Source organism: Ailuropoda melanoleuca, chromosome 3 (genome assembly GCF_002007445.2).
Source record: "Ailuropoda melanoleuca isolate Jingjing chromosome 3, ASM200744v2, whole genome shotgun sequence".
In the NCBI taxonomy this organism is placed as follows: domain Eukaryota; kingdom Metazoa; phylum Chordata; class Mammalia; order Carnivora; family Ursidae; genus Ailuropoda; species Ailuropoda melanoleuca.
Window position 1 is genome coordinate 29,634,233 of NC_048220.1, and position 141,116 is coordinate 29,775,348.

At 45.7% G+C, this 141,116-nt stretch overlaps 5 protein-coding genes and 1 long non-coding RNA gene across 14 annotated transcripts in view; 4 read left to right on the plus strand and 2 right to left on the minus strand.

Moving 5' to 3' along the window:
* Positions 1-6,361: 6,361 nt before the first annotated feature.
* DELE1 (DAP3 binding cell death enhancer 1) lies at positions 6,362-20,164 on the plus strand. The gene is made up of 13 exons (XM_011219772.3): positions 6,362-6,518; positions 7,411-7,525; positions 7,620-7,743; positions 9,848-9,995; positions 10,935-11,096; positions 11,355-11,443; positions 11,545-11,641; positions 14,307-14,449; positions 15,279-15,437; positions 15,531-15,623; positions 17,867-18,032; positions 18,569-18,808; positions 19,582-20,164. Exons 1-12 carry the CDS (start codon positions 6,488-6,490, stop codon positions 18,805-18,807), a joined length of 1,566 nt encoding a protein of 521 aa, XP_011218074.1. The 5' UTR covers positions 6,362-6,487; the 3' UTR covers position 18,808; positions 19,582-20,164.
* Positions 20,165-22,097: 1,933 nt separating this feature from the next.
* Positions 22,098-38,945, minus strand: PCDH12 (protocadherin 12). Its single transcript, XM_002912538.4, has 4 exons — positions 35,583-38,945; positions 32,408-32,505; positions 30,315-30,466; positions 22,098-26,173 (listed from the first exon to the last, which is right to left on the minus strand). Exons 1-4 carry the CDS (start codon positions 38,460-38,462, stop codon positions 25,698-25,700), a joined length of 3,606 nt encoding a protein of 1,201 aa, XP_002912584.1. The 5' UTR covers positions 38,463-38,945; the 3' UTR covers positions 22,098-25,697.
* Positions 38,946-44,302: 5,357 nt separating this feature from the next.
* On the plus strand, positions 44,303-49,086 carry LOC117801489. The gene is made up of 3 exons (XR_004624047.1): positions 44,303-46,262; positions 46,421-46,505; positions 48,387-49,086. It is a non-coding gene; the product is annotated as an uncharacterized LOC117801489 (long non-coding RNA).
* Positions 49,087-49,841: 755 nt separating this feature from the next.
* RNF14 (ring finger protein 14) lies at positions 49,842-66,843 on the plus strand. Of its 5 annotated transcripts, none has more exons than XM_019795304.2 (9): positions 49,842-49,994; positions 52,398-52,569; positions 54,140-54,309; positions 55,370-55,521; positions 58,264-58,791; positions 59,670-59,898; positions 62,587-62,759; positions 63,733-63,863; positions 65,417-66,843. In XM_019795304.2, the coding sequence occupies exons 3-9, from the start codon at positions 54,156-54,158 to the stop codon at positions 65,472-65,474; spliced, it is 1,425 nt and encodes a 474-aa protein (XP_019650863.1). In that variant the 5' UTR covers positions 49,842-49,994; positions 52,398-52,569; positions 54,140-54,155; the 3' UTR covers positions 65,475-66,843. The 5 variants fall into 5 exon arrangements, with proteins under 5 accessions (XP_019650863.1, XP_002912583.1, XP_011218022.1 ...); XM_002912537.4 differs by having other exon boundaries at positions 49,991-50,082; XM_011219720.3 differs by lacking the exon at positions 49,842-49,994 and adding an exon at positions 50,001-50,362.
* Positions 66,844-75,768: 8,925 nt separating this feature from the next.
* Positions 75,769-87,341, minus strand: GNPDA1 (glucosamine-6-phosphate deaminase 1). Its single transcript, XM_034656190.1, has 7 exons — positions 87,078-87,341; positions 86,083-86,212; positions 82,796-82,897; positions 80,978-81,160; positions 79,785-79,969; positions 77,935-78,109; positions 75,769-77,228 (listed from the first exon to the last, which is right to left on the minus strand). The coding sequence occupies exons 2-7, from the start codon at positions 86,204-86,206 to the stop codon at positions 77,128-77,130; spliced, it is 870 nt and encodes a 289-aa protein (XP_034512081.1). The 5' UTR covers positions 86,207-86,212; positions 87,078-87,341; the 3' UTR covers positions 75,769-77,127.
* A 1,708-nt stretch (positions 87,342-89,049) lies between these two features.
* NDFIP1 (Nedd4 family interacting protein 1) overlaps positions 89,050-141,116 on the plus strand; it is a 110,699-nt gene continuing 58,632 nt past the window's right edge. The window contains exons 1-4 of one of the 5 annotated variants that reach the window (XM_034656183.1): positions 103,306-103,540; positions 105,590-105,666; positions 117,144-117,258; positions 117,552-117,691. In XM_034656183.1, the coding sequence (XP_034512074.1) occupies positions 103,321-103,540; positions 105,590-105,666; positions 117,144-117,258; positions 117,552-117,691 (552 nt within the window). In that variant the 5' untranslated portion in view covers positions 103,306-103,320. Of the gene's footprint in view, positions 89,098-103,305; positions 103,541-105,589; positions 105,667-117,143; positions 117,259-117,551; positions 117,692-131,833; positions 131,858-138,083; positions 138,108-141,116 lie in introns of those variants that run through there. The other 4 variants (XM_034656184.1, XM_034656186.1, XM_034656189.1 and 1 more) reach the window with 4 other exon arrangements.

A 141,116-nucleotide genomic window follows, 5' to 3' on the forward strand; every position in this document is an offset into this window, starting at 1 on the left:
CCTGTCAGGAAGGTACCAGTACTATCCCCATTTCACAGATGAGGAATTTAGGCTCAAAAATTAAAGTCACTTTCCCAAGTTTGCACAGCTAGAGAGTGGTGGGGGATTCGACTCCAGACCATTCAAACTCTTAACCACTCCAGTCTCCTTCAGGAGCCAACAACACAAGAGAGTTCAAGAAGAGGTCAATGGACAGAGAACTGAAGCATGGGCAATGCTTAGACTCTGGGGCAGGAGGAGGAAGAGGCAATGGCAGACACAGAATGATCAGGAGTTAACAAACATGGCAGATACAGTACAAGGAAAGCTGGAGAGGAGACAGATTCAAGGGCCTGATGCAAAAGATGGTGATTTTTTATGGCTCCTGGGGACTAGGTAGGTGTGGGAGTATTTAGCACCTTTGGGGTATCTATGCAAATCATGAGAAAACCAGAAAGAAAGCTAGAGAGAGGAGACTCACTTGATTGAGTCCTAAGTCTACAGTCCTGGTCTTTCCTGGGTTCTGGCTGCAGCCAAACAATTGTCCCCCCACTCCTCCATATCCTGATAAAACTTTTCCAAAAAGGTAGTTTCGGTGAATTTCTAATATTTGCAGTAAAAGTCAAAACTAGTGTGGAGAAGGGCAGAGAAGGGAGTTGAGCCAACCCTGAGTTCAACGTTTCTTTCCTGAATGGCTTGGGGAAATGATACAATTGACAGAAATAAGGAAGTGGGATGATGAGGGGATTTTGTATGTGGAATTAAGGAGTGGACAGTCAACTGAGTCAAGTGCTCTGGGCCAAGGAGATTGACTGAGCAAAGGCCCACTGGTGGTTAATGAGGTGGTCTTTGATGACCGCACTGACAGCTGTGTCAGAAGAACAGTGATGGAAGCTGGGAGACAAAGCTGAAAAGCAAAGGAGTCGTGAAGTCATGAGAGGCAGTATGTGTGCTACTTAATTAAGAAATCTGGCAGAGAGAATGAAACAGAATGGTAGCTGAAAAGGGCAGGAGGATCAAATAAAGGATTTCCCCCCCAAGATAGGAAAGGCTCTTGTATATTTCATAGGCGGAAAGAAAATAACTAGTAGAGAGACATATGCTTTGGCATGAGGGTCAGGATAATTATAGAGCCAAGGTTCTAGAAGAGACAGGAAGAGAATGGGACTAACAGCAAACACAGAGTCTGGCCTTAGAACAAAGGGAAGAGACAGACCTCTCCAAATGAGTCTATGTTCTTGTCATTTCCTCTAATTCATATTCATGCCTTACATTCATTTGTAGAGTGCAACTAAGCATCCACAGCTATACTCACAGCAGCTTTCAAGTTAGAACCTTCTTCATCGTCACCATTTTTGACCATGTATGTGCCAGGCAATGTATATCCTGTTATCTCACCAGGAGGCTACAATTGTCATTCCCATCTTCCAGATGAGGAAACTGAGGGAAAAGATTTTGTAATTTGTTCTAAGCCTTTCAGTACTGTTTGACTTTTTCCTAGAATAGGGACTCTTTTAACCAACCATTACTTAACTGAGGGGTAAAATCTACTGAGCCTGGTCTGCTCCCTGTATTTAGCAGGCTCTTCCTTAACACACTTTACACTTAGGTACAAATTGTTGGACCACCTGGCCAACCTCATGTCCAAATCCTACCAGGTAGCAGGCTTCCTATGACATGTTCTTTTTATTTTTAAAAATATTTGTTTGTTCGTTTATTATTTTACCCGGGGAGGGGCAGAGGGAAGGGGAGAGGGAGAGAATCTCCAGCAGATTCCCCGCTGAGTGTGGAGCCCGACTCAGGGCTCCATCTCACAACCCTGAGATCATGACCTGAGCCAAAATCAAGAGTTGGTTGCCCAACCAACAGAGCCACCCAGGTGCCCCTGATGTGTTCTTTTTAAAATAGAAACAAAACCAAAAAAAGTTGTACGAAGGAACTTGCATTTTTTTATAATGAAAATTCCCACTAATAGGGGTGCCTCAGGCAGTAGAGCATGCCACTCTTTTTTTTTCTTTTTTTAAGATTTTATTTATTTGGGAGAGAGAGAAAGAACAAGCAAGGGGAGTGGCAGGTAGAGGGAGAAGTAGTCTCCCCACTGAGCAAGGAGCGCGAAGCCAATCCCAGGACCCTGGGATCATGACCTGAGCTGAAGGCAGACGCTTAACTGACTGGACCACCCAGGCATCCTGAGCATGCCACTCTTGATCTCAGGGTTGTGAGTTCAAGCCCCACGTTGAGTGCAGAGAGTACTTAAAAATAAAATCTTAAAAAAAAAATTCCCATCAATATAAAGCAAAAAGAACTGGTATCAGTGCTAAGGTGATGACTCAGTCTTCTCGGTGACAAAAGTGAGATTGGTCACTGGATAGAAGGGTCTGGCTGAGAATGAAGATTTAGCCCCCTCCAATCCATCCCCCACACAGCAGCCAATAGCCTCTGTAGGGTCCCTCTGGCCTGATCATGCCCCTGCTTCCTTCCTTGGTGTCCCATGCCCTCAGGACAGAGTCCGGACATCTTGGGGGACTTATAAGACTTTATAAGATCTGGCCCTGTTTATCTCTCCAGACTAAAGGACTATCATCCCACACCACCCCCTCCACTACTCCCTACCCCCACTCCCCACCCAGTTACAGCCACGCTGATCTAATGTTGTGCTCTCTTTGCCTCTCTGGGGCTTTGTACCAGCTGTTTTCCCTGCCTGAATTGCTTCCCCTTCCCTTCCTCATCTGGCTAGTTCCCAGACCTCATCATTCAGGTTCATCAGTTAAGATGTTGCTGTTTTCAGGAAGTCTTCCTGACTTCCATACCTAGATGTTCTCATGGCATCTTGTACTTTCCCCACTAGACCACACTTTCTAGTATTTGTGCTCACATGTCTTTCCCTCTGATTGTGGGCTGACACTATGAATTGCTTTAGCCAACAGAACATAGAGGCAGGTTCCAGGCCTAAGGCTTAAGAAGCCTGGCAGTTTGCAGTTTTGTACATTGAGAAGCTCTGAGCCACCATTTAAGTTCAGCTTCTCAGCTAGAGAGGTCCTGAGACTACATGGAGAAGAAAGAGGCTCAGCCATGCCAGTGTCCTAGTTGAGTCTTCATAGGACTCCAGCCACAGCTGCCGTCTGACTGCCACCTCATGAGAGACCTGAAGTGAGACCAGCAGAATTGCCCAGCTGAGCCCAGTCAATTCACAGAACTGTGAGAGGTAACAACATAATTGTTTTTTTTAAAAGATTTTATTTATTTATTTGACAGAGAGAGAAAGACAGCCAGAGAGAGAGGGAACACAAGCAGGGGGAGTGGGAGAGGAAGAAGCAGGCTCCCAGCAGAGGAGCNTAAAAAGATTTTATTTATTTATTTGACAGAGAGAGAAAGACAGCCAGAGAGAAAGGGAACACAAGCAGGGGGAGTGGGAGAGGAAGAAGCAGGCTCCCAGCAGAGGAGCCTGATGTGAGGCTCGATCCCATACTCCAGGATCACGCCCTGAGCCAAAGGGAGACGCCTAACGACTGAGCCACCCAGGCGACCCGACAACATAATTGTTTTAAGCCACTACATTTCAGAGCATTTGTTATGCTGCACTAACTAAAACACCACGCTGAATTTTATTCGTCTACTGAGTGTGTCTGCCCTGCTAGACTATTTTCTCTGTGAGGGCAGGGACCACATTAATTTTTTTTAAAGCTTTATTTATTTGACAGAGCACGAGCAGGGGGAGAGAAAGAGAGAGAGAGATAAGCAGACTCCCCAGTGAGCAGGGAGCCTGACTCAGGGCTCAATCCCAGGGCCTGGGATCATGACCTGAGCTGAAGGCAAACGCTTAACTGACTGAGCCACCCAGGCATCCCTGAGCAGTAGGTTCCTAATGTTAAGTTAGACGGCTTATCTCTGTAGAAGGATAGAGTCAAACTGGCTGTGCCACAAGCCAACAACATAGAGCAACGTTGGGAGCTGAAGAAGAAAATGGCCAATGGCTTTAGAGAAGGTAAAGGCAGGGGAAGAAAGTTGTCATTCTGATGGTGCTCCTTGGGGCAACACTGAACAGGTGATCTCCAGCTGCCCTTGCCATTGACCCCTCACACAAGTGGCTAGTGTTTAGATTTCTAGAGACAGGAAACATCCTGTCATTTTATACATGGAAACAAGACATCCATCTTCACAGTTTTTCAACTAGCCTCAAACACGAAGGGCCCTCAGTGTTTGTATGTGGAATGAATATGTTCCTACCCAAATCAATAAATTCCTGTTTGGGGTCTGGTGCTCTTGTCTGTAATCATCAGTAGCACAAGATGTCCAGTCAGGAGACACTGTTTGACAGTTTGTGTCAAGTTCTATGTGGGACATAAAATGGGAAAATGCCATCCCTCCCCTGAGGGAAAGAACTGGGGAGAGTAGACTTACACAAATGAGATAATTAAATAACAGGACAACATATAATTACTGCTAAATTGTGTGGTAAGAAATTAAGTGCTACAGGAACTGGGAAAAGCGGAGAGCAGTGAGGGCTCAAACAGTTGGGGAGTCGTCACTGAAGAGCTGGATGTGGCTGTGCCTGGGGGCATGAAAAGAATTGCAGACAGGCTGACAGGAGGAAAGGTGCAGAAGCCCCAGGAGGAAGAATAGAGCCAAACCAGCACACTGGTTATTTTGAGGTAGCAACACAAGGAATGTGAAAGGTGGCTGCCCCAAATCCCAAAGCAAGGATATCTCTGAATAGTTCCCCAATATTTGCACTCCTCGGCCTTTTTTATTTTTTTCTGCTTGCAATGCCTTTCTCCTTTCTCCACCTAGCAAACTCTTCACTCATATGTAAAGGTCCAGCTCGAATGCAACTACTTTCCTGAATCCTTCCTCAGTATCCCATAACCCAGCACTCATGCTTCTATTGGGACATATCTTTTGTCTACTTGCCTCCTCCACTACTACAATTAACAGCAACTTGTATTTATTAGACTCTCACTATGGGCTAGGGGCTACGCTAAACATTTTAAATGTACTATTTAATCCTCAGCAATTTCATGAGGTATTTTTCTCCTATTTTATAGATGGAGAACCTGAGGCTTAAAGTGTTTATGTAAACTGTCCAAGAACACATAGCTAGGAAGTAAGAAAGCTATTCCACAAACCATCTCTGGAATTCCAGAGGCCGTTCTTAAAACACTGGACGGTGTACCCGTGGAGGCCACAAACGCTCTTTACTCATCTGTCTTCTCAGATTCTAGGATGGTGTCTGCCATATGGCTTAAATACTGTTGAACAAATACAACTATCCTATCACGCCAAGGTCTAAAAGTAGGTGTTCCCAGTAAACCGTTACCCCAGGTGTAGACTTCCACCCAAACAAAAGTCATGTATCTGGGGGAAAGGAGGAGGGTGGAAGTCTAAGCATCTTACATTTGAATTTAAGTTCCTTTATTTTATAGATTCAAGAGTGGTGAAAGCAGGGGCGCCTGGGTAGCGCAGTCGTTGGGCGTCTGCCTTGGCTCAGGGCGTGATCCCGGCAATCTGGAATCGAGCCCCACATCAGGCTCCTCCGCTGGGAGCCTGCTTCTTCCTCTCCCACTCCCCTTGCTTGTGTTCCCTCTCACTGGCTGTCTCTCTGTCAAATAAATAAATAAAATCTTAAAAAAAAAAAAAGGAGCGGTGAAAGCAGAACCATTCTTTTCCACACAAAATAATGCATAGATAACCTTGGGTAGGTCCGAGGAGGGCTTTGATTAACAGGCGCGTGGGGTGGGGGGAGTCTCCTCTTAGGTATTTCTAAAGGAACTCAGGTTGTTCCTGTCGAGCCAGCAAGGACTAGTCGAGATCACTCCATCAGATCCTATCATGGCGCAGGATAAGGCCCAGACGGGAAGAGGTCGTGCGGAGGCGACACGGTGACACAAAGCGGAGCCAGAACTGGAACCCCGGAATCAGAACGCTGCCTTTTTTCACCGCCTACTCCGTCGGTCCGGGCCCGCACCTCCTAGTCGCGGGCCTTGGACGGGAAAGCTCGGACTACGGGCTTTTCTCGTCCGACCCTAGCGCTTCTCTCCTCCGCCCCCTGGCCCTGGTTACTCGTCCAGTGGCGGGGCTGGGGAACAGGGTTCCCCTTCCGCGTCTTCACGGTGTCTGCAAAGCTGTCCTGCGCTACCGAGGCCACCCCAGCCCCGCCTGTGCACAGTCCCGTTTCTGACGCGGTTCAGCTCGGCCACCTGCGACCCCCCGCCGCTGCGCGCTCTCCCCACCCTCGGGCGGGCGGCGAGCGACACCTCCTCCAGGGGGAGGTCGGGCCCACATCCATGCCCTTCAGCAGTTCACCTCCTCGCCAGCCCCAAAGACGCCCACACCCCCACTTCCTTTCGTGCGGCGCCGACCTTCCGGTTGCTCCCCATTCTAATTGGCTGGCTGAGCGCTTCCTCAGGACTCGGCCATTCGGAGGGGGCCGCAGCGGTCCTTCTAGCCGTCGTCCCGTGGTCTGGCCTCCGTCTTTGGACTACGAGTTCTCTATGCTGTTGGCGACGACATGTGGCGCCTCCCGGGACTCCTGGGCCGAGGTAAGGGACGTCGGAGCCGCGGGTCGGGAGGCAGCTGAGACTTGGAGCTAGAGAAAAAGGACGGCCCAAGAAGACTGAGCCGAAGCTGTAGCGGGCGGGGTTAAAGTTGAGGGAAGGCGGGGCCTAAGTGGGCGTGGCCACACTCGCCTGTCGGGGGTCCCAGGAATCGCGGTGTGGGTGGGGCGCATGGGAAGAGGGTGGAGCGTGGAGCCACGGAGACGGGTGGAGCTATTGGGAGGGGGGAGGAGTCAAATAGTCGGTTCTGGAAGTCTATGAAAGATGAGTAGGGGCCGCTGGAGTAGGCGGAGCCAATGAGAAAAGGCGGGATTTAGAGACGGAGAGTCAAACATTGAGCGAGTTTGTGTGTGAAAGTCCGGTAATTTTATTATAACGGTGATTGTCAGCCCTGGGAGGACTTCGGAGTCACCTGGGGAGCATTTTCAAACTTTGCCCCGAATGATCCTGGTTAATTGGTTCTGGATGGCGCCTTAGAAACTGTACTAGGCGGGGCGCCTGGGTGGCACAGCGGTTAAGCGTCTGCCTTCGGCTCAGGGCGTGATCCCGGCGTTCTGGGATTGAGCCCCACAATCAGGCTTCTCTGCTATGAGCCTGCTTCTTCCTCTCCCACTCCCCCTGCTTGTGTTCCCTCTCTCGCTGGCTGTCTCTTATCTCTGTCAAAAAAATAAATAAAATCTAAAAAAAAAAAAAAAGAAACTGTACTAGGCAAAAGAGTCCCTTGTATGTCCTTGTTTAAGAACTGCAGAGGCAGATGCCAGTGATTCCTGGGTTTTTGGGGTGGGGCTCTGTCAGACGGCAGAGGGAAGATCAGTGGGACCGCCATTGCCTCAGTTCTGTTTATGTCGAGGTGCTTGATCTTTGTTGTTCTACACAGCTCTTCCCCGTCGGCTGGGACCTGGCCTCCGGGGGGTGACCCCCAAGTCCACCAACCCAGATGGGCCACAGGCTGCCTCCTCCAACCTGGTAGTTCCTGTGCCCAGCTTTGACAGGTGAGGTACTCCCATTCTGTCACCCATCTCTTCCTCTGGCCTCCTCCTCCTCCCACTTGGGATAGAACTTGATAGCCTTTCTTGCCTCATCTAGGTCGGGCCCCCATGGCTCAGGCCCAGGCACAAACAGGGGCCCAAGGTCTCATGGATGGAAGGATGCCTTCCAGTGGATGTCTACCCGTGTTTCCCCAAACACCTTGTGGGATGCCATATCATGGGTAAGGCTTCCCCAGTCCTGTCCTTGACCTTTGTGTGGATGAGAATGACCCTGCATGGAAATACAGCCTAGAAACAAGAGCTAGGGCATCATTGTTCCCACACTCAAAATTTGAGTAACCCATGGCATTGGGACATATTTGGTGAGATATTGCTGCTCCCCCTCCCCCTGCCTTCTTTCTCCTTTTATTCAATAAACATTTGTTTAACACCTTCTCTGAGCATTTTTGTTAGGCACAAGTGACACAGTGGAGAACAAGGTAGATGTTATTTTTGCCTCGATGAAGCTTACAATGAAAAATACTAAATAGCTAACACTTTATGTATTAATGTAAATATTGTATATGCATTATCATCTTTAATCCTTACAAAAATCTTACAAGGGAAATATAACCTCCATTTTATAGATAAGGGAACTCAGGCTCTGAAACTTTAAGTAACATGCTCAAGGTCATACAGCTATGAAGTAGAGAAACCATATTTATCTGGAGCTCATGCTCTTAGCTACCATGCTCTACAGCTTACTGTTTATTTCTCTGTGCACTCAAATTTTGTCTTTCTCCCTCAATGAAAATGTAAATTCCATGGGGACAGAGACTGTAACTTGTCTTTGCCAGTGTACCCAGTGCCTGTTGTAATAAATATTTGGGTGTGCACGGGAAGGGACAGAGAAAACCTAGTACAGACCCTGGTACATGATAGTTGCTCAGAAAATATTTTTGACTCTGACCTATAAAGTCAGGTGCTCAGTAGCAAACACTAGGTCCAACAAGGCAGACCCTTTGCCATCCAGGTTCTGCACACATCACTCTCGCTTCTGTCACATCTCATCCCTATCACTTTCATGCTGTGTACTTTGGACAAGTAACTTGACTTCCCTGAGGATCGGTTGTCTCATTGTAAATTGGTGTCATCAGCAGAATGGACCCTGGAATGTCTCCGTGGCAGGGCCACTTCTCTCTGTGGAGCTGTGGACTAGGGGCATAACATACTCCGGAGAGCAGAGCATTTTCCCAGTTTGTCAAAGATCTGAGCCCTAGAGCAATTCCACAGTGAATCCTTCTAGAAACTGGGCCCGGATTCCAGGGGTCCAGATGCTATCCCTCAGCTCTGTCACTATTGACCATGTGAAAGGGCCTGAGTACAAGCTGTCCCCACTGCCATGGATACATGTCCCTGTTTTTACATGCTGGCACCTTTTCTTCCTTCTGGCCTCAGTTCACATATCACCCCTACAGAGAGGCTTTCCTTGATGCCCTATTTTCTCAGACCTCCCTCTTATGCTCTGTGAAAACTCCTGATTTGTTTCTTTTTTGGCATTTAGCTTAACTTGTAGTTGTTGTGTTTATTTCTCTGTGTACTCAAAATTTGTCTTTCTCCCTCAGTGAAAATGTAAACTCCATGAGGACAGAGACTGTAATTTGTCTCGGCCAGTGTACCCAGCGCCTGTTCTAATAAATAAGTATTTGGGTGTGCACAGGAAGGGGCAGGGAAAACTAAGAAGTCACTGGGCTAGGAGCTAGCTTAGGTCTTCTACAGACCTGTTGGAGAAGAGACACCGAGACACCTTCAGCAGGCCTGTACCTGTGAATGTGTCTCTGGTGGGCTGGCTTGGGCAGAGGGAAGAGAAGACTTGTGCCCTAGGCTAGAGAAGGAGAGTGAACCTGATGGGGAACTCTGACCTGTCACTGCATTTGTGGCCAGGCCCCAGCTTACCATATTATCTTTTTGCCTGCTTAGACTTTATTTATTAATTCACTTATTATACATTTAATAAATACATGCGTGTATTTATTGGTGCTATATCTTAGTACTCTCCTGGGCTCCGGGGGATACATTAGTGAGCAAGACACACATGATTCCTGCCCTCATGGTGCTTAGAGACTAACAGGAGAGACAGAGCTTAGCTAAATAATTGTCGGGGTGATTATTTAAGTACCATGTGACCAGGGCTCTACAGGGGAAGTTTGGGTGTGGGAAGAGGATTAGTTGGCCTCAGCCAGGAGTCAGGATAGGCTTCTTGGGGAAGTGATGTTTGAGCTGAAGGGTGAGACTGAAGGCAGTGACTGGTGCAAAGCCGGGTCCCTGATGTGCTGTCTTTCCCAGGGCACTCTGGCCGTGCTGGCCCTGCAGCTGGCAAAGCAGATCCACTTCCAGTCGTCCCTGCCAGCAGGACCTCGGCAAGCAGGGCACTGCTCCTGGCACAGTCCCCTGGACCATTTCCTCTCATCTCCCTGGTGGCATCCACGCTCCTGTGAGTTCTCAGTCCCAGGGACAGGAGGGCTAGGCTGGGAGTTTCTCTGGGCCAGGAAGCGTCTCTGGACACACCTCAGGAAAAGAGCCATCAGCAGCTCCTTGCCTTTCCTATCTGAAGTCAGAGGAAGGGGAATGTGAGGAAGTTCTATCCACCCAGGGTGTGGGCCACACCTGCCCTTCAGCGTCCTCCCATGTCCTCCCCTTACCTTCCATGGAGGGAGCCCCACAGGGATCCAGGGTACTTTAGATACTGGGCGTGGCTTCCTGGTTACCCCTCAGCCAGTTGGGTCATTCTCTGGTTAGTCATTCATGAATAAGTGAATCTTCATTGAACAGCTATTATGTACCATGGTACCCAGGCAGGACAGCCTAATGGTTAAGGCCCTGGAGTTAGTGTCGGGGTTCATGCCCCAGAGCTGTCGCATACTAGTCTTGTGTCCCTGAACAAATCACTTTTAAATTCCCTGTGCCTCAGTTTTGTCATCTATAAAATGGGATAATTAATAAAACCTACCTCATATGTTTCTTGGGAAGAGTAAATGAGTTAATACACGTCAAAGAGTTAGAACAGTGCCTGGCAAATAGTAAGTACCCAGTAAGTATTAGTTTAAGATCTTGTGATTATAATCATGATCAATATTATCAAACAAAGTGTTAGCTGCTGGGGCTAAAACAGTGAATAAGGTAGATGCCCCCCTGCTACTGAAAGAATTCAGGCAGAGGAATGATTTATATCTAAGGCAGGAGATTAGCATAAATGGGGACCCCTACCAATGGAAGCCAGCAAAGGAAATGGAGGAGGGATGTCGAGGTGTGTGAAGGCGGTGTCAGAGGAGATTCCCCATTCTTCCCCCAAACCTCAGAGAACATTCAGTCAAGCCTGAGCAGACTAAGCTGATCCCCTTCTGATGTGGCTGCGCTTACTGGGTCTTTCCAGCACTTCGGAGGCACATCCTCCCCAGCCCTGATGGCCCAGCTCCCAGGTATACTGGCCCCAGGGAACCTAGGCTGGACCAGGAGGAACTCTCCACTCAGCCCGAGAACCTCTCTTCACACGGCTCCTTGAGGGCATCTGGTCTTCAGGGTCCCTCTGAGGAAGGTATGTTTCCACCTCCTAGAATAAGCCCAAAGTAGGGGGCGGGTGGGGAATTGGGCAGATGGACATTTGTCTCTGCATATGCCGGATAAGGGAATTGTCATTCCTCTAGGGCCCCTGCTTTCTGGAGCAATTTGGAATGATTCTGTTCCCTAGCAGTGGCTCTGGCTAGAGGGGCTGGGGAGACTAGGACAGTGGGAGAAAAGGAGAAACCACACTTTCTCCTTTGCCTTGACTGGGTGTCACCCATTCTCCTTGCAGATCCCGGTGATCTCAGCTTCCTGCCCACCAGTGGTAGTTTCCCATACAGGGCAAAGCCAGCCCAGCCTCAGCCCACTGTAGACAAGCAGGTATTGTTCAGATTTGGCCTCCAGTTCCACGTAACATTCCCCTGGGCAGGTGGCAGTTCCAATGAACCGTCCCATGATGAGTCTTTATATTTCTTCCCCAGGAACAAGATAAATCAAAAACTCTTTCCCTCGAGGAGGCTGTGACTTCCATTCAGCAGCTCTTCCAGCTCACCGTTTCCATTGCTTTCAACTTCCTGGGTAACTGGGTGGACCTTGCATCAAGGCAGGCAGATGGGAAAACGGAAAGGGTATGGGGTTGCTCAAACAGAGTTAGGGTAGGGAGTGGTTTAAACAAGAGAGAGTTTATTTTCTCCTGGGTAAGCAGACCAAATCTGGCATGGTGGCCCAGTGGTGTCAGGGACCCATCCTCCTGATTCTGCTATTCTTAAAACTGGTTTCCATCTCAAGATCCAGTTTGGCTATTCAGCTTTTTTCTGGAAGGGTAAAGGTGGGAAAGCTAAAGGATCACTCCTTTTCAACCTAGAAGTTGTACAAATCATTGTCCAGAATGTAGGCTTATGGCCACGCCTCCTTGCAGAGGAGACTGGGAAATATAGTCTTTAGCTGAATTGACCACATGCTTACCTGAAAATTCTGTTCCTATTTAAGGAGAAGAGAAATCTTGGAGGATACCTTGTATTTTCTGACACATTTAGGCAAGAGCAGGCTCCTGAGGTTTGGAGCAGGCCCTCAAGTGCCCAAACAGGAACCTATATCCAGAGACTCCAGGTGCCCCTCCACCATCTGTCCTGTTCTCCATGGTGACTTGGCTTAAGTTTCAGCCCTTTTAATGTGGCAACTCAGATAATGGGCAGATGGGTGAGAAGCTGGGATTCATTCAGTACAAATTTCACCTTTTGCTAGGCCCTATTTTAGCTTTTAGGGATACAGTGATTCATAAAACAGAGTCCTTACTCTCATGGAACTGACATATGAATCGGGATGGGGGGGAGAAAAACAGTACATTGGCAAACATAAGAGAATTTCTGATAGTGGTAAATGTTATAGAGAAAAGTAAATAGGGGAACACTCCTATTTGTCAGTGACTTGGGGAAGGAGCAACTTTGGATTTGGAAGTCCTCACCGATGGGAAGAACTTTGCACTAAGGCTTGACTCACAAAAGCAAGCCAGTCTTGTTTCCATCCAGAGAAGGAGCTTTCCAAGCAGAGGGAAGAGCAAGTACAAAGGTCCTGAGGCAGCATTGGGTTTTGCTTGTTAAAGGAACAAAAGAAAGGTGAGTGTGGCTGAAACTTAGAGATCACCAGGACAGTAGAAAAAGATGGAAGTCAGAGAAGCAGAGAGGGGCCAGATCAGGCAAGGCCTTCTGAGCCACAAAGCAGTGTGGATTTTCAAAGTGAGATAAGAAGCCAATGGAGGGTTTTACACTGGAGTAGGAGGAGGGGCCGTCACATGATCTGATTTACTTTTTCAGATTTCTCTGGCTGTTGTATGGACAGACGTGGAGGGCAGGGATGCCAGAGGAAACAGGAGACTGGGTGGAAGCTGTTACTGATGGCATAGCAAAGCCTCATGGTGTCTTGATTTAGGTTAGAGGCAGAGGAGACAGAGAAGAGAGGTGGATCAGGGAGCCAGCTTGGGGAATGGGCACAGGGTGGGATCCTTCGTCCTCTTGAGTCTTCTCAAGGACAGAGGGTTCTGAATCCTGGACAACGAATCTTCAGGCAGCAGGGAGGTGACTTTAATTCACTGCGGGCTGAATGGAACTTGGCTTCTGCCTCATTAGCTTTTTGTGATTTTGATAGGCAGACAGTCTTCTGAGAATTTTCTTGCCCATTCCTTCATTCATATATTCATTTATTCAGCAATGCTAAGCAGTGTGGCAGAACACAAAGGGAGCATAAGCCATAATCATATTTTGCATTTGTATAGAGCTTTCACCCTATGCAAAGTTATTTCTTCTACATTCTTTTTCTGCTTCTGCCTCCAGGATTTTGCAGTCTAATTGAGGAGACAGGGCTTGTACTCTGGAAACAGTTTAGTTCATAGAAAAAGGCTTGTATATTAAGTAAATGCATGCCAAAAGAGTGTTTAAAGCCTGAGTGTGGTCTGAAGTTTCCAGAGAAACAGGATGGGAAGGCCTGATGGTGGAGGCAGAGAGATACCCCAGGCAGGAGAGACAGCTCAAGCAAAGGTTTGAATGGGGACTCAGCTGTGCCCAGCCCCGTCTCTGTTTTTCATTTGCTTGTTTGTTTGGATGATACGATGAACATGGGCTTGGCTATCTGACATCCCTGAGATCAGGTCACAGCTGTCTTATATTCTCTCTCACAATTTCCTCCTAAAGCAGGGTTAACAGTATCAGCTGTTACCAGTTACATTTAGTAGCAAGCAGCCTAGACCCACTCTGGCTAACTTAAGCACAGAAGGAAGCCGTTAGGATATATTGACTTGCCATGGGTCAGAAAAAACAGGAATCAGGAAAGCTCCTGGCATCCGGGGTGGGTAATAACTTAGGGACAGTGTCTTCAGAATGCTGCTGTCAGAATAAACCTGTAAAAGCTGTTTTCTCTCGTGCCTCAACCAGGTTTAAGATTCCAATTCCTGAGTGAGGGAGTTATTGGTTGGGAAGAGCACAGCACATTGACTGATCGCAGGGAATGGGGTGGGGGGAGGGAGACGGCTGCTTCCAAAGGGAGACCGGGATGCTGTCACCAAGAAGAGGACGTTGTCTAGGAGGACGGAACCCACTGATATATCTGGCAAACCAGTGAAACATTCGGAGGATGGAAACATGCGAAGTGTCTAGCACCAAAAAGAAAGAAAGCAGCCTATGAGTATCTGGCCAAAGAGGTGGGGAAGTTCACAGAGGAAGCTGTGTTTCTACCCCGTGCTTTCTTACAGGCACAGAGAACATGAGGAATGGGGACTACACGGCAGCCTTTTCTTACTTCCAGAAGGCGGCAGACCATGGCTACAGCAAAGCGCAGTACAACGTGGGCTTGTGTCACGAGCATGGTAGAGGCACCCCCAGGGACCTTGGCAAGGTACTGCACCCTCTCCCTGTCCCCAGGCCTGTCCACCGTGCTGCACTGTTCAGAGGTGCCCTCCAGAAGTGAGCGGTGGGCAGGGCTTGGGCGGAGTTCAGCTTCTTTCTCTCAGCCACGAGAGAAAAAGAAGCAGCTCCTGACTTCTAGGAATTTAGATTCAAAAGGAATCGGGGACCTTGTCTTTCTTCTCTGCAGCTGTATCCTCAGGACCTAGACCTTTACCTTGATGAATGGATTAATTCATTCTAAATAAGTAGCATAAGTACACAGGGATGTTATATACAAGAGTGGATTTCTTTGAATTGTATATGATGGCAAAAAAAAGAAGAGGGAAGCAATTTGAAGTTCCTTCAATGGTGAATTGGTTAATATCTCTGTGGGTCTTAAAAATGATGCACTAGACCTGTATTTACTGGCTGGGAAAGACATTCTTGGTGTATTGTTAAATGAAAAAATAGGTTACAAAATTGTGAATGTTGTTCTCTCTCTCACTGTTTCTCTCTCCCTATACACATATGCATTTATATATGTGTGTGTGTGAATGTAATGCGTGTATGTATAAATACGTGTGTGTGTGGGAAGATATTTGCAAAGCTGTAAACTGAAAGGTGAGTGGAGAATGATCTTTAGGAGGCAGAGTTTCTTGGAATTTCGGGTTTCTATTTTCAATTTATCTGTATTTTGAAATTTTGGCTTCTCTGTATTTTCTGATTGATTTGTATTGATTATGTCCTATTTAATTAAAATAATTTTTATAAATTTCACTCGGCGGGAAAGCTGGCTTGCAGGGGTACCCACTGACTGGGGGTCTCTCCCTTTGTCCCAGGCAGCCCTTTCCTACCAGCTGGCTGCCAGCCAGGGCCACAGCCTGGCTCAGTACCGCTATGCCAGGTGTCTGCTGCAAGGCCCGGCCTCTGCGGGGGGCCCTAAGCAGCAGAGGGCAGTGTCCATGCTGAAGCAGGCTGCAGACTCGGGCCTGAGAGAGGTGAGTGCCCAGGTGGGGTCTCTCCTGGGCACGTGGATCACGTGGGGCCTGGAAGGGAGCGAGATAACCTTTTACCTTCCTCCCTGACCACAGGCTCAAGCTTTCCTCGGGGTGCTTTTCACCAAGGAGCCACACCTGGATGAGCAGAAGGCTGTGAAATACTTTTGGCTCGCAGCCAACAACGGGGTAGGCAATCTCCAGCGTCCCGGCATGTTGGGGATCGAGTCTGAGGAAGGAGGGGATTTGGGAACTGGTACCAAGCTCCAGGGGGTGCACACGAGAAGCTGGACAGGAACACACTGGGCCAGCTTCAAGTCTTAACGGTCCCTGACCGCCTGTGCGAGCCCTGGGCGGGTCTGGTGGTGCGGGGAGCTGGCTTACGCCCGGCTGCGAGAGGTGCTGGTGCTGTCACACCAGCCGCGGGAGGAGTATCTGCCGCACAGAAATGACTCAGTGCTCCAAGGCGGGGTTTCTTCCACAGCCGGTTGTTACAGTGACCAGCGCGGTACCGTCCGGTTGCGTCCTGTTCCCGTTTCCCTCGTCTCGGAGACCGAGATAATACTGCCTCGCCTGTCCGCTGCTTCGCGGGGTGGTGGTGGGGGTGGGGGTGAGGATCACAAGCTACCTGAGGTCACAGGTGCGCGAGCACTTGGTCGGCGCTGCACGGGGAAGGTGCCGCCTCAGGAGCAGTGCGCTGCAGGGAAGTCAGAAGACGCGGAGCAGTTTGGGGGGGCGCCAGACGTCGGGGGGCATTGGCGCCCGGCCTGCAGGATCTACACTGTGTTCTCCAGAGTATCAGTTCCACGGGGTGTTCATAATACCAGGGAAAACATGGTCCTAGGGGTTTGGAAATACTGAGCTCACCAGGTGTCTTCAGTGCAGGAGATCTCAGAGCTTTCCCTCTATGCGAATTACCAAGAAGCCATCTCTGGTTTGCTGTATTCCTCAAGTGTACTTGACCAGGAGTTTTTTGGGGGGTGGCCTCCTGGAGGACCAGGAGTACTGGATTAAAGCAAGCCACGTGCCTGGACTAGAATTGCCCTGCGCAGGGGCTGCTGCTCCTCTGTGTCTTGGGGCCAACACAGTGATAGCTTCATCGAACTCCTGGGCATCAGAATACTCTCTTATTTTCACTCGGTGTTACCTGTCATTGCCATCAAAAGGTGACCAACGTCACTAGCCAGTACTGCCTCTGTGCCTGCCTTCCTTGATGGACCCCCAGAGCCCTCCTCGGCTCCTGAGGGAGCCTCACATTCTTCATGTGCTGGACAAGCCCGGGGGCCCCTTGGTCTGCGTTAGCCACCCAGCGCACTAGAAGGAGAAGTGCGCAAAGGGATGCTAGGTAACACGGTGTTGGGCACAGTCCTCACACTCACCCACTCCAGTAGGAATTGTGTCTCTGTAGGTTTGTACTGAGCAGTGTGGCAGGGTGGGTGTTTTGGCCTACGAGTGTCAGGTACCGTGTTCTAAGCTGGTCTATGGCCGTGAGTCCACCATATTTATTACGTAGACTTTGGTGTGCATGTTACAGAAACTCTGGCCAGAAATTTGACGCTAGAAGGTAGAAGAGAATTGGGACTGTGGTTGGGAATCAACAGAGTATTTTGTTTTTTTAAGTTGAGGGCTTGAATATAAGGATAATAATCCACCAGAGAGGGAGAGATTAATGATGTGGGCATCTAAAGGTATGAAAATAATAATAACATAACCTAAGTACTGTTCATGTATTAAAGAATATAATCTTCGTAACAATGCAGTAAGGTAGGTACTGTTATTTCCCACTTTACAGATGAGGAAACTGAGGCACAGAGGCGTAGAATAGCATGCCTGAGGTTCCTCCACAGTAGGTGGAGGAGCCGAGACTGGAAACCAGGCCGTCCGGCTCTGCAGGTTGTGCTCCGAAGCCCTACCCACTACTGCCTCCTAGTTCTCAGACGAGAGAGCATCCAGAGCCTTTTCACCTTTCAAAGGGGGAATGTTCTCTGTACCGTATTTCTGCAGCGCCTGGGCAGAGGTTCAGAAAGGCATGCAGGGCCTCTGGGAGGCCTAGCCTCCGCTCTTGCTCCTGGCTCTTTCAGCTGAAGTAGGAGCCTGACTCCCGGGTTCCCCGTGGTTGGGCTGGCTGCTCCCTGTGGCCCTCACTTCTGCCTGCCTTCATCACCAGCCTCGGTGAGAGAAGCTGCCGCGCTGCTCTGGCTCGAAGCTCCCTGGGCAGAAGGATCCCCATCTCCTCTGTGTTGGGCAAACTCCGGGCCTCTGGCTTTTTCAACTTGAGATCCCTTGGTACGGGGGGGCCAGGACTGGGCCTTGAACCTGCACGGATGAAGCCCCAGCTTTCCTGACTGCTCCACCTTCCTCTTGCCTTTGCGTTCCAGTTGTTCACTCCCGCATGTGTGCATATCTGTGTGTCTGTCCATTTTCCCCTTTAGGACTCACAGAGCAGGTACCACTTGGGAATTTGCTATGAGAAGGGCCTTGGTGTGCAGAGGAACCTGGGAGAGGCTGTGAGATGTTACCAGCAGTCAGCCGCTCTGGGCAATGAACCTGCCCAGGAGAGGTTGCGGACCCTCTTTTCCATGGAGGCAACACGTAAAGGTGTGTGTTGAAGCCAACAGGTACCCTCTCGTGAGCTGATTACCCGTGACAGAGAAGGGGGTGGCAGTAGCCCTTGGTCCACTTGCCATTTCCTGCCCCGATGATGGGCAAGAGCACAGCTTTTTTGAGTCAGATACACCTGAGTTTTAAGCCCCGCTCTGTCACTGAACTTAGACTCGGTGTCTCTGAGCCTTAGGTTCTTCACTTCCGGAAGTGAGGGTACCAGTGGTACCTCTCGCGTTGGGTTGTAAGGATTAAATGAGAGGGCTCTAGAGGGCTTCTTAGCACAACCTGGCACACAGCAGGTCGTGAATCAGTGGTCGCTGCTGTGATGATGTTCCAGGAGAGACGGTATCCCAGCACTGCCTCATTGCCCTGAGTTACCCTTCAAGGGCTCTGAGAGTCCTGCTCACTCAAGAGTCACTCGGGCTGGCCTGGGTTAACAACGGCAGAGGCAACTACGTCCTTTATGAAGTCCTTGCTCCAAAGTAGGAGCTCACAGTATGAGTAAGAGCTGCTCTCACCTCTCCTCACAGCCCTGGCGCCCAGCGACCTGGCAGTTAGAGGATTGAAGTCCTTCTCCAGTCCCTCCCTCCACAGCCTCAACACTCTGCTGGCAGGAGCCTCCGGCCTCCCACACTCCTCGAGCACAGGGAACCTTGGCCTCCTCTGTAGAAGTGGGCGTCTCGGAGCCAGCCCCGGAGCCCCCAGCAGGGCTCTCCCCCCGCACAACTACCCCTTGGAAAGGAGTCTCGTCAGACTGGGTTTTGGCTAAGGTGAGATAAGACCTAGGCACTGGTGCCTCTCACTCGTGTTGGGGGGAGGGCGGAGAGGTTGGATGGTAACAAGAACAGGTGTCACTGTCCCTTTCCAAGGTGGACATGCCGGTGGGAGCTGAGGTTCTCAAGCAATTTCAAGTGCATGGCTCATAAATGACTTTGTCCTTTCCCCTAGTTGGTAGCCTCCCAGATGAGCAGTGGAAACATTCACGGTGATTTCTGGTTCTGTGCACAAAAGGGATTCATTCAGTGACATGTGAAAAATTCTGCTGAAGGGTCCAGAGACCCTGGACCTCACCTTAGCCTATGACCTTGAGTAAACCCCTTACCTATTTCCTCACATGCCTCAGTTTCCTCAGGCTCAGACTACATCAGTTTTTGCCAACACCTGATGTGTGTGCCTCTGGTGGTTCACAAGAGGATTTTAGGTCCTCAGTATTTGCTCTCTTAGGAGTTGGATATTTAATATATAATATAAAAATGTGACTAGCACATTGTGGTTTCACAGATATAAATAATCCATTTAAAGAAAAACGTTGTGAAATTGGATAAAGGGGAGCACAGATCCAGAGAGGTGGCAAAAACCACAAGGTTGGTTCCGTGAACGGCTAAAATTTAGGGAACACTGAATCGGGCCATTCTCAAGATAAGCCCCAACATTCACTTTCGGTCATCTCCTATGGATTCATGATTATCTCCCATTTCACCTTTGAGTTGGAAGGAACAAGTTTCTTGCCTACATGCTTGACCTATCTGCTTAATTTTTTCAGACCTTCTCACTTCAGCCCTAAAGAAGGTAGCCTGTGGGTTCTCAGAGAGATACCACAACTTGAGTCCCAGGGCAGAGGCCAGGTACCCGCTCAGCTTCCCAGAGAACCTTAAGCACCTGCCCCAGCACAGTAAAGAAGAAAGTGTGTGAAGACCCAGGTCGTGGCCCTGTCAGCTTGAAGCAGTGACTGACCCGCAACATTGTTTTCTCAGTTGTAAACCAAAGGCATTGGTGTCTGCCCTTCTACCCTCCCGAGCCCGTGTAGGGCATTTTGCTGTAGAAAGGACCTTGGTCCTCACTGAAGCCCAAGGAGGCAGAGTGGTGCCCGTGGTTACGTGGCTTTATGAGTCACCAGGCCAGGAGAAGACCCAGGTCCCCTGACTCCCGGCCCGGGGCTCTTTTGCGCCAGTTCACACTGTAGCTTTACGTGCAAGTGTTCTTGTGGTCCGGCCAGCGTGAGGGAGGAATGGAGACTGGGCACCTGGAGGCTCACAGCAGGAAAGTATAGATTTCGAGATCCTTGTTTGTGAACAATATGCCAGAAATGGATGGGAGTTTAATAAAATAGGTATTGGATTATCTCATCACTCTTGCCCTTGAGTATGTTGGGGGTTGGGCAGGGGGAGCTGAAAGCTGAGGCTCCAACCTCATTTCTAAACTCTCCATTAACCAATTTGAAGGGTCTTAAAAGCTTCTCCAAGAGAGAGACTTAGGAGAAAATGATTTCTGAGTCAACGCTAATGACTCCAATTACTGAATTTGTGCATAGCTGTTCCCTGGCTTCTGGATGTTAGCCCAAGTTCAATAGTATAGATGCAGTGGGGGTGGGGGTGGGGGAAGGACTGAAGACCAAACCCTCTAGTAGCTGTTCAAATGGGGAAGAGCACCCAGCCCCGCTAGTTGAAAGGTGGGAAGAATTGGGCGGGAGAGGGTTGTCCATGTTTCCCTTTATGGTGTCCACCTCTCTTTCTCTTCCCAACCTCTAGGGGGTCCTGCCACACTTTTCCAGCACCTTCCCCTCACCACTGGCTTCCACCAGCTCCAGTGCCCGCCCCCCGCCTCGACTGCTGCTCCCTTTCCAGGGCTGCCCTGCACACTGGCTTCCACACCTGCATGCTGGTCCCCTCATGCAGCTGCCTCCCACAGATAGCTCCTTGGGATCTGGGACCTTACTGTCTTTGTATTCTGGTATCCTTAGCACTTAGCACAAGGCCCCATGCCGGTAGGGACTCCATACACACATTGGTTAGAGCTTATGTTTTTAGGTTGTACAATGCACTAATCTCTCTGCAAAAAAAAGAAAGGTTTCTGTGGTCAAATAAGTTTGGGAAATGCTGTACCAGACATCCCTCTTTTATAGATTCACAGTGCACATCAGCATCTTTAAGGTTCCAAGAAGTCCTGCAGTGAAGAACTTGGTTAACCCAGTGTTCACCAGCCTGAGCTGAACACAGAGCCCAGAGCCCAGCTCTGTGCAGATTGTCAGTCAACCTTCCTGAGGCACCTTCTGTAAACTGTCATTTCCTGCCCTCCTGCGGAGTCCAACTCTTTAGCCTCTTCCCTTCCTGTTGTCATTTTGGGTTCCGGATTCCTCCCGGGGGCGGGGGGGAGGAGCCATTCATACATGTCCAGGACGGTGGGTGTCCTGTGTTGATGCCCTCCCTCCCCCTCAGTCGTTACAGGTTAAGTACTGATTCAGTCTGGGGTGCCAAACATGGAGGGAGGATATTTGTAAGAGCTCCTTGTGGAGAGGAAGGATGGAAGAGTCGTGAGAGAGTTGTTGTCAAGGGACCAAAAATCCTTGGCTGTGCAGTCACTGCGGTCTCCACACGGCCCCAGGGGATGGTTTCATCCACAGACCCAGGCGCTGCTGTGCGTTTGCCATTAAAATTCCATTATAATAACTCATCGTCAATGCCCTGAAAGGCAGTATGCGGGGGCGGCGGGGAAGGTAGGGAAGTGGCCCCTGGCAGGAGGGCCAGCCTGGGTTAGGATACTGGGGGACCCAAGTTGGGGCCTCGTGCCCTCAACAATGAGACTTTTGTGGGATTCTCTGCTGTTTCAATTTCCTTATCCAGTGATGCTGTTCTCAGGGAGCCCTGAGGCTGTAGTCGGAACAAGGCTGTTTGATTCAGTATATCTTCAGTGCTAATACAGTGCAGGGTACTTAGTAAATGTTCGGTAAATATTTATTCAAAGAATACATGGTTTCATGCATCGCCCCCTCTCCACCCAACACCTAGCACCAAGCCTAGCTAGCACATAGTAGGTGCTTTAAATATTTGTTGCATGAACGATTCTGTATACCCCTCACTGCTATTTCTAGTGCTACTCCGACACATAGTACTCACTCAATAAATAAAAAGTGTTTGTTGAATGAATGTTTCTGATCATGCTCCGCTCTTCCCTGTACCCATTACATTTCACTCCATCCTTAGTAGGAGCTGGACAAGGCTGACCTATTTTCTGGGTGCATACTATGTGCCAGGCCGAGCCTAAAACCCCTCCCTCCCTCTCCTGTCTTCCTGCGGGGATTGGGTTCTCTCCAGAGTCCCATGGGTAGTGGCTGCCATTTCACACTTGTTTCAGCCAGAAGAGAGGTAGGGTCAGTGAGCTGCCAAGCTGAAGTTGGGTGACAGACAAGGAGGCTGCCTGTCAGTCTCTGAGCTGCCCCCAGGCTCCAAATGAGCACTGCACCGCACTCCTTGTGCTGGAGAACGGCTGACTATTGATAAAAAATGTCCCTCTGCGCTTTCCAAATTAAGACGACATTTAACTGAGTGCTGGCTGGCTTGCCTGCTCCCTCAGTCTCCCAGGGGACACAGCCCGTCTTGGTGAAAACAGTTCTGAGCATGTCCGAAGTCTCAGCTTTGACATCTTGGCTGATGCGAAGAAGTTTCCGTAACCCTCCTGTTCAGCACACTCCATTCTGTCACCATACCCCCTGTCACTCTCAGCCTGTTACTGGGAAAGTGCTGAGTGTCCTCATGCTAGGAGGGGGTTGCATGGTGCCCGTGAGCACTGACCTCACGTACGTACATCCCCACACCAACAGGACATCGGTTACCCCAGAACAGAAACAGCTCTACCCGAGAGTTCTCCAGGGTCTGCGGGCAGGGCAGAACCAAGGACCGACAGAGAGGATCGCAGGGGTCCTTCATCTTATTTAGGTCACAGACTGCTTCGAAAATGTGGTGAAAGCACTGACTCCTTCCCTTAGAAAAGTGTGCATCCTCCCAATTTTGCATGCAATTCAGCTGATCCGTGGATCTTGAAGCCCAATCATGGACCCCAGGTTAGGAACTGTTGATATATTAAAAACATTAAAGGCAACTGGGTGGCTCCATTGGTTAAGCAGCCGCCTTTGGCTCAGGTCATGATCCCAGAGTCCTGGGATGGAGCCTGAGTTGGGCTCCCTGCTCAGCAGGGAGTCTGCTTCTCCTTCTCCCTCTGCCCATCCCGCCCTGTTCATGCTCTTTCTCTCTCTCAAATAAATAAATGTAATCTTAAAAAAGGACATCATACGAATCTCAGATCCAGATCCTAGCCCTGCCACACACCTGCCATGTGGCTTTGCGCAAGGCAGCCTTTTCAGTCTTGCCTTTTCTTTGGCAATATAATGTTCTGGCTCCTTATGACTAAAATTGCATGTGTTTGTGGAGGTTGAGGCCTGACTGAGACCAGTGCAGCATAACCTTTCATAGGTCAACATGTGCCTTCGAGAACCCAATAAGGACTTCCTATCTTCTGCCTAGAGAAATGCCTATATCCAAAGATTTGCCTAGTAACCACGAGGTCTACAGATGAAGGACTTCCGAACTGGAGTGAAGCAGTGATCCAGGATATCCAACGATCCAGGTGACAGCAATGATTCCAGATTTCTTTTTAAATTAATTAACTAGTTAATTAATTAATTAGTTTCCAGGTTTCTCAGGTGGCCTCTTCCCCCATCCTGTCTTCTCCCCACCCTCCCAACGCCAGCTCTGCATCAAAAATCCCCTAGTAACTGAGGAGGGGGGGTGGTGGCGGTCAACATTGTCTATTCTAGTTCTGTGGTTTTTAGACTTTGATTTCACATAATGGAAACTTTTTTTTTTCTTTATAATGACGTCTTAGCTGGAGCTCCAATACAGATAAAAGGGAACTCTGAAGCATTGATTTATTCATTTATTCGTTCATTCATTCATTCAACAAGTAAGTATGCATCAGTGTTGCCTTGTGTCAGTCTCCTGGTCAAGCTGGAGATCCTGCCTGCTTAATCTCCCCTGGCCTCTCTCATTGACTTGGGGAACCCAACAGCTTAAAAGTCACAGATGTTGGAAGGAAATCATTTGGGACAGAAGTGAGGTGATCAGAGACCCAGAGACTCTGCTCTTTAAGCCCTTAACTTTTGGGAGCCTCGTTTTCGTCATCTGTAACATGGAATAACAGGATAATGGTACCATCATGGAGTCCAAGTTTACATGGTTTTCATTATCCTTGGTCGGGAATATGATTGGCCCATTTCTGTGGACAGAGAACATGAGTACTGGCTTCCAAAAGAGGACAGAAATAGGAGCACAGAAAGGAATTTTTGCTTTCGGTGTCGAGGAGAGCTCCATGTTACTGAGAACCTGAATGGCTGGCTGAATGACTGCTTGGAAATTTCCAGGAAAATTATAAGGCTGAGCCTTGGAAAAATATTTGCTATTTCTTTGCTCCCTCTTGCCCTGGAAGTTTTGCTGCTGTCACTATCGATTTCATAGACCCAGTTCAAACACTGTCCTCTAGGGCCTGAATTCACAGGCCCAAACCTGCTGCGACAGAGGAAGATTTACCCACGAATGCTAGGTCTGCAAAGATGACTTCTGTACCTGAAGGGCTGATCGCTGGGAAAGGACAGCAGCCTGCAGAGGCCCAGGCCTGCGTCAAATCAGATCCAAGTCCCTCTTGTTTTGTGCTTGGAAATGCAGAGCCGTGCAGGCCTGAGCAGCTTTAGAAATATTATTTTCAACAGTGTTTCATGAGGGAAACTCAGACAAGTCCATTACCAGCAAAAGCTCACCTGTGGGGCCTTTTCCTTTCCTTTCCTTGGCTGGCAGTCTAGTGTCAAGGTCAAGGACATAGGTTTTGGTGTTGGTCAAGTCTGGTTCCAATCTTGGCTCTGCCTCTACTTTTTTTTTTTTTTTTAAAGATTTATTTACTTATTTTAGAGAGAGTGAGAGAGCATTCATGTGCAGGGGGAGGGACAGAAGGAGAGGGAAAGTTGCAGAGCCCTGCTGAGCGTGAGTAGCCCCACCTGGGCTTGATCTCATTACCCTGAGATCTTGACCTGATGCTTAACCAGCTGAGCCACTCAGGCACCCCTCTGCCTCTACCCTTGATCTTGGGCAAGACCCGCTGCTTCTCCAAGCTTCATGTCCTTGTCTGTGAAATGGGGATAACACCTCCCTCCCAGGGTTGTTGGAAAATTAAATTAAATCCTAGTGTAAAGCCTGGGGCCTGGTTCACATAAACATTCTATAAATAGTCAGGTTTTTCTTAGCCCTAATTTTGCAGCTGAGAAGCAGATTATTTGATAATGTAGCAATAGAGAAGTGGGGTCAAGAGTCCACATGTTCATCATTGTGTACTGACCCCTGTGCCATGCGCCCTACTCCTGTCCAGGTCCAGCATACCCTCCTGCCAGGGAATGGGCGACCAGGAACCCTCACCCTGTGTGTCTTCCCTCCCCCTCTTGACAGGTGCACACAGGAGAATGAGCCAGTGCTTTTCCTTTTTAGTAGGTCAGAGAGCTTTGCCTGGCACCCCAGGATCCAGCCCCCACCCTCAAGTATGCAATGAGGCCTTCCTTTCTTGCTTAGGACACGCCTGGGCATCTGTTCCACAGGAGGTCTGACCCTCTGTGCTCTACATGTGTTTTGCCAGCAAACACTCATTTCAGCCACAAATGTCTCCGTCCTCCAAAAAATTCGCAGGCAGAGCCAGCCCCTAACAAGGGGCTGCTTTAATCAGCCAGCTATTAGTCGTGGGGCCCCTGCCTCGTCTGTGGGGCACCATCGGTCACCCTAAAGTTCTTGGGCCACCTCTGGACCGTGAGTTCAAAGATTTTAGAAAGCAGCTCCTGTCTCAGGATCCTCAGGGCCTGGGCTCCCTGACGTCTCCCAGGGCCCCTGGTTCCTGGATCCACAGGCCCCTGCCGATGCTGCTGCTGCTGCTGCCAGTCCTGCCCTCGGACCCCTTCCTTCCACCTGGACCCCCCTGTCCTTCCATGCCTGCGGCCCCGCTGGTGGCCAGGTCCAGACTGAGGGTCCTCCCGCAGACAGAAAGCCGCCGCAGCACCTCGGAGGCGGCCTCCACGGGCACGCCGGAGCGCTGCTCCAGCAGCATTTCCAACAGCGAGCTCATCTCCGAGAGGAAGGTGCTGGCCAGCCGCGTGCCTGTCAGGCTCAGCTCAGGCCCGGGCGCCTTGCCGAACGTCTGGAAGGTCCTCGGCTCCTCTATGGCCGGAGTGTCTGGTAAGAACACGTTGTCGCGGTAGTTGGTGGTGAGGGGCAAAGAGAGCCTCGCCATCCAGGCCGGGTCGGGGGCGCTCAGCCGGTCCAGGGCCAGGCCTGCACGGGGAGGAGGGGAGCCAGTGAGGCCCGGGCCCAGAGCAGGGCCGGGCAGCGGGGGGTGGGGCTGCGGGCAAGGGCTCCGGACAAAGGAGGGAAGGGAAATGGCGGGGGGCAGAGGGGAGGCCAGAGGGGGACGGGAAGGAAGAGGCCCTGACAGGGAAGCTCGTTGGGCAGGAAGGCTGCCGACTGAAGTACCCACAGGAGCTGAGTGGGGAGGAGGCGCGAGGAGGAAGGACGCCTAGAATTAGAAAGTGGCCCTTTCCGAAAGAACTTCCAGATCTGGCCGTGTTTCAGGGTAGATGTCTTCTACCCGCTGCGGTACAGCCAGGATTTTCACTCCCTCAGGGCACTTGTAGCTGCGGATGGGGGGACATCCCTTTTCCTAGCTGAGGCTGGGGTTCCTGGCTTGGTGCTGCCATCTATTTGTATTCATAGTAATAGTGACCATTTATTAACTGCTTCCACGCCAAGCAATTGATGTGATTCTCTCATTTAACCTCCGCACAAACCTTTGAAGTAAAGAGTGCTATTCCATTTCACGGATGAGGAAACAAAGTTCCAAGAAGTTGAATCATCCATCTGCTAGGCAACCAAGCCCAGGTTTGACCCCATATCTAATGATTTCTAGCCCCATATCCCTGCACCCTCCTACCCACTCTCTGCGTAGCTTCCCTCCATTTCCTCCAGGGCGCTCCAGGTGCACACCTGCGGCCTCCGGATTCCCCAGGCCTACGAATGTCGGTGCTGTCACCATGCCCTAAACTCCCCAACCTTCGTTTCTCAAGCTGCAGGAAACCCAGGCCTAGAGGCAGGCTGGGAAGCGGCTGTCTGCCTAAGCACTGCCCCAGGAAGGGGATGGGGCAGTGAAAAACTGTCCCCTAGATCCCTAATGCCACCATCACACTTTTCCTTTCCCCCATCTCTTCAACAAAAATGCTATCTCAAAAAACTAGCCCTAGGCCAGATGGTAGAGGCCAAGCCAAAGAAAGCAAGGCTAAGTCTTAAGGTTAAGAAACTGTGCCTTTAAAAAAAAAAAAAAGGTACAACATCACTTTAGCATGTGTTTAATGTTTGGTTAAGGTGAGCTGCTTTAAAAACTGCATATAATACAAGACTATGTCAAAATGTTAACTGAATTACCCCTGGACAGAAGGGATTTATTCTCTCTTCGTTTACCTACATTTTTCTACGTTAACCAAATATTACTTTTGTAATTTGGAACAGTTATTCCAAAATACAGCTAATGGCTGTTTATATTGATAAATGAGTCTCCGTCTTGCCTTGTCAGGGCGAAGCTGTGAGGCAGGGCAGGCCTCTTCCCACCTGGTCCAGCCCACGCCTGGGACTTAGTGAGCATTTCTTGAATGACTCAGTGAACATAAATATTAACCCTGGGCATTTGGGAGAATGTAAACCTTAGTTCCCTGAGATTCTGGGGGCAATAAGGTTGAAACTCTTTTGGTTACAGAATCAGGCCTTTGTACCAGGGTCAGAGAGCTTATGAAGCTTGGGATGAGAAAATTGCTGGAGTGTGTGAGAATGGCTGAAAAGCGTTGGTAAGTCCACCTGAAGGCAGGTGGACGCTGGTCTCACCTGGGCTTGATTTCCCACCTTTGCCATTTATGAGCAGTGTGACCTTGGGAAAATTGCTTAACCTCTCTGTGCCTCCTTCATCTCTCATAAAGTGGTGAAATAGTAGTATTCATCTTTTCAGGTTGCTGTGAGCATTCCCGGAGCTCATGCAACCGTTATAATGTTGTCCTCATCACATCATCAGATGGATGCCGCCATGACCCCTGGGGTCAGCAAGCTTACCAATAGCCCTCTGCCCTGTGAGCAACACAGGCTTTTCTATCCCTGCTGCCCTCATCATCCCCCAGCATCCTCCATGCCCTCTGTGCTGTGAAGAAGCAGGACCATGTGGGAGCTGAGCACACAGGTTCCAGCCCAGAGTTGGCTGGTACAGATCTAATGTGAGCCATAGAGGTCATTTTAAATTTTCTAGGAGGCATGTTAAAAAAGTAAAAAGACAAGGTGAAATCAATTTGTAAAACATTTTTAAACTTAATATCATTTTATCATGTAATGAATATTTTTCAAATTAATGAGATATTTTATATTCTTTTTTCACCTGAACTCTTCAAAATCTGAAGTATGTTTTATATGTTTATCACAACTTTTTTTTTAAATAGTAAGTTCCACTTTTTTATGCTTTTTATTTTATTTTTATTAAGTAAGCTCTATGCCCAACATGGGGCTTGAAGATGATTTTTTTTTTCAAGATTTTTTTTTCTTTTTAAAGTAATCTCTATGCCCAACGTGCAGCTTGAACTCATGACCCTGACTGAGATCAGGCGTTGTGTGCAGTGGCCACTAAGCTGGGCAGGGGCCCCCATCTATCACATCTTGATTGTGACTAGCCATTTTCATATGTGTGCTACTGTTGTAGATTCTAGACAATACTGTCCTACAAAGCTTTCTGTATATGTGCTGTCCAAAGCAATATCCACTAACCATATGTGGCTACTGAGTGCTTAAAATGTGGCTGGTATAACTGAGGAACTGAATTTTTCATTTGACTTAATTTTAATTAGATTTAATTTTACTTACTTTTAATTTAGAGCCACATTGCCAATGTTAGTAACCACTTTCTGCACAACCTTGGGAAAATTATTAAACAACCTTGCCCCTCAGTTTTTTTCCTTTATGAAATGGTGATAATGAATAATTCCTATCTCATAAGATTTTCTCATGAGGAACATAGAACAGGGACTAGCTCGTAGAAAGCTCTCAATAAATGTTAGCTATGTTTTTTTAACCAAAGAAAAGGAAGTCCCTGCCATACTTTCAGTGTGTTTGCAGCCAGATGGAGCACATAGGATATGGCTAGTTGAGAAAGAGATTTTTAAACTACAGAATCAGAAAACAACAGTGTAGGGATGGACAGAGGTATGGTGTGTGACCTAAAGGAGGCTGACCAGTGTCCACCTAGCACATTCTTTTTAAATTTTTTATATTTTATTTTATTATTTTATTTTACTTCTTAAAGAGATTTTATTTATTTGAGAGAGAAACAGAGAGAGGGAGCACAAGTGGGGGGAGGGGCAGAGGCACAAGCAGACCCTCCGCAGAAGGCAGAGGTGGGGGGAGGGGCAGGATTGATCCCAGGATCCTGAGATCATGACCTGAGCCAAAGTCAGATGCTTAACCGACTGAGCCACCCAGGTGCCCCAGCTAGCACGTTCTTGAATTAAAGTCCAGATTATGTACTTATTGTCAAAACGCATTGTTTCTCAGGAAAATATTATTTTGGTTTCAGTTAGAAATGTTAACACATTGAAGAGTTGATTCAGTTCTCAGGATGGAAGGGTATTTAAACCCACCAAAGAAACACAAACGGGGGGCACCTGGGTGGCTCAGACGGTTAAGCGTCTGCCTTCAGCTCAGGTCATGATCCCAGAGTCCTGGGATCCAGTCCCACATCAGGCTCCCTGCTCAGTGGGGAGTCTGCTTCTCCTGCTCCCCCTGCTTGTGCTCTCTCTCTTTCAAATAAATGGATAAAATCTTGGAAGAAAGAAAGAAAAAGAAAGAAAGAAAGAAAGAAAGAAAGAAAGAAAGAAAGAAAGAGAAAGAGAAAAAGAAAGAAAAGAAAGAAAGAAAGAAAGAAAGAAAGAAAGAAAGAAAGAAAGAAAGAAAGAAAGACAAACGGGTTTTTTAGGAATTAAGGGGAGATCTCCTGATGGCAGGCAGGCATTCAGTCACTGATGAGCTGAGTGACCCTGGGCAGGCTGTGGTACTTCTCTGAGCCTCAGTTTGCTTCTCTCTAAATTGGAGCATCTACCTCCAAAGACAGTCTGAGAGCTTAACTGGGCTAATGTGTATAAGATGCTTCCTAGTACCTGACACACCAAGAGCTCATTTACTATTCTTAGGGTTTTTTAAATGAATCATCGAAGTAGAATCTGGTCTTGAAACAAATGAAGACTGTCTGAAGCATTAGGGAAAGTAAAAAGTTGCTGATATTCCTGCCCAGAAACAAAATGTCTGTGTTCTCTTGTGGAGGAGTCTGACGCCTGGACATGCGAGGGGACCGCGGGGGGGCAGAAGCAGGCTCAGCGAGATCCTGAGGAGTCCTTACCTGTGTGTGGGTCCAACAGGCTTGACAGCTCTTCTTCCAGCAGCTGCTTCACAGACAGGTCCTCCTCAGGATCCGAGCACCCTTCCTCGTGGTCTGGTTCTGCCTGGCCACCAGCCCTGGCACCTGGGCCATCGGGGTCTGGGATGGCGCTCCTGCAAAGGAAGCCAGCCGGTTCACCAATGAGGAAGTTCACACACAGAGTCATTCATTCCTCTCGTGAACATTCTTCTACTCCTGCCAGCATTCGTCCGTCCACACGAGGAGGTGGATACGCAGCCCAGCCCTCAGACTCGGACCAGCCTGGGTTACCGGTCCCAGGCCTCCTGCCTGCTTTGCATCTGTTGCCTCATCTGTAAAATGGAGGTAATCAATAACACCCACCTTTTGTCTCAGGCGAAATGAGACAGTGTCTGTAAAGAAGCTAGGATCTGGCACCTCACAAGCACTCAGCAAATAGAAGAAACAATGTTTGCATTGATACCATTATTCACCATTGTCCTTCCCATTCCTTCGCATTGCCTGGCCCAGAGTTGGACTGTATGTAAGTAACTTTGACTGAGACAATGCAGTCATCTGTCCATCCATCTATCCATCCACCTCCATCCAACTGAGTATGAGCTCCAGTGAGAGCAGAAATTTTTGTCTGTCTCATTCCCTGGTCACCAGTGCTCAAAACAGGGCCTGGCACATAGTAGGTGCTTCATAAATACTTTGTGGACAAACTGACTGAATATTCCCTACTCTCTATTTGAGGCCAAATCCCAGAGCAGCATAGCAGGGCAAAAGAGGATGCAGCTGGGGTGAGGCATCAGAAAGCCACTCAGACTCTCCCTGACTCCTGTGTCTCCACCCTGGCCCCTCCCTCCCACAGACCCTGCCTGCTGCCTGGGGGAGGCCAGTTCCTGGAACTGCCTCAGTGTGTGTGGGGGGGCAGGTCTGGCCCCACATTCCAGCAGGTGGAAAGGCTCCCAGAAGGGCTTTAAGGTCTGGGGTCCTTTCTGCTTTTTTTCTGTGACCATTTCTGCTGCCATGAAGGGATCAGTAGGGAGGTGGCAAATTTGCAAGTGATGATGACAATAACTAACGTTATTAGGCAGTTAGTTACTCTGAGTCGGGCCTTATGTTTTGCAAGGTATATGCACCTTATCCTTAAACTTTTCATCTCTGTAAGGGGTTCTCCTGTTATCATTCCCATTTTCCAAATAAGAAAACCAAGACTTGTGAAAATTATGCACCTTGTCCATGGATTAAGTGTTAGAGCAAAAATTCAAATCTGGACTGATGAGTGTGTGCACTGACTGCAGCTCTACGCTACCTCCCACCATCTTTGCTGAAAAGAAGCTACGGCTTGTCAAGACAAGAGCACCAAACCTAGAGTCAGGTGCCCCGAGCTGCTCCCAGCTTTGACACTCACTGGCTATGTGACCTTGAACAAAGTCACTTTAGGAGGAAAGGGCTTAGCATCGGTCATACACCCTCTATATGCCAGTCACTGGGCTATGGGCTTAAAATACATCTGATCGTTAAGTCCTTACCCCATCACTGCAAGGAAGTGTGGTGACCTCCGTTTTACAGGTAAGAAACTGAGGCCCCAAGGATTTACCTGGCTTGCTCAAGTTGAACATAGCTGGGTTGTATCAAACGACTTAGAGCCCCAGTTTCTACATCTGTAACAAAAAGGAGTTAGGTTAGATGTCCTCTCGAGCTCTCTTTAATTCTAGGACTGCCCAAAAGAACACACCCACACACTCATGTCCTTAGCTAGGGAACCTTCATATTATGTTTAAGGGTCAAGACAAAGAAAGCTGAAAGTTACACATTTAAAGCCCATAGCCTAGCGCCTCTGCAATCAGGGGACAGATAGAGCCTCAGGGATGAAGTCATTTCCTTAGAGACTCTGGGTCCTGTAAATACTATAAATACGATTGCTCCAGGACCACGCTGCCTGGGATGGGGGGATGGATGCTGTCCGCTGCTCTCCCAGGGGGCCTCTGTCTGGGATGTGCTCACTCTTCCTCAGATCACAGTGGCTCCAGGGGTGAAGGCAAGCCGGTGGGGAGCTTGAGAAGCCTGTGGGTCCATGTGCTGCTTACCTGCTGCCGCTGGGCTTGGCCAAGTACTTATTTCCCCGGTGGTTTGGTTTGGGCTGGAATTGGCCCTGATGCAGCAAGGACAGCAGCTGGGAGATTTGCTGCAAGACAGGAAAAATCTGTTGACTCCACACAATTCCGACCCAGCACACTTCCTTGCCGGATGTTTCCCTCAATGCCGGCGCTTTCTTTTTATAGTCTTTCCTCCAGCTTCAGATGTTTGCGTGATCAGATGGGGGATGGTGAACGGTGACGGAGACAGGGACCTGTACAGGCAGGATCCTTGCTTTGTCATGTCACCACAGGACATGGGTGTGTCTGAGGGAGAGAAGAAGGACCCCCTGGGCCCACCCCTCGTTCTCATTCCGAGTGACCTGCTCCTGCTGGAATCTGTGGGATGGGGCTGAAAAAAGCATTTCCTGATCATAAATTCATTATTACTTTGATAAGGATTATCTTAAGGAGTTATTTCCCCACCTTCAGCAGTACTCAAACACTCAGCCAATTTTGGTGGGGCCAGATGCAAGATTCTGTTGCGGAGAAAGCAAAATGTTATCATTCAATCATTCATTTATTCATTCTTTCATTCATTCATCAAGAGTGTGAATGAAAACAGAAGGCACTGCAAGCTGAAAGTCTGGGAGATGGTGGAGGTTCAGAGAGGCTGGGGAATGTGACAGGGGTTGGGCAAGCTGTCAGGGCGAGACCCTGCAGGGCCTTGTGAAGGCAAAGGCAACAGACCAAGTCTTGGGAGGCCAAGTTCTAGTTCAAGGTCATTTCTAGTTTGTGTAATGTCAGGCAGGTTTTTAGACATACTCAGACCTCAGTTTCCTCATCTCTAATTTGGAGCTGGAAATACCCTTCCAGCCTTCTTCACAGGGTTGTCAGGATTAATTAACCCAGTGGTTTGAGAATTTAAAATGCTTAGAGAATGCAAGGATTATGGGTTGTTATTCTTAGCCTCTGGCTCTTGGGCCTACCCCCAGTCTTCCTGGAGAAGGCCCACTCAGCCTCTCTGGGCAGCTCCAGCTAGAAAGTGCCAACCTCAGAGGACAGTTGGAAGAGGGCTGGGGCCCAGTTGCCTGCCTCAGGGCACATCTCATCTCCTGACTCAGGCCCAGAAGCCCTCCTAAGGCACCTGCCACTCCTCTAAGCGTTAGCTGATAGATAGTTCAGGAACACTCCCTGAGTGCCACGGCCTGAGCATAGTGCTGCCATTCACCGTGGCTTCATGGTTAGAGTGCAGACTGGAATTAGTCAGACTCGAATTCAAATCCTAAATCTGCCCCTGCCCCAGTTTCATCTGGACGGCTTCGAGAAATTACCTAAGCATTTTGAGCCTCAGTTTCCTTAGCAGTAAAAAGGGAATAATAACAAGGTCCATGTGGTTGTAGTTATAAGGATTAAATAAGTGAAAGTATATAATTTATTTATGTAAACTTTTTTTTTTAATGTAATCTCTGTGCTCACTGTGGGACTCAAACCCATGACCCCAAGATCAAGAGTCACATGTTCCACTGACTGAGCCAGCCAGGCGTCCCTATGATTCATTTATTAATAGATCTTTTGACAAGCACTTAATAACTATAGGGTGGTGTGTAATCTCATTTAATTCTTCTAATAACCCTAGGGGAAAGTTACCATCATACCCATCTTGCAGATGTGGAACGTAAGGCTCAGAGGGACTACACATCAGTTAGTGGCAGGGCTAAAATTTGAACCCAGGTTTGACTCCCTGTGGCACTGTGCTGCTGGAAAGACATAAGCATTAGGTAAGTTGCCTCTTACCCTCACATTGATCCCAGCCGGGCACTCTTCTTTCCATCACCTCAATGAGTTCACCCCCAGTGCCTGCTCTCGGCTGTCTCTGTTCACCAACAACCAGCACAATGTCTGGCTCGTAAAGCTCACTCAGTAAGCATTTGAAGAATGAATGAATGAATGAATGAATGAATGAATGAATGAATGAATGAATGAATGGCTCAGGGCAACCTCTGGGGCTACATAGGGCTCAGGGCAAGACTCCTAAGAGAGCAGTGGGGCTCTCTCCAGGTGGCTTCCTGGGGAGGATGTGGGGGAAGGAAGCTGTGTCCTTGCTCCACAGGAAACCTGAGTTGACTGCCTGGCCAAACAGACATGTGCCTGGAGTGGGCAGCCTGGCACAGGGAAAGTTATCTGAAGTGCAGAGGAATGGATATGGGTGTGAGATCAGGTACCGTCTCTGAAAAAGATTTCCCATTTTTGTCTAGTAAATGCTAGGTCACTAGATGCTTTGTCCTTCATTATTCCATTTAATCCTCAACCCCTGGGAGGTAGCACAGGGTAAGTTTGGCATCGTAATTGCCATTTGAGGAAAATGAGGCTCTGATATTGGACAGACTTGCCTAAGGTTGCCCAGCTACTGAGTGGCTACGCTGAAATTTGAACCCAGATCAGATTCCCAAGTTCTGAGGTTGTTTCCACTGCCCCGTTCTGCAGGTCTAGCCAACACACTCTAGTCTCAAGCAAGTCAAATGCAGCCCCCGAGCCCAGGGGCAATGATGCCCATGCTGGCCTGCTTCATAGGAAGGCTGCCCAGATGAGAAGAGGGCAGGGGGAGACGAAGAGCTTTGCAGAAGTCATTGTAACCATTTGCTGAGTGCTGACTGTGTGCCAGACCTTATTCTAGGCTTTAAGTGCACTCATTTCGTCTTCAGGCAAATTTAGGAGATGGGTGCTATTAACATAGATATCTTCAACAGAGAAGCTGAGTAACATTCCTGTGGTTCACAGCTAGGAAGAGGTGGAGTCAGATTTGAACCCAGGCAGCCTTGTCCCAAAGCTTGTATTCTTAAACGTGCCTTTTGCTGGGTGTCTTCTTGTGCCAGGCACACTGAGTACGTACTTTATAGGAATTAACTGATCAAATCCTCAGGACACTCTGCAAGGCACATGCGCTTACCATCATCTCTATTTTATAGATAGGGAAATGAAGGCTCAGAGACAGTTAGTAAGTTGCCCAGGATCACACAGCTAGATTTTGTTAACCCCAGAGCTGTGCCCTCCCCCACTGCATCCAGCATACCATAAAGTCCCTGGACAGCCTAAGGAATGAATGTGATGACTGTAAGGGAAATGGGGGTGTCTGACGTGGTGGGTCCAGGGGTGACCACAGAGAGAGCCTCCCACACCCCGGTACCTGAACAGGAGGAGAATCCATCGTGAGCTCCTCTACGGGGTTCCGCTCCGCAAAAGCAGCCACAGATAGCCGGACCAGGCTCCGCAGGATCTGACGGGGACCCGACTCTTTCTCAGGGGTCACTTTGCTGTTGAGATTCGGCTGCCGCCTCAGAGTTGCCGAGGAGGCCGGTGGACTCAGTGGGGCCTCCTCACTGCCTGGGTCTCCTGGCAGCCTCCCTGTGGGGCTGCCCATAACCTTCGGGGGTCTTGAGCGTGGCTGGCCCATCACAGGCTGGGACTCAGGAAGGTTCAAGTTCTCCCGGGAGGCGTTCCTCTGCCTGGGATGGTTGAAAAGGAGGTTGACAGTGTCTTGCAGCACCTCACGGCTCTCAGCCTGTGCTCCCTGGTTGCCTTGGTTACGCAGGGTTCTATACAGCGTAGGCGTGAGGTGAAAGGGGGCCTGCAGGCAGGGGTCCCAGCCTGCTTCCATCATCCCTTCCTTGCCTGCTTCCTTGTGGGGCTGCCCGACTTCGCCAGGCTCATCCGCCTGGCCCCTGAGCACAGGCACAAGGTGGATATCTGCCTTCTGAATGTGTTTCTGGGGCCTCTTGGGCTGGGGGCGGTAGGTAGATTCAGCCTCCCGACAGTTGTAGGCCCTGTTGTCTTTCTTCTCCGTCCTGCAGATGGACATGATCAGAGCCAAGATCAACCCAAAGATGGCCAGCAGTACGACCAGGCAAATCACTGTCAGCATCGATGTGCTCAGGGTCCCAGGCTCACGGGCCCAGTCCCTCAAGTGATCCACGCTGGTGACAAACAAGACCCTCAGCAGGGCTTGGGTCTGCAAGGAGGGGCTGCCACCGTCTTCTACCACGATCTCCAGCTCCCACTCACTCCCAATGAGGCTGCTGGCATTGGTAATGTTGATGAACAACTGCCCCAGGTGGGGGCTGAGGACGAAGAGATGGGCTTCATTCCCATGCCTAATGCTGTAGAGGAGCTCTCCATTTGCCCCCGAGTCTGCATCTCTTGCTACGATGGTGGCCAAAAGGAATGGCCGGGAACCGTGGCTTGTCAGTGGTGGTGTGTTAGCACCCGCTGGACTCAAGCCATTAGGAGTTTCAATGGGCACCAGAAGGTGGCCTGTGGAGGCATTTACGAGCACGGAGAGGCTGGCTTTTCCATTGCTGAGTATAGGATGAATCACCTCTGGGGCATTGTCATTCACATCCAAGAGGCTGACCCACACAGAGACACTGGATGCAAGCTGGGGCTGGCCCCTGTCCTCTGCGATCACGCGGAACTCAAAACTGGCCATCTGTTCATAGTCTAGTGACCTCTGAGCAGTGACATCTCCTGTGTCTGAGTCAATAGCTACCAAGTGAGAAACTGGGGAGTCCTGGATACGGTATGAGATTTTTCCATTTATGCCCAAGTCTGCATCATGAGCCTTGACGGTAATGAGGTGAAGAGAAGGAAGGTTGTTCTCCCGAGTAGAGACCTCATACCTGTTCCTCTCAAACACAGGTGCGTTGTCGTTGGCGTCAGTGATCTGAATGCTGAGCTGTTTCTTGGCCAATAATGGCTGGAGTCCTTGGTCTTGAGCCAGCAGAGTGAGGGTATATTTGGGCCACTGCTCTCTGTCCAGTGTGGTGTTGGTTAGCAGCATGTATGTGTTGCCGTTGGTCCTTTTCAGCCTGAAGTGGCCCAGTTCTTGGCTCAGCCAACAGTGGACCACACCATTGTTTCCTGAGTCCAAGTCATCTGCCATGACGAGAGCAATGAAACTATCCTTCGGCAGAGCTTCTGACACCAGTAATGGCTGGGAGGCCCATGTGATGTGGATGCTCGGGGCATTGTCATTGACATCCAGAACCTTGATGAGTACTTTGCAGTGGGCTGGGATGGGATTGGGACCTAGGTCCCTTGCCTGGACATCCACCTCATAGGCAGGATTCTTTTCGTAGTCTAGGGGTTGACGCAGAATCACCCGGCCCGTCTTCGCATCGATACTGAAGGTGTCCAGCACCTCTGGAGGCACATGCTTACTGAGGAAGAATTCCACCTCCCCATTGGGGCCTTGGTCAGGGTCCGTGGCAGTCAAGTTTATGAGGAGAGTACCAGGAGCAGCATCTTCTTGGATTTCTAGTGCCAGTGAGCTCTCGGCAAACACAGGGCTATTGTCATTGGAGTCCAGGACATTGACCTTGACCAAGCTTGTGCCTGACTTGGGGGGGTTCCCACTGTCATAGGCAGTTAGCACCAGATCAAAAAATGAGTGGATTTCCCGGTCTAGCTCCTTCACCACCACAAGTTCTGCATGTTTGGTCTCATCGGGCCCCACGATGACATCCAGGGCAAAGTGCTCGCTGGGAGACAGCGTGTAAGAGTGCAGGGTGTTGGGGCCAGTGTCTGGGTCCAGGGCTCTGTCCAGGGGGATCCGGGTGCGCAGAGAGGCACTCTCAGAGATTTCCAGCTCCTGCTCACCTTTGGGGAACTGTGGCTCATGGTCATTGATGTCCAGCACCTGGATCTCCACGTGGATCAGAGCCAAATCCCCCGTGGCAAGCACGTCAAAGGAAACTAGGCAGGGATCCTGCTGCCGGCAAAGCTGTTCGCGGTCCAGCCGCCTCCCTGTGCTAAGCAGGCCGTCCTCAGGATCCACCTGGATGGGGAGAGTCTGAGACAGCTGCAGGACCTGGAAGGCAGCCTTCATCTGCCCGTGCCTCTCCTCCCAGCCCAGTTCCCGGGACAGCTTTCCTATCACTGTGCCAGACGGCACCTCTTCTGCCACTTGGTATTTCACAGTGAGAGTGGCCACTTCCTGACCGTGCCCTGGAAGGAACAAGTAGCCACCTGACCCCAAAAGCCCCAGCAGAAGTGGCAGAAGTCGCATCATGCTTACCGCCAGAATGGGCCAGCCTCAGAAAGCACTACAGTTCTTCAAAGGCGAGGCAAGTCCTCCAGTGTTTGCTGAGGGGCTTGATTAGCCCCGTTCTCCTGCCCCCAGACCTGCTGTCACAGCCTCGTCCCATAATTAGATGATGATGGAAGTAGCAGGATTCCCAGGCAAGGCCATCTTCATCTGAAGAGATCTCAGAGGTCCAAGCACTGATGAAGTGAAATTGCCAAAGGACACCCCGCACAGGGGCACCCGTGGGTCCCCTTCAGTAAATGATGGACAAGAGCCGGTCCAAGAGGGACTTGACCCAGTTAAGCAGGATGTGGGGATCTGACTTCCAAACAGTTGCTGGGCTGGGGAAATGGAGAAGCAGCTTTTTCCTATGGAAACCCCACCTACAGGAAAAGGGAGGGCTGTAAGTTTCAATGCCAATTAGAGAAAGAGGGCTTCCCGTGAAGCCCGAGGGGCCTGCCACGGAGGAGGATGGGCCAGGGCTCCGGGGACAGGCCAACCGGAAGGTGCTATCCAAGCAAGGCAGGCCCTGAGGGAAAGGGAGCCGCTGTGTAGGCAAGTGGGCAGAGAGCCTGAGCCCCAGCCTGCCGCTGACACCCCTCCTGGGCATGTCATGCTCCCTGTCTCTCCTTTCCGCTGCTCTCTTTGTTTCCCTCACATCCCCATTATTCCTCTCCCATTCCAGTCTTTTCCCCATACTGATCTACCTCTAAGTCCTGACTCTGCCCTGATCACCCATTTTTGTCTCTCGGGAAGCAGCTGTGATTCAGAGAGTGGCCATCAGAGCCAAACTGCCTGGGTTCAAATCTTGACTCCGCAATTTACCAGCTGGGTCGTGTGGGACGAGTCATTTACCCTCTCTGGGCTTCCACCTCTTCATCATTAGAGTGTGGATGGGGATAGGAATAGTAGCTCTCGCAGCAGGAAATTGTGAGGACAAATGAAATGATGCATGAAGGGCCAGGTCCTGGCTCAGAGGCACAGGCAATGACGTTTTGTGAGTGGTGGGTGTTGAGAACCGAATAGCTGGTCTCGCCTTGTGGCTCTGGCTCTTGCACTGGCCCCGGGGCAGTCCCTGCCCACACAGACCCATGAGGGTGCCCATGGCCTTGGCTCCTGAAGCGCCGGCGTCTCTCTGACCTGACCATGTGGCTTCCCTCCCCCTTCCCTTCCTGCTCCCCAGCCTGGAGGCCCATTGTTCTCTGCATCTGGTCCAGCCTGAGTCCCTATCTGGGGGAATCCCCAGCCTTCGGCTCCCCTGCCTCAGAGGTTTTTATACTTGTCCCTCTCCCACACCTTCCTCTCCTTATCCTTCCCTTCCCCTGATTCTTTTCTCCCCACTGCTGTTTAGGACCGAGTCCCATGAACAGTACTCCCTCCCCACCCCCAACACCCCTAGGGATGTAGAGGTTTTCAGGTGTGCCCTCCCCTCATTCACCTCCTCACAGAGGTGAGGCCTAGGATCACTGGGTGGCACTTAAGGTGGCTTGAGGCTTCTCATTTCTCTCCTCACTTGCTGCACCCAGCACCCTCCTGGTCTTATACTCTGCCTCGGGCTGAGTGTAGAGGTTTGTACAACATTGGAAGTCATGGGAATTTAAGGCCAGCTTCCTTTAGGTGGCTGTTTGCAACTGAGTCATTGAGGCTGGAGGTGCCCGTTGGAACACGGGGAACCCCCAGCAGGGCCTGTTGGCCTGTAGGCCTGTGGCCATTAGGACAGGGGCAGCTGAGGGAGCTGCCTGGCCTTAAAGCCATCTGTGCCCCTCCCCGCCCCTCATCTTTTCTTTCCCGCGCCCTGTCCTTCACTCCATGTTCCACTCCTGGAGGTTTCCTGTTCTTGTCACTTGTCGAACCACAGCAAGGGCCTGAATCCATGGAGCCACCTCTTACAGTGTGGCTCTAGAGACAGAACACCCACAAGCTTGGAGACATTGCACAAGTCACTTAACCCCCCTGGGCCTCAGTTTCCTTCTCTGTAAAGTGTGGCTATCACCCACCTCATGAGATTGTGGTCAGGATTCAGTGGGGTGGTACCTCTAATGGCCCCAGCACAGGGCCTGGTACAGAAAAAGTACCCATTCCGTGTTATTGTAGCTGGTATTATTTTCCAGGTGTTACGCCTCTTTTGCAAATGGTGAGGATGACCTTGCATTTATCTCTTCACTTTTTTTTTTTTGAAGACTTTATTTATTTGACATAGAGTGAGAGAGAGCACAAGCAGGGGGAGTGGCAGGGAGAGGGAGAAGCAGGTCCCCCCGCTGAGCAAGTACTGATCCCAGGACCCTGGGATCAGCAGATGCATAACGAACTGAACCACCCAGGCACCCCGTCCCTGCACATTTTTCTCTGCCTCTGTGGCCAAGGAAGCTCATTTTCCAGGGCTTCCTCAGCCCAGGCTTGGACCAGGTGCTGCCTATGCTTCAAGGGGAGCCAGCACAGGCCCCAGGCTCCTGCTGCTCAGAGATGGGCCCTGTGCTCATTGCCCTTGGGTGACAGCATGCCAACCTTACTCTCTGGCCCTTACTTGTCCTATCATGTGCAACGCAGCTAGCAAGACAAAGTGGCCCACAAGTGGCTTGCCGTCTGTGGAGGGGGTGGGGAAAAGGAAAGAAGGAGGCCCAGTGGCTCTGTGTTTGGGCCTAGCGGTCAGGGGAGGCTCCTCATGGAAGGCACTGGGCCAAATCCTGAAGACAGGGAGGAAAGTGGGTGAGCAAGGGAGAGACAAAACAGGCAGAGGGAGCAGAGTGGACAAAGGCCAGAGGTGAGTGAGCTGATTCCTTACAGAATCTCAAGAGGGTCTGTGTGGAGAGTGGGGAGGAGGAAGGTAGGCCAGGGATGTCAAAAGGGGTTGCTAGACCCTGGAGGGCCTGGAGTGCCGTGCTAAGGATGGACTTTGTTCTGAAGGCCGTGGGGAGGTTTGAATGGCCCTGAGCAGGAAGATGAGGACAGTAGCTATACGCCAGGCCTTGTCCTGAGTACTTTACCTACGTCCTCCTGTTCCACCCTTACACCCGAGCCATCGGGATAAAGAAGCTGAGCACAGAGGGTTAGCTAACTTGCCCAAGATCACCCAGACTGGACCTCCAGAAAGCCCCCTGGGCTGCACTCTGGAAAATGGATTGGAAGAAAACAGAGGAGGGAGAGGGGGAGGGGAGTTAGGAGTAATGCAGGGGAGCTTTGGTGCAGAAAACTCTGGTGCTGACAATGTTTCCAGAATGCCATCTGGTGGCCAAAGGCAAAGAGAAAGGCACAAAGGCAGAGAGGTGGGTACCTGGAGCTGCTGCCTAGAACACAGTGGAAGGAGCTGACACACGACGACAATCACTTATCACGAGAACCCTAATGTGACCCACTGCCCACTGAAGGAATCATGGAATTCACGACTTGGCCAGTGTTGTTAATATGTATATTCTCGAAAGGACATTGTTCTATTTATGCTCTGTGTGTGTGTTGCCTTAACTGTACTATGGATGAAAAAAATGGACTCCCAGGTCACAAGAAAGTTTTTTATTATTATTTTAAGATTTTATTTATTTATTTGAGATAGAGAGAGAGAGCACAAGCAATGGGGAGGGGCAGACAGAGAAGGAGAAGCAGGCTCCTCGCTGAGCAGGAAGCCTGGCATGGGGCTCGATCCCAGGACCCTGGGATCATGACCTGAGCTGAAGACAGACGCTTAACTGACTGAGCCACCCAGGCACCACACAAGAAAGTTTTTGGATTTAGATTTCGCAGACAGTTTTTATGGTTGTGGTTCGTTTGTTTTATTCACATCGGGAGCAGAATCCAAAGCCAGCAAACAAGGTACCAGACGTTTTTAAGGCAAAAATCTCTGGGAATGAGGTCCCCACTTAGTAATTTTCTCTCCTCCTTTCTGGCTGCAGGGGTCAGCCACATGTTGAGGGGTGAAGAGAGCTGTCACTGGACTTTGTCTGGAGAGGCTTCGTCCCTCTGAGCTTTGAAAATAGATTTGAAGTGCACAGGTACTCTGAAATAGGTTGGACCAAGCTAAGGATACCTCCCTCAAATCTGAAATATATTTTTCAAGACGGCGGGATCGGGGCTGGTGTTTGGAAGTCTTGCTTCCCACCCACCCGGAGGTCGTTCACACTTGGGCCCTTGGCTTTGGGGAAGTGTTGGGGCATGAAGTGGGAGAGGTGGGGTTGGGTCTGGATTTTTTCAAAATGCCTGGCATCCTGAGGATCCTTGAGGGGTAAGACCAGCAAGGTGGAACTCTGACCCTTGGGGGACTCCCAGGTCGGCTGGATGAAGGCTGGGATGATGGCCCACACCAGGAGCATGCTGCTCAGCTAGCTGGCCACTGTCCAGACTCCTTGTGGATCACCAGCAATCACCAGGGCAACTTGTGAAACTCAGAAGTTTCACAGAACTCTGCAGGATCATTCCTGTTGGGAGAGTGACAGGACCACCCAAGGTCAGCCTCTTTCTTTTAGCAAGGCCTTGTTGAAATTAGAGCCAGTCTGGCCAGGAATCCTGACTGGGAGACTCAGGTAGATGGGTCACCTGCTCCTGATGTGGCACTTTGTGGTCTTTGTTGGGGCAGATGACAGTTGTCCACTCCCACACAATAACACCTCTTTCTGGGCCCGGTGCAGAAAGAAAAATGTACTTTGTAGGCGGAAATCTGCCAAAAAATAGAGCCTTTCAAGAAATGAAAAGGCTTTGCCTCTTGGTTGTCTTGCTTAAGAGTGGTAGCTCTCAAAAGGGCCAGGTATCAGCATCACTTATGCAATTACCAGGGACAGAGCAAGAAAATTCATACTTTCTCCCTTCCCACCCTGCCAAAGAGAATTTTATAACTGCCAGCTCTGTTCCCCCGACCCTCCCTTCAAAAAGGCTTCCCCTTTCATTTGGGCCAGAGTTGGGGAAGTTGATTGGAAGTTTTTTTCTGGAAAGAGAGCCTTAATTGAACTACATAATAAAAGGGAAAGTAGGAGAGGGGGATTGATGAAGGCTGAGGAGATTATGGAGGGGGTTCAGGAGAAAACGGGGTGGGAGGCTGTGAACGAAGTAATGTGAACACGAGGGTTTGCCATTGAATCGTTGCAAACCATGGATCTCCTTCATGATTTTCAAGAAGAGACTCAGAATTTATTTTGTGCTTTAGAAACCATAACTGGCCCACATCACATTCTGAGTTGCTAAGGGTTACCCGTATGTTTTGTCTTTCTCCCCAACCTCAGAGGGAAAGTGGGCTACCTCCAGCATACAGATTTTAATTCTGATACACAAGACACTCTGACATGCACCCCATCTCCACCCTGATCTCGTTGAGAACCACTGATTTAGAACTTCTTAGAACTACTAGCAACTTTGTGAGGGCCAAAATCTTTACAGCCATCAGGCCTTTCTTACCGAGCATCCTCCCGGTCGCCGCCTCTCCCTCATGCCTGTGTCACTGCTCAGCAGAAGCTCTGTGGATAGCTGGTTACCCCCCCTCCCATACTTCTGCAGACTCTTCTGTCTGCTTCTCTGATTCTGCCTTTGGTTTTCCTTCCTTCTGACTCCCAGGGATGAACATGTCCCCAGATACTGTCTTCAACCTTCTCTTCTCCGTAGGGTTATCAGCCCAGAAATTGGTTGTCAGATTTAGCAAAGAAAAATAGAGTGCCAGGGGCACCTGGGTGGGTCAGTTGTTAAGTGTGTGCCTTTGGCTCAGGGTATGGTCCTGGCGTTATAGGATCCAGCCCCGCATCAGGCTCCTCTGCTGTGAGCCTGCTTCTTCCTCTCCCACTCCCCCTGCTTGTGTTCCCTCTCTCGCTGGCTGTCTCTCTCTCTGTCAAATAAATAAATAAGACCTTAAAAAAAGATAGAGTGCCAGTTAAATTTGAATTTTAGGTAAACAATGACAATTTTTTTAGTGTATTTTTACTGGGTAATCCTACTCAGAAGTAATACATACTCTCAACACGAGTTTCTCTTCTGTTTTTCTGTTTTCTTTCCTCCTCTTCCTTCTGTCCCTCTCCACCTCCTCCTTCTTCTCCTTCTCTTCCTCCTTCTCTGCTTCCTCCTGCTTCTCCTTCTCTTCCTCCTCCTCCTCCTCCTTTTCCTTCTTCTGTAGAATTTTGATTTACACAGTGAATTTGAAAATCTACCGGTGAACACCCAAATCAAACATATTGACGGGGAGCATCGTCTGTGCATGAATATTCAGAAGCTGACTGTGTTGATTGGCCTTGTTACGTATTCAGCATTTCTGGGTGACTCCAGGATCGAACTGTTCTTGCACTGACAGAACCACCCTTGGGGAAGCCTGGATCACACTCATTCATTAACTTATTCGGTCATCCAGTCAGTCATTTATCTGGTGGCATTCGGCGTGTTCTTCTCTATTTACAAGGTCAGTGCTTTTGGCAAGGGAAGTAGCTGAAGTTGACCCACATTTTCCTTTCCTCTGAACCATTGGTTCGGTTTTCTTTCTTCACATGGAATCTAATCAGCCTAATTCTTGCCTTGCTTCAGAAAGGTTCTTGCAGGAGGGAAAATGAGTCTTCCCATCGTTACATAAATTCTCATGGGGCTTCCCTTTATAAGTTTATGACAGCCAGGAGTTGAGGCTGGAGCCCTGAGAGAAACAGCCACACACTGATTGATGATGGCAGCTGCTGCTAAATCTCAGCCCTCTTTCCTTCTTACAGAGCCGTGTTACCTTGGGGTTACAGAACTCTTTTCACTGTTATTCAGGGGAATAATAATAAAATGCCAGGTTGCAAGTATAAACATGATCATTCTGTGCCTATTATTGTAAATCAAATTTCACCTTGCATCAGAAGCACAGAAAACATTTTATGCTGTCAGCCACCTCAAGCCTCTTTCGGCGTCTGTTTTTATATAACCCTGGGATGACCTGAGGTATTGTTTGAGCTGCCCTGACCAGGGAAGCTGGTCACACAGGGGATCTGTTTCTCTCACACACTCAATTAACCACTTTCCTTAAGCAAAGCATTAACTTGATCTGAGCATCGCATTGGGGTTAAGGATGTGGGCTCAGGGCTGCTGTTGCCTGGGTTCAGAGCATTTGTGTGACAGAGAAAAGTCACTGACCTGCTCGGTTATCAGCTTCCTTAGTTTTAAAATAGGAATGACAATGATGGTGGTAACTATGTTTTCAGGTTCTGTAAGGTTTAGTGTGGTCAATACACAGCATTTACAGTAAGGCCTGACCTGGGGGTAGCCCTTTAAGGTTTAGTTATTTATAATTGTCCTTTTGGTGTAGTAGCTCCTAATTTGTTTTTGACCTTGAAGACCCCGTTGGAAAGAAAAACCAATTTTTCAGATTCCCATGTGATGATGAGAAACCTTTTGAGATCTACATGGTGAGCGAACACACAGTGACAAGATGCTAGTGGGAGTTCAGTGACACTTGTGTCTTAGAGTGGGGCTCACCACTGTCCAGACCTATCCCAGAGTTGGGGCGGGGCTTTTCCTTCCTCCCTGCTACCCATCTGGGTGTCAAGGCTTGTTTCAGGGCTGCTCAGGAATGGTAGCCATTGAAAAGGAGACTGTGAACCCCCAGCAGGTGGGATGAGCTCAGCAAAGTCTCTGGAAGAACCACTGGCTGGCCCGGTGATAGATGGGAACAAGTAGAGGCACTGAAAGAAGGCTGCTGGTCCCTCCGGTCACCAGCAGACTCCGCCTCACTCCTGCTTCTCCACTCAACGGTCCAGCCATACGTGAGTCCTGACCTCTCATCAAGGTCACACATCCCATCCTCTTCTAGCCTGAGGCTCCATCATCTACTGTGCTTGGGGACAGGCCATAGAGGTGAGTCTCTTTCCTTCCCTCTGTATTCTCGTTCTCACCTATTCCTCTGTCATAAAAGCTAATCCTGACTTCCTTCAGGTTTTCCCCTTTAATTCTTAAGGCAAGAACTGTTTTCTTCTCTCTGCATTTCTGCTACAACAAACCCAATTCTCTTATAGTCTACAGGGGAGCGTCGAACTGATGAGGAGCTGGTCCTAATCCTGTATATCACCACTGTATGACATCGGTCAAATCACTTCACCCGTGAGTGCCTCACTTTCCTCATCTGTAAAATGGGGAGACAAAATTGCCTCAGTTATGAGATCCTGGGTATTTAAATGAGATAATGCATGGGCGTGCCTGGCGGGCTCTGTCAGTTGAGTGTCCGACTCTTGGTTTCAGCTCAGGTCATGATCTCATGGGTTGTGAGATCGAGCCCCATGTCAGGCTCTGCTCTCAGCAGGGAGTCTGCTTGAAGACTCTCTCCATCTGCCCCTCCCTGCACCTGCATGCTCTCTCTCTCAAATAAAGAAACAAATCTTTTTTAAAAACCCTAAAATAGGGGCGCCTGGGTGGCTCAGTCGTTGAGCGTCTGCCTTTGGCTCAGGGCGTGATCCTGGCATTCTGGAATCGAGCCCCACATCAGGCTCCTCCGCTGGGAGCCTGCTTCTTCCTCTCCCACTCCCCCTGCTTGTGTTCCCTCTCTCGCTGGCTGTCTCTCTCTCTCTGTCAAATAAATAAATAAAATCTTCAAAAAAAAACCCCTAAAATAAAAAAATACATGAGATAATGCATGTAAAGTGCTTAGCACAGTGGAAGGCTAGGCACAAGGAGAAAGCTCAAATTAAAAACCTATATGGGCCCATAAAACTGAAGACACAAAAGTCTATTAATTTTTAGGGAGTCTAAAACCAAAATTTATTAGAAAACTCTCTTTATCCATTCCTGACCTCAAACTGGACTCTGAATATTTAGTTCAAATTATTAATACAGCTTTGAAATTCTCTCTCCTCTTCCCTCCATCCTGTGACCTCTGACATGAGGTCATGACATGATGTCATAATTCACCTCCTGCTCTGATTTGTGAGACTTTCCCGAGCTGGTTCTTAGGCTCCCTCACTTCTTGCATCTGGGAGGTCGCTGGCAGGATTCATGGTCTCACCTGTGAACACTCAGAGGTAGGGTTGCCATACATTTTGCTCTTGGTTTTACCTCCTTTGCTTAACATGAATTATGGTATTAGTGAACGGCTTCAGAGACTCTTCTTCCATCTTTGCGTTTTTAAGGAGTATGTTTCTGGTTTGGCTGTGGTCTGTGACAGTATGGGAAATTAGGAGTGAGTATTTGCATCTCAAAAGTTTTCCCTCTGTGGCAGTCAGGTAAGCCCCTGCAATGTCTTGATTTACCCACTTGGTTTTTCTTCTCTCCTGGGTGCAGGACCAGCTACATAATTTATGGAGCCCAGTGCAAAATGAAAATAGAGAGCTTCATGTTGGAAAATTAAGAATTTCAAGATGGCCATAGGAGAGCATTAGACCAGGAGCAGGGGCCTTCTAAGCCTGAGGCTTTCCTGAGAACAGGGCCCTGTGGGACTACACAGGTGGCCGACCCATGAAGCCAATCCTTCCTGGATGGCAGTGGGTGGTAAAGACCTTCAGAATCCTATAGGCTTGGATTAGAGGCCTAACTCTGCAAGTTGCTTTTCTTGGGGGAGAAGTATATGATTAAGAGGACACAGGAGCTCATTAGATCATTAGGGGTACGTTAGTTTGATGGTTCCCAGGAACCAGGGCCAACATTTCAGCATCCCACTTAAGTGCTGACTACCTAAAATTTTCTTATTGAGATAATTCACATATCATAAAATTCACTCTTTAAAAGTGTACAGCCCAGTGGTTTTTAGTATAGTCACAAAATTGTGCAACCTTCATCACTATCTAATTCCACAGGATTTTCATCCCCCAAAAGTCACCCCGTATCCATTAGCAGTCACTTCCCCATGCACTCCTGCCTAAGCATCCAGCGGCCACAAATCTGCTTTCTGTCCCTATGGATTTGCCTGTTCTGGACATTTCATGTAACTGAAATTATACAACATGTGGCATTTTGTGTCTGACTTCTTTCACTTGGCATAATGTTTTTCAGGTTCATCCATGTTGTCGCATTTATCCGTACTTCATTCCTTTTTCATAGCAGAATAATATTTCATCGTATGGCTGTACCATCTTTGGTTATCCATTTATCCAATGATAGACACGTGAGTTGTTTCTACCTTTTGGCTATTGTGAATACTGCTGCTGTAGTGAATATTTATGTATACTATACACAAATAATTTATGTACAAATGTACACATGTAGTTGTGTATTTGTTTACAAGTTTTTGTGTGAACATATGTTTTCAAGTCTCTTGGGTATGCACCTAGGAGTAGAACTGCTAGGTCTTACTGTAACTCTATGTTTCACTTTTTGAGGAATTGTCAAACTGTGTCCCAGAGCAGCTACACCATTTTACATTCCCAGAAGTGTATGAGGGTTCCAATTTCCCCCAATCTCACCAATACTTGTTATTATCTGTCTTTTTATTATAGCCTTCCTAGTGAGTGTGGTTTCTCCTTGTGGTTTTGATTTGCATTTCCCTGATGACTAATGATGTTGAGCATCTTTTCATGTGCTTCTGGACCATTTGTCTCTCTTCTTTGGGGAAATGTCTATTCAGATCCTTTGCCCATGCTACAACATGGATAAAACCTAAAAACATTTAAAATTGGGTTGTCTTTTTTACTGTTGAGTTACAGGAGTTCTTACATATCCTGAATATTAGATAACTGATTTGCAAATACTCCAATTCTGTAGGTTGCCTTTTTACTTTCTTGATAGTGTGTTTGAAGCACAAACGTTTTTAATTGTGTTGAGTCCAATTTGTCTATTTTTTTCTTTTGCTTGTGCTTTTGGTTTCATATCTAAGAAACTGTTGCCTAATCCAAATTCATGAAGATTTACTCCCACATTTTCTTCTAAGAGTTTTACAGTTTTAGCTCTTACATTTAGGTCCTCGATCCGTTTTGAGTTAATTTATGCGTATGATGTGAGGTAGGGGGCATGTAATTTTAATTCCCCCTCAGCCTCTCAATAATCATGTACCCTTTGGTAAGTTCCTGAACGTTTCAATTTCCTCATTAATAAAGTGGGAATAACAAATAGTACCTAAGATCATAAGGTTATGGTGAAGATAAAGAGAAAATGTACATAAATCACTTAGCAAAGTGCTTGAAGCATCCTAACTGCTCCATAAAAGTGGTAGTTATTAGTTATAATATGAACAATGGGTAAATGCTTTCAGAGAGGAGGTACCACGAAGATGGGCAGCATTTCTGAGAAAGAACGTGGGATGGGGGAGGCTTGCTTAGTCTACCAGGAGGAGCCGATGTGGGATTGTTACGGGAGTGTCTGTCTTGGATAGACCACTATTTTAATTCCCGGGCCCATCCCAGGACTATCGAAAGGAGCCCCCTGGGCACAGAATCTGCATTTGTATCAACTCAATTTCCAGGGCGGGGTGTTGGGGGGTGGTGACGGTGGTCGCGCCGGCAACGCCGCCTTTATCCTTCAGGGGGCGGCCGAGGGACTGCGGCGGTCACGGCGGCTGCGCAAAACCCTCCCTTTCCCGGGCCGCCCCAGCCGGATCCGCCGGGCTCAGCTGACAGCTCCAAACACGGAAGAGGCGGTGCCGAACGCAGGTTGAGCCGGGCGTCGGTAGGTCGGCGCGGCGGTGGCGGTGAGGGGACCAGGGCTAGGGCGGAGGGCGGAACTTTCCGGCCCGGCACGGAGGGGTGGCCGGAAGGTACGGTGTGGACCGCGTTCCGGGCGCGCGAGGCAGCGAAGAGCTGCCGGGCTGGGACTGCTCAGTGGGCCCGAGCCCCACAAATCCCGGACGGGGCTTCCCCAGCCGGGCCCGGCTGAGATCCCAGCCCCCCGGGGAGCTCAGAGGAGGAAGGGGAAGATCCAGGCCCTGCTCGCTGGGAACGCCCGGGGCCGGCTCACACTTCCCACGTTCGTACAGCGCTCTCTGTGTCCAAGGGCTGGGGCAGGTAGCAAGGCTGGGGCTTGCCCCCGGGTTGTAGGTGAGTCTCACCAACAACGACTCAGCACGCCTGGTGGTGAGAGGGGGAGGCACCTGTGGCGGCGGGCTGGTTCCGGAGCCAGGGCTGACCCCAGCCCTGCAGTTGGCACCGTGTGGCCTGGGAGAATGAGTAGGATTTTCCCAGGCCCAAGGGAAACCCGGCGGAGGAGGGCTGCCCTCCCTAGTGTAGCAGGCTCCCGTTTGCCAAGGCAAATATTAAACTTGATGTCTATCTCTCATCTGATGGCTCCGGGGTTTGTTCTTGTTCCTGGGTTACAGATGAAGAAACAGAGTGGTCTGAACCCAGATTTAGTTATATACTAGCGGTGTGACCTTGGGCCCGAAAGGGATTTAAACTGTCATTTTTCTCATTTGTGTAATGGAAGCAGTAAGAGGACTTGCTTCATGGGGTTGTGGGAATCTAATAGGGGTTAATGCATTTAAAGGGCTTAGCACAATGCCTGACACACACTAAGAGCCCAGTAAGTGTTACTTTTCTTGGTGTTACTGTGAATCCTGCTTCTGGTGGGATGTGGCAGAGCAGTCACTGAACCTTACGATTCTGATCCCCAGTTTCAGCACACTGCATCTCATACCCATTCAGTTACTTTTTTTCCCTCTGTCAAACTGATGGCACTGCTAGATGCTGAGAACAATGCACACATGCAAAGGATTTTATCCTTGCCCTTAAGGAGCTAATGCAGTCCAGTGGTCCAAGTTCAGAACATGCTATAATGATGCAAAGTGGGATGTGATAATGTCATAGGAAGTTACAGTAAAAAAAAGTTTGCTGGATTTTTAAAGACTTGACATGTAATCAAAAATTTCTACATAGAATAGGGGCTTTGGACGTGGCTCTTGAAGGCTGAGTGGATAAAATGAAAATGAAATGTGGGTCTGCCATGTGAATTAAGGGACTGGGACAAAGTGGCAGCTTTAGAAGCTGGGGTCTGGTAGGGTAGGTCATGAGGAGCTGTTTACTGGAAACACTGCTTGGAGTAGAGCTTCTCAATCCTAGCTGCACTTAAGAATCACCTGGAGATCTTGGATAACTACTGATGCTTGATTTAATTGCTCTAGAATATGGCTTGGGCATTGAGAGTTTAAAACATGGTTCTCCAGGTGATTCTAATGTGCAGACAAGATGGAGAACACAAACCTATAACCAGAATCATTATAAATTCATCTTTCACCCCATTTATAAATCTTCCTGCAGGAAGAAACAGAAACTTAATTATGTTATCACCACGTGCTGTGTATGGTAAAATTGTTTAAAATTAAGATAATGTGAAAGGGCCTCATACAATATACAGTAGGTGCTCAATAAATGTAAATTGATTCTGAATTTCATTCTTAGCTTCTTTGGGAGTCACATATCTGAGAATCTGCTTTAAAAATTACCGTTTCGTATAATATTTTTGCATATAATTTCGTAGTCTTCTTAGGTTTCTCTAATCCATCTGTGGACCACCCTCCCCTTCCGCCTTACCCCCAGTTGAGAAATCTGGCTCTAAAACTTCCAGAATAGAACTTAAAAGTGTGTACGCATGCGTGCATGTGCATGCTTTTATTGTTTTGTTTTAAATATCTTGCTTTCATGATTAAGTTGACCTAATGTTGAGGGTCCCTAGCACGATTAATTCACTAGCAGGTGAGAGGAAATACTGGAGGGGGATAGGAAATGAAGAAATAGAAGAAGCCGAAGAGGAAAGAAGAAACAAAAGCAAACCCAGGAAAATGTTTAGATGTTAGTTACGGGACTTGGTGTGCTCACGTCACATATGACCTTGGTATTCCACCTCGGCTCCTCCCAGGGCTGAAGGCCGTCAGATAAGGCTTGTCTCATTGCTGGGTACATGCACATACCCGTTTAACCGTGTGGCTCAGTTAGGCTCTCCTAGAGAAAGTAATATGCAGCCGTAGATTGGCCTTGACTGTGTGTTAAGATGTGTTTGCCGTAAGTGGTAATAACAAATTCAGAATTTAAATTTGGAGAGTGAGTCTTAACACCATCTTTTGTATTTTTTTTTCGGCAGATGGCAGGATTTCTATAGTATATCTAGTATGAGTTCCAGATCTTGGTCTTTTATCCAGCTTCGTCTCATCTCCACCTTCTGGAGGATAAATGGGATTTGCATAAATTCCAGATTCTGAACTGAAAAACAGACTGCATTGTTAATATCCTTTTCTTCTGGTTGTTACTAACAGGTACTGACTTACCTGAATGGGAACATGTCCCTGTGTTCTGTTTCGGATAGGGATGCTGCTGAAGCAGAACCGTGATCAGCTGCTGGCAAGAAAATATTTTTTGGAAACGGAGTCATTTTAAATGAACTTATTCAAATTTTGTAGTGTCACCTTTTATAATGTCCTAACTTTTCGGTTGTGTGCATTTCAATTAAAAAATTTTTTTTTAGTTGAGGGGGGCATATTTGCAAATCCAGTTATGGTCCAGTATTTTAATTGACAGCTGTAATTTTTTTGTTGTTGCCTTAATAAAGTAATTTTCATAGATTCTCATATTTTTCCACATATACATTATCTGAAATTATGGTGCATCTTTCAGTTGATGTACTTAAAAAACATCGATTTTATATCATAATTGCAACATATTTTTATTCTTAGTTTTGCCTGAAATAATGGTAAATCTTAAAATTCTTTTGACAAAGTATGGTACTTGAAAAATTTAATGCTCCTTTGCTGCCTTCTCAGTTATCTAACCCTCTCCTATAGTATCTGTCTCTGTAATGTTCTCTGGAACAGGGTGTTCTCAACTGGGAGTGGTCCCCTCACTGCACCCCTGGGGGGGGCATGCTGTTGGCATCTAGTAGGTGGAAGCCAGGGATGTTGGTACACATCCTGTGGGGCACAGGACAGCCTCCCACCGCAAAGAATGATTTGTTCCAAAGCGTCAGTAGTACTGAGCTTGAGAAAACCTGCCCTAGAGATTTCTGTGCATTTAAGAAATTCATTGATTTTTAGGAAGTATATCACATATACTTTAATCTTTCTGTGAACAAGGCACTTTGCTAGATTTCGTGGACAAGTCAAAATAATTTGTGATTTGTCCTTTTTCTCCTTTTTTAAAGATTTATTTATTTATTTCAGAGAGACAGACAGAGCTTGAGCAGGAGGGGCAGAGGGTGAGGGAAGGAGAAACTCAAGCAGATTCCACCCTGACATTAGAGCCTGACACGAGGCTCGATTCCACAACCCTGGTATCACTACCTGAGCTGAAACCCAAGAGTCAGGAGCTTCACTGACTATGCCACCCAGGTGCCCCAATGATTTGTACTTTTAAAAAAAATTTTTTAAATCGTGCTTTTTTTTCTGAATCAGTGATACCTACCTGATGAAGTCAGCAATTAGAACCATCATTTTTTAAAAAAAATATTTTATTTATTTATTTGCCAGAGAGAGAGAGCACAAGCAGGTGGGAGCGGCAGGCAGAGGCAGAAGCAGGCTCCCTGCTGAACAAGGAGCCTGATTTGGGACTCGATCCCAGAGCCCTGGGATCATGACCTGAGCCCAAGGCAGAGGCTTAACCGACTGAGCCACCCAGGCGTCCCCACAACCATCATTTTTGAAAAAGCTGTTACTGTTGCAAAGCTGCTGGAATATTAAATGTGTCATTTCTAGTAGCAGAGAAGTGAGAATATTGGTTAATTCTTTGCAGTTGTTTGTGAGGAACTTTACTTTTTTTTTTTTTTTGTACTACTAGAGTTTTCCAAACTCTGTGCCTTTTCTATTCTTAACTAATTTGAATGATTGTCTTCAGCTCCTCAGGAAATTAAATGTCGTCAGAAGATCGGGAGGCTCAGGAGGATGAATTGCTGGCCCTGGCGAGTATTTATGATGGAGATGAATTTAGAAAAGCAGAGTCTGTCCAAGGTGGAGAAACCAGGATCTATTTGGACTTGCCACAAAATTTCAAGATATTTGTGAGCGGTTAGTTAATAATATTCCCTTGAACAGATTTTGCTAAATAAAGGTTATTCTTAATTTCTTAGTGTACCCTAAATTATTTGTCATCTTGTATCTATAGGCATTAGTGGTAGATGGTAGTATTACAGATTGAACACATATTTCTGTTTTCATTGAATTGGACTGAGGATAAATAGTTCTCAATTTGATTCGCCTTTTGACCACTGAATTGGGATATTATCCTGCATATTTCATGCATTCTAATCTTCTAACTAGCAGTTTATCAGCTATGAGTCATTGGCTGTTAAATAGGGATAATAAAAAAGAAAATGACATAATGTATGTGAAAACGCCTGGAAAGTTTTAAAGTACCGTGGTGGTTGTTAATACTATTTGGTTTCCAGAATCATTTCAACTACCATAAACCTGTGACATATGCTGTTACTCTGTGACCTTTTGCTTCAGAAAAAAGCAAAAAACTGCTGCTTTTGATACAAACGTTCACAGAAGACTTTGGTGCACACTTTCTCAAAAAGTTTCCACTATAAAGGCATTGAGTAAAGAAAGTAAGTGTGATAATTTAAAATGAAACTTTGATTGTGAGAGTGTTATGTGCTGTATCTTGCCCTCAAGCCTGAGATCATTGTGTTGGCACAAATTCTCCCGACTATGATTCATAGATAGTTGGCACATGCTGCTCTAAGTAGGTCATGGCTCTTTAATAGAAATAAACATCCTTTTCTCTAGATTGCGCCTGTAATCATCTACTGTAAAACAACAACAAAAGAAAACATTGTGTTTTACTTGCTTATTAGTGTTAGGACTTGCGCTCATAAGTGAATACGAGAATAAGTTATGTGTCTTCATTAGAAATTTCATGGTGCTTAGTAGATTTCTCAAGAGCTTACAAAAGATTTTTTTTAAGGTGGTGGCTACGAAGTGAAAATTAGGAAATAGAAAGTGCTTTGGGCGAGGGTTTTTATACCCTCAACTAAAGCATTAGTCTTTCTTGAGCACCGCTCAACAGTAATGGACACTCAAGTGTTGACCAACTGATTCTTTCTAATCTTTGTTTTTGGTTCAGGCAATTCAAATGAGTGTCTCCAGAATGGTGGCTTTGAATACACCATTTGCTTTCTGCCTCCACTTGTGCTGAACTTTGAACTGCCACCAGATTATCCATCCTCCTCCCCACCTTCATTCACACTTAGTGGCAAATGGCTGTCACCAACTCAGGTTAGACCCGAAACTTAATTTCTCCTATCCATTTTTAGAAACTTTAAAAAATCATCTTTAATTGAAGACTGCCTTGATGATCTTGAATTCATTGCATGAAGAACAAATGGCTTTGATTTTGTAATTTTTCCCCCTTGCCTTCATGAATCCTAATGTTAATGAATTGGAAATGTTTGATGTTTTAGAAAGGAATGGCAATGATTAGGATGACTAATCACTATGAATTGCAGTAGGAATAATTTTTAATCAAGTATATATATTTTTTCCTGATCTTGCTATTTTCCCATTTAATTTACATTGTAATAGAGACGATAAGGTCCTTCTAATTTTCCTTAGATGTTGGTATTACTTTTTTTTCTTAGTTTCTTATCCATTCCTTAAATGAAAGATTTAACTGAAATTAGGAGGACTAAAATTGAGCTGATGTAGTTAGAATAAACACATTTCCTAAGTAACCGTAATAAGTACTTTTATTTTTAGAGGTCTGTGTATTAATAACAAGTAATTGTTGACTAGTCTCCCATGGATGTAAATGCACACAAATAGAAATGTGTATGATTCCTACATCTCCTCTCTCAGGAACCTCGTATCATGAAGCCTTCGTTTCCTCCAGCTTACGTATCCTTTTCTAATAACAACCTCGGCTCTTGATTGAGACATAAATATGACTTGAAGCTAATATAAAGTACTCTGGGATAGATAATGGATCAATAGCAGCTACTTTTCTAGAAATCATGATGAAGATTGATAGGCTGATGTATATTAAGACAAAAGCTGTCAGAGTTACTTCACCTCAAGGAACAGCTTGTCAGTTTTTCCCTTTTGATCATGGAGTTTTCATTCCACCCCACTGACCAGTCTAATCTTTCAGATGAGAGTGCTTTTGTAAAATTCAGCTTATGGTTTAAAAACAAAATTAATTTAAAAAAAGGATAAGATGTCAAATAAAAAAGGAATATTACCTGACATTCTGATATCTGTGCCTGAGGCAACACATGCAAGACAGTGGAGTATTTACCCAAGAATATCAAGGCTGTTTGACATTTAGATCACAGAGAGTTGACTGAATTATTTAGATATTGATAATCTCATTTCTCCAGAGAGAAAACAAAACAAGGACAGATTCACTGAGTGTGTGGTTGCAGTTTCAGATTCCAGCCAAGTAGCATCGACTTCCTGCTGGCTTTTGGGAGTGTGGGGAGAGGAGAGTTGTTCATTATTTTATGTGTTAGAGCTGAAATTACAGTAGGATTCTCTATCAGATAAATTCTTGTGCATATAGTTGACGTTTTAATTGGCCTTATATTCCTTCTTGGTTCAATTCTTGTTGTTTGCTGGGCCCTGATTCCTTGTCATTGTGAATCTCACCTGTTGATAGTGAAGTTGACACATGGTCCTGGGTTTCCCTGTATCAGAGTTGGTTCAGAAAAGGGAAGTGAGTTTAGCCTCATAGTATTTTCCATTATGTTTCTCCCACTATATATACATACACAGTATCCTCCTATTCTTTTCCTCTTTCAATTCCCCTGACCTCACCTGCACCCCAGCTGCCTCTTTTGAGAAGGGGCTAGAAAAGGAAGGAGGATGGAGGAGAATGGCTTCTTCATTGGACTTGGTGGCTCAAATACTAATCAGAGCTCCGCTTTTAGTATTTATTACATTTTGCACATTTCAGCAGGTTTCTCAGAAGTATGATTGATCTTAGAAGGATATTCATGTAAATGTGAAAAAGTATTTTGCATGATATTTAACATAATAAGTTTTTAAGTTCAGGAAGTGTTTATGTTTGTGCCTATGTAGGGTTTGGTGAATGGCCGTACGTAGAGCAAGGAATAGAAAATGTCCTTTTTCACTTGTTGTTTAAATTTACACAATTTGTCTGCATCTGGAAGGCTTATTTTTTATGTTTAGCTAAAAAGAAAAGCCGCTTAATTCCTGAGCTCTACTTACCAATATTTTACATTTCTAATGGAAAATCCTCTTATATTTCCCTTTCAGATTGAACAAACCACCTTTAAAGAGGAAAAGTCAAAGTAGTTTAAACTTTGGTTGCTTAGCTTAGGAAGTGTGAGCTTTCTATGGCAGCAAAACCATGTTGAGGTCTTATAATCATGTCCAGGTTCCATATCATTCTGTCTTCCTCCATTAACCAGGATCTCATGTAAGCCCAGATTGCTTAGTTAAAACCAGCTTGTAAATCTGGACTAACAAGGATTCTGAGGTTGGATTCTGTTAGTGATTCTTTCACATGAGTTGGCTTTTTGATAGGACTGGAAAAGTTAGAATTAAGAACTTGGATGAGATTTTTAATTGCTCTCCTCCTAACATTATGCAGGGTACCTCCAGGACTAGGACTCCAAAGGAATAGAAGTAGTTCATTTTAGAGCTCCATCTCTTTCTCCTGCATGAGATACATAGCAATACTAAAACAACAAAGACAAAATAGCCTCCATTTCAGTGGCTCATATGTAAACCTATTGTCTTGCCATTTCTCTCGTTTTCAGGTTACTTTTAGCTTCTGACTGTGTGTTCTGCTGTGACTCAGGTTGTTGAATAGTGTAAGAAGTGCTCCGCTAAGAATATCAGTGCTCTTTGCAGCGCAGTTTAGCACAGCAGTAAAAAAATCATGTTAGGAATTGAAAGGGTTTAACTTAGAAGTTAAAAAGATTGCAAGAGAAGTGAGGAGTTGACAGTATCTTCACCTTTCCACACTCACCAGCACCCTTCTGTGCTCTCTCCTAGCTCTCGGCTCTCTGCAAGCACTTAGACAACCTGTGGGAAGAACACCGTGGCAGCGTGGTCCTGTTTGCTTGGATGCAGTTTCTTAAGGAAGAGACCCTGGCATACTTGAATATCGTCTCTCCTTTTGAGCTCAAGATGGGTTCTCAGAAAAAGGTGCAGAGAAGGACGGCTCAGGCCTCTCCCAACACAGAGCTAGATTTTGGAGGAGCTGCTGGATCGGATGCAGACCAGGAGGAGGCTGTGGATGAGAGAGCTGTGCAGGATGTGGAATCACTGTCGAGTCTGATCCAGGAAATCTTGGACTTCGATCAAGCTCAGCAGATCAAATGCTTTAACAGTAAATTGTTCCTGTGCAATATCTGTTTCTGTGAGAAGCTGGGTAGTGAATGCATGTACTTCTTGGAATGCAGGCATGTGTACTGCAAAGCCTGTCTAAAGGACTACTTTGAAATCCAGATCAGAGATGGCCAAGTTCAGTGCCTCAACTGCCCAGAACCCAAGTGCCCTTCGGTGGCCACTCCTGGTCAGGTAATCCTCTACTCTGCTCACAGCTGCCTCCTGCTTCTCTTTCACCAGGGAGCATCTTCTCAGGAACTTCTCTTGTTAGGGCTCATCAGGGCAGCCTGAGGCCTTAGGGCATGCCCGCAAGTAGTTTCAGTGTATCTATCAAGAATGCCGTGGTTTTTTGGTTTTTTTTTTTTTTTTTAAGATTTTATTTATTTATTTGACAGAGAGACAGCCAGCCAGATAGGGAACACAAGCAGGGGAAGTGGGAGAGGAAGAAGCAGGCTCCCAGTGGAGGAGCCCGATGTGGGACTCGATCCCACAACGCCAGGATCACGCCCTGAGCCTAAGACAGACGCTTAACGACTGCGCTACCCAGGCGCCCTGAGAATGCCGTGGTCTTAACTCTGCTGTTGAACCAAATGTAAATGCTTCCTCTGCTGGCCTGGGCATGAACAGTTCTTGGCAGGGATGAGTGTCAGAAAAGTAATTGCGAAGTCTTCTGGTGGTTTACTTAGTTTATATAAGGGGATCCCATCAACCTTGGAGAATCACTAACCTGCCTTTGTGTGAGGCTGGGATCCGAAGGGCATATTCCTTGGAATGGTTAACAGAATCAGGGACAGCATACTTGGTTTGACTTTTTTTTTTTTTTGGTCAACTTTATTAAGCCATAAATGTACCCATTTAAAGTGTACAGTTTGCTTAGCTTTGGCACCTGTGTAGACCATGTAGCCACCCTCTCAGTCCGGGTATAGACTTGGCCACATTTGGTTTGATTTTGAAGTGAGAGAGTTTTTTAGTTCATGTGCATCTAGTTAGCACCAGCATTTTAAGGATCTCCTCAGAATCAGAACTGGTCGGGAAATCCTCACATTTATGTGTTTTCTATTTCCCTCCAGGTCAAAGAGCTAGTGGAAACAGAGTTGTTTGCCCGTTATGACCGCCTTCTCCTCCAGTCCACCTTGGACCTGATGGCGGACGTGGTGTACTGTCCCCGCCCGTGCTGCCAGTTGCCTGTGATGCAGGAGCCTGGCTGCACCATGGGCATCTGCTCCAGTTGCAATTTTGCCTTCTGTACCTTGTGCAGATTGACTTACCACGGCGTCTCTCCATGTAAGGTAACTGCAGGTGAGTTGTAACTGTGTGAACTCGATCCTCCTGCCCTACACACACACACACACACACACACACACACACACACACACACACACACACACACCACCCCAAGAAAAAGCTTTAACTCTTTAATCCTATAATTTAGAAATGTTAACTCAACAGATACTTTTGTTTCAGTTACTGCCCTAGGCTCTGGAGATAGGGTAGTGACCAAATACCCTTATGGAACTTAATTTTAATGGTGGAGACAGGCAAACGAAATAATAAGAATATTAGATGGTCATAAGTGCTATGGAGGAAGAAAAGTAAGGCAAGGACAGGATATGAAATGTTCTGAAGCTTGGGATTTTACTTAGGGAAATAAAGGGAAGACCTCAGTGGTAAAGTAGTTTGAATAAAGACTTGGAGGAACTAAGGAAACACCCCATGGAGATAGCTGGGGGGGAACACGACAGAAGGAATGGCAAGGTAATTTCCATCTATGAACATGGGATACTGCAGCTCCTAGTTGGCCAGTGCAGACTGTCTTAGCTGCCACTCTTGTTTCCATGGCACGTATGTCTTTTTTTTTTTTTTTTTAAGATTTTATTTATTTATTTGACAAAGAGAGAGACAGTGAGAGAGGGAACACAAGTAGGGGGATGTGAGAGGGAGAAGCAGGCTTCCGGCTGAGCAGGGATTCCCAATGCGGGGCTTGGGGCTCGATCCCAGGAACTGAGCTGAAGGCAAATGCTTAATGACTGAGCCACCCAGGCGCTCCGCACCATGGCACGTATGTCTGATCAGTCATCAGGGTCTTTATCATTGAGTCCAGGAAAGCCTCAGAATCTTCCTCAACCCTTAGTGCTTCAGAGAGCCACCATTTATTGAAGTGGGCACGGGAGGTGAAAGCTGTTTGTAATTCTGATCTAAATAAGGATTGAGAAACCAGCCCTCTGACCTCGGTTTAACTGGACTTTGATGACTTAGTCTTTCTTACACTAACAGGGGTAATGATAATAGCTATTTCATAGGGTTATTTTAAGGATCAAATAAACTATCATAGTGCTACTCCAAACTTGTATTGTTGTTACACTGGTCTGTGACAAGATAAAGAAAGAAATGGAGTGTCAGGGCTAGAAAGTTAGAGCGATTTCACAGAGTAATTTTATGTCAGATCTAATAAAAATTTAAGCTTATATTTCTTTCTTTTTGTAATTTTTCTAATAATTCATTTGATTGTATTTTGCAAAAGTTTTGGTCCTTGACAGAATGGTGGGGGGAAAAAACTGGTCCTTTACCATGGATAGTTTGAGAACGACAGGCTAATCTGTGTAAAATGCAAAATGGTAGCTGTTAATGCCATTATTAGGATAGTTACTAATGGCTCCTATTAGCAGAGTGTTATTATCTCCAACAAAGTAGCCCTAAGAGGAAAACGACTAGATTCTTCCAGTTGCCTAGAACAGAGTCTTGTAGTGTGTATGGGCAGATGGGATGGAGAATTTACCAGAGTATAATAGAAGCCTTTGCTTTAGACTTCTATAACCTTATCATTGAGAGGCTGAAGTACGTCTCAGGTGTTTCGTAGCATTTGTGGAAGAAATCAGAGAAGCTTGGAGGCTTCAGCAAAATTAAGAATCTCTTTCTGTATCTCTCTGTATCGGTATATCTCTATATACATATTAGATACTACTATGTAAAGTGTATGAAATACAATTATTTTGAGAACATTAGAGTGATAATCTTTGTCCTGCATCTGAGTGAAGCAATAGAACAGTGCAGCGAGATTGAAGAATATCAGGGGAAAGGTTGACTGGAGGAACTTTGCAGGACCTGTGGATGGTAAATTGTAGTCACTGACTCTTTTTATTTACAGAATTGAACACTCTTTGCTCTTGAGCCAAAGATGCTTTTGTTTACTTTGTAGGCCTTGTTACTGTCAAATGATGAGTGATGCTGACTTCGTGGAAAATCAGTGTCTCTTTCAACCTTTGTGTCTTTTAGCCAAGTCAGTCTTTAACTGTGTGCTACTAGTTGCACAAACGTGCCAACATTAGTAAGTCAGAATCAGCAAAAAAGATGACCTCTTATTCCAACACCTTGTGCAAGTCCAGCTTCTCTGGCCGGAGCGTTCTTTTACATTCTTTGTCATTTGTACGTGTGTCATTTTTACCTACTTATAACCTAAATCTGCCTTTTTCTGGGTTCTGTAATGAGTATTTTAATTGAGTTGTAGCCATCTCATAAGTTTTTAATAACTAAATATTATGTCATTAAATAGCTCTTTCACATGTGGTTATTCCCTTGGACATTTAATTTGTTTTCCATTGTTATATGCAACTCCATGCACATAACTGTACTTTGGATTATTTCCTCATGATTAAAGTTCCTGTAGGGGCGCCTGGGTGGCGCAGCGGTTAAGCGTTTGCCTTCGGCTCAGGGCGTGATCCCGGCGTTATGGGATCGAGCCCCACATCAGGCTCCTCCGCTATGAGCCTGCTTCTTCCTCTCCCACTCCCCCTGCTTGTGTTCCCTCTCTCGCTGGCTGTCTCTATCTCTGTCAAATAAATAAATAAAATCTTTAAAAAAAAAAAAAATAAATAAATAAAGTTCCTGTAATAGCATTATTGAATAACCAAAGGTTATAGCCATTTTTTAATGGTTTTTAGATAGCTTTGCAAAGTTGTTTAAAAGTTAATATTCCATTTCACTTTCCAGAGAAATTAATGGACTTACGAAATGAGTACCTGCAAGCAGATGAGGCCAATAAAAGATTTTTGGAACAGAGGTATGGTAAGAGGGTGATTCAGAAGGCACTAGAAGAGATGGAAAGTAAGGAATGGCTAGAAAAGAACTCAAAGAGCTGCCCGTGCTGTGGAACTCCCATAGAGGTAAAGGTTCGGGCCCAACTTGGCAGACAGACTTACAGGCTTGTTAGGGTTGCCTTAACAAGCCTATTAATTTTATGACTAAGAAAACACATTTATTAAACCTTCTTACTTATAAAATGCAAATTCACTACTAAATATTTTTATTGATCTTCAGTGTATGTAGACTTAGGTTTTTAAAATGCTTTCATGGAGTGAAAATTGTTCTCACATTGTATCCATAACAAAACCTGAATGGGTTATGAGGAAGCCTATTGGAACTACAAGTAACTCTTAACTCATCTACGTGATTAAAAAAATATATATATATCAAGCCTGACCTCTTAGAACTATTTATCTTGGACTTTAACACACCTGCTTACAAAGCATAAACTTAGGAAATGAAGACATTTTCCTATTAATCTGAGCCAAAATAGACATTTAAATCTGTTGCTTCTTGGCAAAATCGTAATATGTTTTAAAGTCGGAAATTATCTTTGCATTTGGTTCTCCTGTTCCAATCCATTATGTCTGAACTGGACCTGCTGGTGATTCCCCAGTTACTCTGTAAGGAAACTGGCATTCTGTTTAAGCACGTCAGCCATGCTTCAGCCCTGTGTTAAAATGGAGGACTTGGTACCAAATGTTTACCTAGATTTGTGTATAAAGTTTAAAGTCACACATATTAAATCCAAACATTTTAATATTAATTTACATGTTCGGCTTATAATATACATGTTTGGTTTGTATCTACTGTTTATCAGAAAAGATTTGGGAAAGTATCTAGTTGTAGGTACACCTGCCAAATATTTTCTGTATTTTGCTTGTAAAGCAACAGAGGAAAGCATTTAATAGTTAAAGTATGTTACCTGTATAACTCAAGCCTGCCTGGGGAAAAAGATGTCCAGGGGACGGTTGTACTCGATCTTTTTGGCATGTGCTTTTCTCTTTTGCTTTTATAGCCTTGATATTATTCTCTTTCTGTTTTTTCCACCAGAAATTAGATGGGTGTAACAAGATGACATGTACTGGCTGTATGCAATATTTCTGCTGGATTTGCATGGGTTCTCTCTCTAGAGCAAACCCTTATAAACATTTCACTGATCCTGCTTCCCCGTGTTTTAACCGGTATGTATACATCATCCCCTGGTCTCAGCAGCAATTTTTGGTACTTCATTTGTAGACCACTTTAGAGAATTCTCTTACACATTTTCTCACATATATGATCTTTTATATTTTCTAGAAAGTGAGTTTATGACGAAAAATATGTTATCTGGATATTTTCTTTTTTATTCTCCTCAACTTCTTATAGTGAAAATTTTCAAACCTACAGAAGAGGTGAAAGTTGAAAGAGTATGATTAGTAGGATACCACCTACCAAAATGAACAAGTAATAGTATTTTATCATATTTGTTTTCCAGTACTTGATCCTAAGTTGGAGATAGGTTGCTTTATCTCTCAATACTTCCACATTGTCTCCTAAGATAAGAAAATTCTTCTACATAACAGTAATACTTAAATTTAGTAACGAAAGCATACTATCATCTAATAAACATGTTTAAAACTTCCCAAATATCCCTAGAAAATCTTTTAAAGCTCTTTTACTGAACCATTATATAATCAAGTTCAGACATTTTCCTTGGTTCTGTCTCTTCAGTCTCTTAATATACAAGAGTTTTGCCCACCTTTTTTTGTATGTGTTGAGGGGAACATTGACATTTGAGAGAGTCCAGGCCACTTGTCCTGTAGAGAACATCGTACTTTCTAGAGTTTTGCTTCTCCCTGTTGTCTTGTAGTTAGTTTCTCTGTCCTCTCTAGTTCCTGTAAATTAGAAGTTAGCTCTAGACTCAGTTTGAATAGATTTCGAGTCAAATTTTTGACAAGAATACTTCCTGAGGGGTGATGTTTACCTTATATTGTAATACAGTAGGTCCATAATGTCTTGTTGTCCCACGTTAGTATGCCGCTCAATTCTATTGTTTGCTCCATTGTAAATGTCAGTTTTCTTTTTTGTTGTTAGTAAGTAATCTCTGGGGTGATTTCTTGGCACAGTGTGAATATCCTGTTTTTCAACAGCTCTGATTTTGGCATTAGTTGATGACCTTTGTGAAGAGGCATCTGTCTAGTATCTACAATCACTGGTGTTACTAAATTATAAGAGAAATTGAAGAAGCAAGCTCTGCCCGTGAACCGCTGTAAATCTAATGTTGAAAATTGCATAAATTATAGGTAACATAGGGAAGGAAAACAAGTTGGCAGCTATAAAACATTATACCAGTGGAGCGTGCAAGGACAACGAAGCAGAGAGTAGAGTGATTCATATGTAATAGAGTTACGGTGGTTTGGAAGAGTTCCCCTTCTAGCTTGCCTGACTTCCCCAATCCTGGCTTAATTCCATTTACTGTACACGTTGAGTATCAGTTTTTTGATACTCATTTCCAATTATTGTTAATCCTTGGCCCTAGAGAGTTTGTCTGGATCTGAAAAGGGCTATTCTTGTAAACTTTAAGACAGCTTGTTCAGAGGGAGCCGTATTTCAGCCCTCCTCAGTGTAGTGATTAAAGGAAAGGAAAAGATCCACAGTGTTTTCAGACGAGTACAGAGAGTAATTTTGAGAGAAAGAAAGAGATGATAAAGTGTTTCCCAGGTGCCTACAAATGTACCTTGTTTTATGCTTCCAGGTTGTTCCATGCTGTGGATGTTAATGGAGATATTTGGGAAGATGAGATTGAAGACTAGTTAACGCCTCCTACTCAAGATAAGGAAGTGGAATGGTTTGCCCTAATCTTTTGTCTAGTACACAAGATAACTTTGCAGGATATTTAGGGTACCATTAATTCACTCTTCCTTTGTAGAAGATGTGGAAGAACAAGGTTTATATTTTCGTGTGGTACTACTGATTAAGGCACATTCATATTTTTTTCAATTTAAGATAGAGAAAATTATAAGCCAAAGGTTCAGAAAATGAAAACTAGAGAATATTAAATACTACAGTGTGCCCGAAACTCTGAATAGTTAAAAAGTAAGTATTTATTTTCTTCCCCAAGCTTTAGGTGAGGAGAGGAGTAAAGAGTTAAACTTACAGACCTTTTTATCTGAAAGCATCCCTCTAAGGCATTATGTGGGAGTCCCCCCGTACTGCTTCTTATAACTGGGGTGGGCAGATAGAAGCCTTATTAAAATTGTACTGAGAGCCTGATCTCATTAACTCCATGTTACATTCCTTTGAACCTACGTTTCTGCCAAGTTAATTCTTTCTTTGGAGGAAGCCCTTTACTCTGTGACTGATTGGATGGCCCAGTGTCATTTGGATCTGCTTTTCAGAATAGAAATTTATAGGTAATTTAAAAAATATTTTTAATGCCATAAACACTGTGGGTCACCTGGTATTTATTAGTGGTGTGCAGTCCACTGGTTTTGAGCCAAGTCTAGAATTTAATGATATTGGCCCAGAAGAATTTCAGTCCCATTCAGCTTTTCTGGGCCGTAGAGCCTAGATTCAAGATGACTTGTCTTTGCTACCTTTTGTTCTACCTTCTCTCCCTTCACTCTTACCCTGCCTTCCATCAGTAAGGACGATTTTAATATTAACTCCAGCTGCTCATATTTTTATTTCTGCTGGAGTAAGAGAAAGCCTAATATATTCCCAAGTTGAACAAGCTGTTCTTTCTTTAATTACCTCCATTTTGAACTCCACACCATTGTAGTTCTAGTCCTCATTTTCTGGATTCTTTTTAAAGGTCTTCTCTAATGAGCTACGGAAATTTGGCTTCCTACCCTTTTTTTTTTGTAACAGCACTGTTTTGGGGGATAATTTTAATTCCTAGATCCCTGTTTCTGGGTTTTGATGGCTTTTTGAAAAATTGTCTTTCCTTATGGTTTGGTGAATGGCTTGGTAGCAAAATAAGACTTTTTTGAAAAAGAGGACAGAGGGATACAGCTGCAGCTGTGAACATGTTCTTTTTTCCCAAAGTGTCATTGAAAACTGGGGAATCACTTTTAACCATTTTATGTGTGTGTATATCCAGAGTCAGCAAGGACTGTTTCTGGATTGTCAATGAGGCTGCTTAATCTTAAAAATAAAAGTAATTTAAAAATTGTCTTATAATTAGAGCAGAGTTCCTGCTATTCTGTCTCCAAGGCAACTGATCACATTTTTAAAAAATGTACGGCGTGTAACACATATTCTTAAAGTGAGTAGAAAAAAGTCATGAAACAGCACCTCCTCTCTTAACCAGACTCGTGACTGAACTTAGGTTTTAGTGCCCATATTTTTGAACCATATGGTTCATGAGCTTTCATTTTGCACATTTTATATAAGAACTAAAGTTAAGGAATAAGTTGAATATAAGAAATGGAAAGTAAGGGGGCGCCTGGGTGGCACAGCGGTTAAGCGTCTGCCTTCGGCTCAGGGCGTGATCCTGGCATTATGGGATCGAGCCCCACATCAGGCTCCTCTGCTATGAGCCTGCTTCTTCCTCTCCCACTCCCCCTGCTTGTGTTCCCTCTCTCGCTGGCTGTCTCTATCTCTGTCAAATAAATAAATAAAATCTTAAAAAAAAAAAAAAAAGAAAAGAAAATCAAGTTAAAAAAAAAAAAGAAATGGAAATTAAAATAACTATAGCGTATACACCTAAGAAGAGTGGCTCTGTGATTGAATAGGAATTCAGTAGAGATGTTTTTAGTAGTAGCCGCTCAGAAGCTCCTCGGTTCATGGACTAGTTGATATTTGCTAGAGGTTATTTTATTTTAAGCTTTTGCACATTATGTTGATGATACAGTGGAAGTAGGAAAGAAAGCTTCGTCATGAAGTTTTGTGAAAGAAATGGGAGGTTTTCTTTATGTTTTTAAAAAATACAGCAAGTGGTTAGTCTCAGACTTTTTTGTTCATCTGGGTGTTTCGTCCTTTTTTCCTTAGGTACAAAATCTTCACCCTGCAGTTTTAACAAAGACGATAGGGCTTGTCAAGTCTTAATTTTGAGGCATGAGTTATGAGGTAATTTTAAGATTGTATAGTTTTAGGTAGAGTATTTTTGTTGCTGAGTAAAATGAAAAATTGGGATAACCTCCTGAATGATGCCCTATGAAATACCTGAGTTTGTGGACGGTTGGCATATCAAGAAACTAAATTATAGAACAAAGAGTTTTATACCTAGCTTAATTTCATGAAGGCCTTTTTTTTTTTTTTTAAACAAGTGGGCCAAGATTTGTCCTACATTGACATGAACCTCATGTCCTTTTGGTGACAGCGAGACAGCCAAGGGTCCCTGTATAAACTGCCAGTTCATCGTGCTCAAAATTAGAGTTGGAAGAGGCTGCGTCTCTTGATTTAAATAGAAGTTTTGAGGGGCACCTGGGTGGCTCAATCCTTAAGCGTCTGCCTTCGGCTCAGGGCGTGATCCCAGAGTCCTGGGATCGAGCCCCACATCAGCTCCTCTGCTGGGAGCCTGCTTCTTCCTCTCTCACTCCCCCTGCCTGTGTTCCCTCTCTCGCTGGCTGTCTCTCTCTCTCTGTTAAACAAATAACTAAAATCTTTTAAAAAATAAAATAAAATAAAAATAAAGAGAAGTTTTGAGTCTAGAACAGATAGATGAAAATAAGCTACTAAATACTTTTAAAATCAAAATAGAAGTTTTGTGACTTTTTAAGCTTGTGATTGAACTGACTGAAGGGCCCACTTCCGTCAATTGAATTGCATCTTGTCCCATTCATTTTTTTAAATAAACATTTTTCGAAGTTTCAGATTTACAGAAAAATTGCAGAGGTAGAACAGCATTCCCATATATTCCATGTTTGCCCTATTACTGGCGTCTTCGTATAGTACATTTGTCACAAAAACAAATATTGATACATTATTAGTAACAGAACTCCATACTTGATTTAGATTTCCTTAGTTTTTTTACTGTTGACCTTGAGCTATTCCTGGGTTCCATACAGAATACCACATATTACACTGAGTCATCACGTCTTCTTAGCCTCTACTAAGCATGTCTCGCATGTTCTACCGATGGCACGGTTGTACCATCCATTTTCATTGTTAGTATGACTTCAGCATCCATCAGATCTTGATGTACCTGGATTGGTCAGGACCTGAAAAGCTTTTCTTGGAGATTCATGACCTAATCCCAGTGGGCTTACCAAATCATTGATTTTTTTTTTTTATGTCTTTTTGTGGCTTTAAATCAGTTATTTCTCAGGATACTTCACTGGTTTTGTATGGAGTTTTAGTCCATATACCTGTTATGGTCATTTTCCTACTCAGCTTCATGAGGAAATCATCAAACAGGATATGTTTGTTGTTATTGTTTTTTTAAAAGATTGTATTTTTAAGTAATCTCTACACCCAACGTGGGGCTCAGACTCACAACCCTGAGATCAAGAGTCGCATGCTCCACTGCCTGAGCCAGCCAGGTGCCCCTAAACTGGATAAGTTGATTAAACTTGTGGGTCATCTGGACCCACAGGGCTCTGCATGGGTGTGAGAGGATAAGCTTGCAATCTCAGCTAAATACTGAATCCAGTGAGTGAGCATCGAGTGGACACATCTCTTGCTATTGAGGAGACAGATTATGGAGAAAACACTTGGCAGCCACTTTCCTAGACCTGAAGCAATGTCACCAAGGTCATTTCTTTTTAACTTTATTTATTTAAGTAATTTCTACACCCAGCGTGGGGCTCAAACTCATGACCCCAAGATCAAGAGCCACTCGCTCTTCTGACTGAGCCAACCAGGCACCCCAGCAAGGTCATTTTTTAGTAGTAGAAGTTTCTAGTTTACTTTAGAAATCCCTTAATAGACTTACTTTTTATTTATTTATTTAGGTTAAGGAAAAAGTAGAGTTAATTAGATGGGATAATCACAGCACCATTCATGTGGCTGCCTTTGGAAGGAAATTTTGGAGAGCCCACGATATTAACTTTGTCATAAGCATGACCTGCAGGTGGCAGCAGTTCCCATGTTATAAAAATGCAGTAACTAAGACCCTAGTATTTTATTTTGTTACAGAAACAGGTTTATTTGGGGGATTTTAATTTTCCTCCTTGTGTTCCATTATAGTCTGCTATACACACTGGAGCTGGAATGGCGTCTAGTGATACCAGCAAGGCAGGAACAGCAGTATTAACAAAAAATGTAAGGCCACTTAAAACTGTACTTGAACCATAGTTGGCATTCATTTGTTACATAGAACGTATCACTCCAATAGTCGCACTTGTCTCCATCCACTGAAGGAAACTAACTAAGTTCTGTCTGACACTCCTAAGTATGACAGATGTGGTACCCTCTGATACTGGTAAGAATAGCGAAATAGTCTGCTCCCTGAACTTTGGTGCAATAAAAAATTGGCCGGCAAACCAGGCCGAGGCTTTGTAGTCAGAGAGCTGGCTTTGAGGATATTCTCACCAATGTTAGTGATAATGATCAACTTTCAGCATTCACAGTCTGGTCTGGGTAATTACTCAGGTCGCTTGAAGATTTACCTCTCCAAGGATTCGCATACTTCTCTGAGCCAGAGGGCGCTTTGGAGAGGATAGTGCACATTGAAAATGTAGTGAGATTCTGATGCCAAAGTTGTAAATACAAAGTCAGCATAGTTACTTCTTTTCCTTGCTTGGCTCTTTTTTTCCCCTTCATTGAATCAGCAAACAAACTAATATTAATGCCATGTCCTTGCATAGGAATTTAAAAGATGGTTGTGTGTCTTACTCTCATTCCCATTCCATTTCTCGCAGCCTGTTGTGTTTCCTAGTATGCATTCACTTAACAAATATTTATTGCACAGCTCATGATGGGGCTTTTTTAGGTGCTGAGAATGTAGCAGTGAATAAAACAGACATAAATCTCTCCTCTTATGAAACTTAAATTCTGGTGGAAGGAGACAGATGCTAAGGAAATGAAACGGATTATCACAAGTGAAGTGCTATGGAGAGAAGTTGGGAGAGGTGATAGGGAGTTAGGGGAGGCAGAGTGATGTTGGAATTTTCAAGAGTTAGAAGGCTTCATCAAGATAGCACTTGGACAGAGGCTTGGCAGTACCATGTGGGCACCTGGGAGAAGAGAACCCGGACAGAGCAGCACCGGCAAGGGCCCTTGGAGTGAGAGTGTGTTGGAGGGCTCCAGGCACAGCATGAGAGCCAGTAAGAGCTGAAGTGGACTGAGAAAGAGAGTAGTGAGAGGTGAGATGGCGGAAGCAGACCGCTTGAACTTTGGCTTCTATTCTGAGATGGGAGCCTTTTGAGGGCTTTGAGCCGGAATGGTGATAGGGTCTTAGGTTTTAGGAGAGTGTGAGCAAGGGTAGCAACAGACCAGTTAGAAGACTACTGCAGTACCTCAGGTGACAAGTGCATGTGGCTTGGAGCGCTGTGCCAGCACTTGGAATCCTGATCAGTCAGATTCTGTACTTAGCTTGAAGGTAAAACTTCAAGGGTTCACTGATAGATCGCATGTATAATATAAGAAAGTGAGGCATCAGAGTTGATTACTAGCTCTTTTTGTCTCTGTAGTTGAGATGGGAAAAGCTGTAGGTGGCAGAGATTTGCTGGTGAAGATCAGGAATTTATTTGTGGATAGATGAGTTTGAGATGCCTGGCAAGGATCTCAGTGGAGATGTTGGGTAGGCAGTTCGGTATTGTAGTCTGGAATTGAAGGGAGTCTCGGCCTGAAGATGGAAATATGGGAGTCAGTGTATAGATGGTATGTGAAGACATGAGACTGGATGAAATTACCAAGAGAGTGAGTTGTATGGGAAGAAGAGGTCCAACGACTGAGTCTTAGAGCCCCCCGCAAATGCCACGAGTTCAGGGTGATGTGAAGGACCCAACAGAGGAGATGACAAGTGGCCAGTAAGTCAAGAAAACCCAAGTGTGATGTCCTGGAAGCTGTGTCAAGTGTGAAGGAAGGAGTGGTCAGCTGTCACATAGTGCAAATAGATCAAGTAATAGGAGCTCTAAGCATTGACTTGTGATCAGTGTGGTCATTGGTGACTTTGACAAGTGTCAAAGTGACAAGAGAGGTGAAAATCTGGAGTGTGTTTGGGAAAGAATGGGGTATCCTCACAATAAAAATGCTAAACAAACTGAAAATCAGCTTTTCTTTGATCCATCAAAGAATGGAGATCACAGGGCAAACAACCACAAAAACTAAAGAAAAAAAATGTAGAGAATATAGATCAGTTCACCTAAAGGAGAAGGTGCTGGAGCCGATTATCAGGATTGAAGCAAATTACTGGTGGCTGAGTGTGAACTTGCTTGAGAGTTTAAAACTCCTGGGCGTGACTCTAAGGGGTCCCCCACACTTTGGTGGGTCTTACCTCCAGAAGTTTCCCCAGGTCCTCAATGTGAAGATGGCAGAAATAATCCCCTCCTGCAAGGTGTAGGGGGAAACTAGCCATTTCAAAACATACCCAGAGCTTTCTGTTTCCATGGCAGAAGGCCGCACTAGGGAAAACTGGTTTGTCCGAGTCTACTCTACTCTGACCTTGGAGAAGGGCAGTTGGATGGCTTAAGCCCCCTCTAGCCTTCCTGTCTCACTAAGGAAAAAAAGGCTAATACACTTCCGAAGGTCTTGGCCCAGGGACTCCGGCTCACTAAAAAAGACAAAACAGATGTAATCATAAGATACAGAATAATTCTCCCTAATACCATATCATCAGTAGGGCTCCAGTATTATAACAGTGGATTACAGCTTTTGAGAAAGCAGCAAGACACAGACTCTATTTCAAGAAGGAGTTTCTAGGGAAACCCAGAGAAGGGGAAGAGAAAACACCGAAGGAAATCGAAACCTCTGACACAGCAGACATTGAACACAGCCTAGCTGCTAGCTGTGTAAATATGAAACCTCCCATTCAAGGCCCATTGACCTCAGTTCCTGTTACCCAATATATATCATGTCCAGCCTCAATAGAAAGTATATGAGGATGCTAAGAAGCAGGAAAAAAAGTCCGATGAAACAAAGCAAGCATCAGAACCAGACTCAGATATGGCAGAGAGTTCAGAGTTACCAGACTGGAAATTTAAAGTCAAATGGTTAGTATGCTGAGGTCTCTGATGGAAAAAGTAGACAACATTCAAGAACAGATGAGTAATGTATACAAAAGATGGAAACTCTAAGAATCAAAAGGGAATGCTGAAAACAAAAACGAGAAACAAATGCCTTCGAGGGGCTCATCAGTAGTCTCGAAACACCTAAGGAAAGACTCAGCGAGCTTGAAAATAAGAGAAATGTTCCAAACAAATTTGAAGAGAAAAAAGAAAAATTTTTTAAAAGGTATGGAATATCCAAGAACCGTAAGAGTTACAAAGGTATAACATATGCATAATGGAAATACCAGAAGAGAGTCGAGGGAGAGAGAGGAGAGCCCCAGGAGAGGTAACTTCAGAGGCTTTGCAATAAAGGGGATCAAGGGAATGAGGCTATGATAGGAGGGGGCAAATGGGGTAAAGAGTTTTGTTTTTAGGGGTACCTGGGTGGCTCTGTCTGTTAAGCATCCTACTTGATTTTGGCTCAGGTCATGATCTCAGGGTCATGAGATCCAGCTCTGTGTTGGGCTCTGTGCTGCACCTGGAGCCTGTGTAAGATTCTTTCTCTCCCTCTCTGCCCCCAACCCCCATGCTCCTGAACGCTCTCTCTAAAAAAAAAAAAAAAAAGTTTTGTTTTTGAAGCTTGTCTTATATGCTGATAGGAGTGATCCGGGAAAGCAGGACATTTTGATGCTGCAGGTGAATGAGGGTCTTGGTGGAACAACGCCCTCAAGGATGCAAGAGAAGGTGGGGTCTAGCGTACAAGTAGAGGGACCAGACAAGGAATAAATCATAGGAAGAAGGCAAAATATGAGAGCAGGGCTGCAGGTGGGTGTATGTGATGGTAAGGCTTGTGGAAATTCTTTTCTGATTGCTTCCATTTTCAAGGTTATAGCTGAGAGAAAAGCTGGGGCAAGAGTGGGTAGAGGCTTGAGACCTCATGAATTAGTCTTAGAAGAGATTGAACAAACTGGGGGAATATAATGTGTTTGCCAGGTGGTGTTAAGCCTCCCTTAAAGCCCAAATTACCACATTCTGTTTATCCTTATTACATAACTCAGTATTTTGTCACAATATAATTTATTGGAAACGTATCCCTGCTTCACTAGCTTCTCATCACAGTAAGGATTTGGGTTCCCAGGAATGAGACATCAAATTTGCAGTTAGATCTCCTTAGTAGGCCAGTTGCCTAATCTATTATCATATAATATGCTATTTTTTCCCTTAGTTATTGTGTGTGGTCGTTACTCTTGGGAGGAACTATCAGGCATATAGTTGAACAAATTTAACGGGTGCCTTGTAGAGTTCAAGGCATTAGAGGGATGGGCTAAAACAATATTTAAAGTCCACCTGCATGAAGCTTACATTTCGTGGGGAACAAAATACCCATCAGGTAGTAAAAGAGCAGGACAAGGGGGTAGGGACTCTGGATTGCTACTTGATATTGAAGGGTCAGGGAAGGTCTCTGATAAATGACACTGAAGCAGAGACCTGAAGGAAGTAAGGGAGTAAGCCTTTGATATATCCGGGGGAAATAGTGGGCCAGCCCCTTGTATCTAGCTATTTTCTAAGCAGATTAAATAGAAGAGGTGCCACCCATTTATGTCAACATGCTGCCGCTTTTTACGAAATGCCATAGAACGTTAAACACATTCACTCCTCTCTTCCTGAAATATACCATTTATACTTAATAGTACGTTTTTCCTCTTTGAGTATTGGATTTGGGGTTTTACAGATTGAACTTGTTTCACTTAGCTGTATTTAATATTTCCTTACTGATCACATTGTTGCAACCTGGCAACAACAGTGGGAGCCCCATTAAATTGGCTGCTTTGTCCCCTCATTACTGCCCCCAAGCCTTTTTTAAAGCACCCTTATTTTTTGGCAACAAGGTATTCCAGGCCCGCTGTGATCTCTGCCTCAAAATGTAATTAGCTCTTTTCCATGGAGTCCTGAGTAGTACCAGAGGCCCCGTCTGGCTCAGGAGTGTACATCCCACTTGCTCGGCATGAGAACTGGTTGTAGCCAGATGACACTGCTCTTGGGCCACCAGGGAACCACGGGCCTGGGAAAGAGATCTTTTTTAAGGTCCAGAGTTCACACAGGCATCTCCAGTGTAGTCCTCCTGACTAAATTCTTCTTCATTTCATTCTGGTAAAATTTTTACTAGAACATACTATATGTTCTAGATGTAACGTAATGTAATCCCTTCTTTACCAGATAAACAAAGTGTGTATCCGTACCACAGAATACTGTTTAGCAATAAAAGGGGATACTGATACGTGTTAAATGGATTGACATTATGCATCAGAAACATTATGCTTAGTGAAAGAAGCCAGACCCACAAGATGCCATGCCGTAGGATTCTAGAGAGATGAAATATCCAGAAAAGGCAAACTGTAGAGACGAAGCAGATCTGTGGTCACCTGGGCTAGGGTAGGAAGAGGGAGCTCTTGGGAGGATAGAAATGGATATGGTAGGAAATTGCACAGCTCCATAGACTAAATAAAAAAACACTGAGTTTATATTTAAAATAGGTCTTTTACGGGCATGTAAATTGTATCTCAATACAACTGATAAAAAATTAAACCTTTCTGCCAACTTCTACTTGTACCTCAGTTGGTTATACTGACCCAGGATGTTCCATTATATTTATTTTTCTAACCAAAAAAACCCCCCACCTAAACCTATTTTCCATACTCTGCAGTTTTTATATCCCTCCTCATCACAAGTCTTTTTAGAAGCCATATCCTTGTTTGGATCCCAGGTACGGCCAGAACATCACAATTTATTGCTCATCTGTTCATGCCCATTTTACACGGGTGCTTCATTATTCCGAACGATTTTATTTCCCCCCCGGTGACTGAAGAGGTCAGCAGTTGCTGTGACTGCACCTTCCTTCAGAGCTGTTGTGAGGAGGGAGTGTGAAGCTCTGCTCACCAGCTGTTCCCAAGATACGTAAATGTCAACCCAGACCACCCTCCGACCTCTGGGGGTGCACGTCCACCAACACACATTTTATTTGAAAATACTGGATTTAATAGAAAATATCACATTGTAAACAGGTCCACTGATCCGTTAGCCTAAGACAGAATGACAGCACAATCACGTGTAAAAGCTCAAGACCAAACACTGGTGCCAAACACAGCACTTGAAGAGAGGCCTGAGCCAGTCTCTGAAAGATCTTTCCCAGAAAGAGAGGAAGCAGCAGCTTCAAACAGGCACGGAAATAGGGAGGGGAAGGCAGCATCCACTCCACGAAGGCTTAAGAGAGTCAAAAGGCAGAGCAATAAACTCACTTTGTGAACAAGGGTGAAGGATAAAAGGGGCAAAAGGGCTGTACTTCCTGATGCTCTGGAAACATCAGACCGGGCCACCGGAACCTGAGCGGGTTGGAAGGGCAGGGTATTTTCAGTGGGGAAAGGCTATTATTAGGCAACTTCAGAAGCATTTGGTATGTCGTCTTGGCACTCACCTCTCAGGGAAGCAGGAGAACATGTCACTCGTGTTGTGACTAAACTTAGGCCTAACTGAGCTGTTGCCTTGGCCCCCATCTCTTTAGCTGAACACACTGACATTGAGGCAGGATCCTGTCACCCCAGTGAGACCTTGGAACAAAAACATGGGGCTCCGGTGGGAAGAGGGTTTCCGCCTTTCTCCAGGTGCCAGAGGGTCCCGGAGGGAGGGGAGTTTGACGTGGTTAGGCCCCTTGAGACTCTGAGTTTATCCGCAAAAGCCTTCTCTTTTGCCCTAGCCACCCAGCTCCTCCTCCCCCAAGGAGTCCTCCGAGTTCATGGAAAGGCCAACTGTGAGAGCAGGAAAAAAACAACTAGGGAAAGAAAGTAAGGAATCATTTTCTTTCTACGGCACTTAAAACTGAACAGAAGGCTGAGAGATTGTTCCTTAATCTGGAACAGTGATTCTCAAATGAGAGGCAGGCCTACTCAAGAGGGGCTTTCAAAGCCTCTCCAAAGAGGTTTTAGCCAATACACACAGGCTCCCACTACCCCCAACTGAGAACTGTTGTACGTAATGATAGAAATTCCTGACGGGAGTGTGTTGTACATGAGAACAGTGCCAGAGGCAGAACAAAAGCTAAAAACCCTTAATCTGTGTAGGGCAGACATTGAAATTATGGAGTACGTTTTTCAGAGACTTTTTTTCTGATTAAAGTAAGTTGCAAAACACATCCTTCTCCCTGTAGCTAAACTCTCATGACTAGGCTCCATGCTGCATAGCCAAGAACAATAAGTATACCCGTTTATCCGGAGTAACCATACTGGGTTAAAGAAATAAAATTCTGTCCTCCTAAAGGCAATTTCCAGAATTGCTCTGCCTGTCCTACAGAGGTCCTTGACGCTAGGATGAGCACAGGCTAATCACCGTATGGTTTCTCAGAAGACGGGTTTTTCTCTGTTTCTTTCTCTTTGATACTGTACAAGGGGTCCACCAGCTTGTTATGAACAAGCATTAAACCTGTGAAAAATGAAAAACAAAAGTAGTTAATGCACAAAAAGGCAGAGTTCCACGATTATGAACAATAACATTCAGGAGCTCTCACATTTTGTCCTAGTACTGAAAATCATCTTTTCTCTGTGGCTCCAATGATAAAAATACTAAGAGTAGGAAAAGAATTTGTTATTCCCAATGAATGCTAGAATTCATGGCACTTTTGTAAATTCACTCTTTAGAGGTGTTGGCTATTGAAAAGTTAATCTTTTCACCAAAGAATAAATTCCTAATTTGCCTGCTTAGTAAATGAGGGTTTTCCCCTAAGTTTGCTTAAGGAAGTGTGTCCTTTTTAAAGTACAAGAGAAAAAGATCCTCATGAGAGTTCAGTGTCCTACCTAGAGGGGAAAGGCCTGTATGAAACCTGAAAAGATAAAAACAAACCCTTGAGTTTCAATATTCCTGCCAAGAGATGAACACATAGCCCTCGGTCTATTTTTCATTTCATTGTCTTTTTGCCTCCTTAGAACAAACAGGCCTCCAGAAATAGACCCTTGCAGTCATGGATGGAAGAGCAATGACTGTGTATTCTGGGACCGTAAGGTTTGCTTTTTATTAAAATCAGAGTTGTCTATGAAAATGGCCAGAGCAAGAAAACGAGATCCACTCCTCACACCTGGCAGACCCCAAACTTGGCCGCCTCTTCCCAGACCCACCCTTCCCCTCCCCTCACCTTTGAAATACTTGACGGTTTTCACTTTCAGCTCCAGGGTGGCGTCCTCGTCACACACAAACACTGTGCGGGGATGCTGCTGGAAGGCAGATACGGTCCACATGTGGCTCACTCCCTCCTCGATGGCCTTGTACAGAGCAAACGCCTTGTGCGCACCTGTGATGAGGATCATTACCTGAGGGTCAGAAAACACGCCTGTGATGGAAGAGAAAGAGCAGTGGAACCCGGAGTCCAGAAACCTGAGTTCCGGTCCAGTCACCACAACTGGCTGTAAGCACTGTTGTTTTTAATAGACTATTTTAAATTGTTAGACTGCAGCGCACTGTGCTCCCAGCTCCCTGCCTCACCACACAGATAACCTGAGGCTGGGAGCATCACCGTCCCTGTTCTGTGATGAGGAAATGCGCTCCAGGGGACTGAGTAGCTTGCCCAGGTCATTTCTGCCCGAGTCCGTGCTCTAGACCACCCCGTGATGGTGCCTCCTGGTACCTTTGATGATGGCTACAAACACATGCCAAAGGCCTGTGCCTCTTATCCCAACAGTTGGGATGGTGGGTCCCAAGGGGTCCTAGGCTGGGTGAGTTTTCACAAGTGCAGTCTGAAGAAGAGGGGTTCCATTCTGCACCATCTGCAAGGGGCCACGGAAGTGATGGTAATGGTTATGTGTGTGGCCCTTGAGGTTCGATCCCACAAAGGTTGCCCCTTAATCAGGTCACTTTCAATGCCAAGTATTAGACTGACTAATAGGATTTGGGGTGATGTTTTATGTTCAAATAAAACAAAGGCACAGACTCCCTCAACAGTTAAAATATCAAGAACATAAGTGCTGGAAAGTGATTGTAAAAGAACTCTGCTCTCTAGATTTCCTTTTATTGTAATTCGATTGTACCATGGAGTTGTGAACAGCATTTACTGTTTCTCTCTTAAAAGATGAGACACCAGAGGCATAGGGAGAATGCAACTCTTTGTTCAGGATCCCAGAACTCCTGATTTCCGGACCCAGGTCCTTTCTCAGATCATAATACCCTCACATGACAGGGACAGCCCTCAAACCCTATCGTTAACAAGCTGTAAGGCCAAAAACAGCTGGGTGACCTCCAGAAATAGTGAGTCAAGGTCACCCAAGAGAAAGCTGATAACCTTACTCATTTCACAAAAGTTCTCTTGAAATAGGGAGCTTTTTTTCACTGATGGAGATGTTTGTTTACAGAGCTGGGCAAAGAAACTTGAAGCTACAATGTCAATAATTGCTTCCCACTGTATATACCCCTGAAAGGAAGAGAAAATGCTCTTAAAATTCTAATGAAAGGCAGTAAAGAAACTGGAACCACAAAAAATTAAAATGATACCCAGCGTTCTAGGGAAAAACACGCTGAACTGCACTAAGATACTTACGTTTAAATCACACTCCATATTTATGAGTCCCTGAGCACAAGGCCATAACCACAAATATCCTGGGGTGGGAGGGGGAACTCCCTTCAAACAGTGCCCTCCACCAATGGCAGGGAACCAGCAGTCCCTCCCCATACCTGGGCAAATGCAAATTCCTATTTGGATGTGAGTAGTGCTGGGCTCCTCTGCCTTGAGAAGCTCCAAAGGGGTGTGTAAGCAGAGGCCCAGGAGCCTGCAGCCTCGTGTACAGCCAGTGCAGAAAGCGTTCCGCTGAGAACAGAATAGCGGCTGCCTCCAAAGAGCAAGGAGGACCAGTGAAAGGATGAGCTGGGATTTTAGCCTTACTGATAATGCCTTCATTTTTGGTAACAGTGTAGTCAGGTGGTACCTGTATAGTTAACGACAAAAAAACAAGTCCAAACCCCCAAGGAAGGCCTGGGGACCCCATATGCCCTTACCTCTCTAGCATCCATGAGAGTGCCCACACCCACCGTCAGCGCCATGGTGGGCACCTTGGTGAGATCACCATCGAAGAACCTAGCGTTGGCCAGGATGGTGTCCATGGCCAGAGTCTTCACACGGGTCCTGGACACCAGACTGGAGCCTGGCTCATTGAAGGCAATGTGTCCATCAGGGCCGATGCCTGCCCAGGAGAAACAGCCAGGGCAGCCTTGTCAGTCCCAGGGATCAAGATTATCACTGGATAATCTATCCTTCCCCACCTGGGGTATGTAAAATCCTTGAAATCATAGCTCTTTTCTCATTCACCCCAGGCAGGTAGACTTTAAGCATAAGATCCTCCCCTCTCTCCACCTCCTGCCCATTTCTGTTTGAGGCACACACAACCTTGTCACCTTGTTACCACCCTCAGAAAGCTAAGTAAGTAGTACTCCAAATAGCTTCTGCTTCCCTAGAGCATCAAAGGGTAACCTCTCTCCTGTCAGTAGTCAGGGGTCCTGCTGCTGGCATAGTCACAGCAAATAAAAAACAGGGACTGGAGAGGGGTTACAAAGTTGATAAAATCTTAGAACATGAGTGCTCTTAGCCTCTTTCTCCTACCTTGAAGTAAAGAAGAGTTACGTCTAGAGCAGTAAAAGGCAGTCCAACTTAACCACCCCCGTGGGTGACTCCAGAGGTGGCAAAAGATGGCAATGTAAGGGGGCAGGCAGTCCAGGGCAGGAACAGAGCACAAACTGAGAAGGGGACACCCAGGGTTCCTGCTTTCTTTACACTTCTCTGGCTGGGAGTTCAAATGGCTATCTGTAGTGTGCAGGGGCTGAGTGCAGAATCTTCTCGAACCATTGGGTCTTTAACTGTTTAGGTAAGTCCCATGGACTAATCCATATAAAACCTCAATACCAGGGAACAGAATCTTAAGTCCAAATCCACACATCTCACTTTACCAACAAGGCACGGAAGTGCAGAAAAAGGAGATATCCAAGATCACACGGTCACTGGGCAGCACAGCCAAGGGAAGGAGTGAGGGCTCCTATCTAGGTCTTCCCCACCTCCTCAGGGTAATAAATGATTCCTACTATTACTAGTGCCGTGAGGAAGCTGTTGGGAGACAGGCATGGGTCCTGTCCCCCTTCCATGTGTTCTCAGCACCCTGGGCCTGCCCTGGACACGTGCCGCAGAGTGTCAAGCTCACCTCCGACAAACAGCTCAATCCCCCCTGCAGCTTTGATCTTCTCTTCAAAGGCGTCACACTCAGCCTGCAGGTCAGGTGCATTCCCATCCAGAATGTGGGTGTTTTCTGGGAGGATGTCAATGTGCTTGAAGAAGTTGTTCCACATGAAGGAGTGGTAACTCTCTGGGTGGTCTTGAGGAAGGCCTGTGGGACCATGGCTACACTCAGTCATGCCCAGCCTGAGCCAGAGCCCTCTTCCCATGGTGGATGCCAGGATGCCCTCAGACCTCCACAGACACTTTCAGGGGAACACCTATCAGGGGGCCTTGGGCACCAGTCCGTGATCAGCCACGACAGGCTGAGATGGTATCCCTGTGTCCGTCACCACCACCAGCTGTGACAGCAGGACTGGGCCACAGTAACTGCATGCTGGGAGCCTGAGAAATCCCCTCATTCTCCTCTCCTTCTCATAAGGGAGTAACTGTAGGCAGGAGGCCAGGGCCACTCTGGGCTTCTGGAGGAGGCCTACAACCTGCGCGTAGGGCTTGGCCCACCTGGGAAAGGAAGCAAGCACACCCCTTGCCCTGTGCCTCCCACCCTACCATTCACCCCCCCATTCTACCCCTCTCAGCCTGAACCCCAACTTGAACACCAGCTGGTCGGAGACAATTATCTCAGGGCTTCCCCAAAATGATTTTTAGCCAAGAAGAAAAAGTTTCAAGTGGATGTTTAATTAAACATGAAGGATGTTTAGTCAGCCTTAAAAATGGAATTCTGACACATACTACCACATGGACAAACCTTGAGGACATTTTGTTGAGTGAAATAAGCCAGTCACAAAAAGACAAATACTCTATGATTCCACTTAAATGAAGTATCTAAAGTAGTGAAAGTCACAGAAACAGTAAAATGGTGGTTGCTAGGGGTTGGGAGAGCAGGAGATTGAGTAGCTGGTGTTGAATGGGTAGAGAGTTTCAGTTTTGTAAGATGAAGAGTTCTGGAGACTGGTTACACAACACTGTGAATATACTTAACGCTGCTGAACTCTACATATAAAAATGGCCGGGGGCGCCTGGGTGGCTCAGTCGTTAGGCGTCTGCCTTTGGCTCAGGGCGTGATCCCAGCGTTCTGGGATCGAGCCCCACATCAGGCTCCTCCGCTGGGAGCCTGCTTCTTCCTCTCCCACTCCCCCTGCTTGTGTTCCCTCTCTCACTGGCTGTCTCTCTGTCTGTCGAATAAATAAATAAAAATCTTAAAAAAAAAAAAATGGCTGGATGGTAAATTTTATGTGTATTTTACAATTGAAAACAAAAACGTTTAAAGTGAAGCCTTACAAAATGATGGCGGCGGGGGCGGGGGTAGGCGGGTGTGACAGAAGACCAAGGCATAGCTTTTCGGCACTGGAGGGACACCAGTCTCTGCTCCTCTCCCACTGTGCCTGGCAGAAAGGGGAGCTGGAGGATGAACGCTGGAGAGAGAGACCAGACACAGACACTGAGGGACAATCCCATCTGCAGTTATTGGTCACAGAAAGAAACAGCATGGAGTTGGGGAAGAGGCAGAGGAGAAGGAGATATTCTAATATTTAAAACGCTTGCTCTGTACAAGAGGCTTCTCTGTCTGTTAGCTCACTTAATGCTTACACCCTGAGCTCGGCTTTCAGAGCACCATTTTATAACTGAGTATACCAAGGCCTGAAAGAGACCACTATTGCTGATGGCACTTATCACCAAACATCACTGGTCCCTGGAGACATCCCTATTCTTCTCCCGGGCTGCGCCTGAAAGGGGAGTAGGACTCTTCTGGAATCAGGGAAGGCCTGGAAAGAGACAGACTCACCCACGTACTCATCCATGTTGAAGGTCTTCACGTATCTGAAGGACAGGTCGCCATTCTTATAGTACTCAATGAGCTTCTTGTAGCAGCCAATTGGGGTGCTCCCTGTGAGAAAGGCCACAGCCATGAACACCCTTCAGCTCCCAGTTCCTGAGGACACCCAGGAATGAGAGCTGCTCAAGAGGGAGAACGTGTCAGATCTGAGAGAGCAAGTCAGATCCGAAGTCATCCCCCAGAGCCCCAGTCCTAACTGCCATCCCGCCAGTGCTTCCGAATGCCTCCCTCCCCACTCGACTGTAAGCTCCCAGAGGTCAGGGCTGTCTCTCTTGTTCACTGCTGAATCCCAGTGCTCAGCACACTGCTGACTGGAATGAGTAACCTGAGTAGACGTCACACTGACTTACATACTCCGTGAGCAACTAGTATGTGGGAGCCAGTGGGCCACATGATGGAAACACAGAAGGGAGACAGCAGCCACTCGGACCAAGCTCACTGTCTAAGACTAGGACATGAAGCAGTAGTGTCAGCTGTGACCAGGCTAAGTCTGTGGGCTCAGGGAAGACCTCCCCGAAGAGCAGCAAACTACTGCGTATTGAGTCTCATTAAAAAGTCAAGGTCATGAAACACATGAAAAAGGCAGGAGGACCTCTGTAGATTAAAGAACTAAATATGCATGAAGTCTGGATCCTGGATTATTGGGGGGAAAATTATAAAAGATAAATGTGGACAATGAGGAAAAAATGTTTCTCTTGTCTGTATATCAAATGATATTATGGAATGATTTTTAATAGGTATGATAACAGTATCGTACGTAGTTAGTAAGAAAACGTCCATATTCTGAGGAGACAGATGCCGGAAGATTTAGAGGTCAATCATCAGGAGGTTTGGGACTTACTTTCAACTGCCTCATAAAAAAAGTGTGTGTGTGTGTGTGTGTGTGTGTGTGTGTGTGTAGACAGAGAAGACGAGCCAGAAGAGATGAAGGGTACAAGTGGCAAATATTAACAATGGGCGAGCCTAGGAAAATGGTACTTACTTTTCTTTCAGCTTTTGTGAATATTTGAAATTTTTTAAAAGAAGATAGAAAAAAGCCCCACCCAAATCAGATCGCTCTTTTCACAACCTGCTAATGGCTTCTCATTTCACTGAGTAATAACCCGTCCTAACAAAGCCTCTCCACAACTTGGCCCCGGCTTCCCACCCTCACCCGTACTCCTCCCGCTCCAGGCAATGCCCCCTCAGCCAGCAGAGCTGTTCCTTCAGGTACCTGCACGACTCTCACCTCTTCTGGCCTCTTCTCAGATGTCGCCTTCTCAGAGGGACCTTCCTTGCCACCGTCTCTGACCCTGCAGACACCCACCCCTGCCTAGACACTCCCTGTCCCTCCTTCCCTGCTTCATTTTTCCCTTTCACTCATCACCATCTAACATACTCTGTATTTTGTCATGTAACTTGCTTATTATCTCTCTCTCCTACTACCATTTAAGCTTTAGGAAGGCGGGAGATTATGTCTTTTTTGTTTGTCGTCGTGTCTCCAGCACCTAGAAGAGCTCAGCATACGCTGGGCATTCACTAAATACCTGCTGAATCAAAGTTCCCTCCCTGCCCCCATCACCGGTCTGTCCCTGTGCCATGGCCTCAGCCGTGCCTGAGCCACACAGCTTCCCTGGCCTTCCCCTGAGCTTCGTCACGTCATGTCCACTTTCCAGACTTTGAGCTTTCCCATCAATTCTGTGAGCTCCCCATTATCTAGCAAATACATTCCTTTCCTGCGTAAGGTAGCCAGAGTTGGTTTCTTTGGTTTCCACCCAGAACCCCCGACTGGTGTTTCACCTCACAGAAGGCATGTTCCAAGGAACTCAAATGGAAACGCTGTGCTGGTTCAAGTATGATAATCAGGAAGGGGCCAGGCCTTGGAGGGCCCTGAACGCCACCCTGAGGAGCTGGGATCTGATTGTGCAGGTGATGGGGAATTCAGGAGGGATCTCAGCAGAAGCAGAGACTCTGACCTAGAGAAGCTCCACAATTAGAAAACAGGATGTCAGTGCAGCCCCTCCAGGGACTGGGACGTTAGTGGTTTCGAAGATACATGCAGATACTGCTTCCACAAACCTCTAGCACAGAGGCCCGCACACTTCATCCCACAGGCCAAATCTGGCCTGCTGCCTGTTTTTCTACAGCTCAGTAGTTCAGAATGGTTTTTATACTTTTTACGTTGATAAATATCGAAAGAGTATGACTTTGTGATGTGAGAATTATCTGAATTCAGACGTCGGCATCCATCAAGTTTCACTGGTAGATGGCCACGTGCATTCATTTACGTGCTGTCTGCAGCTGCTTTTAAGCTACAAGGACGTTAAAGTAGTTGCAACAGAGGCTCTCTGGCTGGGGAAGCATAACATATTAACGGTGTGACCATCTACAGAAAAAGTCGGAAGGCCCCTGCTCTAGTGGATGGGACACTGGGGCAAATCCACCCAAACTCGGAGAGAAAGAATCAGGGTATAGGCCTTGAGGAGCTGGAGTCAAAATAAATATCCTCCCCTAAAGGCAACAAGCTGATTTTTCCGTAAGAAACAGAATGTTCTTCACATCGGTCCTGTGTCTAATTAAACGTTACAGAAAATGCTTTGAGTGGACTCTTCCCACTTCTCCCAAGGACGGTGCTCAGTGAGTAGCACTCGAGAGGCACAGAAGTCATGACATTCATTACATGAAATGTGTGCCTGAAGGCATTAGCTCTGTTAAGGACTCCTAGACCCCGAGACAGCCTGTGGAGGACAGGGCTGACTTCGAGTGGAGCCTAAAAATCAAGTTCTTCCTGCCTAACCAAGAAACTGTCTACTCCAGGGGCGCCTGGGTGGCACAGCGGTTAAGCGTCTGCCTTCGGCTCAGGGCGTGATCCCGCTGTTATGGGATCGAGCCCCATGTCAGGCTCCTCTGCTATGAGCCTGCTTCTTCCTCTCCCACTCCCCCTGCTTGTGTTCCCTCTCTCGCTGGCTGTCTCTATCTCTGTCGAATAAATAAATAAAAAAAATAAAAAAAAAAAAGAAACTGTCTACTCCAGAACTCTTCAAGAGCAGGCAGCATCTAAACCAAACCATACAGGAAGCGGGGTCCTCTTTTTTTGCGTTTCCAGGAGGCAGGGCTGTTCCCTCATAGCACCAGCACCCCTGAGCCCTCCTTGTAAGTCCCTTGGCTCAGTAAGCCCACGTACCTGGCCCCTTAAAAACCCGAATGCTCACTCACTCCCCCCCAATCCACGGCACCCTCTCTATCCCCCAACGCACCAGTGGGAAGTCCCAGGGTGAAGTACTTGTCTGGCCCCGGGTTAAACTGGATGATGCGATTCCTGATGTACTTGGCTGCCCACTCGCTGGCCTGAGAATAATGGTCCAGGATGATGAGCTTCATCTTGTCCTGTAGGGGGCAGGTGACAAAAGGAATCAATGGTAAAGGACAGGGAGAAAGGGATTCTCCCTTCTCACCCAGCAACAACCTGTCCCCAGGGTGTCTGAGCAAGAGGAAGACCCCCAACTTTCCATTCACAGAGGAATTTATAGGCTGGGCCAAGTGCCTCCACCACCCACCAGGAGCGCTGCTGTGAGACAGACCTGAGTTCTAATCTTCAGTTCCTCCATTTACCAACCGCAGGACCTTGATCAAAGGACTCAAGTTCTCCCCGCCTGTTTTTTCTTACGTGAAAATGGGGACAATAGTACCTACCCGCCAAACTTCACGATGGTGAATATCAAATGAGGATGCATGTAAACCACACAATATTCAATACGTTGGCTATTATCTTGTAGCTCGACCCAGCCCCCTTGCCCCACTTCTCTATCCCCAGCGCGCTGGATATTCTGTACCCACGGCCTCTTCCTCAATAGAGGGGTCATGGGATCATACTGGGCCACTATAGCAGGTGAGAGCCATGGGGTTTGCCTGGAGAGGTGTGTTCTCCTACAGCCCTGGAGAGGGGTGCTCCCGCCGGCCGGCCTTGCTTTGTGGACCCTCAGTTTCCCCCAAACCACACGGGGTCAATGTAATCGCCCCGCACTGCGATCAAGTGGAAGGCGGGGGTGGCCGTCTGGGCCAACCGAAGGATACAGGAGTGTTTTCCCGACCCCGATGGCGATCGCATCGACCCTCCGGCCCTGCACCGGGAAGGGGTCCCAGCAGCTCACTGGGCTCCGGGATCCTGGGGATCGGAGACTGAGGCAGCGCCTGGACCCCCACCCGCACCCACCCCCGAGGAGGGTCCCCGCCAGCCCCGCTCCCCACTTACTCGGACACCTCCCGCGGCGGCTGCAGCAACTGTACTGGCGGCCCCGCCCCGCGCGGGTCACGTGTCCCCGGGTCACGCGGAGCCGCTCGCCGGCGGAGGGGCTGACTTTGCGGGGCCGCCTGCTGGGTCCTGGCTGCCGGACTCTGCCCTGTCTGGGGCCAGCTATCCTCTCATCTCGTCTCCAGGAGCTGGCAGGCCTGGGAGCAGCTGTGGGAGGCGAGGCTTGGACACTGGTTTTGTGCAGCCCGGAGACTTGGGGGCCCCAGGTGGCTCCTAGGAATGCAGTGCCCAAGCCCGGGGCGGGGGTGGGGGCCCTGGGGCCAGGTTTTTAGTGCTGGGGCGGGGAGGGAAGGAGGAGGAAGAGCAAAATGGTTTCCTTAGAGTCTCCGGGGTTGGCCCTGGCTCTGCCTTCAGTTTAACTTTTTTAGATGTCATTATTTTACCTAGATATTGTAACTTTTTTGCTTTACATGTAATTGGATTTTTCTTCTTCTTTTTTTTTTTTTTTTAAATCTTAATCTTCACAGCAGTCTATGCTAGAGGAAGAGGGAGGTCCCTGGTCTCCCCAGCTCCCCACCCCAAGATAACATTGCTACGAGTTTAGGCTACATTTCCAAATTGTTTTTCCTTGAATATACTTATATTTTACAGAAATGGGAACACACCACACATGACGTCCACAGGGAGCTCGGTGGCCATATCCGCAGGTCCCATGACTGGGCTCACCCCTCCCCTGGGGCCCAGCTGTAGCTCCAGTTCACCTTGATTGAGGTGGTATTGCTCTGGGGAGGCCCTGATGACATGAGGCGTTGGAGCTAATACCTCCACGGTCCTAAGGAATTGTTCTTTGGCCTCATTGTTGATTTAGTCGTTTAAAAAAAAAAAACAAAAAAACCCATGCAGTCAAACCTTATCTCAGCGTGGCACCGTAGCTGTTTCACAACCCCCATCTCCAAACACATCAGATAACAGGGCCCAGTTTGCAGCAGCTGCATTCAGATCGTTCCAGGAAGAGTGATATCTTGTGACTTTAATTGGGCCTGTTGCCCCCATCCCTACCCTCGTTGCCTTTTCTGTAGGGAACCAGTTCCTCGGCAGCTCTGGAATCAGAGAGCTTAGGGGACAAATCAGGAAGATCTGGTCTAGTCAATCCCTGGTTCTTGAATGAGTGACTCAAGCAAATGACTCAACTTCTCCATCTCTGAATTTTCTCTTCTAGAACATAGGAACTGAATGGGGTAAGTAATCCTGACTTCAGGTATCTGTTGTGAGTATTGGATGAAACAGTAGCATAGCTTGGCATTCATGGCCAGCCATGATTACCCCTTAGGTCGTCCCAGCCTCCTGACAGCCTACTCTCTACCTAACCTCCTGCCCCCTCATGTCCCTCCCACTGCATGTCTGGGTTTGAACTTACCCATACCCATCCTTCCACCCTCCTGTTTTAGAACTAAAATGGGCTAATTCAAAGAACTGTGGATTCATCCTTACAGTGGAACACTCCGCAGTTCTTCTGTGAATGGATGGTTTTGCACTCTTGTGTTGCCCTTGCTTTGAGTAAACATGTTGCCCCAAGCCCCAGAAAATCCTGCTCAGACCCTGAGGTTCATGTGGGTTTTGTGAAGCTGGTCCTACCCTCTGGCCTAATCAATTAGAGAGCTCCATGGCCCTGCCATGATTGATTCAGGGCTAGGCAAACACGGAAGATACTAACCCAACAGCCACTCACAGCCTTCCTTCTCCTTTGCTGCTTCCCACTGTAGTCTCTGGAAAGTTAGCTACTCTCCCAGCTTCTCAGCCAGGATATGGCCAGGTAACCTAGTTCTGGCCAGTGAAGTAAAAAGATGGCTCTGGGAAGATGCTGTGCTTTCTGACAAAAGTGACATGCTTGCAAAACAAATTGTCTGTGTTCCTTCCCTTTTCTTCCTGACTCAAGGCAGATGTGATGCCTGGAGCTGGGAAAGCCATGTCATGACCCCAAGGCAACATGCATAAGGATAGAGTGAAGGATAGAAAGAACGTAAGTCCTTAATATTTGAATGGTACTGGGACTCCTGCTTCTGGACTTCTTTTAAGTAAATAATAAATATCCTCATGGTTTAAATGTTAAGCCACTGTTAGTAGAGTTTACTGTGACTGAAGTTGAAAACATGACTCATTGTTACAGCGGATGACTCAGGTCTTCCGAGGGGGTTATGCTGGTATTTAGGGGAGATACATTGTGGTGAGCTGTAAAATCCAGGAAAGCTTAGAGCTGCTGGGGAGAAAAGCAGAACCAAGAGAAAAGAGATACAGAACTCTGATGACATTACTTGAGCCACTTAGATCTAGCCATGTCTGAAACCAAGTATACCCCGTGAAGTTCAAGAGTTGGGTGAACAAATGAGTGAAAACACAAATAATTTTTTACCCTGAGGCTGGTTAGAAGAAATTCTGGAAAGATACTTAGTTATCTATTGCTGCATAATAGGTGATCCCAAACCTCAGTGGGTAAAAACAGTGAGTCCAATAAGAGCTACAGAGAAATGTGCTGTGAAGCCATGAAAAGACATGGAAGGAAACTCAAAGGTGTGTCACCGAGAGAAGCTGATCTGAATAGGCTATGTCTGCTGTAATATTCCAATGATATAACGTTCTGGAAAAGGCAAAACTAGAGAGACAGTAGAAAGATCAGTAGTTGCCAGCAGTTAGGGAGGAGGAAGGGATGAGTAAGTAGAGCACAGAGAATTTTTAGGGCAGTGAAACTGTTCTGTGTGATGGTGTCGTGGTGGATACATGTCGCTCTACCTGTGTCTTCACCCAGGGAACGTACGAGAATGAACCCTGATGAAAATGGTGGGTTTTGGCTGATTACGATGTGTCAGTGTAGGTTCATCATACAAATAACAAATATTTCTTATATTTAGAACAACACATGTGCCCCCCTCTGGTGGGAGATGGTGATAATGCGGGAGGCTGTGCATCTGTGGGCACAGAAGGCATATAGGCGTTCTCTGTACCTTCCTCTCAGTTTTGCTGTGAACCTAAAACTGCTCTAAAAAATCCTTTAGGGCATCTGGGTGGCTCAGTCGGTGAAGTGTCTGCCTTCGGCTCAGATTCCAGGGTCCTGTGTTGGGCTCACTGCTCCGCAGGGAGTCTGCTTCTCCCTCTGCCTCTCCTCCCACTCTTCTCTCAATCTCCCTCTGTCTCAAATAAATAAAATCTTTAAAAAAATAAAAATAAACAATCCTTTAAAAACATTTATTTTTTATGATCTCTCATGATTTCTATATGCCAGATGTTCAGACAGGGTACAGTGGGAATGATGAATGGAGCCTTAAATGGAAGACTGGAAGCCTGGAGCTGGAATCACCAGGCTCGTTTACTCACCTGTCTGGTGGTGGAGCTGGCTGGAGGCTGGACACTCGCCTAAGGGCTTCTCCTTGTGGCCTGGGCTTTCTCACAACATGGTGGCTGGGTTCCCAGGGGAAGCACATCAGACAGACGTGGGTGCCACACCATGGAATGGACTCCAGAGCCACACCATCTATATTTGAATCCCAGCTCTGCCACTTACTGATTGGGTAACTTCTGGTAAGTCACTTAATTCTTCCATGCCCTAACTGCTTCATGCCTAAAATAGGAAAAATATCTTCTTTTTTTTTTAATTTAAAGATTTTTATTTATTTATTCAACGAGATAGAGACAGCCAGCGAGAGGGAACACAAGCAGGGTGAGTGGGAGAGGAAGAAGCAGGCTCATAGCAGAGGAGCCTGATGTGGGGCTCGATCCCACAACGCTGGGATCACGCCCTTGAGCCGAAGGCAGACGCTTAACCGCTGTGCCACCCAGGTGCCCCGGAAAAATATCTTCTTTATGGTATTTACTATTATAACGAAGAATGATTACCTCAGGGAGGAATGCATGATTTAATAGAAGTAAGATTCTTAGAATAATGCCTGGCACAGAGTTAGCCGTCGCTAAGGGATTTTTTGAGATGGGTCTTGAAAGAGAATTAGGATTTGGTCATTGAAGAAGAGGAGGATGGCATTATAGGCTGGGGTGATCAAAAGCATGGAGGCACAGAGGCTGGGGCTGAGGTGTTCACTAGTGTAAAAAATAAAAACACAGAACACCCAGTTAAATTTGAATTATTCTCAATTGCCTACACGTATATACTTTAAGATAAAAAATATTGCATAAAACACATTTTTTTTTAAAAGATATGCTTATTTATTTGAGAGAGAGAGTGTGTGGGGTGCAGGGAGGAGCAGAGGGAGAGAGAAAATCTTAAGCAGATGCCCTGCTAAGTGCGGAGCCTGACTCGGAGCTGGATTCCACAATCACTGAGATCATGACCTGAACCAAAATCAAGAGTTGGATGCTTAACCCACTGAGCCACCCGGGTGCCCCAAGACATACTTATTCTAAAAACAGATTTGTTGTTTATCTGAAATAAATTATGTATCTAACTTATGTACCTATTTATTTCATTATATTTCCCTGGTGATTTGGCTCTCCTTAATAGTTCCCTGTTTTGCAGAATTTGCCTATAAAATTCCCTGAAGTTACAGTCTATGTTCCATTTACATTTTAACATGATTTCTGCAGTGATCACATCTAACTTACTCTGCTCTTGGCCAGTGAGAAATCGTGCTCAGCATTAGCATTACGAGCCAGCATATGGAACATGTACTTGCAAAGAGTTCACAATGCTAAGAACTGCTTTTCAGATGTGATTGAAGTACATAATACCATCATCTTCCATAGCATAAGCTGCTTTTCCACTCTTTAGGATTACATTGCATGTCTTGATCAATAACTTTGTAAAGTGTCCACTAACAAAAAGGAGCACTGTCATCAATTTCTATTCCTTTTTTCTTCAGTACTACACATGTTGATTCTACTTGTTCCCATGCTGAAAGAGGGTTTAGTAACATCTAAGTAAAATAATTGAATTTTTCAGTGGGTGAAATCCATTTCAAAAGATAGTCATAGCAGGTGCTGAAATAATTATCCACTTTGGGCTGAAATTTATTTTCCAGCTCGTACATAATATCCCTTTTAAGAAGAGCTTTGAGGGGTGCCTGGGTGGCTCAGTCGGTTGAGCTTCTGACTTTTGATTTCTCAGGGTGGTGAGATCGAGCCCCACATTGGGCTTTGTGCTCGGCATGGAGTCGGCTTGTCCCTCTCCCTCCACTCCTCCCCTTGCTCTCTCTCTCTCTCAAATAAATAAATAAGATATTTTTAAAGAAAAGAATAGCTTTGATAGTAAAAGGGATAAACTTTAAATCAGTTCTTCCTTACCACATTCAACAAGTTCCTTAGCAATGGAGCAACTTCAGTAACAGTTGTTCTTTCAATTTGCATAATACTGCAAAATTGATAATGAAAATCTATGAACAAGAAATAAGTAAACTTCATTCAGTGCAGTATTTAAAAAGCTAACAGGAATTTTGGACCAACAATTGACTTCTTAGAGAGTATTTCTTAGAGAAGAAAACCCTTTTCTTTAGAATTCAAGTACCATGTCAGGGCTTCACATGAATGAAGGATTTTCTCGACTGTGTTGACTAAGGAGAACCAATAGTTTCTGAATGTGAGAGAAATGAAGATTACTGAATGCCAATGAGATCACAAAAATCCTAAATTGCTCACTTAGAACAGTGTCAGTGCTGAAGTAGGAGAGCAATTTCATGACAGTTACTTCAATCTCAATAACAAAGACATCAGCTTCTGCTGAATAGCATTACGCAGAACAGGAGCAGGATACCCAGCCATAGAATTATTTACGCCATGCTTCAGCTTTGAATAAGCATTGTTTATACCCTTATACAAACATTCACCAAAAGTTGTGTTTGTATTATCTCCAACAAAAGTAGTAAAAACATTTTTAGTAACTTTTTTATATATATACACAATACAACTGCATATATTTAATGTATGTAATTTGATGGATTTGGACATATGCACACACCTGTGAACCATCACCACAGGCAAGGTAATACACGTATCCATCACGTCCAAAGGTTTCCTGTGCCCCTTTGTTTTGTGTGTGTGTGTGTGTGTGTGTGTGTGTGTGATTAACTGTGAACTCGCTGAGAGTCTGCATAAATTCGCTGCTATTTTTGAGGTCTTATCTGGAAGAGATTCTACTCACAATGGCCTTATCAGCACTCCTTTTTTACAAGAAAAATACTGCCCAAGGGAAAAGCTGTTTCTGCATTGAGATTGCTTGCATTGTGGCTATGCCATAAAGTGAGATGTTTACATATTTGATTACCTCTGTAATGCTAAATGGAGCTTTCACATTTTTATTATAGCAGTAGAATTCATTCTACCACTTGAAATTTGCTTGCAATTTTGTTTTTGTTTAGTTTTGTTTATTTGATTGTTTTTGTTTGCAATTTTGGAACTTGAAAACAGTCTCAGTAGTCGTACCTTCAGATGGTTATTTGAGCTGAAAGAGTGATCATGATATACAATGTGGAAGGCCATAACATTTCTGCTGCAATTATTTTATCATTTGCACCTGAATTTTTCTTAATAAAAAAATCTGTTTATCACTTTCCTTAACACTAGTTAAGTAAATCCTACATCTCTTATGCGTAGCTGTGAACAAATGCTGGTTTATATCTGTCTTACCACCATTTTTAAAAAATATTAAATGAACAATCACACGCCGCGGAAAGCTACAAAAGGAATTTTTCCTTGTTTAATAAATGACTACTGCTCAGAAAGTTCAGCACAAAATTTATGCTTGCTATTGGTTTTGGGGGTGGGTTCAAATAGACAGAAATTTAAAAAATAGATAATAGAAACTACAAGAGTCAAAGAGATTGAATTTGAAGATCTCACTGCTGCAACAGTGCACCCGCACACACAAGTTTGACCTCACAACCAACCATAAACAGGGGTCCAAATATTCAAAGGGCTGCACATTTGCAAACTAACATTAAATTGAACTTGAAGTCTGATGCAGAAAAGATGAACTTCATGTTGGCCTGAAAGTGAGAAGTGTGCTTTTAAGCCTTAATCAGCTAGAACTGGTTTTATTGAAGGTCTGGGGAAGCGTGGCGCAAGGGACTGCTGGACTTTCACGAAAAAAAGCACGCAGGAAAGTTAAGGAGACGCAGCTGAGTTGGTGTTGCCACTGGAGCAAGGCTGCTTTTGACTGGCTTAATTTCAAGCTTGGGCTCTGGAGTGAGGGGCTTGCTGATTGGCTGTTGTCTAGGCGAGGGCCGTCACTGATTGGCTTGCTTTCAGCGGCTGGGGGCTGTCCTTGACTTGCTGACTTTCAGAAGCGTGGTTCCCGGGGTGAGAGTTTTGCTGATTGGCTGATTTTCGGAACAAAAATCGTAAGTTATTTCTTATTAATGGTGGTCATTGTTCACGACTTGGAACTTTAGCCAAAGTACAGTATTTTCCTTTCCGGAATATGAAAATAAGTACCTTTATTTTGCAGTTTTCCCCTTTATACTTCCCTCAGTTAAACCTGCAGACCATACGGGATTGTCCAGATCTTTATTTGTATAGATTTGCTTTTCAGTTAGTGCGGCCTTTAATTGATTTAAGTACCAATTACGGTGGAGGGAAAAATAGCTCTGATGCTTGTTTTTGTAATTTAATTAAAAAAAAAAAAAAGCTGAGTACAGGACATTCATGGCATCCTGTCAGGTAGAGAGCTCAGGACAAAATGCAGGATATGTCCTGTATATACAGGCAACTCTGGGGAAAGGGGAGGGTAAAGAAGAATCTCCGTCACCAAAAGAAGGAAATCCAATTCTCATTTCCTTCTAGAAGGAACATTCATTATAGCATACCTGCTTGTTAAAGGAAAATATTGGAAACAACCTAAGAGTCCATCATTGGGGAACTGGTTGGGTAAAGTTTTGCAGATGTATAAAATGGAACACGATGCAGAAGTTAAAAAGGAGGAGTTCTGTGAACTGCTATAAAGACTACCCCATAGTTAAGTTTAAAAAAAGCAAGATGCAGGGGTGCCTGGGTGGCTTAGTTGGTTAGGCGTTTGCCTTCGGCTCAGGTCATGATCCCGGGGTCCTGGGATGGAGCCCCGCATTGGGCTCCCTGCTCAGTGAGGAGCCTGCTTCTCCCTCTCCCTCTCCTCCTGCTCGTGCTTGCGCGCATGCTCACTGGCTTTCTCTCCCTCTCTCTCAAATACATAAAATCTTTAAAAAAGAAATCAAATGTGTAACCTGGGCATGGACAAGAGCCACAGGTTTGGGGGTGTGAACAGGATGTTTTCTGAGCCTGGTTACCCTTCTGCACCACGATGGACCTCTGAGGCTGGCCGACCGGCTGTGTGGGATGTTTCCCATGTCTCCAAGTCTCTTCCACATCACAGAGCACAGGAAGCAGCCTGGGGCTGGAAAAGGAGCAATGTCATCCCACATAGCATATGACCAAGAAACAGAGCTCACAATAAATGCGCTAAATTGCATAGGCAGGCAAAGGAAACAGGAACCACCCTCATTATTTATGGAGAGTTCACTTCCTGGGGCTCTCTGTTGCTGATGGAGATGAAAACCAAGAAGGGCACTCTAGAGCAGCTTTGGGATCTCAGAGCTGGAGGTCTTCTCCGGGGAGAGTCAATCTGCTTTGAGAATAATAGCTTTTTCCTGGCAGACACAGATCTCTGCAGCACAGAATGTATTACAGAGGCAGAGTGTGATAAGAACTTTTGCAAGTAGAGGGGTTGGGAGCAGTAGAACCCACTGTCGCCACTAATCACCATCATCATAGGAGATAATATTTACTGAGCATTTATTGTGGTACGCGGACAGGTGCTTTGCCTGCATTATCATCTCAGTCCTTAGAACAGCCCTGTGAGGTCAGCACGATTATTCCAATTTTACTGAGGAGAAAACTCGTAGACAGAGGTTTAGAATTTCACTCAGGGTCATGTAAGTGGGTGGCCTGGGGCTTGAACTCAAGCTGTCTGTGCTCTTAACCATTCAGTCATACTGCCTCCAACAGAGGGCTTCTCCAATGCAGGCTAAAAACCAATGGAAAGCCTCAAGCAGGGGCGCCTGCGTGGCACAGTGGGTTAAGTGGCCTACTCCTGCTTTCAGCTCAGGTTATGATCTCGGGGTCCTGGGATTGAGCCCCATGTCAGGCTCCAGGCTTAGTGAGGAGTCTGTTTCAGGATTCTCTCTCCCTCGGCCCTTTCCCCCGCCACCAACTCCACCCCCTGCCCACTCATGCCTTCTCTCTCTAAAATAAATAAATAAATCTTAAAAAATTTTAAAAATACAAAAAAATTTTTTAAAAATACAAGCATCAAGCATTCATTGAGCACCTGCTATGTGCCTGGGGCTGGGAGAGGTGCCGTGGGAAACATTTGGTATTTGAGTGCTAGCATGACTCTAGGAATGTGATTTCCTTTAACTGAGGGGAAATTCATATAAAATAAAACTAACCATCTTAGGGGTGCCTGGGTGGTACAGCGGTTAAGTGTCTGCCTTCAGCTCAGGGCGTGATCCCGGAGTTATGGGATCGAGCCCCACATCAGGCCCCTCCGCTGTGAGCCTGCTTCTTCCTCTCCCACTCCACCTGCTTGTGTTCCCTCTCTTGCTGGCTGTGTCTATCTCTGTCGAATAAATAAATAAAATCTTTAAAAAAATTTTTTAAAAAAAACCTAACCATTTTAAATTGACCAATTCAGTGACATTGAGTACACTCACAATGTTGTGTAGACATTGCCTCTATTTAGTTCCAACACATTTTCAAAAAGAAACCCCCTCCCCATTTAGCAGTTCTTCTCCATTTTCCCCTCTTCTCAGCCCCTGTAACCACCAAATCTATGTTCTGTCTCCATGGATTTACCTATTCTGGATGGTTCTTGTAAATTGAATCATATCATATATGACCTTCTGTGTCTGGCTTCTTTCACTTAGTATAATGTTTTCAGAGTTTATCTACGTCGTAATAGGTATCATCACTCCATTCCTTTTTATGACTAAATTATATTCCGTGTATCCATCTGCCACACCCTGTTTATCTGTCCACTCACTGGTGGGCATTTGGGCTATGTCCACACTTTGACTATTGCAAATGTGCTAGGACAGAGAACCGGTTCCAAACTGAGGTTTGGTTGTTCGCTGCTTAAAAATCAAGAGACAAGTGATGGAAGGAAAGGAAGGTGGTTTTATTCTGGAAACTGGCAACCTGAGAAGATGGTAGACTAATGTCTGAAAGACCATCTTCCCTGTCCAGGGGAAGCTGGAGGGCTTGAAAGGGAAAGGGATGGGAAGAGGCCGGGGGGACTGCGTGCAGGAGAAGCAGGTGCCTGGGCGGTGCCTCCTATGTTGACACGACCCTGAACGGACTTGGTGCCATCCATGGCAGCTGTTTCTGAATGTGGTCAGGCCTTACCTTCTGGGAAAGTTTGGTTCTCCACTCCTCCAAACCCGTGGTCCGCAAATCTCAAGGAAAGTAAGTGAGCACTGCTGCACAGTCAGGGGACTTGGGTTAGCAAGCAAGGAACGCATAAGTTCGAAGCAAGTTGACCCTTAGGCCCCGTGCAAGGGCTCCCACACAAGTAGTGCTGCTGGGAACGTGTGTGTACGTGTGTACGTGTGCTTGGAGACCTGCTTTCACTTCTTTGGGGGAGATACCTAGGGATGGAATTGCTGGGTCACATGGTAATTCTATGTTTAACTTTTTGAGGAACCCCCAAATTAGAATGTGCTATTTTGGCATTGGAGTCTTTTCTTGGTACCTTGGCTTTCTCCTATCCAAGAAAAGGAGAGAGCTCCTTTCCAGGGTGATCAAGAGAGATACAGTGTGATGTAGTGAAGATACAGGCTGGCGTAGTTCTGAATCTCTGCTCTGCTGCTCGTTAGAGCATGTGTGTGGCCTAGTTGTAAGCCTCTTTGAGGTGGTTTCCTTATGTGTTGGAAGATGTGTTGGAGATGATCCCATCATCCATCCATCCATTCACTCAGTGAATCTGCTGAGGGCTTATTGTGGTCCAGGTGATGGGGATAGAGTGAGCCTTCATCGAGTTTACAGGAGGAGGACTGGGGGGAGTGGGGAGAACCTAGGAGTGAATTATTTTGCAAAAGGAAGAAACTTTTTAAAAGATTTTATTTTTATTTTTTTATTTTTTAATTTTTTAAAATATTTTGTTTATTTATTCGACAGAGATAGAGACAGCCAGTGAGAGAGGGAACACAAGCAGGGGGAGTGGGAGAGGAAGAAGCGCTCATAGCGGAGGAGCCTGATGTTGGGACTCGATCCCATAACGCCGGGATCACGCCCTGAGCCGAAGGCAGACGCTTAATCGCTGTGCCACCCAGGCGCCCCAAAAGATTTTATTTTTAAATAATCTCTGCGCCCAACATGGGGCTTGAACTTCCAACTCTGCGATCAGGAGTCATATGCCCTACTGACTGAGCCAGCCAGGAGCCGGAAAAGGAAGAGTCTTTTTGTCATGAGAATAATTACTCCCTTTTTTTTTTTTTAGACCTTATGTAAATTCAAGTTAGTTAACATAGTTTGTATTATTAGTTTCGGTGGTAGAATTTAATGATTCATCAGGTGCATATAACACCCAGTGCTCATTACATCAGGTGCCTTCCTTAATGCCCATCACCCAGTTACCCCAGCTCCCAACTCCCTCCCCTCCAGCCACCCTCAGTTTATTTCCTATAATAATCACTCCCTTTAATCACAGATACATCGGAGTGGGACTTCAGCCTATTCACCTCTGTCCCCACAACAAATACAGGGCCTCCAGAAAGAGATACGTCATTTGGGGTTCTGGGGTAGCAGGCAGCAGAAATTGAGCAGCTTGGTTGAGCAGATATTCCTGGAAAAAAAAGATTAGGATAGCTCCCAGAATCGAAAGAATAACTAAACAGTCAGTCTTCTGGGAGGCCAGGTGGGGACAGGTATGTCAGCACCAGCAGCTTGTAGCTCTGCCTTCCCTGGGGCTCTGCCCTCCCTGCCCCTGCTCTGACCTTGTCTCTCACCTGCGGGCTCCCTGCCTGGCTCCCAGGGCCTGACCCCCCCAGCCCTGCTCGGGGCACGTGTGCTGTGACAGGCACTGCCTGTAATTGGAGGTTGGGCTTTGCCCCACTCCAGGGGGTTCGTCACATTACGGTCAGCAGAGGTTTGAATTCTCGTTAGGACAATCTTCTAGCAAATACCAGTTCAAGTGTCTTGAGGAAAAGTGTCTCTGTATGAAGTCACTGTTGGGGCTGAAAGAGCAAAACCCGGCCTGGGTGGACAGTGAAAATCAGCTTGCAGTGCAAGAGAAAGAAGCCAGGAGGACAGAGACGATAAAGCCAGCAGGAAAGCCACCAGGAAGCACTGTTTCTCCCGCAGTCATGCAGAAGCTGTGAAATGTCATAGGGACCTCTCTTTGGGCAACCAGTGCTTTCTGATCTGTGATAGAAGATAAAAGCAAAGACCTCCTTTGCTATTCTCATCGATTATGGAGGACAACCAACTGCTCAGCCGCCCTCACATCACGACAGCTTTCAATCCCCAGTTAACTCTGCTTTTCTCAGTCCCAAGTCCCCAAAGAGCTGCAAGTGCAGTCCTGTGGAGGCCCCACCTCCCGGCGTCAAGTCAAGAAGTCCGATTCCATCAGACCTCAGGCGCAGCCTCGCTCCCGGTGGCCTTGGGATAATGAGGCTTCACGGGCCTTCAGGGGCTGCAATAGAGGACTGTGATTGGCAGGCCCACCAGGACCCTGGGATGGAGGGCTGAAGTTTCCGCAGAAGAAAGTGGAATGCTGTTCTCAGAAAAACATACAAGTATTGGGCAACCAGACCCAGGAGCTGGCTCTTGGAGTAGGTGCTCAATTAATGCTGATTTTTATTATTGAGGTCATACTCTTAGCAAATATCTTATAAAGTTATAGATAATTATACTTAATGATGATTGAACATTTGCTGTGGGCCAGGCATTGCTCGTCTATTTAAATCATTTTTTTTTTTTTTAAGATTTTATTTACTTACTTGTCTCAGAGAGAGATTGAGAGAGAGCAAGCAAGCAGGAGGAGCGGCAGGAAGAGGGAGAAGCAGGCTCCCTGCCGAGCAAGGAACCCAATACTGAACTTGACCCCAGGACTCCGGGAGCATGACCCAAGCCGAAGGCAGACGCTTAACCGACTGAGCCACCCAGGCGCCCCTCGTCTATTTAATTCTTGAAGCAACCTTACACCTATTTCTTAAGGCCCTCCACGCTTTCTAGGACACGCTGTCTGTGCAGGGAGAGTTGTCCAGCATGAAGACTAGAGGCAGGTTGTTCCAGCCCTGGGTGTGCCCTCAGTGACTACTCCAGCCTAGCAGTGTCCCCTGGATCTCTCTAGATCCTTGCGGGGGACTTGTGAAGGCAGAAGTGGCTTCCGGCCCCACACGCATGTGAGGTCAGGACTCACACTCCACTCAGGCAGCAGCAATGGTAACAACAACCATTCAAAGCACTCACAAGTGGCTTTGTTTACTACACACCAGAGACCTTGCTGAGAGTTTTGCACGTATCATCTCATTTGATCAGCAGAGCAGCCCTGGGAGCTTCCTTATTTGACAGATGAGGAAGCTGAGGCCAGGAGATGTTTCTTGCTGAGGTCACATAGTTGGTGAATGACAGAGCCAAGACTCGAACCTAAGTCTATTTAGAGCTCATGTGCTAAAACCACAAGGCTACATGGCTTGAATGACCTGCAACCATCTGGAAACACAGCTTTTGTTTATATTTTTATAATCATTTATGTATGTACTTGTTCATATATATATATATATATATTTATGTTTTAAGGATTTTATTTATTTGACAAAGAGACAAAGAGCACAAGCAGAAGAGCAGCAGAGGGTGAGAGAGAAACAGGCTCCCCGCCAAGCAAGGAGCCCAGTGTGGGGCTTGATCCCAGGACCCTGGGGTCATGACCCGAGCAGAAGGCAGATGCTTATCTGACTGATCCACCTAGGCGCCCCAATATTTTTAATAAATTAACGAATAAAGTGTTTAGCACGGGGCCTGGCACATGAGAGTCATGAATGTTTTGACAGTTACAATGGTGTTCTTGACAAGGATATAAAATCCTATTCTCACCATAACTTTAGGTTACAATTCTCATTTTATCTTCATTGCTCAGTGATGATCAGTTTGCCAAGGCTCTTAGATGATCTCCGTCTTTCCCCCAAATGCCATCTGCCAGATTTCTCTCTCACGCTCTTTCTTTATGTGGCAAACACTTAAGGGCAAGTGCCTAAAAAATAAAAGCATCTCTTGGCAAATTCTTTTGGGAAGGGAAGAGTCCTGTTGTCATGGGGGTAAATAAGTGATCACCCCTAATTCTTCTGTTCGTAATCTCAGGAATCTGGATCTGGGGAGAGAATGGGGGAGTGGAGACCATGATGGTTGTCCCACAGACTGGGGAAAGCCCAGGGTTGTCTCTGTGCCTGAGAGTAGCCAGAAGGGCTCAGAGTATCGTTCTGACCATTGGCATTGCCATCATCATCAGCCCAGCAGCTGGGCCAAAGTGCAGGGTCCTGAGCCCCACGCCAGGCACACTGAGGCCATGTCTCTGGAGGTGGTGCCTGTGAACCTGCATTTAGCATGTCTTCTAGTGAAGAACTATAATCTGATTCTATTATCAAGGAGAAACTGCCTGGGGCGAGGCTGGGGTCACTGTCAGGGGAGCAAGTATGTTTCAGTAGTGCCTTGTGGATAGCTATCTTTTTAGGGGTCTCCTGTTTGGCTCTCACATGTCTTCCCTGCACAACTTTTCATCATGGCCTCACTTGCCTTTTTAACGTCACTTCCTCATTTCACTAGTGCTCTAAGAGTCTGCCTCTGGAGAATGCGGGGGCGGGGGGGAGCCATCACTGTCCCTGCTTCTTCCCCAGATGCAGTTCTGCTCCGAGGCTGCTTGCATAGGAGCTACTGTCCTCCCAGGCCCCTCACCTTTTTTCTTACTTCTTTTGGTCTTGCTGCTGCCCTTTCCTCACAGGGGAGGCAGAGAGGATGCTCCTAGAATGTGAAAGACCCATTTGCCTTATGCAATTCAAGGATGAAATTCATATGAATCAGTTTTTCCTTTGGATTTGAGGCATTGATAATTGTACCTAATTTAGTACCCACTGGATTGAGAGAATTGAAGCCTATTTGTTTATGCCCTTGGCTGACCTTCCCTCCCTTCTTCCTGCTTTTGTTTATTTCTTTTCTCTAGCTGCCATTGCAGGTTTCATTTATCAGTCTGGCTTGCTTTGGGATGCCAGGAGAGGAGGCAGGGCATGAATCTGTGCCTGGCTGGGGGTTTAAGAGGGGGCTCTAGGAGCACTGTAGGAAGAAAGGAATAAATACATATAAAACACCTTGTTATAATTCAACAACAGCAAATAATCCCAATTGAAAAATGAACAAATGATTTAGATACACCTTTCTCCAAGGAAGATACACAAATGGCCGATAAGCCCATGAAAAGATAGTCAACATCATTAACCATTAGGGAAATGCAAATGGAAACCACAATGAGGTACCACTTTGCACCCATCTGGATAGCTTTTGTCAGAAAACCCCAGAAGATAGCAAGTGTTGAAGATGTGGAGAAATTGGAATTCTTGTGCACCGCTGGTGGGAATGTAAAATGGTATAGCAACTGTGGAAAACACTGTGGTGGTTCCTCAGAATTAAGAATGGAATTAACACATGAGCCAATAAGCCCACTTCGGGGTATATACCCAAAAGAACTGAAAGCAAGGACTTGAAGAGATTCTTGTATACCCACATTCCTAGCACTATTCGTCACCATGGTCAGAAGGTGGAAACTATCCAGGTGTCCATTGACAGGTGAACGGATAAACACACTGTGGTATCTACATACCATGGAATGTTACTCAGCCTTTAAAAGGAAGGGAATTCTGGCTCATGCTACAACCTGGATGAATCTTGACATTATGCTAGGTGATATAAGCCAGTAACGGAAGGATACATATTGTATGATTTCGTTTCTGTGAGGTACTTGGGGTAGTCAAATTTATAGAGACAGGAAGTAGAATGGTGGTTGTCAGGACTGGAGGCAATGGGGAAGGGAGGCTTATTTTTAATGGGTATGGAGTTTCAGTTTGGGAAGGTGGGAAGAATGCTGGAGATGGATGGTGGTGACGGTTGCACACAAGTGTCAGTGTAAATTCCCAACACGGGTGCACTAACAGACTCCGGAAGGAGAGCGACTGCTCACAGTTGGACTACTGCTCTTTGTCTTTGTTCAGCAGTTCCGTATCCAGGGATGTGCACTTCCCCTGACTTTCCTCTCTGTCAGGACTTTAGCAGTCGGTCAGTCCTGCAAGCAGTGGTTTTGTCTGAGGGCCAGACAAACAGGAAGTGCCGTGTGGAGAGAGCTGCTGACCTGGGAAATGCCCGGCTCTGGGGCTTTGGCTGCGTGAGGAGAGCAAAGAAGAATTTCTGTCGTGACTACAACGTGAGCTTCTCTGGAGAAACCTGCCCTGGTTGGTTTTCTCCAAGGTCTGGGTTTTTCTAGAAAATTACCTTTTGACTTCCAACCAGGCAGTTTCTGATGCCTCTTGGAGATGTTGTGAACAAATTGCTCACGTTTTTTTCTACCTGATAATCACTCACATGGACCAGTCCCTTAAGTAACTCTGCCTTCCCTACCCCAAAAAGCTTGGGTGTCCAGGATCATTTCATGAAGGAAGGATGGTATAGAAACCACTGTTTTCTGTAAGTCAGAGATTGCATACCATTTCTTGGGTGTTTTGGTTGCCATTATCCATGTACCATCTGTGTTATTATTTACTTAACATTTTTTAAAGTCATTGTTTAAACCTTAGCATTCTCCTAATCAGTTGTTATCTATGAAGTCATGGATTTTATTTTATTTTTATTTATTTTTATTATTTTTTTTATTTTTTGGGTTTTATGTTCCATTATGCACACATGGATTTATACAAATTTTTTTAAAAAGATTTTATTTTTAAGTAATCTCTACACACAATGTAAGACTCGAACCCACAGCCCTGAGATCAAGAGTCGTAGCTCCACAGATTCAAGCCAGCCAGGCATCCCTACACACAGAATTTAAATAAAGGCATAACGAGGGAAAAAATTTGCAGAAATCCTCAGGTATATATACTCTATCTCAGGAGCACAGGCCTAAGTTACGGTGCTCTGAGTAAAGCTGCGGAGGTGGATTCGGTCAGGGGACTGCTGTGGCCAGTGCTGCTTCACCTCTGGGGGCAAACCCAGTTAGAAGGCAGTGTGTTTCTTAGAATCACTCCAGACTCCTATTAGCACTGGGGCATTCTCCCCAAGTTTCTTCCTTCTATTAGGGTGGCTGTTTGCACCCTGCTCCACCACACCCTGGGCCGAGCAAGTCAGCTGACTTGCCTGGTTGCCCTTAGAACTCTGCACGGTGTCCGGTGTCCTCAGCCCCAGAGAGAGCTGGTCAGCTGAGCTAGGGAGTCATAGGCTGCTTTTCTTTGCTAGATGTGTCTCTTAACCTCCTTTTTAAAAAGGTTTATTTAAAAATGTGTTTATTTAAAAATGTGTTTATTGATTTGATTGAGGTACAATGTTTATATCTTAAATGTACAGCTCGATGAATTTTTCTGTGAGTATATACCCATGAAGCTAACTCAAATCAAGGTACAGCCCTGTGCTGTTTGGTACGGGACTTAGCCTCGTAGGGCTATTGAGCAATTGAGGAGTGGCTAGTTNGTCTCTTAACCTCCTTTTTAAAAAGGTTTATTTAAAAATGTGTTTATTTAAAAAATGTGTTTATTGATTTGATTGAGGTACAATGTTTATATCTTAAATGTACAGCTCGATGAATTTTTCTGTGAGTATATACCCATGAAGCTACCACTCAAATCAAGGTACAGCCCTGTGCTGTTTGGTACGGGACTTAGCCTCGTAGGGCTATTGAGCAATTGAGGAGTGGCTAGTTGAGGGTTCCCTGGGCTGGCTTAGTCACTAGGGTGTGCGACTCTTAATCTGGGGGCTGTAGTTTGAGCCCCACGTTGGGTGTAGAGATTACTTAATAAAATTTTAAAAAAATGAAGGGGGGCTACTTGGAAGTGAGATGTGCTATAAGTGTAAAATACATTTTCAACAACTTAGCACAAAAAAGGCATATATATCATTGATAATTTTTAAATAGTAATTAAATGTCCAAATCACAGTATTTTGGATATTAAATAAAAATATATCATTAAAATTAAATTTCACTGGTTTCTTTTTAGCTTTATTTATTTATTTATTTATTTATTTATTTTTAAAGATTTTATTTATTTATTCAACAGAGATAGAAACAGCCAGCGAGAGAGGGAACACAAGCAGGGGGAGTGGGAGAGGAAGAAGCAGGCTCATAGCAGAGGAGCCTGATGTGGGGCTCGATCCCATAACGCCGGAATCACGCCCTGAGCCGAAGGCAGATGCTTAACCGCTGTGCCACCCAGGCGCCCCTCTTTTTAGCTTTTTAAATATGGCTGCTAGAATGTGTTAAAAGACATATATGGCTTGCATTATCTTTTTTTTAGGGACTGCTGGTATGGAACATTCCCAGCACCCTGGAAGTCTCCTTTGTGTTCCTTTCCCATCAGTATCATCCCTACAGGTAACTCTTATCCTGATCCCTATCAGCAGAGCTTCATTTGGCCTGTTCTTGGCCTTCATGTAAATGGAATAATATAGAATGTACTTTTCAGTATCAGGCTTTTTTCATTCAACATTAGATCTGTGAAATCCATTCATGGTCTACCATGTTGAAATGGTTTGTTATTGTTCTGTAGTGTTCTGTGCTATGAATAGGCAACACTTTATTTTGCTCATTCTATTGCTGATGAACACTGGTGTTTTCCCAGGGTTGGGTTATTGTTAATGAAGTTATTGTTAATAAGCTATAATGATTTTGTGTGTGTTCTTGGTGTACATAAACACACACTGCTGTTGGGATAGACCCAGGATAGAAACAGCTGGGTCATGGGGTGGATGCATGCTTTGCTTTAGTAATATCGCATGACGTTTTTCCAAAGTGGTTGTTAGAATTTCCCCTCCCATCAGCTGTGCACAAGTCCCGGTTGTTCCACAGCTTCACTGACATTTGGTATTGTCAGTCCGTTTGATTTTGCCTAGTCTAGTAGAGAGGCAGTCAAATTTTGCATTGAGAATAATTCTTACCATTTTCTTGTCTTGACAAGGTGACAAGACACCCACCCAGAGGATGTGTAGAACATATACACAGGCAAAACAAAGACAATAAAAATACCCATCACCTTAAGTCAACTACTGTTAATCTTTTTGTTCTTTTTTGTTTGTTTGTTTTTAGAAGATTTTATTTATTTATTTGAGAGAGAGAGAGCACAAGCAGGGGGAAGAGTAGAGGGAGAAGCAGACTCCCCACTGAGCAGGGAGCCCGCTGTGAGGCTCGATCTCAGGACCCTGAGATCATGACCTGAGCTGAAATCAAGAGTCAGATGCTTAAGTGACTGAGCCATTCAGGTGCCCCACTATTAACTTTTTTTTTAAAGATTTTTTTTTTTTTTAAGATTTTATTTATTTATTTGACAGAGACAGCCAGCGAGAGAGAGAACACGAGCAGGGGGAGTGGGAGAGGAAGAAGCAGGCTCCCAGCGGAAGAGCCTGATGTGGGGCTTGATCCCAGAATTCTGGGATCACGCCCTGAGCCGAAGGCAGACGCTTAACGACTGCGCCACCCAGGCGCCCCCCCCCCACTATTAGCTTTTGATATATATCCATCCTATACTTATTAGTGTGTATACTGAAAAAAATGGCATCATGCTACAATCATTTTTCTAACAGTTTACCATGTCCATCTTTCCATGTTTACGAACATTCATCTACAGCATAGTTTTTAAAAGCTAAGTGATGTTCCATATTATGGATTTGCCATAATTTGATCAGTCCCCTTATTCTTGAGCCTTTAGGCTATTACCCATTTTTCACTATTACAAACAGTGTTGTAATAAGCACCCTTGCCATTAAATCTTTGTTCTTGTCTTTAAAGTTTTCCAGCAGTGGAGTTGCTCGTTAAAAAGGCTGGCATGCATGTTTTGAAGGCTGCCAGTCTGTCTCCCTGGCAACTCCCTCCCTAGGCTTGACAAGAAAACCCTATCTCTTCTCAGTGAACGACATTTTGAAGGCAAGACAAGAGAATTTTCTCTAGAACACCGAGTTGCTCTTTCCTAGATCTAAAGTGCAGGAGGCACTGGTCTGTTAGTAATGCAGAAGCTCAGGCAGGTCATGTTCCTGTCGCAGAGAGGGAGCTATTGGGGTTCCCAAGGAAGAGAGATCTGGACCATGGAAGGGGAATGTGTATCTGTGAGAGGGCGAGTGCTATCTAGGTGAGTCAGACAGACCAGAGGGATCTCTCAGGTGAGGTCTATAGAAAGGGTCTGGTGAATTACAGATCACTAGGTCTTGACCGCTGCTAGGGCTATAATCCGTATCCTCAACAGCCCCCACTGTTCCCTCCATTTACGTGGGATGTTTACTCTGTGGGAGAGAGAATAAATGTCTGAATAAATTTCTGATTTGAGCACTCCACAGAGAGAGGGGCTTATTGAAGAAGCTGATAGAGCAATTCAAGATGGACACCCCAAGATTCAGGGCAAAGCAGAGCCACTTGAGGCCACAGGTGACCTGCTGTAGCCAGTTCCATCCCCAGCCCCAGGAAACATTCTGCTCTGGGGCCTTTCATGATGGTTAGATTTGCAGGTGATGCTTTTCCAGGGGGTTCGGAAGCCACAGTCAGGAAGTGGTGCTAAAGAGCAAAGAAAGGCAGGTAGCTGCCTGGTGACTACAGAGGGAGGGCTGGTCTGTGTGCCCTTGTGCGGCTCCGCTCAGCACCTTCCAGAGAGACCTGGGACACTCTGAGGGGGGCAGAGTTACCCCATTGCACGTGTGGGGGCCATGGAGGCTGGTAGCTGCCCTTCTGTAGAGTGGGTGATCCAGGAAAATGCGAGAAGCAAGCCGCACGTCTCTTATGACCTGGCCTCATGAGTCACCCACCAGTGCTTACACCATCCATTAGCTGACACTCAAGGGGAGGGGAATTAAATTCCACCTTTTGAAGGGGACAGTGTCATGGATTTATGCACATATTTTAAAACAACAGCAACCAACAGTACATCTCACAGTCTGCACCTCTAGAAAACATTACTGGGAGTGAAGAGAGTTATTAGTTAATAAGTGTTGTTATGAGAACTGATTAGCCGTTGGAAAAAAAACACAACAAGAAAACAGAAACTTAGATTCCTACCTCACATTTTACGCTAAAATAAATTGCAGATAGTTGAAATACTTAAGTGTACAAAAGTATTGGAAGAAAATTTAGATAAATCAAAGTAGGATGGGTATGGGAGTCCTTAATTCTGTCATGTTCAAATTACTGCAAATTCAAGCTTTTAAGGGAAGTGTTGTTGGGTTTATAAGAAATGATTTTCATCGGTTAAAAAAATGAAGAAAGGAGGATATTGAATCATGACATCCAGGCTTAGGCAACACAAGAGAGATGATTAATTGATAGGATCACATGTGAAAATTAGACACATCAGAGGAGAAAAACCAAGCAAAAGTCAAATGAAAGCTGGACAAAATATTTGCCAGTTATAAGATAGATAAGAACTAACTCTTAGTAGAAAGAGCTCGTACAAATTCATGTGGGAAAAAAAAATACTCTAAAACGTGTCCCGAAAGTATGTGTCCTCTGCTGGGTGAGTGGATAGTAAGTGTGCAGGGAGAAGGTTGTGTGTGCAGTGTCTGCACTGCCCACAGATCACTCCACGGGGCCAGGATGCAGGTCGAGTGAGTGTTGATTGCAGCTCTTTATTTCAGTTCCAAAAATGTCTGCAAATTATTTCTGTTCCTCACCCTTCAGTTCTCTCCTCTCTCGCTCAGAGAAAGCTCATTCAGATACTTCCTGTGCAGTTTGTGACCCACAGCTAGATTATGGCCCAAGCAGTGCTGATTTCAGCAAGAAATCCTCTCCACAGCATGAATTGTGTCCCTGTGATGCCCAAAGAGTAAGTTGGAACTGGAAAGTCTGTGCAGCCATTCAGCACCTCCTTCTTATGCCCTTACTATGAATCTGGAGCTCTTCTTCTTCGTCTCCTTCTCCTCCTTCTTCTTCTTCTTCCTCTTCCTTCTTCCTCTCCCTCCTCCCTCCTCCTCCTTCCTCCTCCTCCTCTTCCTCCTCCTCCCTCCTCCTCCCTCCTCCTTCCTCCTTCTTCTTTCTTCCTCCTTCTTCCTCCTTCTTCTTTCTTCTTCTTCTTCTTTTTTTTAAAGACTTTATTCTTTCATTTGAGAGAGAGACTGAGTACGAGTGGGTGGGAAGGGCAGAGGGAGAGGGAGAAGCAGACTCCCCACTGAGCAGGGAACCCATGCGGGACTTGATCCCAGGACTCTGGGATCATGACCTGAGCTGAAGGCAGACACTTAACCAACTGAGCCACCCAGGCACCGCTGGAGCCTTTTTTTTTTCTTCTTTTTTTAATCTGAGTGCACACATGAGGGAGGGTGCAGACAAGAGGCTGGACAAGAAGAAAGGGCATGGCCTGGAGATCCGGGTTCGGGGCCAGCTCTGCTACTTTGCATCTGCGTGACCAGACAGGCCCCCTCCAGCCCTGGGCCTCAGTTGCTCCCTGTGTAAAATGAGTTGGGGGACTAGGTGATCCCCACAGGGTCTTCCAGCTCTAACATCCAAGGACTCAGCTTATTTGCTCTTTTTCACATGTGGGCTCTGATAGCTGTTGAACTTTACATGAGAAAGTTTGGAAGTCCCTTGGAGAGTCCTTCTCAGATTTTGGAACCCATTGAGAGTAAAATAGAAAGTGCTTTAAATTACTGAAGTTGTCCCTCCATTTTCTAAAAAAGATTCCATTCCACTCATTTGGAAAAAGTAAAATTGCAACAGAGTGAAATGACTAAGGAGGCGATAGTTAGGTTAGGTGATAAGTCTGACAAGGTCCCCATCTTCTGATCTGGCCACAGACGTGGGTATGGGAGCCAGGAGGGAACAAGAACTTTAGACTCATTTTCCTGGACATGTGATCGATACAAGGATGGTGTGACATATATGATTCTGGGAGAGAAGGTCTGTGTCCCTAGGTCTTAAACTATCCATGGTGCTGCTAGGCTGAGAGCATGTAGGTCTGAGCAGCCGGCAGCCATCTTTCTTATACATGGAAAGAACCTGATGCAGAATGAGGCCAAGCAGAGGCTACAGAGATGAGAGGTGGAGAGAGTGTCATGGAAAGAGGACATCAAAGAAACAAGAAACAAGAGGGAGATTCAGAGGGGAGTGGGGAGAGAGAGAAAGAGAGAGAAATTCACCTTGAAGCTCAAGCCTTGGTTCCTATAACTTCCCCTTACAGTCTGTAAGCTACCTGACTATCTTCCTAGCTATGTGAGTAAATACATCCTCTCTTTGCTTCAGATAGTTTGAATCTGGAAGTGTCCTGAATAGTGTACTAGTGTATCTCCAGGAAGCTCTTCTTAAATTGTCAGTGTGTTATCCAGAGGGATGACCCATGAAACCGGTAATGTACGTTAGGTTTTCAGATAAGCTGTGACTACTACGTAGCACAGATGCATTTTGACAAAGAAGATAAAGCAAGAGTATTGCTACGGAAAGGAGTATTGCTAGAAAAAGGGGGAATCCTCATACGCTGCTGGGGGGATGGAAAATGGTGCAGCCACTGTGGAAAACAGTTTGATACTTCCTCAAAAAATTGAACATATGGGGAGCCTGTGTGGTACAGTCAGTTAAGCACCTGACTCTTGGTTTCGGCTCAGGTCGTGATCTCAGGGTCGTGAGATTGAGCCCCGAGATAGACTCTGCGCCGGGCTTGCAGTCTACGTAGGTGGCTCTCTCTCCCTCTGCCCCTTCCTCACCTCCACCCCCGCCCCTGCTCATGCACTCTCTCTCTTACTTAAAAAAAAACAACTTGAACATATGTTGTGGAATTTAAGAAACAAATGAGTAAGGGGAAAAAAAAAAAAAGAGAGACAAACCAAGAAACAGACTTTTGAGAACAGACTGATGGTTACCAGAGGAGAGGTGGGTGGGGGTGGGGCAGAGGAGGGGGACATAGGTGATGTGAAAAAAGTACACTTGTCTCGATGATGAGCACTAGGTGATGTATGGAAGTGTTGAATTTCTATACTTTACACCTGAAACTAATATAATACTCTATGTTAACTACGCTGGAATTAAAATAAAAATTAAAAAAAAACTGAACAACTGTTATCTCATCACCCAGCAATTCCACTCCTAGTTTTATACCTAAGAGAATTGAAAACATATATTCACACCGAAACCTGTACATGAATGCTCATACTAGGATTATTCATGATAGCCAAAACCAATTTCCATTAATTGATGAATGGATAAACAAAATATAATGTATCTGTATGATGGAATATTACTCAGCCATAAAAAGGAATGGAGTTCTGATGCATGCTGCAACATGGATGAACTTTGAAAATATGCTAAGCGAAAGAAGCCAGTTACAAGAGGCAGCATACTGTCTGATTCCGTTTATACAAAAGGTCCAGAACAGGCAAATCTATGGAGACAGAAAATAGATTAATGGTTGCCAGAGACTGGGATAAAGTGACTTGTACACTTTCCAAGGGTGATTTTCTCCCTAAGAACAACAACAACCAAAAAAAGGTGAAGTTTTGAGGTGCCTGGCTGTCTCAGTCAGTAGAGCATGTGACTCTTGATCTTGCAGTTGTAGGTTCAAGCCCCCCGATTCGGTGTAGAGATTACTTAAAAATAAAATCTTTAATAAAAAAATAGAAGGATGAGTTTTTGGTGTGTGAATTACATCTCAATTTTATTTATTTAAGATTTTATTTACTTATTTGACAGAGAGAGACAGCGAGAGAGGGAACACAAGCAAGGGGAGTGTGAGAGGGAGAAGCAGGCTCCCCACTGAGCAGGGAGCCCAATGAGGGGCTCGATCCCAGGACCCTGGAATCATGACCTGAGCTGAAGGCAGATGCTTAACGGCTGAGCCACCCAGATGCCCCTACATCTAAATTTTTAAAGAAGGATTACTCTTATCCTGGTTGTTCCCATCTTTATATCATACTGTCCAGAGTACATTTTGTGGTTGGACTCTGATTCTTCCCCAGACATCCCTCTTCTAGTCCCCCATCCCACCCCAAACCCTCCACAATATTTAGAACCTTTAGAACACTTCCTGGTATGAACAGGAACTGGGGCTCACTTCCCTTTCAAAAGAGCTACACCCTTTTGCTTGGATAGTTATTTTGTTGGGTAAAGGACCAGTCTTATCAACTCAAAGGGGATAGGCAGCAGGGGACTGAAACTAATTCACAATTTTGTTTAAATTTACTTGTCAGAGGCAGAAATATTCAATTTCATGCAAACTCCCAATTCCCTGCCCTGGGAGCAGATTTCCAGGAAGCAATTATGTAGAACAAAATGTAATGGGTAAGAGGGGGTGCCTGTGAATTATTCATAATCCCATAATGATTTTAACCCATTTTTAACATTACCTGCTATTGGTGTTAGCTTCTGGAAAGTTCCCAAAGTAAGCAGCAGAGAAGCTTCTTTAGCTATGCTTCTATAACCATAAACCTCCTGCCTGTCCCCAAACTACCTAAATAATTAAAATTAAACGAGACCTCGGATCCCTTTCCTCCCTGAATCTAAAAGCAAAGGTAAATTCTGCCTTACAGACTCCATCTTGCTCACCCATCAGTCCTCCTTCCTATCTTCTCTGGGCGGTCAGCATGACATAATGCCCAGCAGAGTGCCTGGCTCCGAGAAGGCACACAATATTTACTTGGTTTGGATTATTTGAATCAATGAATGAATGAACGATGGAAAGAATGAGGTGTTTGTAGTAAAGAATATCTGGGCTAAGTAGTTTTGCTATTTACCAGCTGTGTGATTTAGGCAGGTGTCTTGCCCTCATTTTTGTTATTGTTGTTGTTTCATCTGGAAGATGGAGAAACTAATACCCACTTTGTGGGGTTTTTGGAAGAATTTGAGAACACAGTAATAAGTGTTCAATAAGCAGTAGCTGTTATTTCAGTCTGTCTTTCTACTAGCAGTCCTGTAAATTCCCCACCTCTGGTAAGCAATAGAGAATCAGCCAAAGCTGTCTTAGGATCCAGAGGTTCCCACACCTGAGTGTGCATTGGAATCACCTGCAGAGGTTTTTTAGAATATTATTTTCAGGTTCTGCCTCTAGGGATTCTGATTTAGTAGGAATAGGATGGGGCCAGAGAATATATATTTTTTGTTTTTTTGTTTTTTATTTTTGTTTTTTAAGATTTATTCATCCGTTTGAGAGAGAGAGAGAGTGCACACGTGCTCTCACACGTGCAAGCAGGGGAGGGAGAGGGACAAGCAGACTCTGTGCTGAGCACGGACTCCAATGCGGGTCTTGGTCTCACGACCCTGAGTCATGGCCTGAGCCAAAACCAAGAGTCAGATCCTCAACTGACTGAGCCACCCAGGTGCCTCTTGGTTTCGTTTTTTAAATTAAGGTAAAATTTACCTACAGGGAAATGCACAGATCTTCAGAGTGTAATTGGGTGAGTTCTGGCAAATGTATGGGTACAGAACATTTCCGTGGCCCCCGAAAGTCCAATCAATCCCCATCCTGCGTAGATCACCACTCTTCTGATTTCTATTGCCATAGATGGGTCTTTCCTGTTCTTGAATGTCATGTCAATGGATGTGTCCCGTTTCTTTTTTTCTTTTGCTTCTCGTGAAGTTTCTGGGATTTATCCATGTTGTTGCATGTATCATATCCGTAGTTCATTACTCTATTGCTGAGTAGTAGTCCACCCTATGGCTATACCTCAGTTTGTTTTCTCTCTTTACCTACTGATGGGTCTTTTAGTGTTGTTTTTGGCAAATATGAATAAAGCTGCCATAAATATGTTTTCATTTATTTTTTAAAGATTTATTTATTTATTTTAGAGAGAGAACGCAGGCCCTGGGAATGCAAGCACAGAATCGAGCTTTCTCAGCTGGAGAACATAACTGACAGTGGGCATGGCCGAGAGGGTCCACATTACCCTTTCTCTTCTCAGAATGAGATCTTGTGTCCCTTGCTGAGGCACCACAGACCTCTACAGTTCATGCTTCTTCTGTGTCACCCTCAGGGTGTTGAGCTAGTGTTTGACTTGCTGAGCCCATCCCTCAAAAGAAGTCTCAGGGATCCAAGCATGCAACCCCAGCTAACGTCAGAAGAGATGTAGTGGGATATACCATGTGCAAGTTTTCCTGACCTTACAGGATCTCAGCACTGAGGCGGACAGCACATTATCCTGGGGCCAAAGTGGAATCTGTGCGTGGACGCCTCCACCCCCACCTTCTGTCCTCGCTCTGGCTGTGGGAATAGGAGCCCTAAGAATTTGAATGTGGTTAAGTTAAGCAAGTAACTGCATTGCCACAGCTTCTCCTGACTTCTGTAGGCTCAGAATGAAGGCTCTTTCATTTAGCAAAGCACCTTAATGTGTTTTTAGGATATGCCAGGGTAGGCTCAGGAATCTGATTTGAGTGGAGGTGGAAAGCTGAATACCTCTGCGTTAGAAAGTAACAAGGAATTTCACGGTTCCTGCTGGGAGCTCCAAGAGAAAGGTCAGGGAGAGAGGGAAACCATGTGATTTCCTTACAGTGAGCACTAAGGATAGAAGGCAGTGAGAATCGTTTCTATATGTGGAGCATACCATGGTCGTCTTCTGAGCTATGGCATGTTCCCCATCTGTTACCCCCTAGATCTTCTTAAAACCTGCTGTACCCAACAACCAGTGTTGGTAGTGACTTTGAGTCACGCATGGGGTGGGTGGGACTACACATGGTGACACAGGTGAGGTGGGCAGGGAAGTCTCCTGAGCAGAGGCTGACCTTGAATTGGGACTGAATCAGGGCATAGGGCCAGGTCTCAGGAACAGAACTGAGACCATAAAAGCAAAGCAGGAGTGTGGGTGGGTTGGGGTGAGGGGGAGGGGTGGAGGGACACACACTTAGATGGGTCTCCCTCTGTAAGGGTGGTCTGGACCCTGGAACTTCCTGCCTTTCCCAACCACAAAGAACTAACTGGGAACTCAGGAGCCTCCTTTCTCTAATGCCAGCCCTGGCCTTTGCTGGTTAGTCAAGCTGGGAGCTTCTGACCTGGGCCAACAAGTGGCTTCCTTTGGAGTTAGGGTCTTAGAATGGGAGAATGCTTGAGGTCAGGCTGGCTTCCATGACTGCTGCTTGGAAAAATAAAACTCACAGGGTCTGTCAGCAGCCACGCTGCCTGTTTGGTGGGAAAAGCCACCAGAAGGAGAAGGAGGGAAGCTGACAGCTGGGGAGAGGGAAGAAACAGTGACTCTCAGGCCTCACACCCCCAGCTGCGTCACTGCCTGAAGATCCTTTTCCCTAAGTTTAGTCTCTCCCACTTGCATCCAGAAGTGCCCACTGGGCACCAAGCACCACCCCCTTCCCCTTTCCTCTGGTGTGCCCCTCTCTCTGGAAGTGAGGAACTTGGACGAGAACAGAGGAAAATGACCATGCTAGGATCAGAGCTCCTCAGCTCCTTTATCTTCACCACACTTACCACTCTCCAAATCATGTTTGTTTGTTTCTCTGTTTACTTTTATCACCCTTCTCCACTAGGAAAACGTAAAGTTCCATGCTGGTTTGTTTAATGTGGTGTCTCTAGTGCCCGGAACACAGTAGGTGCACATGAGTCATTGAACGAAGAAATCAGGCTTAAAATCAGGCCACTGTAGACCCCCTCCAAGGTCACAGTTACAGCAAAAAGATCTCAGTGCCAGACACTGAGTCCCGGATTTCTGAAATTTGTGTGTCCAAGTTATCTGCCCACCAGGGTGCACAAGCATGCTGGGGGCAAGGCTGCATACACAATCGGTGCTTCGTAAACCACAGATAAAGAGCCAGCAGCCGAGTGTGACGCGGGGCTGCTGGGAGGCGAAGTTCCATGCAGATTACAAAGGTTTCATCAGGAGCAGGGAACTGAAAGGCAGCTGTAATTAGAAAGCGTAGGCATTCACAATTGCCTGGAGGTCAGAAGGGCTGCACTGGCAGGCTGGGTGCTCGGCCGGAAATGGCCACGGAGGCACTGCTGTCCTGGACTGACATAATTGGACAGAGACCAGCTGCCTGTTGCCATGGTAGCAGCCAATCCGAGGAGCCGCTTCTGTGGCGAGGAGTCAAGGTTTCTAAAGAAGGGGCTAAAAAAGCTGCCTTTGTTCCCACTCTGAGCTATTTGCTGTCAGATCCCTGTGGTGGTGATGTGGCGTGGGGCCAGAGCCAACAACTGCTGGCCGCGATGGCCAGGAGGGGGCCACGGGAGGGCTTCGAGGGGCCAGCTGGGCTTGGGCAAGCACAGTGTGTCGCTCCGTGTAGCTGTCTGTGCCTCCGGAGGCAGAGCAGTGGCCAATGGCTTGCTTGTCAGAGTCCCAGAGCGCAGCATTCCGATGGCAGCCGTGGGACCCCGGCAACCATCAGGCCTCAGTTTCCTTACGTAGACAGAGGGACTATACTAACCTTTCAGGGTGGTCGTCAGGGTTGAGACAAGTGACGCACGCCACATTCTCACGTAGAGAGTGCTAAATACTACTGTCGTTTCGACAAACGATACAAACGGCTTCACAGCCGCCTCCTTAAAGGGCTCTTAGCTTCTGGGGATTGAGAGTGAGGTTTGGCTTCTTCAAGGGGAAAAAAAAACAGCCAACAGAGACTCAAAAACTCCAGGAGATGACCGTTCGGACTAGCAAAGTTGTATTTAAAAAGAAAACATTCTTCGGACTGCTTTGAGAGCTGTGTGCCATCAGAGAATCCTTCTCCTTCTGGCCAATTTGTGGGCCTGGACAGGATACGGAGATGAGGCTTTCCTTCCACAGCGGGAGAGAGAAAACAGAGGAGAGGAGGCTGAAGGGCGAGCTTCCTCCGATGTTCCCGTGAGGTGGGGCTGGAGGGGCAGAGGAGGGCACTTGGCTTGGACCGGGACCAACCAGAGGCGGACAGAGCAAGGGCACAACTCTGAACTGAGCCCCTCCTTTTCCTCGCCCTCACAGAAATGCTGGGAGATGCAGACAACCCTATTTGGACTCTGGTGCCGTCCTATGCAGACAACCCTATTTGGACTCTGGTGCCGTCCTCTGTTGCTATGGCAACTCAGTGGGCTCTCTGGTGAGTGGAAGAAGGGCAGCGGCCGCATGGAAATCAGCACTGGAGGCAGCGGCTCTGCCCTTTTGCTGTGGCAATCAAGGCATTTCTGAGACATTCCCTCTCCCATCTCAGGAGGCCATGGGAGGCGCTGGGACTCTGGAGCCTCCCTCCTGGCCCCAGCCTACACCTGTCTCAATGAGGAACCAGGCTCCTGTATGGAGAGATAGCTCCCTTGGGACCCTCACTCGGAGTGCATCTTTCAATCACACATCCCTCTGGAGGTTTCCTCTTAATTTTTTTTTTTTTTTTGGTAGATGTGGTCTGTTCATTTGTTCAGCCGTCGGGTACTGTGCACCTCCTGTACAAGGCACCGGGTGCAGAGCAGCGAACGAGACAAAGTGCCTGCCCAAGCGGAGCTCAGGGTGGGGTGCAGACAGTAAACAGTAATAAACCGGTATGAGCCAGAGAAATTGGAGGGGTGGGCTGACTAGCATGGGGTGGTCCGGGAAGGCCTTTCTGCACTGCAGTTGGTCAGCTGAGAAGGAGCCACTGAAGTCGCTGTGGTATGAGGAGTGTTCTGGGAAGAGCCAGTGCAGAGGCCCAGGCCGGGTGGCATGGTGGTTAGAGGAGGAGAAGAGGGGTGGGTTGTGAGGCCACAGAAGATGGAGCTGGAGAAGCAGCAGGAGGGGATTGGACAGTCTTGTCGGCTTTGCCATGGAGCCTGGGTTTCACTCTGAAGGCAATGGGAAGCACTGATGGGTTTTAAGCAGGAGAGGGAAGTGATCTGGTTTATGTTTTCTAAGGCCTCTGCTAGCATGGTGATGGACTTTAGGAAGGCAGGCGTGGAAGCAGGGGGCCAGCCAGGAGACTGCCGCAGTGACCCTTGTGGGAGCTCATGGTGGCCTCGCCCAGAGTACTGGAGCAGTAGAATTTGTAGGTAACCCCAACTGGACTTGCTGGGAGCCTCAGGGTGGGGATAAGGGAAGAGTGCTGTGCCCCTCTCCTTCACCCACAAATCTCAGTGAAATTGTTGGTGTTGGAAGAATATAGAAGGAAGAGTTGCAAGGATGAGCGTGGGGAGAGAGGTGAGAATAGAAAAGCCCCGAGTGGATTCAAGAACTGAATAGGGACAGGATGTGACCAGGAAAACATAAGCAACCTTGAAATCTACAGAAATCCTGGGAAGGGAGCTGCCTTGCCATATGCTGTGATATGGGAAAAGAAGCCAGTTTATTTGGATGTTGAAAGATTAGGAACAACCTAAATGCTCATCAAGAGGCAGGTCCTTGCATAAACCATGGTACATCCATACAATAGAATCGTGCCCACTCCGTACCCTGAAGTGGAAATAGGGCCAAGACAAAATGTTAAATGAGAAAAGCAAGTGGTACAATACAAAGAATATGATCCCACATAGGAAAACACAACACAACAATCTTCCCCACAAAGCAAAAGGCTTAAAACACCCAAGCTTTGGTAGACACTTCTAGGTAGAGTGTTGTCATAGGTTTGGGGAATCAAAGGGGATTTTTTACTTCAACTGAATTAGTCAACCTTTTTTTTTCTGCAGAAATATATTCATGTATTTCCTACGTAATTAAAAATGACTTTAAAGCTCTAAGAAGAAACAAGGGTCCCTGAGTGATATGCAGAGAAAGGCTGGTGCTGAGTGACCGCAGGTACTGCCTGGTTGGCCCCAGACACCAGCTGCCCTTCCCCAGGTGATGAGCTCAGGGGTCAGTAAATATGAATAAATATGGGTCCAACTCCCCAGCCCCAAGTCAGTTTTGTTTTAGCGGGGACAAAACCCCTCATGCCCATGAAGAATCCCAAGGACGCAGCCCAGTTCGTGACAGTCACATGTAATGAAGCTGGACCTCAGGATAAATTGTTGAGTGAAAAAGCAAGGTGGGGGGGTGGAAAGCAAGGCAAAGGACACTGGGAATATAATTCCACTATTTGTGTGTGTGTTTTTTAAAAGATTTTATTTATTTATTTAACAGAGATAGAGACAGCCAGCGAGAGAGGGAACACAAGCAGGGGGAGTGGGAGAGGAAGAAGCAGGCTCATAGCAGAGGAGCCTGATGTGGGGCTCGATCCCATAATGCCGGGATCACGCCCTGAGCCGAAGGCAGACGCCTAACCATTGTGCCACCCAGGTGCCCCTAATTTCACTATTTGAATGAAAATAAAAAGTGTGAATATGCAGGCTTATGTATGCATAGACTACTTCTAGAAACTAGTAACAGTGATTGCGTCTCCAGAGGGCAGCAGGGTAGCTGAAAGGCAGGGGTGGGAAGGAGCCTTTACTACAGGTATTTTTTTACTTTTGGAATTTTGAAATATTATGTGTTGCCTAATTTAAGTAAGTGGGTTTTTTTTCCCTGAAAGTTTGTACCTCTTGACCCCCTTCGCCTATTTCACCCGAACCCCCACCCCCACCTCTGGCAACGATCATTCTTTTTTTTACCCGTGAACTTATTTTTTTTTGTTGTTCTGTTTTATTTAGATTCCCAATATAAATGAGAGCATATGGTATTTGTCTTTCTCTGACTGGCTTATTTCACTTAGCATAATGCCCTCAAGCTCCATTCATGTTGCAAATGGCAGGATTTTGTTCTTTCTTATGGTTGAATAATATTCCACACAAATGCATTCTTTTTCTCTATCCATTTACCATCCATAGACACTTGGATTGTTTCCATGTCTTGGCTATTACAAATAATACTGCAATGGACACGAGTTAGTGTTTTCATTTTCTTCTGATAAATACCTGGAAGTGGAATTGCTGGATCCTATAGTGGTTCTATTTTTAATTTTTTTGAGGAACTCCCACACTGTTTTCTTTAGTGGCTGCACCAATTTTCATTTCTACCAACAGTGCACAAGTGTTCCCTTTTTCCCACATCCTTGCCAACACTTACTATTTCTTGTCTTTTTGATAACAGCCCTTCTAACATATATGAGTTGATATCCCACTGTGGCTTTAATTTGCATTTCCCTGTTGATGAGTGATGTTGAGCACCTTTTCATGGACCTGTTGGCCATCTATATGTCTTTGGAAAATTTCTATTCAGATCCTCAGCCCGTTTCTTTCTTTCTTTCTTTCTTTCTTTCTTTCTTTCTTTCTTTCTTTCTTTCTTTCTTTCTTTCTTTCTTTCTTTTCTTTCTTTTCTTTCTTTCTTTCTCTTTCTTTCTTTCTTCCTTTCTTTCTTTTTTTTCCTCCACCCATTTCTTAATCCAATTTTTTTTTTTTTGCTATTGAGTTACATGTATTCTTTATATATTTTGGATACTAATCCTTTATCAGATATATGATTCGCAGATATTTTCTCCCATTCAGTGAGTTGCCTTTCCATTTTCTTGATGATTTCTTTTGCCGTACAGTAGCTTTTCAAATTGATGTTGTCCCACTTGTTTGTTTATTGTTTATTTTTGTTGACTTTGCTTTTGGTGTCAGATCCAAAACATTGCTAACACTGACATCAGGGCATTTACCGCCTGTGTTTTCTTGTAAGGGTTTTATGGTTTCAGGTCATGATTTATTGAAGAGACTGTCTTTTCCCTTTTGTATAGTCTTGGCTCTTTTGTTGTAAATTAATTGACCATATACATATGGGTTTATTTCTGGGCCCTCTATTCTGTTTGATTAATCTAGATGCCTTTTTCCTCCCTTATGTCTGTTTCAATGCCATCATACTATTTTGATTATTATAGCTTTATAATACAGTTAAAATCAGGGAGGGGCATCTGGGTTGCTCAGTTGGTTAAGCATCTGCCTTCAGCTCAGGTCATGATCCCAGGACCCTGGGATGGAGTCCCAGCAGGGAGTCTGCTTCTCCTTGGGCATGCTGTTCCCCCCTACTCGTGAGCTCTCTCTCTCAAAATAAATAAATAAAATCTTTAAATAAATAAATAAAATGAGGGACTATGATGCCTCTGGCTTTGTTGTTCTTTCTCAAAAAATAATTACTTCAAATACATATTTTTAAGTTTTTTATTTGTTTTAATTTTTTAAAAAGTAATCTCTGACCCCATTGTGGGGCTGGAACTCATGACCCAAGATCAAGAATCACATGCTCTATCAATTGAGCCAGCTAGGTGCCCCAAAATACTTATTTTTAAAATAAAAAGAAATATATTGAGCCACAAAGGCAAAGCTATCAGAAAGGGCCTTTTTTCTAAATTGTGAGGAGAAGGTTGGGGGAAGCCCCCTTGACTTAGTATCTAGGGGCCAGTGCTGGGGTAATATTGACACACGGGCTACTGTGTTAGGTAATGACTCAGTTTCTCCGAATGCACCTCGGAATGCCCTTTCAGTGATCCAGATATCATTTTGATGCTGTGGTAGAGCACCTCCGCCTGCATTTGTCCCTTAGTTTCCTTTCAGAGTTTTTAGGATAATAAAACACTAACTTATTTTTATTTACACTATGGTTGGTTCGTACCACAGGACTGATGCTTCCAAAACATAGCTGAGAAAGCATCCTGTGGTTGCTTGCCCAGGAGACATATCATACACCCAGGTCCTTTGTGGAATGAGGCAGGACCTGAATAAACATACCTTGCTGTGTATCGTGTGGAGCCTGTGGTACAGTCATGTTCCAGTTTAAATATCGTAAACCTCCCTCTGTGAGAGTGTGCGTGCACACGGCAACACGCCCACACACACTTTCTCACCAGAAAGTGCTCTTTCCATCGGGAGCTAAGGACCATGGGAAGCCGTTGAAGGATTTAAGCGGAGGAGTGACCAGGTCAGACGCGCGTTAGTCCAAGATGGCTTCCCGCAGTGCGGAAAGTAGAAGGGAACAGGGTGAGGCCAGAGCTGGCGAGGGGAGAGGGGGTGGGAGGGGAGGCTGGCGCAGCGGTCCAGGCTGCACGCGCTGGTGGTGAGGAGGGGCAGAGCGCTTTGGGCTTGGTGAGGTGACAGAAGCGTGTGGAATTTGTAAAGTGCCTTACGTGCAGACTCACTGTGACGACCGTACCTCAGCCTCTGGCCACTCCGGCCCCTTAGAAAGAGTTGAGGAGGGGCGCCTGGGTGGCACAGCGGTTTAAGCGTCTGCCTTCGGCTCAGGGCGTGATCCCGGCATTATGGGATCGAGCCCCACATCAGGCTCCTCTGCTATGAGCCTGCTTCTTCCTCTCCCACTCCCCCTGCTTGTGTTCCCTCTCTCCCTGGCTGTCTCTATCTCTGTCAAATAAATAAATAAAATCTTTAAAAAAAAATAAAAAGAAAGAGTTGAGGAGAGGGGAGGAGAGGTCATGCTCAGGTTGCCACCTCTCCTGCAAGTCTCAGGACTCAAGAAGGAAACCTGAGTCCCCGGGACCTCTAATGTGTCGCTGACAGCAGGGCTTGTGGAAAAGGTATGTAGGGGAGGGCAGAGCAAGGCAGAATTTCAGACAGTGTTTCCTCGTGTTTATCTCAACCCCACCCAGCTCTCTTCTGGAGGAGTCTCCGCTGTTCAGCCCCTGGCAAGCTCTGGTGGCGCTGTGGCGCTAGAGGCGTCCCACACCCTGCCCCTAAGAGCGGGGAGGCCCTGCTTCTAGCCTTGACTTCCTCACCAACTTCTGTGGTCGGCCTCCGGCTTATCACTGAGCTTCTTGGGACCTCAGTCTTTGCATCTGTAAAGTAGTGATTATCATCCTTCTTGTGGAATTAAACATGAACCAAATTGTTAAATGTCGTTCTTCTTGCAACACAGAAAGCAACAGTCTCATAAAGTGATTTTCAGGCTGTGCTCTTGATGCCACCGTGAGCAAGAAGGGTGGGTCGGTGGGACACCAGACATCCCACTTCCCTGTTAAACAGGACAGCTCCACTCTTCAAAATATTGGAATTTGAGTAAGATTTCATTTGAACAAAGGGTCTTGCTGCTAAAACAGTTTTAAAACCACTGTGGCAGATGGTCTAGGTGGCTCAGTCAGTTAAGCATCTGACTTTGGTTCAGGTCATGATCTCAGAGTCCTGGGATCAAGCCCAGGGTAGAGCCCTCCTTTGGCTCCAAGGCTCAGTAAGGAGTCTGCTAGTCCCTTTTCCCTTCCCCCTGCTCCTGCCAGCATGAGTGCACACGCACTCTCTCTTACATAAATAAATAAATAAATAAATAAATAAATAAATAAATAAATAAATAAAATAAAATAAAATCTTAAACAGCAACAACTACAATGGCACAGCATTCCTGCCTGGGGCAATTCAGATGTCTGACTTTAACCCAGGGATGGGAAATAAATCACCCACCACATATAAAGCCTGTACCTGTGGCAGACGTAACTAATCGATCACAGGCCCTTTCCTGCTGAACCTTAATGAAGTCTCAGAGTTCTTTCCAATGAAACACTTGGAGCTGCCAGTTCCATCATGAACATGTGAGATGAAACTGATTTTCCACTCCTTTGACTTTTCATTGTAGGTTGACCTTGAGCATTCAGTTGAATTAAGGACAATAGCTGCTCTAAACTTCATTTAGATAAAAAAGTTTGAAAGCAAGGTTTGTGTTTGTCTTGGTTTGGGCTGCTATAACAAGATATCACAGATGAGGTAGCTTAAGCATCAGTCATTTATTTCTCAGAGTTCTAGAAGCTGCAAGTCCAGGATCAGGGTACAGGCATGGTAGGGTTCTGGTGCAAGCCCTCTTCCTGGTTTACAGATGACACCTTCTTGCTGTATCCTCACATGGCAGAGAGAAAGATTATCTCTTGTAAAAGGCATGAATCCCATCATGAGGGTTCGACTTTTGTGACCTAATTGCCTCCCAAAGGCCCTACCTCCAGTACGACTGGGGATTAGAGCTTCAACGTACGAATTCGGGGGAGACACAAACATTCAGTCCATAACAGCTTACAGAGATTTGTTTTACCAACATGTATTTATGAAACTAAGACGTTACTTTTGATCATTTACAGAGGGTCTGTCATCCTTGTATGTCCCACCTCCTGTCATTTTACATGTGCAAATCATACTCATCCTTTAAATTCATTCATTCTTCCTCCCTCCCTCCCTTTCTTTCTTTCTTTCGAGAGGGAGGTGGGGAGGGGCAGAGGGAGAGAGAATCTTAAGCAGGCTCCACGCCCAGGGCAGAGCCCAACTCAGGGCTCTATCTCACAACCCTGAGATCATGACCCAGGAAAAACCAAAAGTCAGATGCTTAACCAACTGAGCCCCCCAGGCATCCCTCATCCTTTAAATCCTAAATCAGATGCCTCCTAGTTACCTTCTCCGTGAAGATGAATTTTCTTCTCTGAATTTTCACAGCATTCTATCTGCTTTGCTCATGGCTTTTAATGTCTTGTAGTGTTGTGGGGGGGGGCTGTTGTTGTTGTTATTGTTCTTCTTGTTGTTGTTGTAAATGCCTTCTGTTTCCATTTAGACAGTGAGATCTGTTGAAAACATGACTGCCATCTGGATAGGTACTTGTATTGTTTCAGAGTAGCCCAGTAGTTAGTATTTGCTGAAAGAATGAATTGACATGAGGGAATCTGAGGGCTAGCCCAAAAGGCTATTTCTTGTTTTGTTAAACTACAACTTGAAGCATACTTGGGTTCTATTGGGAATTGAAAGCGTTTGCTAAAATGTAGATTCTAGGGGGGCGCCTGGGTGGCACAGCGGTTAAGCGTCTGCCTTCGGCTCAGGGCGTGATCCCGGTGTTTTGGGATCGAGCCCCATGTCAGGCTCCTCTGCTATGAGCCTGCTTCTTCCTCTCCCACTCCTCCTGCTTGTGTTCCCTCTCTCGCTGGCTGTCTCTATCTCTGTCGAATAAATAAATAAAATCTTTAAAAAAAATGTAGATTCTAGGGATACCTGGGTGGCTTGTTCAGTTAAGTGTCTGCCTTCAGCTCAGGTCATGATCCAGTGGTCCTGGGATGGAGTCCTGCATTGGGCTGCTTGCTTGGCAGGGAGCCTGCTTCTTCCTCTCCTTCTGTCCCTCGCCCTGCTTTTGCCCACACCTGTGCCCTCTCTCTGTCTCTGAAAAATAAGTAAATAAAATCTTAAAAAGTAAGTAAATTAAAAATAAATAAAATGTAGATTCTAGGAGGACAGGTGATCTTGGTTTGTTCATGCTTCCCTGGAACAATGCCTGGCATAGAGTAGGCCTTCAATTTATTTTAGTAAAATGAATAAAAGAATGAATGAACAAATTAGGGTTTGAGAAAATACTGTAGCCTGGCAGTGACTTCCCTTGTGTTTATCTCACATGAGGTAAGGTATTAAATGATTAACAGGGTTTAGCCACTTTTAAAACCAGCTGGACAATTGCCTGGTTATTTCTATGGAAACTTGCACATTTCACATTTTTCCAAACAGGTAAGAATTGACAGGAGGATGTTACATAATTGAGATTGACTTCACCTCTAACTGGGGACTTACATACTCTTGCCTTGTGGAAATCTGGTCCTTTAAAGGATGAAAATATTCTACATATTTTAAAATTTATAGTTGTTATCAAAATAGCCCCTGAAAATTCTCTTATTTTTCCTGTGTTTGGCAAATGAAGATTTCTGTCTTCCAGGGTCATTCTGCCAAGAGAACTGCTATTGAATTTTCAATTTCTCTTTGCTATGAGAAATTTTTTGTTAATTTGCTGTTAAGTGGGATTGTTGAGTACTTTGATAGTTTATTTTACTGCTGATTGTGCAGAAACTCAGTGATGGAGAAATCCACGTTCGGTATGATATGGTAACATTCCCAATCTCCAGGCAAAATATTGTCATCAGACAGGTGGCTTTTTAAAGCCTGATATTTGCAGTCCACTGTTTGGCACCTAGTAGGTGCTTGAGTAGACATCGAATTTGTGCATTTAGTAATTCAACAAATATTTATCCAAAGCCAGCCCTCCACTTGAGGTTACCAACATTAAATTCAGGTCCTCAGAACATTACTAGTGTTGTCTCTCAGAGTCAAGTTGGCTAATTAATGTGGGCATGCTGTTATTTTCTTGACTGACCTAGTACTGCCAAATGGCTCAATTAAAGCAATAAAACTGAAGAGGGCCTGATCTTCCTTTCACATTTATTATCAACAGGGGCTCAGTTCTATGCTAAAAAGGCTTGAATAAAGATTTTATTGGGCCCTTTGCCTACTCAAACTAGTATATAACCATTAACTAGTTAATCCAAATAGGCCCTCAGGGAGGCCTGGCAGAGCCATTATCTTTACATCCCTGAAAGCCAGGTGGCTTGTTCAAGGCTGCTGAATAAGGTCAGAGCTGGTTTACACTGGGAGCCGAGGAGAGTCCAGCCTTTCTTTGTCAGGGTTGGTCAACTGCTTCCTCCCCAGGCATTTGCACACCTGTCTTTATTTTTCCCACTTAAAAGGAGCTCCATTTTGGCACCTTGCAGCCTTGTCCACTGATGACCTCATTCCACTATCCTCTCTTCTCAGACACCTTCTCAGATGCCCCAAGAAGTCTTCAGGTGAAAGTTCTGGTCCCTGGAGACCCGGATGGCCTTCTGTTTCAGAAATTACCCCAGGGGCGCCTGGGTGGCACAGTGGTTAAGCGTCTGCCTTCGGCTCAGGGCGTGATCCTGGCGTTATGGGGGATGGCCTTCTGTTTCAGAAATTACCCCAGGGGCGCCTGGGTGGCACAGTGGTTAAGTGTCTGCCTTCGGCTCAGGGCGTGATCCTGGCGTTATGGGATCGAGCCCCACATCAGGCTCCTCCACTATGAGCCTGCTTCTTCCGCTCCCACTCCCCCTGCTTGTGTTCCCTCTCTCGCTGGCTGTCTCTATCTCTGTCGAATAAATAAATAAAATCTTTAAAAAAAAAAAAAAGAAAGAAATTACCCCAAATTGATATGCATACTGTAGCAGCTAAAGTCAGGCAACTTGGGTTCAAATCTTGGGTTTATTGCTTAGTAACCATGTGACTTCAGGCATGTCACTTAACATTGTCAAACCTCAGTTTCCTCCTGTACAAATTGGGGACGTTAATAACAGTACTAACCTATGGCGTTGTTGCAAAAATTGACTAACGTAATGTCTGTAAGCACTTAGCACATTGCCTGGCACACAAGAAATGCCCGATGTATAGTAGCTATCGATTTACTAGGCAACCATCACAAATTGCCTGTAGACAAAAAAAACAAGAGACTTCTAAACTAGTCACATCTTGTCTTTTCGACCGAAGTCATCTGAGAAATCAATACCCAGAAGAGAAACTAGCCTCTCCAAGTGAGATGGAGCAGATCTAACCTGTATACATCTGTGTTGGCTAGAACTTCGGGGGAAAATACACGTAATGAAAAAGAAATATGCTTTGTACTGCTTATTTACCTGGATGCAGCGAACTGAAGAGAAAGCAGATCCTCTTTGGAGAGATTCATTTATTACCTTTGGGAGGCTGAGCTGAAGTGCAGCTGAGCAACCACGATTTTGACATTTATCTGTTTTCCCGATGCTTTATGGACTCTCTATAAAACCAGTCTAATGACCTTCCTACCAAGGCTGAACGATTTGCTGTTGGAGCTGTAGGTTTCTGCGGGCCTTTTGTGTGTGTGTGTGTGTGTGGCTTTAATCTCATTTCTGGAATAAAGGAAGTGCAAAGACATTAAACTCTGGATCCATCAGAGAAAGAACTCTGTAATTGCAATTTGGCAGCAAATGTGCTTGTGCTGTGTGCACTTTGAATGCCAGTGATGATTAATCCTGCACATTTATCAGAGCCCAAGAGCAGAGCACCGTAATGACAACTGCGCCAGGCAAGAGAATGCTGTTTGATCATGACGGACTTGGGCCTGCTGGGATGTGAGTAGCAGCCTCAACCAGACCTCAGCCAAGAAATCTAGACCTGCCTGTCCAGCATGGGAGCCGCTACTGCCTGTGGCTCCGGAGCGCTTGCAAGGTGGCTGGCCCTCATTGAGATGGGCTGAAATACAGATATTCAAAGCTGGATTTCAGAGACTTCCTATGTAGACAAGAACGTAAGATATTTGTATATCACATATGTTAAAGTAATAGTATTTTGAATATGTTGAGTTCAATAAAGTAGATTTTTAAAATTAATCTCATCTGTTTCTTTGTATTCCTGTAATGCATCTGCTGGAAAATGTTCAGTGACATAACGCGGCTCACATTGGTGCGGTCGCATCGTGTTTCTGTTGGACGGCGCTGCTCTACAGTCAGAGACTAACAGGTGAGGCAGACACATCTCCGGTTTGCTTCCCCGTTCACAATGATTCCTCTTTTTCAGGCAACTGCCTTTGTCCCCATCTCACAGTTGAGTGGTCTCCTCATTGCCATCATGCTGGGTTTTTTTGACTCAAGGATGGATGCCTGTCTCAATCTGTCAGTCAGACTGCTTCCCTGGGAAGTTGGCCTGGGAACCGGTGCTGGGGGCTGCAGGATGTAACATGCGCGGCCACGGTTTTCTGCTCCCTGTGTCAGAAAAGCACACGGAGTTGATCTTCAAAAAGAAAAATAAGAATGCAGCACATGTATAGGTTTAGAGAGAGATAAAACATGGAGAGTCCTGCTTGTGTTTGAGACTCTGGTTGCAATGTATATTTCGCCCAGCTAGTTTCTCACCCCTGGGTCCTGTGAGATATCCTGGATCCTTCTCATAAATGTCAACTTTTTCACTCCATCTACCTCAGATGGGTCTCTGACTACCAAAAGAGTATGAATAACTCATATGTAAATAAATCTACTTTTCTCTATCACCCCAGGTCCAACCTGAAATAGATTTCCGCTGAAGTTCGTGCAGCTTAAGTCTGAGAGCCACTCACTTCACTTGAAAAGCTCCCTTCCACAGCCCCATTTTAGATTTGTACTTTCATATTCTTTTCCTTAAAGAGGGTCCCCCAAACTGTATACATTTAAAGCAGTATAAAATGTGGATTTACCCTCTGTATGCATTCCTCTCTGTGCTCGCAAATGCAACCCTTCGGTGATTTCGGGAACACTATTCCTTCATAATGACAAACTCATACCTACCTTCTTAGGACTTTTGACGAGCCTCCTTTTGTCTGCAGTGTTCTACCCCAGACCTTTGCGGCATTGGCTCCTTCTTATGGATCAGGTCTTATCTTCAGTGTCTCCTGCTCGAAGATGCCTTCCCTATATAGCCTGCCTAGGGAGTTCTGTGTCTCTATCACATCATCCTCTTTTATTTTCATGAAATTCCTTGTGTATTCATTTATTTGCTTATTGTTCATTTCTTATTATTCTTTCTAAAATGCAAGTGCTTTAAGAGCAGGAATACTGTCTTGCTTGCTGCTGTAGTCCCAGCATCTAGAACAGTGCCTGACACATTGTGGGCGTTCAGTAAACATTTGTTTGGATTTTATTTATTTATTTATTTATTTATTTTAAAGATTTTATTTATTAATTTGACAGAGACAGCCAGCGAGAGAGGGAACACAAGCAGGGGGAGTGTGAGGAAGAAGCAGGCTCCTAGCAGAGAAGCCTGATGTGGGGCTCGATCCCAGAACGCTGGGATCATGCCCTGAGCCAAAGGCAGACGCTTAACGACTGCGCCACCCAGGCGCCCCAGGATTTTATTTATTTATCAAATATTTGTAAAGTGCTTCTTGTCTGCTGGGGTTGAGTCTAAGAACTTTACAAATGAATGAATAAGTAAAATTCCCAACTCTCTGTTATAGTCTGTGCCATAGACTCTATTTTCAATTCCTGATTCCCTCTTACTAGGAAGAAAATTAGAACTCATCAACAAATAATTCATTAAGTTATTCCTATGTTCCAGACACTAGGCTAAGTGCTTAACAAACATCTTATTTGAATCCTCACTATAAAATAGTGTATTCACTTGGGATTGCATTTGGCTACATGTAACAGAATCCAGACAGCAGTGGGTTAACCTGGTAAAGATTTCTTTTTCTCACATAGCAGGGAGTCTAGGGTATGTGGCCCAGGATCTGTATAGCATCTCTGTGAAAGTCAGCAAAGACCTGACTTCTGCTTTCTTGCTCTGTCATTCTTGGTGGGTGGTTCTTATAATTGCAAAAATGGCTACTGACTCTCTAAGTGTCATTGTCTTGCTTTAGGCAGGAACAGGGGAAAGAGTTAAGGGCAAAGAATATATGAAAACTGAACATATCCTTTGTGATCAGGGACACAACAATTTTCTTGGCAGCCTCTTGTAGTATATAAGAATACTTCTTATATTTCATTGGTCAAACTGGACCACATGACCACCCCTAACTGCAAGGAAGTCTGGGAGGTGAGTATTTTTAATTGGGCACATTGCTGTCTTGCATGAAATTTAAGTTCTGTTGATAAAGAGAGAGGAAAGAATAGATATTGTGTAGGGAATTAGCTGTGTTGACAGTGACCAGGTTCCATGATTATATCCAGGACCCTAAAAAACGACCAAGTCTGCAAGTATTCCAGGAATTCCATGTGTTCAGGGCAGCTGAAAACACTGAAGGCTCTGAAGGTTGTGTAGGATTTGGGTGATTGGATGAGGGGAAAAGCATTTCATTTTACAGAGGGAGGAATCAAAGCTGCTTTGCTCAAGATGTGGCATCTAAAAAGATTGACAAGGGGAAAAAAAGATACAGAACTGGAATTTAAACCCAGAACTGTGATTTCAAAGACTATATTCTTAAGAATTGGGGTTTGTGGGTCTAAAATATAGTTAAATGGTGATTTTTCTGGGATCAAACGACCCATCTTTTCATGACAAGTTTTCAAGTAATAACATCTGCCACTGTTTGAGCACTTACTGTGTGTGATTTTCTTTATATACATTGTCTCACTTTGAAAATGGCTTTATGTTTTTTATAAAAGTCTTTCCTGATCATTGTAAAAAAAAAAATCTTAAATCCCCCAAATAAACAAACCAAGCAGTATGGAAAAAAAACTAAGAAAAAAACCTCCAGAAATCCCACCTTGGAGAAAACCAGGATTACTGTTTTGGTGAACAACTTCTCAGACATCTCTCTTTGCAGATTAATGTATTAGATATGTGTTTAAATACACAAGTGGGGGCATGCCTTATGTTTCCTGTGGATATATCTTGTCCAGATAATCATTCCAACAACCCTACGGGGTAGGCATCATTAGGGCCATTTTATAGGCTTAGAATAGTTAGGTGATGTGCCTAAGACACACAATTAACAAGTGGTCAAAAGAAGCTAGTTTCATTTTTACCTGAAGTGATCACCCCAGTTCCCTGGAAGAATTAGAACTGGACAAAGCAAAGGTCTCTTTCCCTGGAGAGTTAAAACACACGCACGCACGCACGCGTGCACACACACACAAATAAAAGATGGTCCTACTATCCAGGCACCTTGGTGATAGGAAAGCATAGCTGCTCTGTGGACTCAGCCGCTCTAGGGAATATACCCATTCTGAATAAAATAAGGTATTTTCAATGCTGTAGGGCTCCTGAGACACTGTTCATCTGAAGTCTGTGTGAAGCGATGTGGCATTGATGTCACCCAGGACAATACCCCTGGCCCCATCACATGACTGAGTCTCGGAGAACTGTCAGTGTTACATCATTACAAGTGATCTCCATTCTGATGCATTGCAAATGACTTGTTTTATACCCCACTTCCACTCCCAGCTCTGCTGATGCTTTGCTTTGTAGTTTCTATTTGCAGATGTTGTGGACCAAGCTGAAGAATCTTTGGAGCTGTAGGCTTTTGAGTGAATGAATGAAGTAGGTTTCTCTATTCTCTTGCTGATAAATAGCATATGAGCTGCCAAGGGACCCCTTGAAGTTTTTAAAAAGTGCTTTGCCATTAATAGGGTACTGATTAAAGTATGGCACCTCCCTGTGTTGAAAACCCATGTGCTGATAAAATGAATGAGGTGGATCAGGGAAGAATGCCAAGATGTCTTATTTGGTAAGAAGAAAAAAAGTAAGGTGTGGAACGTGATCTAGAGCATGGTCTTGCTCTCTTGGTAAATTTTTTTTTTTTTGGTGAATTTTATTTATGTTTTTTTAAAGATTATTTATTTGGGGGGTGGAGGGGCAAAGGGAGAGGGAGAGAGAGTCTCAAGCAGACTCCATGCTCAGTGTGGAGCCCGACGTGGGGCTCGATCTTATGACCTGAGCTGAAACCAAGAGTCGGACTCTTAACTGACTGCACCAGGTGCCCCCTTTTTGGTAAATTTTAAAGAATGTATATATACATAGAAATATTTTATCTGGGAGGATCCATAAAAAACTATTAATAAATAGTAGTTGTTACTATTCAGAAAGGCAGGAACAGAAGTTATCACTTGTTATTTTATACTTAAATAATTAAGATTTCAAACTTTATACATGTACTGCTATTCTAATGTTAAAATTATTATCTAATATCAACAGGAGTAATCTGGTCAGTGAGAGCATAGGCCATTAAATGTTTTCTTCTCTGTACTTCTCCATGTTTTAAAAACATTAAAGTTTATTTTTTTTTTTGAAAGATTTATTTATTTATTCGACAGAGATAGAGACAGCCAGCGAGAGAGGGAACACAAGCAGGGGGGGTGGGAGAGGAAGAAGCAGGCTCATAGTGGAGGAGCCTGACGTGGGGCTCGATCCCAGAACGCCGGGACCACGCCCTGAGCCGAAGGCAGACGCTTAACCGCTGTGCCACCCAGGCGCCCCTAAAGTTTATTTTTTAAAAGATGTTTTCTGAGAGATTCCCTTCCTCCTTAAAAGAACAAGGGGTCCTCTCACCTTATAGACTTCTGGTGCTGGGAAAATTCATGAAATAGCCCTCTGTGTACTGGGAACATGATTTGAGCAACAGTATAGCTGAATCCAGTTTGAGGACAGATTTATTTCTTCTTTTTCAATTATTTTAATAAATCAAGCAGGACTGCCAAATAGTGCCAATTAAGTTCAGTTGGTGATGGCCGCCCGGAGTACTGTTGAGAAGAGCTGGGAGGCCGTTTCCGGGCTTAGCTGTGATTGGTGAGCCATGTTTGCCCCAGTGTGAGGGTGGGGAGTCTGGAGGGCAAGCTTCATGTGGGTTGGTGTCACCAAGGGAAAAGTTCCCCCCAAGTTAGTTCTGGCCTCCCTGCAACCTCCAGCATGCCTGCACATGACAATATGCTACTCACAATGTTCCAGCATCCCAGAGGGGGAAGCAAGGTTTAATGGAAACATGAAAGGACACGAATCCCGATGGTGCATGAAATTAGCAGTGAACACTGGGAAACATAAGTCATGGCTCTATTTGTTCTGGGACAGGATGAAAATCAATCATTTCATCGGAGTGGAAGATAAAACCGAGGGAAAAAATCAAAAGACTAATCAAAAGAACCACCACCACCACCCTTTCAGATGGTGGCTCTGCCCCCCTTCATCCTTACTGAGGCTCTGTGGCTAAGGAGAGAACTGGGGCACCATGTGGGCTGAGACTAATAGCAGCTTAATCTTTAGGGTCTTAAGGTTTTTGTGAAGGGGCAGGGTAGTCACCTCTGGGGAGGTGACATCTGAACTGATTATCAAGTAATACCAAGGAGCCAGCCATAGGTATGTCTGTAAATGGCTGCTTCTGGTCAGGCCTGAGTTTCAAGCCCCACGGAATTTTCTAGGCACTTCCAGGTAAAATATATCAACTCTGTTGTGGCATGTCTGGCAAGGTTTAAGTAAGGAGGAGCAAAGAGGCCTTTGGCCGAAAGGGGCTTTTTGGACATCCCTGCAGGCTGCCATCCGCATGCCTGGCGGAATCCATGGCTGTCTGGTCCATGAAGGTGCTTCTTGTACAATGTGGGCTACCAGCATTGACTACCTGGACGTGACTGAAAGGTCTGCTTACTCTGTTTGTCCCAGAGCTGCAATGAAACACCACTGACGGGTCAGGAGGGAGCCCTGCGACGAGGGTTACGTGTGAGGCTTACGTGTGAGGCTTATGACGCAAGGTCTGTTCACTTCCACAGCCACCTTTGGGATTTGGCCAAGTCAATGTAATTTAGTATTTAAACTCTTTTCTGTTTGTTTTGTTTTTATTTTTCGGTACAAAGTCCAAAGTATGAAGAAATTTCTCTCCTTTCAAAATTGGCAGATAAAGGACGAGACCAAACAGGATCCATTTGGTTTTCTAGTTGATGTGGCCCCCTCCTCTCCTCAAAATGCTGGAAACAGTCTTCCAACTATGCCTGCCTTAGATAAATCCTGGTCTGTCCCTTAGAACTGGGTGAAGCCCAGATCTCTGGGGGAGCATAAACAGCAGAGTGGGAGCAGGTGGGTGGGGCAAAGGCTAGAAATCAAATTCTGGACACACCTTCCCTCACTTAATAAACAAATACAGTATATTTATGCTGTGCCTGCCACAAACAAAGATGCAGTCTTTGTTCTTAAGAACTTAGAGTCTAGCTGGGGAATAGCGTCTGTTAAACTATGCCTGTTTGTATTGCTTTGATTGATTTCATTCAAATTTGTCAGTGGTAATCCTGCTAATGGCAGGATTAACAAGGAAAATTTATTAGATGTTTAAGATAGTTTAAAAACTGAACCTCGGGGGCGCCTGGGTCACACAGCCATTAAGCGTCTGCCTTCGGCTCAGGGAGTGATCCCAGGGTCCTGGGATTGAGGCCCGCATCAGGCTCCCTGCTCTGCTGGGAGCCTGCTTCTTCCTCTCCCACTCCCCCTGCTTGTGTTTCTCACTGGCTGTCTCTCTCTCTGTCAAATAAATAAATAAAATCTTTTTTTTTTTTTTAAAGATTTTATTTATTTATTTGACAGAGAGAGACAGCCCCCGAGAGAGGGAACACAAGCAAGGGGAGTGGGAGAGGAAGAAGCAGGCTCCTAGCAGAGGAGCCTGATGTGGGGCTCGATCCCAGAACACCGGGACCACGCCCTGAGCCGAAGGCAGACGCTCAACGACTGAGCCACCCAGGCGCCCCTAAATAAATAAAATCTTTAAAAAAAACCCGAAAAACAAAAAACTTAACCTCGGAGCAGCTGAGTGGCTCAGTCAGTTAAATAAATGACAGACTCTTGATTTTGGCTCAGGTCATGACCTCAGGGTGGTGAGATTGAGCCCCACATCGGCTCCTGCTCAGCATGGAGTCTGCTCCAGATTCTCTCTCTTCCTCTGCCCCTTCTCTAAAATAACTAAATAGGATTTTTTAAAAAAAATAAAAATTGAACCTCAAAAAAAAAATTGAATCTCTAGGACATGAATAAATGAATTAAATTATCTGGATCCTATTCTTGCAAAGAAAATAACTTTTATTTGTTGTAATTTTATTTTATTATTTATTTAAATATTTTATTTATTTATTTTAGAAAGAGAAAGAGACAGCATGAGTATGGGGAGGGTAGAGGGAGAGGCAGAGAATCCCAAACAGACTCTCTGTTGAGCGCAGAGCCCCCCACATGGGGCTCTAACCCAACAACCTTGAGATCATGACCTGAGCTGAAACCAAGGGTTGGACACTTACCCGACTGAGCCACCCAGGCGCCCCTATTATTTATTTAAGTAAACTCTACCCCCCCAACATAAGATTTGAACCACAACTCTGAGATCCCGAGTTGCATGCTCTACCAGACTGAGCCAGACAAGCACCCCCTAAAGAGAACTTTAAAAAGCGAGGTTAGTGATTTTGTACATTGCACTTCAGCACCACCTCCATCTTTATCACTGGATCCTTTTCAACACCCACTAGTCATGTTTTTTTATCAGACTGCAGTTGTCTTCATTAATTTCTCCATTAACTTGACTTCATGGTGGTTCACATGAGCATAGACTGATAGGATGAAGGCTTCCACAAATAAAATTACATTTAGCTTTAAAGAAATAAGAGTATAAAGAAATAAACTTTTTAATCATCCTAAAAAGATAGCTCACAGGTCTAGCCTCGCAAAGAAGTATATGACTTTATGCAAAAGATAATGCTCCTTTTATTTTATTTTATTTTTTTAAGATAATGCTCCTTTTAAAAGGAGTGTATAATTTACACAAAAACTTATACACAAATGTTCACAGCAACATTATTCGTAATAGCCAAAACATGGAAATGACCAAAATATCCATTAACTGGTGAATGGTTACACAAAGTATGGTATACCGATACCACAGGTTATTCAACAGTAGAAAGAAGTGAAGCATGTATACGGGCTATTATACAGATGAACTTCGAAAAAATTCTGCTAAGTGAAAGAAGCCAAACACAAAAGGTCACACATTGTGTGATTCTATTTATATGAAATGACCAAGCTAGGCAAATCTGCAGAGACAGAAAGTTGATTAGTGGTTGCCAGGGGCTGGCAGGGGCAGCAGTTGGGAGGAAATGAGGAATGACTACTAATAGATACAGGGCTTCTTTTTGGAGTGAGGAAAATGTTCTAAAATTGATTGTGGCACATTGCAAATATACAGAAAAACCACTGAATTGTGCATTTTAAATGGATTAATTGTATAGAATGAAAGTTATATGTCAATAAAGCTGTTATATTAAAAAAAGGTATATAGGGGCACCTAGGTGGGTCTGTCCGTTGAGCACCCAACTCTTGATTTTGGCTCAGATCCTGATTTTGGGGTTGTGGGATGGAGCCCCAAGTTGGGCTCTGCATTAAGAATGGAGCCTGCTTAAGATTCTCTCTCCTCTCCGCACCCCCCAGCATGTGCGTACATGCTCTCTTTCTCTTAAAAAAAGGCGTGCGTGTGTGTGTGTGTGTGTGTGTGTGTGTATGTGTGTGTGTATATATATATATTTAAGCTTTTGAAAAATTGAGTCATTTCAGGACAGTTAGGGCAGCAGCCTGAAGAATTCTATTTCTTTAGATCGAATTTGTATGTGAGGATTTTGTGAATTGAGTTTTCAAAAAAGCAGGACTCACAATAAGCATTTGAAGAGATAAGTGAAAAAAGAATCAGAGTTCCAGAAATAAGCTCATATATACAAGGAGATTTTGTATATGATGGACACTTTTTAAATGATTATTCCACAAATGGTATGAGATCTAGCTAGCCATTAAAAAAAAAAAAAAACAAAACCCTGGATTCCTATCATATTCCTTACCCCAAAATAAACTGAACTTGATCAAATACGTCCATGTAAGAAAGAAAAGTACTAGGAAAAAATATAGGTAAATGTTTTCATGATCTTGGGGATGCGAAGTTTCTTCCTAAATTAAAGGAAGAAGTCATTAAAAAGAGAGAGAGACATAAATTTGACTACCTTTTTTTAAAGTGCACAAAACTTCAGCACAACAAAGATTGTTCCTCTCTCCTCTTCCCTATGTGCCCACTCTACCCAAATTTGATGGATCCTTCAGGGTAAGGCTACAGTCGCCTTCCCCTGTGGCATCTTTCCCATCCGCTCCTGCACCTATGACCATTCTTCCTTTCCTGAACTTCTCTTGAACTTAGTCAAAAATACACAGATGGCAAGAGGAGGTGGATGGATTATAATTTACCTGCCAGCCCCAGACCCATGGCAGTGACTTCTCAGAGCCTGTGTTAGAATTCTTACCTGCATCTGACCTCAGTGGAGTGTTGTGATCAATTTTTGCTCTCTGTCCTGCATGTGGGAAAGGTGGCATGAGTCACACACATCTGCCCTGCCTTTGGGCATCCCATTATAAGCACCCAAGGCCCTGAAATGACTGCCTTCCAGGAGCACAGTAGTTCCCAGGAACAGAAAGTATCCCAAAAGTGACCTCTAGTTTATGGTGTGGGGCAAGGAGAGTGACAGGGAGTGAATGCAATGGAAAATGGTCCTTCTTTCCTTTTCTTCTTTAAACAAAACCTATTTACCTCCAAGCTATACTCACTGTACCTGGGCTTTACATGTGGACAGAAAACAGAGGAGTTTTTGTTTTTGTTTTTTAAACAGAAAGCTGCCTGTGGAGTAAGAATTATATATGCATTTACTGAATGAGTGATTGCATGAATAGAATCAAAGAACTCCAAACACCTCTCACGTGACAAGATGTTCCATGGAGCTCAAGTTATCACATGCACCTGGTAAGAAGCTAGTAAACATGTCTTTGTATTAAGACAAGCTCCAGGTCAACACAGTGGCAGAGACTGAACTGGGGGATCCTCCCACAGCCAGAGGAGGCTGTCTCCCTGTCTCCTCAGTTCTGCTGGCTGATTGAAACTCTTCTTGACTCATTCACGCATCCTGCACCTTTCTGCAGCTGGCATGAACCCAGCCTCGGAGCTGCTTTTGCAATCCTATGTCAGCACACAAGGAGTTACCCGCAGAAAGCCCCGGGCCAGAAAAACTTCCTGGTTCTCTGTGGCTGGAAAATCTGTGTCACCAGAGGTATAGCTAGATAATTCATCCGTTCTGCTCCCTGAATTTTGAAGATTCAGAGAACACAGGCACAGGCACGTGATGGTTCCTGGTATTGGCAGTTTACAAAGTACTTTGACTTGCATTGTCCCATTTAGTTGCTCTTCAGGAGGGAGGAGACTAGACTTTTTGCTTGAAATCAGTCTGCCTCAGAAGTGCAATTGTTGCCGAAGATCCTATGAAAGGTCTTTTTTTCTTACTGACAATTGGCATTTCTCTTCCGTCCCCAAGAAGGAAGTCTAGTCTCCAGGTGGGAGGAAAGTTTATCCTTAGGCAGCTGCCAGGTTGGGAAGGAAGGGCTACGCCCCAGGCAGTGATGTCTGTTTTGAAAGGGAGAGGGAGTGACATTTTTAGGCTGCAAGTCTCTTCTGGGAGAGCAGGAGACAGATCTATTTTTGGATGTGTTATGTGCCACCCACGAAACACTCGAAAGGTAACCAAGAACCTGGTGGGTTTCCTGTGGGGAAAGTTGTGAAGGGCCAAGAGCTTCAGCATGCTCTGAGTCATGAAGTTTGACTTCGTCATCAATTGGTTGCAGAGAGAGCACAATACCCCCCTCCCCTTTCTTCTGAACCATAGTTTTGCTGCATGAGGACAGCACATAGGGCATGGCACAAATCCTCGAATCACAAAAGGTTGGGCCGCATGCTCTGAGAGGCCAGGGTGACGTGTGTTAACCCAAAGTAGTAGGTTGTTTGGTTCAAGGATGGAAGGAAAATTATGTTCCATAGCAGCTCTGCCACTTCCTGGCTATGTGATCACAGTCATGTGACTTAACCTCTCCGAGCTCAGTTTCCTCATCTGTCAAATGAAGGATCAAACCAAATGATTTCAAAAGCCCTTTTAGCTCTCGTCTTCTATGACACACACACAGAGGCAAGATAATTATCTTCATGCAACTTGTTCCCTCATCCAGAGGAGAGAGATAAAATAGATTACACCTCATGTATTTCTTATGAACAGTAGAAAAGATAAAAAATGTAAATTGCTTGGCACAGTGTCCCCGGCATAAAGTAAGTGCTCAGTACGTGTGAGTAATTGAAGTAGTGGTCCTGGGGGCAGTGAAGTCAGATGCACCTTTCTTAGGGCAGTGAACAATTAAAAATGGGTCTTTAAATGTTTATGGTGAGAAACATCAGTGGCAATTTAAGCCGATGTTCTGGATGACCTGTAGACTAGTATATTGGCCATGTTTGCTTACAGAATGACACTGGCTTAACAGGTAAAGGAAAGACAAGGCAAGAGAATGTTTGGGGTTTCAAGAGTGAAAAACACAACTTCCGTTCAGCCCCTGAGCCGGTGGCCAATTACTATTTAAAATTGAAATCTGTTTTGTCACCATCAGTTCTGGAAAGGCTGTGTGCCAGCTGCCGTCTCACCTTGTACCATTACTCTGTCAAGGCATGGCTGACTCCAGGGGAGGAATTTGGCATAGAAGAGGGCTTGTCTTTGCTCCATCTGTGGGCTTCAGTTACTGAGGATGTGAATGAGGGAGAGCCCCACACAGGGATAATGTTGGAGGAGCTCCTGAATAATTTGGTCAGGATTTCAAGACTGCTTTAAAACTAAGGTATATGGGGGCACCTGGGTGGCTCAGTCGGTTAAGTGTCTGCCTTCGGCTCAGGTCATTATTCCAGGGTCCTGGGATCAAGCCCTGCATTGGGCTCCCTGCTCAGTGGGGAGCCTGCTTCTTTCTCCCTCTGTCTCTTCCCCTGCTTGCGCTCTCTATCTGTCAAATAAATAAATAAATAAAATCTTTAAAAATTTTTTTAAAAATAGAACTAAGGTATGATTTCTTGGTCCTCATGTAATCTTGTTTAAAACTACAGCGTCTCCTTTGTCCTTTGCCTAAGTCCTGCTCTAAGTCACCCAGGCAGATTTCCCTGGTGACCTGTAAGCAGCCAGCATGCATGCCCACGAGCTGCGGGTGAGTTTAAGCCAACATCAGCTTCTTCTATTGGGGCCCCTGAGGGGGGTCATCTTTGTTGTCATAATTAGCACAAGTGGTATCTCCCCTGACATACTGCAGGCAGTGCAGATCTCCGAGCTTTAGTATTTCCCTCGCGTAATCCTGTTTCTTATGATATTCCCTGAACACAGGCAGAAAATAACCCACTGGGGAAATGTGAGAAAGCCTTTTCTTGTCTTAGGAATCAGCCCGGGGGCGGCTAGGTGGCTCAGTCGTTAAGTGTCTGCCTTTGACCCAGGGTGTGATCCCAGGGTCCTGGGTTCAAGCCCCTCATCGGGCTCCCTGCTCAGCGGGAAGCCTGCTTCTTCCTCTCCCACTCCCCCTGCTTGTGTTCCCTCTCTCGCTGGCTGTCTCTCTCTTTCAAATAAATAAATAAAATCTTAAAAAAAAAAAAAAAGGGATCAGCCTGAGGAGTGGAGAGTCAGGCGCTTTCCCTACTCACCTGTTCTTGTGTTCAGGACACTTAGTTAAAGCAATTGGTTGGTACTCTGGGTCCGAAGATGAGAATCAGATGCTTGATCTCCTTGTGGACACTTTGCTGTTCTTCATTCCTCTTCCTTTGCCACCCACAACACCGTAAATATATTGCGAGCCATTTGTCAGGGGTGGGATCACTTAGAGATTTTATGGGGCCGCCTCCAATGGTTGCATAGGTTGTATGTTGCCCAAATCAGGGTGGCGGTGTCGTTCACATAGACTATACTGG

Excerpts from the sequence above, each read along its gene's own strand:
- PCDH12 (XM_002912538.4), bottom strand. The coding sequence starts at position 38,462 with ATGATGCGACTTCTGCCACTTCTGCTGGGGCTTTTGGGGTCAGGTGGC. Across the intron at positions 32,506-35,582 it reads TGGATTCTCCTCCTGTTCAG|CAAATCTCCCAGCTGCTGTC; the intron begins GTACCGGGGTGT and ends CCTGTCTTGCAG. Across the intron at positions 26,174-30,314 it reads CCTGTTGGACCCACACACAG|GCCTGGCCCTGGACCGGCTG; the intron begins GTAAGGACTCCT and ends CTCCCCGTGCAG.
- RNF14 (XM_019795304.2), top strand. The coding sequence starts at position 54,156 with ATGTCGTCAGAAGATCGGGAGGCTCAGGAGGATGAATTGCTGGCCCTG. Across the intron at positions 54,310-55,369 it reads TTTCAAGATATTTGTGAGCG|GCAATTCAAATGAGTGTCTC; the intron begins GTTAGTTAATAA and ends TTTTTGGTTCAG. Across the intron at positions 59,899-62,586 it reads TCCATGTAAGGTAACTGCAG|AGAAATTAATGGACTTACGA; the intron begins GTGAGTTGTAAC and ends TTCACTTTCCAG.
- GNPDA1 (XM_034656190.1), bottom strand. The coding sequence starts at position 86,206 with ATGAAGCTCATCATCCTGGACCATTATTCTCAGGCCAGCGAGTGGGCA. Across the intron at positions 82,898-86,082 it reads CACCCTGGGACTTCCCACTG|GGAGCACCCCAATTGGCTGC; the intron begins GTGCGTTGGGGG and ends CCTTTCTCACAG. Across the intron at positions 78,110-79,784 it reads CTCTCATGGATGCTAGAGAG|GTAATGATCCTCATCACAGG; the intron begins GTAAGGGCATAT and ends TCTGACCCTCAG.
- DELE1 (XM_011219772.3), top strand. The coding sequence starts at position 6,488 with ATGTGGCGCCTCCCGGGACTCCTGGGCCGAG. Across the intron at positions 14,450-15,278 it reads CCCCCAGGGACCTTGGCAAG|GCAGCCCTTTCCTACCAGCT; the intron begins GTACTGCACCCT and ends CCTTTGTCCCAG. Across the intron at positions 15,438-15,530 it reads CAGACTCGGGCCTGAGAGAG|GCTCAAGCTTTCCTCGGGGT; the intron begins GTGAGTGCCCAG and ends CCCTGACCACAG.